The 101,340-nt window shown below is 39.9% G+C and overlaps 1 protein-coding gene across 3 annotated transcripts; it reads right to left on the reverse strand.

The window, feature by feature from the left end:
* Positions 1-8,692: 8,692 nt before the first annotated feature.
* Positions 8,693-91,337, reverse strand: TPCN2 (two pore segment channel 2). 3 transcript variants are annotated; one of them, XM_070761631.1, is made up of 26 exons: positions 91,097-91,337; positions 84,687-84,748; positions 82,158-82,234; positions 81,600-81,777; positions 79,422-79,538; positions 76,361-76,467; positions 74,456-74,528; positions 72,023-72,122; positions 70,405-70,470; positions 67,758-67,822; positions 65,248-65,345; positions 64,719-64,800; positions 64,520-64,606; positions 63,050-63,169; positions 61,152-61,211; positions 60,934-61,062; positions 59,655-59,704; positions 58,090-58,189; positions 57,899-57,970; positions 43,726-43,799; positions 40,380-40,455; positions 37,929-38,011; positions 35,916-35,997; positions 35,223-35,308; positions 33,967-34,053; positions 8,693-8,703 (listed from the first exon to the last, which is right to left on the reverse strand). In XM_070761631.1, the coding sequence occupies exons 1-25, from the start codon at positions 91,257-91,259 to the stop codon at positions 33,975-33,977; spliced, it is 2,286 nt and encodes a 761-aa protein (XP_070617732.1). In that variant the 5' UTR covers positions 91,260-91,337; the 3' UTR covers positions 8,693-8,703; positions 33,967-33,974. The 3 variants fall into 3 exon arrangements, with proteins under 3 accessions (XP_070617732.1, XP_070617725.1, XP_070617739.1); XM_070761624.1 differs by lacking the exon at positions 8,693-8,703 and having other exon boundaries at positions 32,242-34,053; XM_070761638.1 differs by lacking the exons at positions 8,693-8,703; positions 82,158-82,234 and having other exon boundaries at positions 32,242-34,053; positions 91,097-91,106.
* Between the last annotated feature and the right edge of the window lie 10,003 nt (positions 91,338-101,340).

Here is a 101,340-nt window from a genome sequence, read left to right on the forward strand (position 1 = left end):
GGCATTTGCCTGATGTCATTAATGCCCAGCAAGAAGACTACCATAATTTTATTTATTTATCATTTCAATTTAAATAGCTTTGGCCTTCCTTAGAAAAAGTGCTGTTCCAGATGTTTGCCATTATGTATATGTGTCTTTCCACAGAAGACAGTACTCTTATGCCTAAGTATATTCACCCATGTTGTATGGCAGTAGAATTATTATTAACCTTCTAATATTCTCTACTACCCCCTATTAGTGGCAGCATTATTATGATTATAATTACTGTGTTGTTTTACATGTACACTGAGAACTTCTGCACAAATTTCTTGTGTGTTTAATCACACTTGGTCAAATAAAACTTTCTCTTCTCTTCTCTTCTCTTCTCTTCTCTCCTCTCCTCCCCTCTCTTCTCCTCCATTTCATTCCATTTTATTGTACTCTAGATGTGGTGGTGCAGTGGTTAGAATGCAGTATTGCAGGCGAACTCTGCCAACTGCCAGCCGTTCAAACTTCACTCAGCTCAAGGTTGACTCATCCTTCCATCCTTCCAAGGTTGGTAAAATGAGAAGCCAGTTTTTGGGGAGTAGTATAGACTATAGCCAACTCTGTAAATAGCTAGAGACGACTGTAAAACACTGTGAAGCAGTATATAAGTCTATTGCCATTCTGTACTATTCTGTAGTATTATTTCAATGGTGCCTTTTTTGAACTAGGTGAAGTCCCTTTTGTTTTTGCCAACTTTATAAATTTAAGCATTAAATTAAATTAATTTTCTTTCTATCAAGTGGTATTAAATGATGTTTACGTACTTCCTGTTATTTGGTAAGAGAGCACATATTTTCAAAATTGCTTTTATATTTTGTGAATGTCAGTTGCCTTAGGGATAGAAAGTTTTAAATAAATACCAGTATTACTCAAACAACTAATGTGATTTCTGCAAAGTGAAATGTGAAGCAATCTCAATCTGGGTTGTCAAATATAGTAGGTGGTATTGGAGCATTTCTTTGAGAAGTTCTGAAACTTCTTGGGTGTTCTATGATGACAACTTTATGGCTCTATTTCTGAACTCTCCTTTTTATACTTCTTTTCTTTTCTCTTCTTCCGACCCAGAGCCAGTTTCAACCCGATGCTGGAGGGCAACTGAACAGCTCTGTCAAGTACTTCTCTTGAGCCTCCTAGATATTTTCCATCTTGGAAGGTACCATTAAGAATGCCTAATGACCTCTTCTGCAACTCTAGATTATCATACTGTCCTTAGGGTGATAGGAGATACTATTCCATTGCCAGTAATTAAAATAGAAATCATCTGCTAATCCACTTTACTTTATATAAGCAATAGAGCAAAAACCTGTCTTTTGAATTAGGTTACAACAGGGGTAAAATTCAATTTTTCCCCTACCAGTTTGGTAGGCACGGCAGGGGAAGGACGCTGCAAAATCTCCATTCCCAATAGCATTAGGAACAGCATTTAGACTTATATACCACTTCACAGTGCTTTATAGCCCTCTCTAAGCAGTTTACCAAGAGTAAGCATATTGCCCCCAACAATCTGGGTTCTCATTTTACCGACCTTGGAAGGATGGAAGGTTCGGTCTGCCAAACTGCTAGCAGCCAGTGATTAGCAAAAATAGCTTGCAGTACTACACTCTAACCACTGCGCCACCGAGGCTCCAATTCCCTCCAGGGGAAAGATATTGCGAAATCTCCATTCCTTTTCCATGCTGGGGCCAGCCAGAGGTGGTATTTGCCAGTTCTCCAAACTACTCAAAATTTCCACTACCAGTTCTCCAAAACCTGACAGAAACTGCTGAATTGCATCACTTGTTGGCAACTTTTTGATGATGCAGAATCTTGTTTGTATATTTGATAGACAGGCAGGCACTAAAGTCTATAAAATGAAGTAGATGTGGTCACATCCTATACCGAATGGAATCAATATTAGAGATAATCAATAATTAAGGGGTATATTAACTTTTTCCTCTAAGGATCAAAGCAGCTTGGACTAGATTTGTTTTGCTTTGTTCAGGTTGATTATGTCCGAAATTAGATTATTAGATTATTATTGTATGAAAATGTTGTCCTGTTAGTTAAAAGATAAATGGCGGAATTGTTATGCATTTATTATATCAGATCATTTTATAAATATACTTTATACCGCCCAAAGATGGTCAAATTACCTCAGAGTAGTTCTGGTTTCAATGTTGGATTTTAGCCATACAAAAATAAAGGACTCATTTATGTTTTCATGGTAAAAAGGAATGAGGGAGCGAGCGAGCGAGCGAGGAAGGAAGATAGGAAGGAAGGAAGGAAGGAAGGAAGGAAGGAAGGAAGGAAGGAAGGAAGGAAGGAAGATCTGCTGGCACCAGACTTGCCCTCCAATGGATCCTGGTTAAAGGGTTTAAAGTGGACTCATTCCAATTACAGGGCCTTGAAAGAATCTGGAAGGAAGGAAGGAAGGAAGGAAGGAAGGAAGGAAGGAAGGAAGGAAGGAAGGAAGGAAGGAAGGAAGGAAGGAAGGAAGGAAAGTTAAATAAATCACATAATGTGTAAATATGCCATAGGAGAACTAAGGCACCTGAGCAGTAACTGCAGTAGGATGTCACCCAGTAGAATGCACAGTCATTGCAAATCCACTTCAAATGCCAAATTGCAAAATGCCTAACTCGGCATTTTAATTCTCCATGTAAATCATCATCTTGCTTGAGGAGACACATTAAGGCAGCACGTTTGTTTTTCCATTCCTGCTAGCGCATAAAAGCAACTCTGCCAGGCAGCAATCACATGGCTTTGAGGTGCTAAGCTGGCAGAGATGTTCACCTGGTATTTGGCATCTTACCCTCTTGGCAAGCAGCTCAGCTGTTGTGCTGACAGCTTGTGGTTCTGTCATGCAGTCAGACTCCTGATAAACTATCAGATGCCATGTCCTCGGGACATAATTTTCACTCCAATCTTTTTCAAGGGCCAAGCACTGTAAGAACAAGTTCCCCACCACACAGATACACGCAAACAAGGCACGTGGTTCATTTCTTAACATTTCATTCATTAGACGATAGTTCTGAAGACCAAACTCCATGCTCCACCCATTTTAAAGATGCCAACCATCATGACACTCAACCACAAATTCAGCTGATTCATTCTGATCTAGGGAAAATGCCAAGGATAGCAGTAAGCAAAAAGAGGCAACAGGTCTAGACGAACACATGCTGAGGTTCCTGGAGCACATCTCCAGCAATGCGAGGCCTCAAATCCAAGCCAGCATGTTACAGGAGGCAGTCAATCATGTATTTAACTTGCACCAACAGCTTTCTCCAATTCCAATGGTTTGGAGAAACTTCAGAGGCCAGAAATAATCTTTCAGGAAATTTTGGAAAGGGAAACAAAATCAAGGGGTTGTTTTTTTTCACTAAAAGAGAATCTACAGGTATTCCCTTGAGAAATGATTTGTTGTTGTTCAGTTGCTTAGTCATGTCCGACTCTTTGCAGACCCATGGACCATAGCATACCAGACTCCTTCACTGTCTCCTGAGTTTTGCTCACATTCACATTCATTGGATCAATGACGTTAACCATCTGCTCCTCTACCATCCCTTCTCCCTTTGCCTTCAATCTTTCCCAACATAAGAGACACGTGTTATAAAGTATAAAGCGAGGGTTTAAAACTCGCATTGTCATATCTGTGTCAAGTGACATAGCAGGAGAGGAGAAGAGGGGGGAGGGGAGGGAAAGGAAAGGAAAGGCTCAAGTAGGAGTCCCAGACAATCATTATCTCACAATCCTTTCTATATATGGTTTTATTGTATTGAAAATAAAATGTGTGTAACATTAGTACTGGTTAATTGATTCGCCATTTTATTCCCAATGCATTATATTTAACAATTTTATTCCCTCTTTATTCATAGCTTCTGTTTTCAAATATTTATGAGGTAATCTGGAAAAGGAAATAGATATAATTTTAATTTATAGCTAGTTGTCATTGAGATATTTGTGATCTATTTGGCAGTCAATTTGAGCCACATCAGAATTTTGATCCTTTAGTACAATGAAGTGGTATCATTGATATCATGAGCTTTCCAGCATTTTAGTACTACTAACTTATGAAGTCATTTAAGGTAAAACTTTAAATCTGTTAGTTTCAAACATCTAAGGGGTAAATAATTTGAAGTTCATAACAGATCCATTCCTTTGTCCACTCAAGGAGATGTTTTAAGAATGATTTGGATTGATCAAAACTAATTCAAATTTCAACATATTGTCCTATGTGTGTGTTAGTTGGAAGATACCAACTGAGGAAGGCACAGCTAAAATAACGTAGGGGCCAGAACCAGGTGAGAAGACAAAGGAAATTTTAGGAAAAAATCAGAAAGAAGGAATGTGGAGTATAAAGTCAACCTTTATACTGATTATATTTGCAGATTCTCATTCCAAAAAGCCTTGGGTTTTAATCAACATTTTACATTAGACTTTATTCACTTCACTTTAGACTGATTGGTTTATGAATCCTATAATATGGACTCACAAGAGATTTTAAAAATTGTTACAAATGCACTGATAAGCAATATGCCTTCCTATTGTTTGCCAACTCAACATTAAAAGAGAAAACAGGTTGCTAAAAGTACCCTTTTTGGAATATTTGATTTTTCATCATATCAATAATGGACCATTGACTAAATCTCACAGAGCAGAAGCCTAGTAGTCTGTTCAAAACTATTTTTTTTCCTGTTTGCTTCTAACACAAAAGTGTTTCCAATCTGTGACCTATTCACAAATTTCAGGAAATGCTTTGTGCAATGGAAACATACGTCATCAGTCTTAATGAAAAAATGATTAACCAGACTATTCTCAGTCCGGTAGCAGCATTTGTATTACTCATATATGAAAAAAAAAACCTGATAGCTTTGCCTCAAATAGGGAATAGTCAAAACGGGAAGAGAATGAGGACAATCACTCTGTTTGCTGCCAAATCCTGAGCTCCTGCAGGTTGATCTAACTCTTCTGCAAACATAAACATGAACATAACAACCCATGTTGCCACTACTCCACCACATACAGAGGCATCAACTAACTGATGTTCAAGTCAACTAATTCTTATGGTATTAAAATTCATCCCATGAATATATGAAGGGACAAGGGGGAGCATGTGTCGTCTCATAGATCTGGCATCTCTGCATTTGGCTGCCACCATGTGAAGAACAGCCAACATAACACAGGTGAACATGCATCAGATCCCTTCACATTGCTGCATATACAAGCCCGGGTGGCGCAGTGGTTAGAATGCAGTACTGCAGGCTACTTCTGCTGATTACTGGCTGCCTGCAATTTGGCAATTGAAATCTCACCAAGCTCAAGGTTGACTTCCATCCTTCCAAAGACGGTAAAAATGAGGACCCAAATTGTTGGTAGCAATATGCTGACTCTGTAAACCACTTAGAGAGGGCTGTAAAGCACTGTAAAGTAGTATAGAAGTATTGCTATAACTGTTGGGTTGCCCTATAAAATACGTTGTGTCAGGTTCAGATGAGAATATTGAGATCTAGGTGTGATAAATTGGTATTAGTACTTTGTGTCCTTTTAAAGCTAATAAATTGATTGGTAGGTCTGAATTAACCAGAATGCTGCTTTTGCTTCTCTAAATATTTTTCTCACACAACATTTTATTATTTTATTATTATTATTTATTAGATTTGTATGCCGCCCCTCTCCATAGACTAGGGGCGGCTCACAACAAATTTGTACATTTGCTTGTTTATATAAGCTTTGTGACCATTAAAAGTTATGACCAACCCAAAGAAGGAGACTTACCACCTGTTTCCAATGTTCTGATGGTCATGCCTTCTCACTGACCACTTGACCAAAATCCAGGCACTCTGCAACATGGCTGCATCAGAGGTGGGTTCCTCCCAGTTTGGCCAGGTTTGTCTGAACCAGTAACAAACCTCTGGTGACATCACAATGATGTCATGGAACCGGTTCGGTTGGTGCCAGTCTTTGGACACTGCCATCTTTTTAAAAAAATGATTTAAAAAAAATAAATATTTTTTCTGGGTTTTTTTCCTTCTGTACATCCACAGAAGCCACATTTGTCTGTTTGTTTATTAGATTTCTATGCTGCTCTTTTTGTCAGATTCAGGGCGGATCACATCAAGGGAAAAAATGCAACATTTAGAAATCTAAAAGTAAAAACATCCTAAAATTCACTGGACATGCATTGACATCTTGTTTTGGGCCTTTTTAGGGGGAGGGGGGTGTTAAATTTATTTGTTTGTTTGTTTGTTTGTTTATATGTGGGTCACTCCAAAAGGACTCTGAGCGACTAACAATCGGAATAAATACAACAATAAAAACAGTTAAAATCTAATAATAAAAATCAATGGTAACAATAATATAAAAAACATACATACTTACAATCAGCCTAATTTCAGGCCTGCCGGGAAAGCAAGGTCTTAACGGCTTTCCGGAAGACTGGTAGGATGGAGATAATGTGGATCTCTGGAGGCAGTTGTTTCCAAAAGGTGGGAGCCACCACAGAGAAGGCTCTTCCCAGAGGTCCCATCAGTCGACATTTTTCGGCACTGTGCATGCATGTGGGCACAAAGCACAGACACGCCCACTAGGCACAGCCGCACAAGACAGGAGAAAGTAAACCAGCAGCAAGGTAAGTTAGAACCCACCCCTGGGCTACATGTATGGCCATTTGCAGCATCCCATGGTCCACATGTTATGACAATTTTGCTGAAAACCAACACTTTCAATTTTCAGCAATACCACACCCTTAACAAACCATTCGTTCACTTAATAACCATGGCATTTGCTTAATGATTGCAGATTCACTTTACAACCATGGAGATCTGCTTAATGACACCGCTAAAAGGGTCATAAAATTGGCTCAATCATGTGACCCACTCAATTTACAAACATTATAACAATAGCATTTAGACTTATATACTGCTTTACAGTGCTTTTACAGCTCTTTCTAAGCGGTTTACAGAGAGTAAACATATTGCCCCCAACAATCTGGGTCCTCACATTACTGACCTTGGAAGGATGGAAAGTTGAGTCAACCTTGAGCTGGTGGTGAGATTTGATCTGCAAAACTGCTGGCAGTCGATGATCAGCAGAAGTAGCTTGCAGTACGTCACTGTAACCATTGCACCACCAAGGCTCTATGGTGTAGGGCAGGGTCTGGGGACAGGATCCAGCCTGTGCTTAGATCTGGCCCATAGGGCCACCATGGAAACAGTGAAGGACCTGCCCGAATTGCCTCTGCCAGAGAAAACGGAGCTTGGAAGGGCTGCATGTTTGTTTGTTGGTTGGTTGGTTTGTTGGTTTGTTTGTGTGTGTGTGTGTGTGTATTTATTTATTTATTTATTTATTTATTTATTATTCATTATTTAAATGACCATACATGTAGCCCAGGGGTGGATTCTAACTTACCTTGCTGCTGGTTTACTTCCTCCTATTTATTTATTTATTTGTTTGTTTGTTTGTTTGTTTGTTTGTTTGTTTAGTCCAATACACAATAATATACAATGAAGCTTATAGAGATATAGTAGAGAAGATATAGGAGAGACTATAGGACAGGGGATGGAAGGCACTCTAGTGCGCTTATTTATGCCCCTTACTGACCTCTTAGGAATCTGGAGAGGTCAACTGTGGATAGTCTAAGGGTAAAGTGATGGGGGTTAGGGGATGACACTACAGAGTCTGGTAATGAGTTCCACGCTTCAACAACACGATTACTAAAGTTGTATTTTTTACAGTCAAGTTTGGAGCGGTTAATATTAAGCTTGAATCTGTTGTGTGCTCTTGTGTTGTTGTGGTTGAAGCTGAAGTAGTCTTTGATAGGCAGGACATTGCAGGATATGATCTTATGGGCAATACTTAGATCATGTTTAAGGCGTCGCAGTTCTAATCTTTCAAGACCCAGGATTGTAAGTCTAGTTTCGTAGGGAATTCTGTTTCGGGTAGAGGAGTGAAGGGCTCCTCCGGTGAAGTATCTTTGGACATTTTCTAGGGTGTTAATGTCAGAAATGTGGTATGGTTTCTAAACAGATGAGCTGTATTCCGAGCTCAGTTTTCACTTCCATAGGGCTGCAGGAGGCCGTTGCAGCCAAAAACAGAGCTTGAGAGCCCATTTTTGCTGGCCATGTACTCAGGCCCCCACAGGCACCCCTGACACAAGTGACGTTGAGTTTGCTGCACATACCCTACCCCCCCAACACACACACACACAGCCCCCCAAGGTCAAACACAACTTTGATGCGGCCCTCAATGAAATCAAGTTTGACATCCCTGATCTAGTCATTAAGTTACCAGGCTAGAAAGCGGGAAACCATGAGTTCTAATTTTCCTTAGCCATGAAATCCATCTGGGCGACCCTGGTCACTTTCTCTCAATTTAACTCACCTTGCAGAGTTGTTGTTATGGGGAAAATAGGAAGAGGTATAGGATAAATTCATTGCCTTGAAATGTTTATAAAAAATAATGAAGTTGAGAGATAAATAAAATAATAAATAAATAACTATGACTGTCATGGACAGGTTCCATTATAATTGTGTTTTGAGAACAGCTTGTATATACACTGCTCAAAAAAATAAAAGGAACACTCAAAGAACACAGCCTAGATCTGAATGAATGAAATATTCTCATTGAATACTTTGTTCTATACAAAGTTGAATGTGCTGACAACAAAATGAAATTGATTGTCAATCAGTGTTGCTTCCGAAATGGACAGTTTGATTTCATAGAAGTTTGATTTACTTGAAGTTATATTGTGTTGTTTAAATGTTCTCTTTATTTTATTGAGAAGTATATATATGCATACAAGCATACAACTTAAGAGTCTGAAAAAACTCCACAGGATTCCGGGTGACTTTTAACTTTAAAAGCAAGAATAATAAAATAATAAAAACAGATTGTGTTATTGAATTATACACTAAGGCATTTGCTAGTTTAAAATCTATGTAATTATGTAAAAATAGGAATAGGAATATTCTTTATTGGGCAAGTGTGGTTGGACACACAAGGAATTTATAAAATTAATCTTAATTTTTAAGAACATAAGAAGAGTCATGCTGATTCAGGCCAAAGCCCATGGAGTCCAGCATTCTGTGTCACACAGTGGCCCACCAATTGTACATGGGGATTTTTGATTAAATAGTTGATTGATTGATTGATTGATTGATTGATTGATTGATTGATTATGTGCAGATTGTCTCATAATGATCTGTAATCTACTTTTCCCAAGGGAAACCTCTCCCATTCTATACAGGTATGCCTTGACTTACAGCAGTTCACTTAGTGACTATCCAAACTCACAACAGCACTGAAAAAAGAGGCATGACTATTTTTTATACATATGACTATTGCAACATCTCCATGGTCACGTGATTTACATTCGGATGCTTGACAATTGACCCCGAGTCTTTGGAGAGGGGCGGCATATAAATATAACAAATTATTATTAATTTATTATTGTGGTTGCAGTGTCATCTTTTATTACCTTGTGGCAAGCAAAATCAATAGGGAAGCCAGATTCCCTTAATAATCGTGTTCCTAATTTAACAACTTTAGTGATTTGCTTAACAAATGTGGCAAGAAAAATGGGACAAAACTCACTTAACAAATTTCTCAATTTAAATTTTGGGCTCAATTGTTGTTGTAAGCTGAGGACAACCTGTACTTCAAGGCACATTCTAGACAATGCTTGCATCTAGAGGCGGAGAAGCACATGTTCCTAGACATTTTGTCCACGGGCAGATTTCAGCTCTTTCTCTTCTTAATACCCTAAGGGAAAAATATGGAAGACACAGTGGTAAAATATGGGAGGATTACATGGGCTTATAACGCTTCCACACACATGCACAACAATATGGACATGCACAACTTAAAGAGGATTGAATGAAAAAGCATGTTAATTCTAGTTGAAAACCTTGGTGATTGCATTCACAAAGTGGGAACTCAGCCAGAAAACTGACTTTATCTATTGGGTATTGAGGTTCCATCTGAAGTTGATGTTGGCTTAGTGACAAACATGGCTTACATCCCTTGGCCATGTCCTTACCACCTGCCTTGACAAGTGCAGAAAAAATGGTTGTATCAAAATCTTGACAGTTCCAATCCAGGCTTAAACAATAGTTGGAGTTCTTTTCTCCATAAGCACATTGTTCTTATTTACATCTGTGTTTCCTGTGGAGAATGCTTTATGGAAAGTGGAAGATTTCCAATTAATTGGAGGTCCACGCTACACGTTCTTCTATGTGTATACAGTAATAGATTTGGTGATATATATATATCCCATGTTTGTGTTTTTTCTCTTTAAAAAGATAACATGTGCTCTCTCAAAATATGTTGGGCAAGGACGATTTTGGCACTAAGATCTGGGCAACAAGTAAAATTAGAGAGAGCGCGCCAGGAACATGCCTTCAAGTGCCTCAGATGCTTCAATCAAATCAATCCTGATTATAATCTATGATGGTAAGTTGGCAGCTGGGTAATGGAAAATTTCCAAACATTACCTTAAAGCTGCAGAAATAAAGAGGGTATGTGTGAATGTGATATTTGGCAAGGAAAGGCACATTGTTTCAGCGCTGTGGGGAAAAATGCTTAATGTGCAAACATTTCCTTAAAATAAGATTATAATGAAATATTAGAGGCAATGTTATTAAAGTTAATCAACTTTGTTGACTAGATGAAAAAAATATGTCATTCTAAACCTATGTCCTGTCCTCAGTCTGCAGAATAGATCCGGTGTTCTCTACCATCCTGTTTTACCTGAATGCTACACAAGAGATTTTAACGATAGAATGAGCTATTGTGTGCCATGAATCTTGAAATTCAAGTGTGCTCCTGTATCATCTGAGGTTTCCCAATGATTTAAGAAGTGATTAAGTTGACTGTGAAAAGCTCTAGTTTGTTATCTACTTTAACTGGAGAGATTACAATGAACTGTATCAAAAATGATGTGATCTTAGTTCCTTCCTATGGAGTCATGTCCATGAATACATATCTATTTGCTCTTAGGAAAGCCTTAGAACTTATTTGTTTTATTTCCTAGATGTAGCTCCCAGTTCTTTTTCAGGCATTTAGGGTGGTAAACATGGCACTTCATCCTTCATGTTTTGCCCACAAGAAGCCAGTGAGGAGGGTTGGGCTGAGGGGGATAATGCTAACTTAAAATCATTCCTTATGCTTCCATGGCTGAAGGGAACTTAAACCAAAACCATTAGTAATAGCCACACAGGGGTGGGCTACTGCCCAGATGGGTGGGGGGAACGCTGTGAGGTAGCGAAAATGGAGCTCCCCCTCCCCTCAGAGCACACAATTTGCACTAAAAAACATTGAAAGAAAATGCAGGGCGTCCTGCATAAGCCATGCCCACAGGGTGGTTTTAAAAATTTTGGTAGCCCTTCACTGCAACCACACCTCATGCATAGCATTTTGAAATGTTTGAAGGACTCCATTCTGTTTCATAAAATAATCCTATAAAAAGTTACTATTACTAATGAAGAGACTTAAAAGTGGAGAGAGATTGCCTCATCAAAAGCAGAATTAAAATCTGAACCAGAGATTTTTTTTAAAAAAATTGTATTTTAAGTTCTTGAACCACTACTGTCATTTCTTCACATTCCATGATGCCTTCAATCTATAGTCCATCAAATATCACCTGTACATTTAATTATTATATTTTCAGTTGTTATTACATTTGTGGAGAGAAGAAATCAACTAAAAAGATCCAGTGGACCAGGAAATAGTCTGAGAAGATGCCATTTATTAATGAGTCTAGCTTTTTTTTTTTTAAAGCAATGAATATAATTTTATGCCTTTTTATGCATGGAAGAATGTTGCTCTCACACGCCGCCTGGCTGTCTCTGACTTCTCATGAAACCGCATCAATCAAAGAACAGCTTAGAAAGGAGAATGTTCACAGATGAAGCTGTGGAAATTTCCATGAGCTTCCCATTGCCAAAGCCCAAACCAATGACACTTGGTGCCAAAGTGTAACATCCAATCTTCTTTTTTCATTTCTCTAAGAAAAGCAGGTAAACTACTTTTGCTTTAACATTTGAGTTTTTCAGTTGGGTTTGAGGAGGGAACACTAGGTCAATTGACAGCCAATATATGGGGGGGATAATCAATCTTCAGTTGTTTCTGGCATTTTCTTGATACTTATTTGAACTACCATTTCAGGAATAAGTACAAACTTGTTCTGATGGTGGCTTAAACAAATTCAGAAATGGAATCATACTCTCAGAATCTACCTTATCTAAACTGCTCCGTGCCTAATCTTGTACTTCTTCATTTATCAACTTCTCAGACAGAGTTTGTCTGCCTTTTGACTTTAAAAGGGATGCCTAAAACTCATACGCATAATATAATAACTAGAAATACCCAGTTGAAAACATAGAGATCTGTTTTCTTAGCCCTTCTAGCTCAAAATGGAGGTGGAAGAATGGAAAAGCTTTGAGGGCTCAACATATGCTAGACCACAAAGCCCAGCAATCCTAGATAGCATAGCCAGTTGTGAAAAATGCTGGTAGTTGCAATTCAGCAACACCAGGAGGATGTAAGTTTGGGAACTGCAAAAGTCTGGACCACTTAATGGGAGCACAGAGAGGCTTTGGTGATATTTCACCAATCAGAATGGTTATCTGAACTTTTCAGCCCTAAAGATTTCTCATTCCTCACAACAATACAGAGGGGTTTGTAATATGGTAAATGATTTAGCTTTACTAGATAAATGGTCAAAGCAATGGAAACTGCAGTTTAATGTTTCCAAATGTAAAATAATGCACTTGGGGAAAAGGAATCCTCAATCTGAGTATTGCATTGGCAGTTCTGTGTTAGCAAAAACTTCAGAAGAGAAGGATTTAGGGGTAGTGATTTCTGACAGTCTCAAAATGGGTGAGCAGTGTGGTCGGGCAGTAGGAAAAGCAAGTAGGATGCTTGGCTGCATAGCTAGAGGTATAACAAGCAGGAAGAGGGAAATTGTGATCCCCTTATATAGAGCGCTGGTGAGACCACATTTGGAATACTGTGTTCAGTTCTGGAGACCTCACCTACAAAAAGATATTGACAAAATTGAACGGGTCCAAAGACGGACTACAAGAATGGTGGAAGGTCTTAAGCATAAAACGTATCAGGAAAGACTTAATGAACTCAATCTGTATAGTCTGGAGGACAGAAGGAAAAGGGGGGACATGATCGAAACATTTAAATATGTTAAAGGGTTAAATAAGGTTCAGGGGGGAAGTGTTTTTAATAGGAAAGTGAACACAAGAACAAGGGGACACAATCTGAAGTTAGTTGGGGGAAAGATCAAAAGCAACGTGAGGAAATATTATTTCACTGAAAGAGTAGTAGATCCTTGGAACAAACTTCCAGCAGACGTGGTTGGTAAATCCACAGTAACTGAATTTAAACATGCCTGGGATAAACATATATCCATCCTAAGATAAAATACAGGAAATAGTATAAGGGCAGACTAGATGGACCATGAGGTCTTTTTCTGCCGTCAGTCTTCTATGTTTCTATACTGAGGCAGTAGCTCACAGGAATTTAAGTCGGGACTTTCCAGCCATTAACTGATCTAGGTCTTATTTTCCTGTTACAAGGAACCATCCTATTGTTAAGCCTTGTCTTATATTACAGGCCGTCCCAGAATTGGGACCTAAATTTTGGTTGCTAAATGATATTGTGATTAAGAGTCACCACATAACTGGGCCCGATTTTATGACTGTTTTACATAGCCATTAAACAAATTACTTGGTCATTATGTGAATCCAGCTTGTCCCACTGACTTTACTTCTCAGAAGCTGGCTGAGAATGTTGCAAATCATGATCATGTAATGACAAGACGCAACCTTTCTAAATGCAAGCCACTGCCAAGCATCCAGACTGCAATCATATAACTAGAGGTGTGGTTTGGTATTCATAATTTCAAGAATGGAATGTAAGTCCTTTTTTCTGAGGCTGTTGTATCTTCAAATTATTATTACATCTTTATAAAAATAATAGGGGTGGGCTAAACTACTTTAATTAATTAAACAAACAATTGTACATTGAAGTCTACCTGCACCTATCTTTTGAAATCACTGACCAGCTGCAAAAACTTAAAGTTCATTAGGTGGCACCAACAGATTCAAGTTTTATTTATTTCCTTGCTGCCATCTAGTGGGTAGCAATAGCAATAGCACTTAAACTTATATGCCTAGTCATAATGCTTTACAGCTGGGGTGAAATGCTACCAGTTTGGCCTAGTTGGAGTGTACCAGAAGCCGGGATTGCCGGTGGTTTGGAGAACAGGTAGCGGTGGCAGCGCAAGACCCCGCCCACCCACCTGGACATTGTCATTTTCTTGTTTTTAACTCTCTGTGCATGCACAAAGCCGCATGTACATACAGAGAGGGTGAAAAAGTGTGTGTGGCGGTGTCACACGCATTTCCGAATCGGTAGGGAAGGTAAGTAGATTTCACCATTGTTTATAACCCTCTCTAAGTAGTTTACATAGTCAGCATATTTTCCCCAACACTCTGGGTTCTCATTTTACCAAACCTCAGAAGGATAGAAGGCTGAGTCAACCTTGAGCCAGTCAGGATCAAACTGCTGGCACTCGGCAGAGTTAGCCTGCAAATATGCATTCTAACACTGCATCATCATGGCTCAAATTCATAGCCTTACCTATGAACCTGATGGTAAAGTATTCTAATGATAACTAAGTTAATTAAAGTGAGCAAAAAAATAACTTTCTTCTTTTGATTCCAGTCATTTTGGTTGCTTTAAATATTGCCCACTGGTAGACATCCTATCTTTAAGTAGCTAAGTATCAAAAGAGCTACTGATGTTAGGGAATAATAATAATAATAATAATAATAATAATACAAATAATACGAATAATAGTAATAATAATTTATTAGATTTGTATGCCGTCCCTCTTTGAAGACTCATTATAATTTTGGATAATTTATATCACATAAGAATGCTCTTACTTAAAAGTGACCAGATGCAGGAGATGGGAAGAAGATGGCAGCTTTCCACTTGAAGGCTTAGGGTGGTTGAAAGACTCAAATTGTTATTTAATAGAGGCTCTTTATGGCCACGTTTGACACCTACTGGTTCAGGATTCCTCCCATTTGGAATGTACGTCAGAGTTTTCGGCCAGCTTACAAACTTGGAAGTAACTTCGGATCTGCCATCTCCAGCTTGTTGATTGACAGGCCCAAGAAGTCTCCACGTGGAGTCTAGGTGGTAAGTATCAAATGCTTTGCTGCCATCCAATGACTTTTGTTGGTATTGTATTTTCCAAAACTATCCTCCTCACTTCTGCCACTGCTCGGGTCAACATCTCTGCAATTTAATTAAAAGAGTGCACTCACAGCTGGAGGCCCTTTGCATACCTGGCAAGGGACTTGAGCTTCAGCCTCATCTCACCTGTATGCAAATACTCTTTTCTTTTCATCAGCCTGCCAAGAGAAGCAGAGCTTTATCTGAATTCCAAAGTCACAAAAACAGCATTGTACTCTGGCAGTTAATTTTTACCGGTTTACAATGTACTTGCTTTGCAAAGAAGATAATGCCAGCTAACCACAGCAGACCTTCTGAACACAGCTGTTGTTATGCTTTATAGTGGATGAAAGCATTGATTTCTCTACCACCACCACTTCTGCAGATTGTGTCTCAGCCAGATAGAAATAGTCCCTCCTTGCTTTTCATTTGAAAAAAAGGTCGTGTTTCTTCACAAAGACTGACCTGTTCGGGATTCTCCTGGCTTTGTCTCAGCAAAATTGGCAACGGTTCTATACAGAAGTAACGAGTGACATCTTGTAGACGGAAATGACAATAGGCCATGCCAAGGACAAGTGACAACGGTGAATAATGCCAGTTATAAACTTTACAAATCTAACTATTAAGTAGATGAAATGTTAATTCTGGACTTGGAACGCCCAGCTTTTTAAATCTTTGGGAGTGCAAGTAACCAGAACTTGAAGATGGGATGTTCTGAGAATCAGTTAAGAGGAGAACTTGTATTTTAATCAAGGTTCCTCCATGTGAAGAGGAAGGACTAATGTCTCACCCCTTCCTGCCTCATTCCAGTTTCCTGATGGAAATCATGATTTAATTTGCCCTAAGCTCTGTGCCTATTTCTTATAAAACAAAATTTATAAATTTCTTTATAAAACAAATTATATTCAAATCTGGAAAATGAAATTGATATTGATGGTACTTGTTCAGTTACAAGTATCTATAGGTACGTGTGCATATTTTCACAATTTAAATAAACTGAAAGTGCATTTGCTAAAACAAATGCATAATTTTCAGATTTTAGGATGAAGGAAATAAAACACCTCTCATCTGTAAACTAATTTGCTATTGTTTAAATAAAATACCCTTCTACAAATTTTCCAGCTGTTTTTCTTTCCAATTCCTTATAATGTTAGCCCCTTTAACAGTTTGCATAATTATTATATTAGTCCATTAATCCATTTAAATCATATTGGAGGAGCTGAAGGGTTTTTTCAGTTATAATGTTGTATATTGTAGAATTTTCTTGGAAATGAAGAGGATATTAAATCATGAAAAGTAGAAATTTTATAATTAAATAATGGGAAAATAATAACTGCAGATTGTGTAAAAGAAAACAGCATTCAGTTTAGTTGGCACATTTCCCATAGTACTGTCTATATATCTGATTACCCAAACAACTGACAGACCAATTTGCCTTCAAAAATACAACCAGCATGGATGCCATCTAGTGACTATAAAAATGTGAATTAAAACTGAGAAAGTTTCTTGGCTACAGATGTGTCAGATATATACTTGACTATCCCTGGGCAGATTATTTATTTTACCTCCAGATTGGTTTAACATTACATTTCAGCGTGTTTTCTTCCTATTCAGTCAGTACTGCGAAAAGGATTTGATGCAAAGAAATGTATGAATTACCCATATACACGTGGCAGCAAGACAGCAAGCCAATTATATAAATTAAAGCAAAGTCTCTCTGTGTTCTTTCTGATCTGTAGCCTAAGGGCAGAAATACTTGTGTTGCAAGGGTGGTTGTGTTTTTGTGTTTCTTTAATTTTGCTGCACGGAAGCACTGCAATTAAATTTTGATTTGCACAGCACTTTTAAAGTATTTACATGGAATAGTAATTAGGGATCTGACTATGCCAACAATGTACTGGAATAGCAAAGATCCTGGCCAAGTATAGGAACTACTTGTTTCATACCATCATAAAACACTGTCCAAACTGTGTGACCTCTTTATGGTGGTGACACATTTGGAATATAGGAAGGTAGAACTCGCACCTGTTGTATCATATGTTTGATGATAACTGGCTTGAACTGGTGACTGTAAGGAAATGTATGGCGTTCTTTCTATTATGTGGACTTATACAATCTTCTTGATAGCTATATTTACACAGCGATGTTGTGGCACCCTTTCAAAATAGAGGAAACAATAATAATACTGTGCGGCAAAGTACAAAGCTTGCAGAGAATGGAAGCCCTGCTTTCCAGAAGTCGAAACCAGTAAAGCCTTGGGGATATAAAATACAGGAGTGTAAAGTCCTTCACTGGCCATGAAGTACCTGATAAAACACCTCACAAAGGTGGAGATTACAAGATGAAGGTTTGAGCAAGGGCATCCTTGGTTCACATGAGGTGAATCACAAGGGCCTGGATTAAACCACACTCTCTCCACTTCGGCCTGTCACCTTAGCTGTCTTCCTCAGTCAGCAAATAAAGTAATGAAACAGAATGGCGAGTACATATTAACCCACAACCCTTGGGTCCCCTGTCTTTTTGGACTGATCTGGAAGTTTTCATGAAAATCTATAACTGCATTCAACCATAGTTATAGTACTTTAAGTCAACAAAAAGAAAATAGATGCAGTATAATCAGAACATTCTCTTTTTAGCTTTATACAAGTAAAGTATATGAGTATACAGTAGTACCTCTGCCTAAGAACGTCTCTACTTAAGAATTTTTCTAGTTAAGAACCGGGTGTCCAAGATATTTTTGCCTCTTCTTAAGAACCATTTTCTACTTAAGAACCCGAGCCTGGAATAATTTCCCAGGAAATTTGAGAGTAGCATGAAGGCCCGGCCAGTTTCCTGCCATTCCCCCTGGGTTTATCTCTCTGGCGCAGTGTATGGGAGGCAGCCTCACACCAGATGTATGGGAGGCGCGTGCTCCTCCTTGCCGCCTCAGAGTCCCTCTTTTTTATTTTTAAGCCTTAAAGTTTTGGATTGTTTGGATTCCCCTCACCTCACCTTCTTCCTTCGGCAGCGACTGTCTCCCTCTTCTTCTTCTTCTTCCTCCTCCTCCCACCCAAATTCCAAGCTTTTATTTCTTTCCTAATGGGTTTGCATGCATTTGCTTTTAAATTGTTTCCTATGGGAAAAAATTGCTTCTACTTACAAACTTACAACTTTGCTATTTAACAAATTATGTTTTTAAGTAGAGGTAGCACTGTACAAGTAAAGTATACGAGACCTCGGAGAGGGACAGCATAGAAATCAAATAAATAAATAAATAAATACATACATACATACATACATACATACATACATACATACATACATACATACATACATACATACTCCATAATCCAGGGGTGAAATTCAAACGTTTTCCCTACCAGTTCTGTGAGTGTAGCTTGGTAGGCATGGCAGGGAAAGGATACTGCAAAATCTCCATTCCCACCCCACTCTGGGGCCAACCAGAGGTGGTATTTGCCGGCTCTCTGAACTACTCAAAGTTTCCATTATCAGTTCTCCAGAACCTGCTGAATTTCATCCCTGCCATAATCCATTTAATTATTAATGAAGAATAACTCATACTAGTTATTATTATTAAATATTCTTTAAAATCATTATTAAAATATTAATGAGGAATAATAATATTAATGAGAATAATAATGACATTTCCAGGACTAGAATTACCTGGTTTCAGGTATCCTTGTCCTGTAATTGTGTGGTCTCCCAAACTGAAGGCACTTGACTTTGTTTGGAAAGAAGCTACATAATATAATCAAGGGTGGGTTCCTCCTAGTTCAGACTGGTTCACCTCAGTATAAGGTGATTAGACGTCCCGCTTTTGAGCAATTTGTCCCGTGTCTTGTGTCATTTAAAAAAAAAATTTAAAACTTTTGATTTTTTTAAAAACGGGACGCCTGGTCACCTTACCTCAGTAGAGGGTTCCTACTGGCACAGTAAAGGATACCTCACAGGTAGTAAATGTTGACCTGCACATGCAGCGTCGTTTCTTGCATAGGCACATACTCGTCTTGTGAGGGGACACGCACGCATGTGAGATTTTGGTGATTGTTTTGCTTCCACGTGTATGCAGAATCAAAAAACTGCTGAAATCTCTCTCGCACGCGCATCTCCTCACAAGAATTTGCTTCCTGTGCGTGCACAGAAGCAAAAACTCGCTGGGACGCGTGAGGAGAGGCATGAGGAGATGAGAGAGATTTAAGCATTTTCAATTGTTTTTTTGCTTCTGCACATGCGTGGAAGCAAAAAAAATCGCTGAAATCTCGCACTTCCCCTTGCGAGAGTTTGCTTCATGCGCATGCGCATAAGTATTGAAATGCGGGGGGAAGGAAAGAAGGAATGAGGGAGGGGAAGGGAAGGGAGGGAGGGGAAGGAAGGGAAGGAGGAGGAAGGGAGGGGAGAAAATGGAAGGAAAGGAATGGGAAAAGGAAAGAAGAAGGAAAGGGGTAGGGGAAGGAGAGGGACTACAGCTACAGCTCTGGAACTATGGGACTAACTTTCCCACCAACTTCAGCAATCCACCATCAGTCTGCCCGCCTTCATTTTCCTTCACTCAGACTGATCAAGCTACTTGAGAGAAGGAACACAAAAGAGGTTTCCACCCGCAGGCCTCCCAGAAGCAGACAGGCCTGAAAGGCAGCTGAGCTTGTGTCCCCAACCCCACCCCAGATGCCTGCGGGATTTAAAATTATGAATTTGGTGGTCCCTGTGGTCCAAAAGGTTGGAAACCCCTGGTCTATCACACTCTTGGGCAGAGTGTGTGAGCCATTTCCTCCTTTCGGTGGTCCATGAAAGTACATCTATAGTGGGTAGATAATTATCTTTTTAAAAGTGAAAGCAAAGCAATAAAGGTTCAACTTCATCCAGATACAGTGCAGTATAACTAAATCTAGTGCCATCTAGCGACCAAGTAAGGTGCTCTATTGCCTTTAGCTGATAGTCTATTTTAAAATATTTGGAAACTTTCCATTTGAATCATAAACAATAAAAAATATACCCCCCAAAAGACAAGATGTTTTCTTTTGCCCTTACTGTGATTAGAACCATATAGTGTACAGCAAAACTTCTCAAAATATGGTACAAATATGTCCCTTGTTGTATTTCAAACAATTAATTTTTTTAATCATCATTTGGAGCTTTATTTTTCTTTTCACCCCCAAAAATAAACAGTCAATACACTGTACAGTGATAGCTCTACTTATGAACTTAATTCGTTCCGTGACCAGGTTCTTAAGTAGAAAAGTTTGTAAAAGAAGCAATTTTTCCCATAGGAATCAATGTAAAAGCAAATAATCCATGCAGTTGGAGAAACCATAGAGGGTGGAGGCCCTGTTTCCTCCCAGGAGATTCCCAGAAAGGCCCCATGAAGGCTTCTCCATGCCTTTTGCAGTTACAGTTTTGGAAGCTTGGGTTTGTAAGTGAAAAATGGTTCTTGAGAAGAAGCAAAAAAATCTTGAACACTTGTTCTTATCTAGAAAAGTTCGTAAGTAGAGGCGTTCTTAGGTAGAGGTACCAGTGTACTCTCAAGCTATAGGTAGTCCTTGACTTACTATCATAATTGAGCCCAAGATTTCTGTTATTCAATGTGACAGTTGCGAAGTGAGTTTTGATCCATTGTACAACCTTCCTCATCACAATTGTTAGGTGAATAACTGCAGTTGATAAGTTAGTAACCTGGTTGTTTAGTGAATCTGGCTTCCCCGTTGACTTTGCTTGTCAGAAGGTCGCAAAAAGTGATTGCATGACCTTGGGACACAGTAATGGTCATAAATATGAACCAGTTGTCAAGCATCTAAGTTTTGAGCATATGATCATGGGAATGCTTCCAAAGTCATAACCAAGGAAAAGAAGGAAAAGACACTTTTCTCAGTGCCCTGGTAACTTTGAAGGTCATTAAATGAACTCTTGTAAGTCAAGGACTATCTGTACTTGGAAATAAGAGTGTTAAAAGTCTCCCTCTCCTAAAATGTGGTGCTTCTGTTTTGTTCAAGTGCGGATTGCCATTGCCTACTTATCTTTCATTTATTTTTCCCCTCCTCCCAATTCCCCTTCCATTGAAGTCTGCTAAGAATTTCTCTCACAAAACAGAGCTTTGGTCCTTGTTGATCTGAAAGAGAAATTTAAGAACACCTCTTTGCTAAAGTTTAGAACTAAGACGCCTTAAACAAGATCTAAGTATTGCCCACAAGATCATATGCTGCAACGTCCTGCCTGTCGACGACTACTTCAGCTTCAACCATAACAACACAAGAGCACACAACAGATTTAAACTTAATATTAATCGCTCCAAACTTGACTGTAAAAAATATGACTTCAGTAATCGAGTTGTCGAAGCGTGGAACTCATTACCGGATTCCATAGTGTCATCCCCAAACCCCAAACACTTTCCAGATTCCTAAGAGGTCAGTAAGGGGCAAGTTCAAGTGCACTAGAGTGCCTTCCGTCCCCTGTCCTATTGCTCTCCTATATCTCCTATACCTTTCCTCTATTCCTATATCTCTTCTATTCTTTCATTGTTATGTTCTATTACTATATCTTCTTTTCTATTATTTCTTAGATATATTTTACTATGAGTATCTCCTCTATAACCTTCATCATGTATTTTACTATGTGTATATAGATATATACCCACTAAATCCCTCATTGTGTATTGGACAAAATAAATAAATAATAAATAAATAAATAAATTCTGTGAGTTTCAACACTAAAACACTTTTTTGTCTGAAATTAAGTCTCACTCCATTCTCAAAATATGAGATAAAACAACCCTATAATCTCACCACACATGGACATCTTCTGATGGAACATAGAGTTCAAACCATTTAAAACTTAAAAATACCATGTGAGAATTATCTGTATGCCAGCTGCATGGAAATATACAAAGAAGATAATAGGTAGAAAGAATTGGGTACATTACTCCTGGACATTGGATATTTTATTATCATCATCATTTCTTTTATTCATTAAACATGAAAGTCAGTCAACTGAACATTTTTTAAAAGTGTCACAAATATCACTGACTGGTGCTAATGGTTAATACAGGTTGCTGCCAGCGTTCTAAGTATCAATCAAGTATCTTCTTAAAATATACAATGTTCCGAGTAACTCATTTTTTTGCGATTCTGCTGGTGTTATTGCAGGAAGCTGCAATTTCTTGATGTGTTTTGTGAAATTCTTGGACATGGTATCAAGTGCCCCGATGACAATGGGTATCACTGTTACATGTTTCATCCATAACTGCATAGTTTCAATGGGCAGGTCGCCAATATTTCATATTTTTTTCCGGTTCTTTTTCTTCAACTGTGGCATCTCCTGGTACAGCAATATCAATAAATTGTACTTTTCAGCCCCCGACAACTGTAGCATCAGGCTTGTTGTGTTCCAAATGATTATCTTTCTGTATTCAAAAGTCCCACAAGATATTCACCATCTGATTTTCAGTAACTTTTTCCACTTTTTCTATGTGTTTTTGGATACAGGTATTTTATGTTGTTGTTCTTGTTGTTGTTTGTTTGTTTTTGTTTTTGTTGTTGTTATTTATTATTATTATATTTTATTTTTGTTTTTTATTTTATTATTATTATTTAATATTACTGATATTTTCAAATATACTTTCATAGCTTAAATTTTACTTTAAACGTAATCTCAAATACTCAAGAAGTTGGATAGATAGCAACCTATGCTTTACTTTCTCTGAATTAGGACCTGTGTAGATTATACACTTTATACACTCAGCAATAAGAACTAAGAATTGAAATCCTGAAATTGTTAAAATTTGCTATGGGGTGAGTTTGAAAAAATATTCATACTTTTTTTATAAGGGTCATTAATTATTTGTTCTGTCCTTGACGAATCAAAATATAGGTGTATCCCATTCAAACTGTAGCTTTACTGTTGAAGATACAGTGCCTGTTTTCCACGAATTGTGAATTCTTGTTTGAATTCAAGAAAAGTACATATAAAAGGAATGGATCAAGGCACTCCTGTAAACAAAACACTTTTTTGAGAACTATCTATGACTTTATTGAAGAAGAATAAATCTCAAGGATTAGGGTAATATTTTGGTTACATTTTAAAATATTCATTCATCCATCCATCTATCCATCCATTCATTCATTGAACTTATATGCCGCCCTTCTCCGAAGACTCAGGGCGGCTCACAACATATAGTCATTCAAATGTTCAAAGCCAACATTTGGTCTTCTTGGACGCCTTTTGGGTATCCCCAAGTGTCATTGCTCTTGGCTGAGTGAAATATATATTTACTACACAATTTCGACAATCTTTATGAATAAAAGAAAATAAAGTTTTCATAAAACCTATTTTCACGTGAAACTATGAAGGAGACTTCCCTCCAATCTCATATCCTTCTGGCAAATGAAGTAGAATTCCAACTTCTAACCTCCTTGGCTTTTCACATTTGCACATGCCCAGGAAACATCTCTGTCAAAGCGAAGCAGTGAGCAAACTGAAGGAGCTTGGATTGGTTGCATTGAGAAGGAGCACCTCGTTTTTCAAGATATGCGAACACCCCTTCATGGAAAGTCCTCAGAATTCAAAATGTGTCTCCTATTAGGCCATGAATGAGGTTATCGTCTGTGTTGGCCAACAGGTGTTGCTGCTGCCTCCATACATTGGGAGTTCTGAGTTAGCCACCCCCCATTAGGGTAGGAGGGTCGGTTGCCCACACCTCAAGGAAACAAAGCAGGTGCTTTCCTTGCCCATCCAGCCAGGGGGCTGGTTAAATTACATTTGGAAAGAATAGCCTTGCTTCTTTCATGAAATTCAATTACAGAGAAAGAGAGGTGGCACCTTTTGTGATGTGATGGGACAATCTGCGCTTCTTGTGGCCCCCTTCTGCTGGCTACTTTGATCTGAGTGCTATTGTCTGGCTTTAACACCTTCACCTTTAATTCCAAACAGAGGAGGCCTATCCAGCAGTTTTTCTATAGCAAGAATTGTTCAAGTCTTCTTAATAGGAACCCTCAATTATCCAGGAAGCTAGAAACTAAATACACATAGTTTTGGTGAAATATAAGATTATTCTCACCAGTATTAAAACAAGTAGGAGAGGCCACATTAAAGACTCGGGTTTTACTTTCTAAGACTATTGCTAAATAAAAAGCACATTGGCAACAGCTCAGCAGCACATTAGGCTTGGAACCAGTTCAACCCAAAATGCAGAATGGAGATGTAACTGAGTAAAATAATACAGGTCAGACAGGCTCTTCAGCTCACCTTAATAAGATCATTATTGTAAAGCGCTATCGCCATATTGACATGACCCAGGCCTGTGGCAGTTCAACACTATAGTATTGCAGATTTCCATCACAAACCTTGGTGGAACAAAACCACACTCCTTAGCCAGGGAGAACTGAAACCTAAGCTGGCAGAATCCAATCCTGCACAATAATTCTCACGTACATTTTAGGATCAGAACAGTATGGATTAGGACGACAGCTTTCCAACTGACCAATAAAAAAATTTCGCCCCTGCTCAACAAAATGCATCTCTCACTTGGAAAGTCAGACCGTTTAGTCTCCTCTCCTAAATAGCTTTACCACTCTTTCCCTTTTTTCAGATGAGTAGATTACAATAATTATTCATCAGGTGCAAAGATATGATTTTAGGCTTCTTGCATTGGCTTTTTAAAATTAATTAATCTTGGATTTATAATCTGGTCTTTCTTTCAGGAATTCAATGTGGTATCTAAATTATGTGTGTTACCCAGGTCACACTAAGTCAGTTTGCAATTACCCAGATTTATGCAATACATAATTTGTAAGCCACGATCTAGATCAGATGTCTTCAAACTTGGCAACTTTAAGACTTATGGACTTCAACTCCCAGAATTCTCCAGTCAGCTATGTGGGCTGGAGAATTCTGGGATTTGAAGTCTACAAGTCTTAAAGTTGCCAGGTTTGGGGACCTCTGATCTAAATGCCAGTGGCTGGATTTATATTTAATTGAAAACCAGAAACAAACAAACCACTTTATACCTCAACATAAACCCAACTGGAACATTCTTTTCACCATTTTTTCCTTCAATAACTCTGCAAATAGTTGGGCTGAGATACAGTACCTCCTGGCATAAAGCCCCTTATTAAGCTTCCATGGCTAAAATGTGTTTGTGTTTGGTCTCTGGAGTCTTTTAAATTTGAACTCATAAACCCTGTAACACAAGAACGGTTTCTAAAGATTGGGATATTATCCCACTGACAATAACCCAAGCAACACTATCGTGTCCATGTTCTGGCAAATATTAGCTGCACTTCCTGGAGTTCTTGGTTTACAAGATTGACTATCAATGATGAAATGCAGCTTACGGCAAATTATCTGTGGTCTGCTTTGTACTTAGTTTGGGTATAATAAAAGCAGATTATTGAGCCAACAATCTAAAGCACAAACCAATCTACTTTGGAGATCGGACTAGTTGTCTGATGTAAAGCTCTTCTTCCTTTGCAACTTTAGATAGTAGCCACCTAGATTTTTATGAGACCCATCCAATACACCCCTGCTCTGTTATTACCGGGGTGGGGGTGGGGGGTGCAGATTAATGCACCTGCTTATATATGTACATATTGTGGCTCATTGTGCAGTCAGATCAGTACATTTAAAATGGTGTGTGTGTGTTACTTTTCACTTGTCCTTGACTGGATTGGCAACAGCCTCTGAAGATTATCTATTAAAAGCAGAAAGAGGCAATGAATGGTTCCCCAGACACCTCAGCTAGACTGTGGGGTCCATCATTTGTCACCACTCTCAGAAAGGAAGCTATAACTCAAAAACAGAATTGGACATCTTTGGAAGAAGTTTTATGGCTAAAATATGTTCCCAAAATATATTTTCAATATAGTGATCCCTCGAGTTTCGCGATCTCAATCTTCGCGAAACGCTATATCGCGATTTTTAAAAAAATATAAATTAAAAAAAAAACCACTTCCGCGTTTGGCTTCGGGAGTCAGCTGGGAAGCGGCGCGGCTGTTTTAAAAGGTCGCAGCTGGCCTGGAGGGCTTCCCAGCACCCCCCGAACCCCCAACCCGGGTTCAGGGGGGTGCTGGGAAGCCCCCCAGGCCGGCTGCGACCTTTTAAAACAGCCGCGCCGCTTCCCAGCTGAGTCCTGAAGCCAAACGCCAAAGGCGAACTTCCGCGTTTGGCTTCAGGAGTCAGCTGGGAAGCGGCGCGGCTGTTTTAAAAGGTCGCAGCCGGCCTGGGGGGCTTCCCAGCACCCCCCCGAACCCCCAACCTGGGTCTTCCCGGCCGCCCACGCAAAGGGGAAACCCCGGCTCCTCGCTGATGCCCGCCGCTCGCCCGCCCGCCAGCAAGAGGGGGAAGACCCAGGGAAGGTTCCTTCGGCCGCCCAGCAGCTGATCTGCTCGGTAGCGCAGCAGCAGCGAGGAGCCGAATCGGGGTTTCCCCTTTGCGTGGGCGGCGGGGAACGCAAACTCCACCATCTACGCATGCGTGGCCATAGAAAAAAAGGGCACGCATGCGCAGATGGTGTTTTTACTTCCGCAACCCTACATCGCGAAAAATCGATTATCGCGAGGGGTCTTGGAACAGAACCCTCGCGATAATAGAGGGATCACTGTACTGGATTAGAGGCATCATAGATATGGTTGATCTGAAGATTTTAACTATGTGGCCTCTGTTTTCCATGTCATTGTTAGATAGGATGCTTTCTCTCCTCTCCCTCCCCCCCCCCCCCCATTTCTTTAAATAATTACTGTACTGCTTGTTTCAAACATTCAAATTGTTTCAGCTGCCTCATGTCCTGAATAGCAAGAGAGAGCATGGTATAAAATGGAAAGTGCCTGACATTTTTTTCTCAAGATGAAAACCTTATCTTCAGCCACTTTTTACATTCAGCATCAAAATGAATCTGCCATATAGATCTGACATCAACAGCCAAGAGCAGCAACATTTTCCCATCTTCCATTTTTGTATATAAAAGACACAGAAACTTCCATGATGCCGCTATCACTGCAAAATGCAGGTAGAAGAATGCTGTATTCCTGATATAAAATATGACTCAAAAATGGTTGGGCCTAAAAGTATATTCAGAAGGTGCCCTTCTTATTTTCATGTAAACTCCCTTGGTAAGGTTGCACAGCTTATAGTCAGGTGAGGATTGCCTGTATTTAGAAAATTCAGTTAAATGCAGACAAAATGCGTGCAAGAAAATATACCCAAAGACAAAATGTGCAAATTAAGAAACAGCCCCAAATAATACTCTATACAAGTTTCTCAGAGGCATCAAACCTCAGTCATGGCAGGCTTCAGTGGAGTAATCATACATTTCTTTTTAAGACAATGATCGTAATGATCTCTGCTCAACCAAACCAACTGGATTGTTGTAAATCTAAAAATGGGGGGGGGAGGTATTATTTCCCTAATAATTGCAGAATGACAGAAAAACTATTTCTATCTGTTGTGGTTGTCTCTGGCCCAGCTCCTGCCCCAAGGAATGTGGAGGTGGATGCATGGGAAACATCAATATGTCATAGGCCTGTTTTATTGCCGACAGAGTCAGGTAGTGCAGTTTCTTCGGACGAAGAAGAAGGTGGGGGTGACTTGGAAGAGGGGGGCTTGGCACACAGGCCAGGAAGCCAATCTCCATTATCTTCGGTCGATTCGGATGAGGAAGTGTTAGACCCACGCATGCACAGAATTATGCATAGAAGAGACCAATTGAAGAAATATTACAGGAGATAAGAGAGGCCACCTGTGTTTGGGTGGGGCTCCAGTAATTAGAGCTGCTGATATAAATAGCAGTGTGCTGGCTTGGCTGTTGTGGAAGATTATCTGATTGTTGTTTCTTCAGGACCGTGACTTGCTGTTTCCAGACTTTGTTGATTTTTCACGACTTTGAAACCAAAGCAGAGCAAAGTGTGGGGGTCTCACTTCGTGGAAGAAGGAGGGCTGTGACGTTCCTTCACAGCTGCTAGCTAAGTACTTAAGGACTGACTAAGGGGATTGTACAGACTACCAGAGTGTTTTGGGACGAGTGCTGTTTGCAATACAAAAAGGGTGCTTTGTTTCTTTTGAATTTTTGTGATAAAGAACATTGTTTTTGAACTTTCAAGTGTGTGTGTGTCTGAAATTTGTACCCTTGAATTTTCGGGAGAGTCATACCATAGAGCCCGGCAGAACACTATCAAGTGTGTGTGTATGACAACTCAGCTTATGTGAAGCAACAACTCAGGCAACATGGGGGCAATACCTCTACTGTATTGTACCATGTAGTAGATGATTTTTCATTAAAAACTAAGATATAGAAACTGCAATATCTGTCTGATGCCACTGATATTATGATGTTGTTATCAATCGGATTTACATCTTGGCAGTTTTACTCTAAACCAGGGATGTCCAACTGTTCAACTTTAGTACTTATGGACTTTAACTCCCAGAATTCCTCAGCCGGCCATACTGGCTGAAGAATTCTGGGAGTAGAAGTCCACAAATCTTAAAGTTGCCAACATTGGATTCCCCTGCTTGAAATCTGAGAGCCAACAGCAAAAGGGCAATCATTACCATAAAACATGAAGAAAGCCAAACCACTTGAGATTTGGGGTTTCAGATTTAATGCTAGTAAAAACCCAAAATGATTTATAAAACGCCAACTGTTTCAAAAATATTTTAATTACATATACTAACATCTGTGCTCTTAAAAAAGGACTCACATAGATACATTTTACAATTTCCCTTTTTTTCAAGGTAATACATAAAACTTCATAATATGCAAACAACTTTAGTGGTTTCTTTGTATGTTCTCAGAGCATAAGAAATTCAAAATTATATTGCACTGGTAAACCTGTAGCACTGAATGGCCCAAATTGCACCACTGGAAGAAAAACATTGCATGATGAATGTTTGGAAGTTATACCTGCTATCCTGAGTACAGAAAAATACTCACTTTTCTAAAGCTTAAAATTAATGAAATGTTCCATAAAGAATCATGTAATAGGTGTTACTGATGCCCAAAATATAAATCAAACCAAAACAAGCCAGGGATAGGGAACTGTCCTGACACATAGCCAATAGTTAAAGATGCTACCATCAACATCATCTGGAGTACCAATAGGTCCTCCTCCTTGAAGTAAGCTATGGTGGGCTTAAAAGAATGTCAAAGTTTCTGTAGATATAAATATATAGTTAGTATATATTAGTAGCATAAAATAGATTTAATATTTCAGAGAAATGCTACAGCCTAGTTGCTCTTCCTTAACTTTCTTTGTGTAAAAGAATTTTTAAGGAAGGGTATTATTCAAAATTCAGTCAATCCATAACATAGTAAAGCAAGGATTTTCTTTTGAAAATAGGAGCTCTGTCATCAAAGAAAATATATCCCAAGGAATGCACATCAGAAATGCAGATCTTAGCAAATGAAATAGCTATTGATCAATAATAACTGTTAATGTAATGCTTTTATTTTTATAGTGCATAAATATTTTTCTAGATGGTCACTCCAAGATGCAAAGGTGGTATACTAATCTTTTAGCTTCCATATTTTGTGTGACATGGAACACATTGTCTTTCTACTTTAATATTTACTTATCTTAGTATAAATTAATTCTTAATTAAGGCAAGTAGGGAATAACTAAATCTTTTTTTTTTAAAGTGTCTAGCAATAGCTGCTACATTTGTTCTCTATTCAGCATTTCTCAAAAGAAACAAAATCCATCTGGATACATTGGCACATTCTCTGCAAATCCAAAATGACCTTTGCATTTTAAAGGACTAAATTACTTAGAAGGGGGGGGGGATTAGCAATAAATATAACTATCTCTTAACTATCCCCTCCTCTTTTATTTAGTTCAAAAATACAAAACTAATCTGTTTATATGACATAATAAACTAAAAACTAGCAATCACATTATAGCCTAGTAGGGATATAAAAAATTTGCAAAATACAGTGGTACCTCAAGATACGAACCCCTCGTCTTACGAACAACTCGTGATACGAACCCGGGGTTCAGAAAAATGTTGCCTCTTCTTACGAACTTTTTTCGAGTTACGAACCGGCATTCGGAGACAGCTGGGAAGCCGCGCGGCTGTTTTAAAAGGTGACAGCTGGGCGGCGGGGTTTCCCAGCAGCCTCCCAAACGCCGGTTCGTAACTCGAAAAAAGTTCGTAAGAAGAGACAAAATTTTTCTGAACCCCGGGTTCGGTTCGGGAGGTTGCTGGGAAGCCCCCCAGCCCGGCTGTGACCTTTTAAAACAGCCGTGCGGCTTCCCAGCTCTCTCCGAACGCCGAACGCAGAAGTTCGGCTTTGGCGTTCGGCTTCAGGAGACAGCTGGGAAGCCGCGCGGCTGTTTTAAAAGGTCACAGCCACGCTGGGGGGCTTCCCACCACCACCCCGAACCCCGATCCCGGAGGTTCGGCAAAGGTTCGGGGTTCGGGGGGGTGCTGGGAAGCCCCCCAGCGCGGCTGTGACCTTTTAAAACAGCCGCGCGGCTTCCCAGCTGTCTCCCGAAGCCGAACACCAAAGCTGAACTTCCGCGTTCGGCGTTTGGAGACAGCTGGGAAGCCGCGCGGCTGTTTTAAAAGGTCACAGCTGCGCTGGGGGGCTTCCCAGCACCCCCCCCAACCCCTAACCCGGAAGTTCGGCAAAAGTTCGGGGTTCGGGGGGCTTCCCAGCAGCCCCCCGAACCCCGAACTTTTGCCGAACAGTTCCCGTATCTTGGGAAGCCCCCCAGCGCGGCTGTGACCTTTTAAAACAGCCGCGCGGCTTCCCAGCTGTCTCCCAAAGCCGAACGTCAAAGCCAAACTTCTGTGTTCGGCGTTTGGAGACAGCTGGGAAGCCGCGCGGCTGTTTTAAAAGGTCACAGCCGCGCTGGGGGGCTTCCCAGCACCCCCCCAACCCCGAACCCGGAAGTTCGGCAAAAGTTCAGGGTTCGGGGGGGTGCTGGGAAGCCCCCCAGCGCGGCTATGACCTTTTAAAACAGCCGCGCGGCTTCCCAGCCATCTCCCGAAGCCAAACGCCAAACCCAAACTTCCGCGTTTGGCATTTGGAGGCTGCTGGAAAGCCACGCGGCTGTTTTAAAAGGTGACAGCCGGGCTGGGGGGCTTTCCAGCAGCCTCCAAACGCCAAACACGGAAGTTTGGGTTTGGCGTTTGGCTTCGGGAGACGGCTGGGAAGCCGTGCGGTCGTTTTAAAAGGTCACAGCCGGGCTGGGGGGGTTGCTGGGAAGCCCCCCAGCCCGGCTGGGAAGCCGCGCGGCTGTTTTAAAAGGTCACAGCCGGGCGGCAGAGGTTTTTTTGCGGGGGTTTTTTGGTTGCACAGATTAATTGACTTTACATTGTTTCCTATGGGAAACAATGTTTCGTCTTACGAACCTTTCGTGTTACGAACCTCCCCCTGGAACCAATTAGGTTCGTATCCTGAGGTTCCACTGTATAACATTCAGCACTTTCCCAGAACGGCTTTGTGATACTCAGCATACAACAGGACAGGATCGTGTTTGAAACACCACAAACTGATTCCAGTTCAGAGAATTACCTTTTGGGAAATCACTGGCACATCCCTAAATCATCATGGTCCAGAAAAGAAATATTCAATTTCTAGAAGACTAAGAGTTTTGCCTTAGATTAGAGTATGCCACAGATTTCATTTTGAACTATTTCAACCATAAAACTTCACAAATGTCCCCGTAATGAGCAGTCAAAAAACTGTTTTGAGACTTCTGGAAACTGTGCTGTTTTGAGATCAACATTTCTTGGAATGTACAAAACCAGTGATTTTGAACTCTCTGAGAGTTCATGCCAACAACATCTCACTGCAAAATCTCTTGCACAATTTTAAAGCAAACTGTTATGTGAACTAGCCTACCCAATGAATGGCTCAGTTGGTTTTGTGGATGCAGAAAATTGGGTTAAGTAAAATATGGCCTTTATATATGTCTGTGTTTTCAACCTCGCCAACTTTAAGATGTGTGAACTTCAGCTATCAGAATTACTCAGGCATTTCCATGTATCTTAAAGTTGCTGAGGTTGAGAAACAATATATGTATTATATGAATAGAACTACATTGCCTAAGGAAGATAATTAATATTTCAATACATTTTAATTGACCAAATATTATGAGATGACCGTAGTTACAGTATTTAATAAAATTCTTCAGTGTCCCTTTCAGCACTGATGAAAAAAATCCAGAAGTTAGACAGAAAGTCTAGAAATAGAATAACTCTATTTAGCATCCCTGAATGAACGAAATAATTTAATAACAGAATGGAAGCTCTATAATTCACTGAATTGGGTCACTAGATGGAGCACCTTCTCAGATCAAAGACAGAGGAATCTCATGGAGTCACACAGATTGAAGTTTAAATAACGCCTGATGGAATCATAAGATAGCCAATACAAATATATTTGCTAATAATAAGATTAAAAGGGCTAAGGAGCTTAATTTCTAAAATTTTGTTTTTACTGACAGGAAATAATGTTGCGTTTTTATTAGGTGCCCAAATTTTATGGCCAATGGGTGCATTGTGAAAAATGTCTGTGTGTCAGAGGTATTCAGGCAAAATGGGTTGTGGAGTACTGTAATCACAAAACATTTGCCACAATACACATGGACAGTTACAAAACTTGCCTAAGAACCCGAGTATGAGATATAGACCTAGTCTCTGCAATAAAGAGAAAGGCAATTATTTCAACTCTTTTCTTCTCCAGTACTTATTTCACCAATGACACACAGATCAGGCTTCACCAAAAAAATGAAAATAAGGCAAAGTTGAGCCTCAAACAAGAAATAGGGCTAGTAGCCCATTCTCTTCCCACAATGACCTTAGTCTAGATCAGGGATCTCCAACCGTGGCAACTTTAAGACTTGTAAATTTCAACTCCCAGAATTCCTCAGCTAGCAGGCTGGGGAATTCTGGGAGTTGAAGTCCAAAATTCTTAAATTTGTTACGGTTGAAGACCCCTAGTGCCTCAAAATTACAAGGGCTGATCCTGATAAGGAAGGGGGTTAGAGGGGCAGGGAGACAAAACATTAAGCACCTTAATGCCATGAATTCAAGTGCCCAAAGGCTGCTAGGTAGATCATTAATGTAAAGGTACAGTCAACCAAGGACTGAAGTGATATTCACCTGAAGCTGGTAGGTAGATTTGGACAAATATTAAAACTGGAATCCTATTGTTCTTCTTTGTAAAATAGCTTGCTGCATTGGAACACATAAGATAACAACTTTTCATATGGATCCCTAACTTTAGGTTTCAAACTTTTATCCTGTATTTGAAACGTTTATAGACATTTACTAAAACAATTTTACAAATAATAAGGCACTGCCCTGGTGTATCACACAACAAATACTAATAAAAAATAGTTATAAAAAAGGAAGTTTGCCTCTGAAGGTGATTTGCATTTTGTACTGTCTGTAGCATTGGCAGCAGACCTGCCCAACATCTTTCACAACATTCACTATAAAGTGCAGTATCACTGATCCATTTTCCTTTCTTAAAAGCATTGAAGTACTCTATAATTCTCTATTCCATAAATCAATTTAAAACAAAATCAAACCATTAAAATCTAAAAAAATATGTTTAAAGTGAACCCAGGTAACCTTTTAAAGACTGTCTATTGTAGGCAACGTTCAAAAATAAGATCGAGATTCTTGCACTCTTTCTAGAAAGAAATAAGAATTATCTTCTCTTTAGCTCTAAAACCTGCATGCAGGCACGATGAGGCTAGATGGCTGCTTCCAGCTAGAGGTCATCTATATAGATGCATGTGAGGATGCTGATGAAGTCTCGCAATCAGTTCTTCCTCCGTTGGTTCTTCTAAAACGTCCCTGCAAGAACAAGCCAGAATCACTAAAAAATAGCAGCCAGTATCTTAGTGCAGTCATTGTACATATTTTTACACACCAGAAGTAACTTCCCTAGACATTTCAAAATTAAAAGCCTCTGTAGTCCATCATTTATTACTCAGTTTTCAATAGATAACTTCATATGCAAAGTTATATTTGTGCTTTATTTTAAAATAGATTCTCTAGCAACTTGGGTGGAAGCAGGAAGAGGGAGATTGTGATCCCCTTATATAGAGCGCTGGTGAGACCACATTTGGAATACTGTGTTCAGTTCTGGAGACCACACCTACAAAAAGATATTGACAAAATTGAACGGGTCCAAAGACGGGCTACAAGAATGGTGGAAGGTCTTCAGCATAAAACGTATCAGGAGAGACTTAATGAACTCAATCTGTATAGTCTGGAGGACAGAAGTAAAAGGGGGGACATGATCGAAACATTTAAATATGTCAAAGGGTTAAAATAAGGTTCAGGAGGGAAGTATTTTTAATAGGAAAGTGAACACAAGAACAAGGGGGCACAATCTGAGGTTAGTTGGGGGAAAGATCAGAAGCAACATGAGAAAATATTATTTTACTGAAATAGTAGTAGATGCTTGGAACAAACTTCCAGCAGACGTGGTTGGTAAATCCACAGTAACTGAATTTAAACATGCCTGGAATAAACATCTATCCATCCTAAGATAAAATACAGGAATTAGTATAAGGGCAGACTAGATGGACCATAAGGTCTTTTCCTGCCGTCAGTCTTCTATGTTTCTATGTATTGTATATAGGTAGTACAAGCATCGATTAACTTAACAACTGTGGTGAGAAAGGTCATAAAATGGGGCAAAATGCACTTAACAGATGTCTCACTTAGCAACAGAAATGTTGGGCTCAATTGTGGGCGTAAGTCAAGGACTATCTCTAATCAGACAAGAAATATAGGGCAACATGCTCTAAATTCTGGCATTCTCTATATAGAGTCCCTACTGATTAAACTGGAGTGTTTAAAAAAAAACCAACTGCTAATGCATATTGGTTCCACTCTAGTATTCAGTAAGTTTCTTTTCTTAATTTCTATGTTATCAGCCGTCCCAAGTCCACGGAGAGGGGCGGCATACAAGTCCAATTAACAAATAATAAATAAATAAATTTCTGGGCTTGTACCTGAAGAGGAGTTCCACTGTCATTTGATATTCAACCTCTGAGAGAGATGGCCTATGGCAACGACGATCCCATTTATGAATAAAATTCTGCAATTGAAGAAGAGGAAACCAACACCATTTTATAAGAGAGAAGCCTCTTATTCAATTCATTTACAATTATTATTTTTTTAACTCATGGCACGCAGCCAATTCATGTGACTAGCATATAATCAGAGATGGCTATTTTTGGAAGTCACAGCAATAAAATTATAACTGCGTTGAAATTTGGGGTTTGAAAGAGAGAAGATTCCATTCTGTAAGATTTCTATGGACGGCGCATTACCTTTCTTTATTAACGATTCAAAGAAAACACCTGACAAATCAAATTGAAGTTGCCCAGCATAAGGTCCTCAAGATAAGTGTCAGCAATCGTAATATGTAAGACTTCTGAGACAGAATATTAAAGTTGTTTGTGTTTGTGTGTGAGGGGCTTCCAAGGAAAGTCATGGACTTTCAACTCCAGTAACCCAATCTTAAAATTATTTTTCCAGACAACTTAGTACGGTATATGCTGTCCATCCTACTGTGACATCAGGAGATTTGCCAGTCCAAGTGAAACCACCCATGAATGCAATTTGCTACTCCAAGTGAAACCACCCGTAAATGGTCATGTGTTTTTCAGGCCTATCGCTTTGGATGACCAGTCAAGCTTTACCTCTAAAAGCAAGGCTATAAAAAGATTGACCCAGATGACAGAAGACGTCAGCCACCAGGTGACAAAGTACAATTTTGACCAGCTGTAAAAGAAAAATAAAAAAGAAAGAAAGAGGATCAAATCAAGTCATGCCTATTATTACAATTCCAATCTTAGAATTCCATGCACGGTGTGAACTGTAGCACACTACACATTTCCTGTCTGGTATTCCTTCCAATTCCTTTTACAAGTTACAAGATTGCACATCCTTCTGTTCTCATAGATGAATTATTCTTGCCATTTAATCTTTCCTTTAGCATTTTTTTCCTGGCTCCAGAATTGTCTCGATAGTTTTTCTTTTTTGCCGTAGATCAGTGATGGCGAACCTTTTTTCCCTCAGGTGCCGAAAGAGCGTACATGCGTGCTATCACACATGTTTGGGTGCCTACACCCATAATTCAATGCCTAGGGAGGGCAAAAACAGCTTCCCCCACCCCCGGAGGCCCTCTGGAGGCCGGAAACAGCTTGTTTCCCAACTTCTGGTGGTCCCTGTAGGCTCGTGTTTCACCCTCCCCACGCTCCGAAGGCTTCCCTGGAGCCAGGAGAGGGTAAAAAAACCCTTCCCCTCCTCCTGGAAGCCAAAAACGCCCTCCCAGAGCCTCTGTGAGGGCCAAAAATCAGCTGGCTGGCACACACATGCACTTTGGAGCTGAGCTAGGCAACGGCTTGTGTGCCAGCAGATATGCCATAGTTTGCCATCACTGCCCTAGATACGCCCCCAGGACACAATCTAAAGCCACTCTACTACTCATCCCAAAATGCTTTTTCCAAAAACCAATTGGACTTCCTTGGGTTTTTCTCTTTCCTTGCAAAACATTTCACTTCTCTGAAGAAAAACTGAAGAAGTTTCTTGGATGAAAAGCAAACTGCTTTCAAAAGAAAAAACCATGAAAAGTCCAATTGCCTTTTAGAAAAAAAGCACTTTTGGAACAATAATGATCTGGGTGATTGAGAATCTCCATACTCTATTGCCTGTATGTTCTAATCTAATTAAAACCATTATCATTTTTTAGATTTTTCATTTTATGTACCGCAACTCACATTTTTTTAAAAAAATTATCTATATCCCTCTTGCTATACTAGTTTATTATTGCTTATTGATGGCTTATCCTGGCAGTGCTCCAGAACAGGCAACCAATGTGTTCCCACTCTATTTTTCACTTAGTCTGAGAGCATAAAAGTAGTAGAAGAGAATATTTATAGCTCAGTCTTCATCTTTGGGATCCCTGGCACTTTCTGAGCTTGGTTGTGATTTTTTTAACAAACATTTCACTACCCAACTATGTAACATCATCATTATTATGAGGGAATGGAGTTTGCCAACTATCAAGGACCATACATGGTAAAACTAACTACAATGATGAGTCTGCCATGTACAGTGTTCCCTCGATTTTCGCGGGGGATGCGTTCTGAGACTGCCCGCGAAAGTCGAATTTCCGCAAAGTAGAGATGCGGAAGTAAATACACTATTTTTGGCTATGAACAGTATCACAAGCCATCCCTTAACACTTTAAACCCCTAAACTGCAATTTCGCATTCCCTTAGCAACCATTTAGATTATTACTCACCATGTTTATTTATTAAAGTTTATTAAAAAAAATATTTATTAAAGGCGGACTAAAGTTTGGCGATGACGGATGACGTCATCGGGGGGGGGGAAACCGTGGTATAGGGGGAAAAACAGCAAAGTATTTTTAATTAATATTTTTGAAAAACCGTGGTATAGCCGTTTCGCGAAGTTCGAACCCGCGAAAATCGAGGGACCACTGTATTAGGCATTCTGGTTTTGCTGCTTCTGCATAGACCAAGGAAGCAACAAAACAGAGTATATGGTGCAAGATAAAGTGCAGGTGTTTATTTTATTTTTTAAACTTGAGACAATCTAATAACCTAATAACCTTGGAGAAGTTCATGTCTGGATTAGGTTACCAAATGCATTGCAAAAAGCATTTTGCTTTTAAGTTCATTACTCACGGAGATGTGTATCTGGAATAAGCCTCCAAGAAAATTTGCCAGTTGTTCACAACCATTACGTCCCACAAAGTAACTAGTGCTGCCTATATTAGAGATAAGAAAAGTAGTTGTAATGCACATTTTGATTATGACAATTTCAGAATACATAAGAGAACATTTGAAGCTACCAAGCCAACAAACTAGTAAAGAATACAAGATTAGATTAGATTAGATTAGATTAGAGTAGAGTAGAATAGAGTAGATGTAGGGTAGGGTAGGGTAGAGTAGATGTAGGGTAGAGTAGAGTAGATGTAGGGTAGGGTAGGGTAGAGTAGATGTAGGGTAGGGTAGGGTAGAGTATAGTAGATGTAGGGTAGGGTAGAGTAGATGTAGGGTAGGGTAGGGTAGGGTAGGGTTGGGTAGAGTAGAGTAGATGTAGGGTAGGGTACAGTAGGGTAGAGTAGAGTAGATGTAGGGTAGGGTAGGGTAGAGTAGAGTAGAGTAGATGTAGGGTAGGATAGGGTAGGGTAGAGTAGGGTAGAGTAGAGTCAAATATGATTGAACACACAAGGAATTTATCTTCAGTGCATAAGCTTTCATTGTACATAAAAGCTATAAAATAAATCATGATCGTAGGCATCATAAAATACATTCATCATAAATCATAAGATACAACAGTGATAGAATCAACATAAATCATACTAGGAAACTAAATAAAACAATATCAACATAGAATCAACATAAATCATACTAGGAAACTAAATAAAACAATATTAAAAAAGCTCTCTTCTGCTATAGCTGAACCTCTACGCATTATCTTTCAAAAATCCTTCAGGACCAGCCCACTCCCCAAACTATGGTCAAAAGCAGTAGTCATTCCCATATTCAAAAAAGGAGAGCCTTCTCTCGTTGACAACTACAGACCAATATTACTATGCTGCGTCTCATGTAAAATCATGGAATCAATTAAAAATCAATTTATCGCCCTTTACTTAGAGTCTAATAACCTACTCTCTAACAACAATTTGGATTCAGAAAGAAATTATCCTGCAACCTACAACTACTTCACTGCAAAAACATATGGACTACCCAGCTAAATCAAGGAAAATCCATTGATGCAATTTATATTGACTTTTGCAAAGCCTTCAGCTCAGTGGTCAACGACAAACTACTCCTAAAACTCAAATCCTATGGCATCTCAGGATTCCTCCACAGCTGGATTACTGCATTCCTATCGAACAGGCAACAGGTTGTCAAAATTGGAAGCGCCATTTTCACCCCCATCCCTGTCAAAAATGGCGTCTCCCAGGGCAGCGTGCTAGGTCCTACTCTCTTCATTCTCTACATCAACGACCTCTGCGATCACATCACAAGCAACTGTATTCTTTTTGCCGATGATGTAAAACTTTTCAACACCATGGACAACACATCTACTCTCCCAAAAGACCTAGACTTTGTCTCATATTGGTCTAACACCTGGCAACTTCAAATATCAACCAGCAAATGCTATACCCTCCACATCAGCAAAAAGAACCCAAGTCTCATATATAAATTGAATAAACAAAATCTCACAGCCAACCCCCACTCAGTAAAAGACCTTGGAATTCTAATATCAAATGACCTAAGTGCCAAAGCCACTGCAACAATATTGCCAAAAAGGCTTCTAGAGTTGTTAACCTGATCCTAAGCAGCTTCTGCTCCGGCAATCTCACACTACTCACCGGAGCCTACAAAACGTTTGCCAGACCCATCCTTGAATACAGCTCATCTGTCTGGAATCCATACCGCATCACGGATATCAACACCCTCGAAAATGTCCAAAGATACTTCACCAGAAGAGCCCTTCACTCCTCCACTCGAAACAGAATACCCTATGAAAATAGACTAACAATACTGGGTCTAGAAAGCTTAGAACTACGACGCCAAAAACATGATCTAAGTATTGCCCACAAGATCATACGCTGCAACGACCTGCCTGTCAATGGCTACTTCAGCTTCAACCGCAACAACACAAGAGCACGCAACAGATTCAAACTTAATGTTAACCGCTCCAAACTTGACTGTAAAAAATATGACTTTAACAATCGAGTTGTCGAAGCGTGGAACTCATTACCCGACTCAGTAGTGTCAACCCCTAACCCCCAATATTTTTCCTTTATATCCATGATTGACCTCTTCAAGTTCCTAAGAGGTCAGTAAGGGGCGTACATTTATCTCATATATCTTTCCTTCCTTTCATATATTTTCTCCTCTATTTTTATATCTTTTCTTCTATCCTTTTCTTTATGTATATTACTACATGTCTATTTTCTTCAATATGTTATGTGTATTGAACAAACAAACAAACAAATAAATAAATAAATAAACAAATAAATAAAAAATTGTAAAGATACAAGCAACACGTTATAGTCATAAGTAGAAAGGGAGATACTAATTGAAGTAGTTAATTAATGCACATTGAGCAATACTCACAGCAAAATCATCAAAGTTGTTTGGCCAATACTCCAGTTGTTCAAAAGTACCACACTTGAAAGTTGTATTTGAAAAGCTATAATGGAATGATAAACAACTATAAGTTATTTCATCACCATATGCAATGTGGCACTGCAGAGAACAAATGTTAAATTAAGCTGATTCTTTTACCACAAGTATACATTTATTTTTTTAAATGAAAATTAAGTCTGGATATTTTAAATCTATTAAAAATATAGACAGGATAAAAAAAAGAATAAGGTGCTTCGGAGTTAAAAGAATATAGTGAGAAAGATAAACAGTTAGCCAGATGCTGCAGCAGAAGCATTAACTTTAAATTCAAGAAATATAGGTGTTCCTCAACATACTGGGATTGGAATTTCTGTTATAAGTCATTGCAGTTGTAAGTTGAGTCGGCCCGATTTTTATGACAGTTGTTCATGGAGTTGTTAAGTAGACGCAGCTTCTGCCATGAACATTTTTTTACCGAAAATTGGCAGAAAAATATTGCAAGTCACGTGATTGCAAGACGCTGCAACTGGCCGTAAATGCAAGCCAGTTGTTAAATGTCTGAACTGCGATCACAGGACTGTGACAGTAGTGTGAGGACTGCAAATGCAAATACAGATCGTAATTCATTTTTTCCCTGGCCATCTAAACCATCGTTTAAGGAACAGTCGTAAGTTGAAGACAACCTCTAGTATTAGTGGGGACGTAAACTAGAAATCATTCAGTCCAGAATCCTTTCCTCTGCAAGGACTCCTCTAAAAACACTATCTTAAAAGAAGAAGAAGAAAAATATACCGTATTTTTCAGAATTTAAGATGCACCTTTTTCCCCCTAGAAGAGGTTGAAAATTTGGGCACGTCTTATACACCGAATGTAGTTTTTTCAAAGCTTTTTTTCCCCAGCTCTAATGAGGTGCTAACAAGCTTCCTGGCTTGCAGGCTCGTTTTTATTGCTACTCTCTCCAAAAAAGATTGTTTTGAGCCCTAATTATGAGCTAACAATGATTTGGTTTGGTTTGGTTTGGTTTGGTTTGGTTTGGTTTGGTTTGGTTTGGTTTGGTTTGGTTTGAATTGATTTGATTTGATTGCCGCCTCTCTCCTAAGACTCAGAGCGGCTCACAACAGGAACACAAAATACAAATCCAATGATGAAAAAGCAGAACAGTTAAAAAAGCCCTTGATTAAAAACATTCATGCAACCCAAACACACCATACATTAAAAACATCTTCCTGGCTTGCAGGACCTTTTTCATTGCTACTCCCTCCAAAGAAGTCACTGCAGGCTTGTTTTCATTGCTATTCCCTCAGAAGAAGGGGTTTTTTTCAGTCCTAACCAGGGGATAAAATAATGTGCTGAAGCTGACCAGAGTAAGGACACTAGCCAGACGAATACCTGGTAGGTGGATTTTTCTCCCCCAAAACTAAGGTGCATCTTATACTCCAAAAAATGTGGTATATCTCTACTCAAATTCAATTATTTTTCTTTATTGTGATGAAATTATAACCGGGTTTTACAAAGCTTGCCTTTCAAGCACAGTTCAAATCTTAGAAACACTATTGCTAAAGATTCTTCCACAAGAGAGCAAATTGGCCCACCATAGCAATAAATTCCTATTTGCATTCTTTCAAAGAATGAGTGCATGGACTGAAAAATCCACATATTTGGAGTAATATAACCAGCTGGCCAGAGATATATATGTTAATAATGTAGACCCCATGCTGAAGTTTTGAAGTACGCCCAGTGCAAAAGTGGGAATTATTCTTGCTGGTTCAAATGGGAGAAAAATGAAGTGTCTATGCTATGCAACACTTCCAAAATACTTTCCAAAGATCAGTGCTATAGAGAAATTCAGCTTCTTACCCTCTGAAATATTTCTAAGTTTGGTATCAAGAAGGAGCTTTTTGCCAATGTTTGTTCCTCCTGCCCATCACTAGTGCTAGCAATGGCTCAACAAAGAAAAAACCTCTGCCTCTGCCCTGCTATCCTGAATAAAAGGCAGCTAATGTGCCACCGCTCTTGTTCTTGTAAGTTTGAACAGCCACTAAACGAACTGTTATATTTCGAGGGCTATCTGTATTATAGAGATTTGAGAGTTTCAAAGTTTAATCAATGCTTTACAATTATTATTCCTAGAAACACTGTTCCTAGGAATAGAGATATCTAATATGGTTTTAATTTTCTCTCTGTGTGTAGCCTTATATAAGTAATTCTCAGTGTGTAACCATTTGTTAACAGGCATTCAAAGTTACAATACTGAAAAAATTATTTACAACCAGTCCTCATACTTATAACCATTGCAGCATCTATATGGTCACATGACCAACATCTAGGTCAGTGCGGAAATCCTAAAAGTACGCCCCGGTTCGGGTGTACTGGTAACAGCGGCTGCCATCAGTGGCAACGTGAGGCTCTGCCCATCTGGCCAGACATCGCCATTTTCTTACTTTTAACCCTCTGTGCATGCGCAAAGCCCTCTGAACATGTGCAGAGGGTGAAAAAGCATACACGATTGGTGCTCATGCACAATGCGCACACCTCCGAACCGGTAGGGAAGGTAAGTAGATTTCACCACTGATGTAGGCGCCCTGGCAACTGGCAAATATATGCAGTAAGCCGCCTCAAGTCCTCGGAGAGGGGTGGCATATAAATGAATAATAATAATAATTTATTAGATTTGTATGCCGCCCCTCTCCATAGACTCGTAATAATAGTATAGTCCATAGACTATTATTATTATTGTTTATTATTATACACTTATTTTTGTTGTTGTTGTTGTTAATTAATTTATGATAGTTGCTGTGCTCCAAGGTCATGTGATCTCCATTTGCAATTTATTTATTATTTATTAATTAGATTTGTATGCCGCCCCTCTCCGCAAACTCGGGGCGGCTAACAGCAGTAAAAAAGACCAATATAACAAGTCTAATATAAAAAGTAATTTTAAAAACCCCAATTTAAGAGACCAATCATACAAACAGACATACCATGCATAAATTTTATAAGCTGGTTTCAGCTGCTGGTTTCAACAAATGAAATTAAGGGGGAAAGCTAGATTTATTTCATGAATATGTTTTACTCAACAACCCAGGTAGGAACTGTGACAAAAATGTGGTAAAATGGCGTGAGACTCACTGAACAACCACTTTGCTTACAAATGGAAGATTCAGACCCAATTGTGGTCATTAAAGTTGAGAATTATCTTATAAATTAGCCTAATTTGCACACGAAACATCACAATTGGGTTATTATTAACATGTAGCAATTTTACAGATCTATTTCCATGCTGTACTTCTAGCCCTCTTGCAAGCAGGAAGGACATGCTGATTTCCCATCTTACCTGACATTGCCCATGGGAGTAATGGCGCCTCCAAACAGCTCCATGCCGATTATTGCAAATGCATAGAAAGCCACCTGTGAAATAAAAGTTGATGTGATACTGAAGCCAAACTGAGAACGTTGCAACGACATGGTGTAAGCTTCATTTAGTTGACCTAATAAATCAGAAGTGTGGATTATTGTTCAACTCTGACTTCTTCTTCCCGTTGCTTAAGCTTACACTACTGTCTGCATTATACTTCCAGAAGAGTGGTCCCATGATTTGATGTTCACTCATTTATGTCAGAGGTCTTCAAACTTGGCCACTTTCAGACACTTGTGGACTTCAACTCCCAGAATTCTCCGGCCAGCATCACTGGCTGGAGAATTCTGGAAGTTGAAGTCCACAAGTCTGAAAGTGGCCAAGTTTGGGGACTCCTGATTTGAATGAATATGGTTGCATTATTTTTTTTGTTCAGAGCTATCAGCAGACTGCACAAGAAGTTTGCTGTAAATCACTGCATTGCTCCAGAGAAACAGCAACTGGTAGATCCAAGGATATGCTTTAATTTCTCGCTTGCCATGTTACCTGGACTTATGCATGGTCAAGCTTGTATTTTCCAGGAACAAAAAGAGGATTTTTAACTTTGAATTAAAAAATAAAGCGGGAATGAAGACAGCAAATAAACAAAAGATTCTTGTTTGGCAATCCTAAAAGTAGATACCTTCAAGAAAATTTAAGGTACAGTGTTCCCTCGCTTTTCGTGGGGGGATGCGTTCCGAGACCGCCCGCGAAAGTCGAATTTCCGCAAAGTAGAGATGTGGAAGAAAATACACTGTTTTTGCCTATGAACAGTATCACAAGCCTTCCCTTAACACTTTAAACCCCTAAATTGTAATTTTCCATTCCCTTAGCAACCATTCAGATTATTACTCACCATGTTTATTTATTAAAGTTTATTAAAAAAAATATTTATTAAAGGCAGACGAAAGTTTGACATATGACGTCATCGGGTGGGAAAAACCGTGGTATAGGGAAAAAACCCGGAAAGTATTTTTAATTAATATTTTTGAAAAACCGTGGTATAGACTTTTCGCGAAGTTCGAACCTGCAAAAATCGAGGAAACACTGTATTCGTCTTCCTAGTCATATGCTTTCTAACTCTGTAATGTTCTTACTGATGTAATAGTATCTTTTCCACTCACATTATTTGTGAGGGAAACGTAGCCAAACTTTATCTACTGCTATCCCTATAAATACAGCATATACACTGAGGTAGGCTGTAGTATTTCTGCACATAATAGATGTTCCTTCAAACTAATTAATCAAATTAATTACTTCATTGTGATTCTAATTACTCTGATTTTCAGATGGGAACTAAGTACATTCTGGCAGAAAAGCATCATAACATATATATGCGGTTTTTTAAAATGTCAACTTCCTTTTATAAAAATGATCACATAAATGCTTTCAAATGTTATCTATGGGGTCAGTTTTTTAAAGGAACAAACATTGTATCACAGCAAATCTAACAGTCACTTAGAATAGTATCAATACGCTGCGTACACAAATTCTATGTGTATGCCTCCTTTTCTCATACACACATGTTATTTCTGGCCTTGCTTTAAGGAAGATAAACATTTTAGTGAGCCTGGGAAAATTGTTAGTATTTATGTCTCTGTTATGGAAAAATCCCATGAAGTATCTGCCAAACTATTTAAAAGATTTTAATTGCACTGGATTATTTTCAACCTGCAAGGCATAAACCTGCCAATAGGTGGAGCTGTCCACCTATTGTGATAATCATAAAGTCAAATTAATTATTAAGATTTAAGACCCATTCTAAATCTGAATGACAATTAGTTCTACTCTGGAATCTCTTTCTAAAGCAGGAATAGCATGCAAAACCTAACCATGGCTACCCTATTAGAAAAGGATAACAGCATTATATATCTAAAACTCATGAAGTAATACACTCTGGATTACTGCAAAAGAAACCAAATATTCTAGCAAGAAATTTTCCCCTCTTCCATAGTACAGTGGTACCTCATGATACGAACCCCTCGTGATACGAACTTTTCGAGATACGAACCCAGGGTTCAGAAATTTTTGCCTCTTCTTACGAACTTTTTTCGCCTTACGAACCTGCCCCCATCGCAAAAAAGGCGCTCCGCTGGGCTGCAGCGCCACCTGGCTGTAACCTTCTGAAACGGCAGCGTTTTAGGCCGGTCTGGAGGCTCAGAGAGGGGAATCCCAATAGGGAATTCCATGGGCGGAGCTTTGACGTCATGAAGACGTCCTTCCTGGAGGCCAAAGCCTCAAAGCTCCAGGAACGTCAAAGCGTCAAAGCTCCGGGCACATTTGAATAAGGGTGGCTGAAAGAATAAAAGGCAGGGGATCCTGGAACGTTTTGAATAAGGGGTGGCTGAAAGAATAAAAGGCAGGGGATCCTGGAACGTTTTGAATAAGGGGTGGCTGAAAGAATAAAAGGCAGGGGATCCTGGAACGTTTTGAATAAGGGGTGGCTGAAAGAATAAAAGGCAGGGGATCCTGGAACGTTTTGAATAAGGGGTGGCTGAAAGAATAAGAGGCAAGGGATCCTGGAACGTTTTGAATAAGGGGTGGCTGAAAGAATAAGAGGCAAGGGATCCTGGAACATTTTGAATAAGGGGTGGCTGAAAGAATAAAAGGCAAGGGATCCTGGAACGTTTTGAATAAGGGGTGGCTGAAAGAATAAGAGGCAAGGGATCCTGGAACGTTTTGAATAAGGGGTGGCTGAAAGAATAAAAGTCAGGGGATCCTGGAACGTTTTGAATAAGGGGTGGCTGAAAGAATAAAAGGCAGGGGATCCTGGAACGTTTTGAATAAGGGGTGGCTGAAAGAATAAGAGGCAAGGGATCCTGGAACGTTTTGAATAAGGGGTGGCTGAAAGAATAAAAGGCAAGGGATCCAGGAACGTTTTGAATAAGGGGTGGCTGAAAGAATAAGAGGCAAGGGATCCTGGAACGTTTTGAATAAGGGGTGGCTGAAAGAATAAAAGGCAGGGGATCCTGGAACGTTTTGAATAAGGGGTGGCTGAAAGAATAAGAGGCAAGGGATCCTGGAACGTTTTGAATAAGGGGTGGCTGAAAGAATAAAAGGCAGGGGATCCTGGAACGTTTTGAATAAGGGGTGGCTGAAAGAATAAAAGGCAGGGGATCCTGGAACGTTTTGAATAAGGGGTGGCTGAAAGAATAAGAGGCAAGGGATCCTGGAACGTTTTGAATAAGGGGTGGCTGAAAGAATAAAAGGCAGGGGATCCTGGAACGTTTTGAATAAGGGGTGGCTGAAAGAATAAAAGGCAAGGGATCCTGGAACGTTTTGAATAAGGGGTGGCTGAAAGAATAAAAGGCAGGGGATCCTGGAACGTTTTGAATAAGGGGTGGCTGAAAGAATAAAAGGCAAGGGATCCTGGAACGTTTTGAATAAGGGGTGGCTGAAAGAATAAAAGGCAGGGGATCCAGGAACGTTTTGAATAAGGGGTGGCTGAAAGAATAAAAGGCAAGGGATCCTGGAACGTTTTGAATAAGGGGTGGCTGAAAGAATAAAAGGCAAGGGATCCTGGAACGTTTTGAATAAGGGGTGGCTGAAAGAATAAGAGGCAAGGGATCCTGGAACGTTTTGAATAAGGGGTGGCTGAAAGAATAAAAGGCAAGGGATCCTGGAACGTTTTGAATAAGGGGTGGCTGAAAGAATAAAAGGCAGGGGATCCTGGAACGTTTTGAATAAGGGGTGGCTGAAAGAATAAAAGGCAGGGGATCCTGGAACGTTTTGAATAAGGGGTGGCTGAAAGAATAAGAGGCAAGGGATCCTGGAACGTTTTGAATAAGGGGTGGCTGAAAGAATAAAAGGCAGGGGATCCAGGAACGTTTTGAATAAGGGGTGGCTGAAAGAATAAAAGGCAGGGGATCCTGGAACGTTTTGAATAAGGGGTGGCTGAAAGAATAAAAGGCAAGGGATCCTGGAACGTTTTGAATAAGGGGTGGCTGAAAGAATAAAAGGCAAGGGATCCTGGAACGTTTTGAATAAGGGGTAGCTGAAAGAATAAAAGGCAAGGGATCCAGGAACGTTTTGAATAAGGGGTGGCTGAAAGAATAAAAGGCAAGGGATCCAGGAACGTTTTGAATAAGGGGTGGCTGAAAGAATAAAAGGCAAGGGATCCTGGAACGTTTTGAATAAGGGGTGGCTGAAAGAATAAAAGGCAGGGGATCCTGGAACGTTTTGAATAAGGGGTGGCTGAAAGAATAAGAGGCAAGGGATCCTGGAACGTTTTGAATAAGGGGTGGCTGAAAGAATAAAAGGCAAGGGATCCTGGAACGTTTTGAATAAGGGGTGGCTGAAAGAATAAAAGGCAGGGGATCCTGGAACGTTTTGAATAAGGGGTGGCTGAAAGAATAAAAGGCAGGGGATCCTGGAACGTTTTGAATAAGGGGTGGCTGAAAGAATAAAAGGCAGGGGATCCTGGAACGTTTTGAATAAGGGGTGGCTGAAAGAATAAAAGGCAAGGGATCCAGGAACGTTTTGAATAAGGGGTGGCTGAAAGAATAAAAGGCAGGGGATCCAGGAACGTTTTGAATAAGGGGTGGCTGAAAGAATAAAAGGCAAGGGATCCTGGAACGTTTTGAATAAGGGGTGGCTGAAAGAATAAAAGGCAGGGGATCCTGGAACGTTTTGAATAAGGGGTGGCTGAAAGAATAAAAGGCAGGGGATCCTGGAACGTTTTGAATAAGGGGTGGCTGAAAGAATAAAAGGCAGGGGATCCAGGAACGTTTTGAATAAGGGGTGGCTGAAAGAATAAAAGGCAGGGGATCCTGGAACGTTTTGAATAAGGGGTGGCTGAAAGAATAAAAGGCAAGGGATCCTGGAACGTTTTGAATAAGGGGTGGCTGAAAGAATAAAAGGCAGGGGATCCTGGAACGTTTTGAATAAGGGGTGGCTGAAAGAATAAAAGGCAGGGGATCCTGGAACGTTTTGAATAAGGGGTGGCTGAAAGAATAAAAGGCAGGGGATCCTGGAACGTTTTGAATAAGGGGTGGCTGAAAGAATAAAAGGCAAGGGATCCAGGAACGTTTTGAATAAGGGGTGGCTGAAAGAATAAAAGGCAGGGGATCCAGGAACGTTTTGAATAAGGGGTGGCTGAAAGAATAAAAGGCAGGGGATCCTGGAACGTTTTGAATAAGGGGTGGCTGAAAGAATAAAAGGCAGGGGATCCTGGAACGTTTTGAATAAGGGGTGGCTGAAAGAATAAAAGGCAGGGGATCCTGGAACGTTTTGAATAAGGGGTGGCTGAAAGAATAAAAGGCAGGGGCTCCTGGAACGTTTTGAATAAGGGGTGGCTGAAAGAATAAAAGGCAGGGGATCCTGGAACGTTTTGAGTAAGGGGTGGCTGAAAGAATAAAAGGCAGGGGATCCTGGAACGTTTTGAATAAGGGGTGGCTGCCTTTTATTCTTTCAGGGTGTTTGGGGTGTCCTGATACCCCCCACCCCACCGCTTCGCCTCCCATCAGGCAAAAGCGCTCAGGAGGCCACGGGTGAGGGGCGGGGAGGATCGGGAGGCTAAATCTCCTGCAGCTGCTGCTGCAGTGGGGACCTTTGGGTTTTTGGCTGGGGGGGGAAGGTGAAGCGCTGGGGTGAGGTGGCCGGATGTCTTGCCTCCCCCCCCCAGCCAAAACCCCAAATGTCTTCGCCGCAGCAGCTACTGCTCGGGAGGCAGTTTTGCCGGATATGGGCGATGGGTGGGACAGAGAGGCGGGGTTAAGCCTCCTTCGGCGGCGGGGAGCTGCCCGGCTTTGCCTTTTTGACTGGGAGGGGAGGTAAAGCGCTGGGGGGGATATCAGGACACCCCCCACCCCAGCTCTTCACCTCCCAGCCGGCTGCTGTGGAGGTGAGGGGGGCGCGGCATCAGGAGCTTCTCCCCGAGCTTTTCCCCACCGATCGGGAGAGCAAGGACACCGTGGGGAGAAACTCCTGACACCCCCCTCGCCACCACAGCAGCTTCTGCTGGCTGGGAAGCTTGGCTTTGTACGAAGCTTGGTGGGGCATCCGGACCTGGAGAATTGACACCTCCCCCAGCGCTTCATCACAGAAAACTTCCAAGGAGGGTGGGAGCGCCGCCGGTTGACAAGCCTCACCTGTCAATGCACCCACGAGGCTCCCTCCAGGCAGCCTCTGCTGTCTCCCCCCTCCACCCCCCCCCCCAACAAGGATCTGAATGCCGGCAACAATGAGGCAAAAGGGGTGAATTTTGGGCTTGCACACATTAATCGCTTTTCCATTGATTCCTATGGGAAACATTGTTTCGTCTTACGAACTTTTCACCTTACGAACCTCCTCCTTGCACCAATTAAGTTCGTATCATGAGGTATTACTGTATAACAATTGTTGAGGGACTTATGGTTTCTTGAGGCCTAATCTTTCATCAATCTAGCAGTAGAATGAATGCAACTATTTTTGTGAGATGAGATATATATTTGATGAATACATAAATAACCAAAAGGCTCTTTTTTGCCCAAGTCACAGAGACCAACAATTAAATGTTCAGCTCATTGAGTCCTTCATAAAGTTTAAGATTGTCCAAACATTTGTATTATATGGTAATAATTTAATAAGTACCACTTTAGCAAATAACACAAGTAAGATTAACAGCAATAATAATAATTGTTCTCCTCCCAGTAAGATTAGCTAAAATGAACCAAAATATATCAGGAATGTGTTGGAAATGCCAAAAAACTATTGCAACATACTATCATATGCTGTGGGAATGTGATAAATCAAGGGAATATGGGGAGAAAATAAGACAATGGCTAGAGGAGGTTTTAGACATGAAACTTAATATGAAATCTGAATTATTTCTATTGGGAATAACCATCGACAAATATGAGGGGGGGGGAGAGAATAGAATAGGATAGGATAGGAGAGGAGAGGAGAGGAGAGAAGAGAAGAGAAGAGAATTTTATTGGCCAAGTGTGATTGAACACACAAGGAATTTGTCTTGGTGCATATGCCCTCAGCGTACATAAAAGAAAAAGATACATTTGTCAAGAATCATGTGGTACAACACCTAATGATTGTTATAGGGGTCAAATAAGCGATGAAGAAACAATCAATATTAAAAAAAATCTTAGGATACAAGCAACAAGTTATAGTTACATATCTGATGTTCCATATTATAACTCAGACGAAAATAGCCTATCCCCAGAAATGGAAAAACAAAGATGTTCCTACAGAGAACGAAAGAAACACTGTTCAAAATTTTAACATGCGCTGAAATGGACAGAATTCTAAATTCCCAGAATTCTTTATTTATTGGCCAAGTGTGATTAGACACACAAGGAATTTGTCTTTGGTTCCTATGCTCTCAGTGTCCATAAAAGAATTGACGTTAGAATTAAAGGATAAATTGGGCACAGGTTACTTTGAAACCTGGAATAAATTACAGTGAACCCTCGAGTTTCGCGTCCTCAAGGATCGCGAAAGGGCTATTTCGCGAGTTTTCAACCCGGAAGTAAACTCCACCATCTACGCATGCGTGCCCTTCCACGCATGCGTAGATGGTGGAGTTTCCCCGCCGGGCAGAGGCTTCCCTGGGTCTTCCCCCTCTTGCCCCCGTAAGACCCCAGCGGCGGCGCGAGCAACGGCGTGGGCGGGCGGGCGGCACGCGCGGGGACACCCCAGCTCGGCTCCCCAGCTGGGAAGCGGCCCCAGCAACAGCGTGGGCGGGCGGGCGGTGCCCGCGCGCTTGGGGACATCGCAGCTCGCTCCCCAGCTGGGGAGCCGAGCTAGGGAGTCCGGACCGCGCGCGCGTTGCTGGGGAAAGCGCGCGCGCTTGGGGAATCCCTAGCTCCGCTTCCCAGCTGGGGAGCGGAGCTAGGGATTCTCCAAGCGCGCGCGCTTTCCCCAGCAACGCGCGCGCGGTCCGGACTCCCTAGCTCGGCTCCCCAGCTGGGAAGCGGCCCCAGCAACAGCGTGGGCGGGCGGGCGGTGCCTGCGCGCTTGGGGACATCGCAGCTCGCTCCCCAGCTGGGGAGCCGAGCTAGGGAGTCCCGACCGCGCGCGCGTTGCTGGGGAAAGCGCGCGCGCTTGGGGAATCCCTAGCTCCGCTTCCCAGCTGGGGAGCGGAGCTAGGGATTCCCCAAGCGCGCGCGCTTTCCCCAGCAACGCGCGCGCGGTCCGGACTCCCTAGCTCGGCTCCCCAGCTGGGAAGCGGCCCCAGCAACAGCGTGGGCGGGCGGGCGGTGCCCGCGCGCTTGGGGACATCGCAGCTCGCTCCCCAGCTGGGGAGCCGAGCTAGGGAGTCCGGACCGCGCGCGCGTTGCTGGGGAAAGCGCGCGCGCTTGGGGAATCCCTAGCTCGGCTCCCCAGCTGGGGAGCGGAGCTAGGGATTCCCCAAGCGCGCGCGCTTTCCCCAGCAACGCGCGCGCGGTCCGGACTCCCTAGCTCGGCTCCCCAGCTGGGAAGCGGCCCCAGCAACAGCGTGGGCGGGCGGGCGGTGCCTGCGCGCTTGGGGACATCGCAGCTCGCTCCCCAGCTGGGGAGCCGAGCTAGGGAGTCCCGACCGCGCGCGCGCGTTGCTGGGGAAAGCGCGCGCGCTTGGGGAATCCCTAGCTCCGCTTCCCAGCTGGGGAGCGGAGCTAGGGATTCCCCAAGCGCGCGCGCTTTCCCCAGCAACGCGCGCGCGGTCCGGACTCCCTAGCTCGGCTCCCCAGCTGGGAAGCGGCCCCAGCAACAGCGTGGGCGGGCGGGCGGTGCCCGCGCGCTTGGGGACATCGCAGCTCGCTCCCCAGCTGGGGAGCCGAGCTAGGGAGTCCGGACCGCGCGCGCGTTGCTGGGGAAAGCGCGCGCGCTTGGGGAATCCCTAGCTCGGCTCCCCAGCTGGGGAGCGGAGCTAGGGATTCCCCAAGCGCGCGCGCTTTCCCCAGCAACGCGCGCGCGGTCCGGACTCCCTAGCTCGGCTCCCCAGCTGGGAAGCGGCCCCAGCAACAGCGTGGGCGGGCGGGCGGTGCCCGCGCGCTTGGGGACATCGCAGCTCGCTCCCCAGCTGGGGAGCCGAGCTAGGGAGTCCCGACCGCGCGCGCGCGTTGCTGGGGAAAGCGCGCGCGCTTGGGGAATCCCTAGCTCGGCTCCCCAGCTGGGGAGCGGAGCTAGGGATTCCCCAAGCGCGCGCGCTTTCCCCAGCAACGCGCGCGCGGTCCGGACTCCCTAGCTCGGCTCCCCAGCTGGGGAGCGGAGCTAGGGATTCCCCAAGCGCGCGCGCTTTCCCCAGCAACGCGCGGGGCGGTCGGGACTCCCTAGCTCGGCTCCCCAGCTGGGAAGCGGCCCCAGCAACAGCGTGAGCAATGGGGTGGGCGGGGCGCGAGCAACGGGGTGGGCGGGCGAAGGGCGGGCGGCAGTGGAAGCAAAAACACCATCTGCGCAAGCGCAGATGGTGTTTTTACTTCCGCACCGCTACTTCGCTAAAAATCGATCATCGCGTGGGGTCCTGGAACGGAACCCTCGCGATGATCGAGGGTTCACTGTATATAATTGAATAGAGAGGAGAACCAAGATTAAAGGATAGAAAGTAAGAAGGATTTTTTTTTAAACAAATTGAAATTTAAACAGATATTGGAAAGTTATAGAGAGGGGGGAAACCAATGTGAAATACTGAATAGACCGTTTTGTACCTTTTCTCTGGGTTTTTTGGTTACTCGTCTGTTTTGTGTTACATTGTGATGTAAATGTTATGTTTTTTAAATGTTTTGTAAATTAAAAACTTTTTAATAAAAATATTAATAATTATTATTATTGAAAGTAACTGATTGGGAGTCAATACTGATCGCTTTGAAATATAACTGATCCTGATTATAATTCAAAGGATCCATTAATAATGCAAGTATCATCAGAGATAAGGAGATGAAGAAGAAGGAGAAACAAATTCAGGTATTAATATTTAAAGATATGCTTCTCAGAAAGGCCACAAGTGAACAGAAAAAGTAAAGGACAGGCGCTATTAAACTGAAACCATAACTGCTGATAGAATTGGAATGATTCTCTTTCTCCCTCTATTGCAATGTGATGGAATTGTCCAATAATAATTGTTCACCACATTTACTAACATCCAATAAAAAACTCTGTGTCACTCCAAGGCAAGAGATATTTTATTGACAGTATCTAACTGGTCTTTGCTAATCCCAGAATATTAAAAGTAGTTGGAATAAGAGACTACAGAAAATCCCACAGGCATACACATGACTAAGTAAAAGAAAACATTCTGGTAAACTACTACTACTACAAGTTCCCAAACAAATCACATGGACCTGTCCATGTAGTCATCAAGAAATGAGCATCTCTGCAGGGAATCCGTGGCTTATGACTGTTTAACGGCAGTTCAAAGTTACAGTGACCTTGGGAAATGTAACTTGCAACCTGTCCATGTAGAAATGGATAGACTGACATTGAAAAGTAAACAGAAAGAGGATATAGAATATTATCAAACGTGGAATTTATTTCACCAACGGTTGGAAAAAAACGATTAAAGATGTAATTTGTATTGTTAAGCAAACTGAATATCAAGACATGATGTTAATTAAGCACTAAGAAATTTATTTAATAGGAAAATCAATAAAATAAAATTTTAATTGTAAAAAAACTAACACATCTTGGAACCTTCACCAATTATTATTAATAATAATAATAATAATAATAATAATAATAATAATAATAATAATAATAATAATAATAATAATAATAACTGGATGGGTGGGCATTGGATTTGGTATTGTGTACTGTACTGTTTTTTTATTATTGTTGTGAGCCGCCCCGAGTTTGCGGAGAGGGGCGGCATATAAATCCAATAAACCTAAACCTAATAATAATAGTATGCCGCCCTTCTCCGAAGACTTGGGAGATCTATTGCAACATTCCTGCAATCATGTGATCGTAATTCGGGCCTTGGACACTGGCTCTCATTTACGTGAGTCGCAGCATCTTGCTGTCACGATTGTGACTTGCAACCTTCCCAGCAAGCTTCTGACAAACAAACTCATTTGCGGGAGCTGGATTCATTTATGATGGATCGTTTAAATGATGGATCGCTTAACAACCACCACAGTGATTCACTTAACAACTGTGATAGAAAATGGCTGGAAAACTAGGTCCTATCACACTTTATAACTAGTGTTGGGCGAACCCAACGAAGTTCGGGTTCGGCGAACTCACCCGAACTTTGCCGTGAAGTTCGGGTGAGTTCGCCGAACCCGAACTTTTGCTTGCAGCAAGCCCCTGCGGAGTCCTTTTCTGTAAAAATAAACAAGGAGGTGGGAAATTTCCCACCTCCTTTTGCTTCCTTTTATTTTTACAAAAAAGGATGCCGCAGCGGTGCTGCAAGTAAAAGGAGGTGGGAAATCCCACGAAGGGATTCCGGGGGCGGGGCTTTGACGTCACAGAGACTCCTTCCTCCCCGTTTCGGCCGGCCAGAAAATAGTCTCCGTGACATCAAAGCCCCGCCCCCCTGGAATCCCACAATGGGATTCCCCACTCGCCTCCCGAGCGGTGGCATTTCGCGGTGTTCGGCCAAACCCGAACCCAAACACAGCATGCCGAACACTGCAAAGTTCGGTTCGCCCAACAGTATTTATGACTCTTCTGACCTATGATGGAAATTCTGATCCCAACTGTCATCTTAAGTTGGCTGCTTATACCTTACTGGTAATTTTTTTTTCTTTTGAGAAAGAGAGCTAAAAACAGAATGTCAATCTATCTGTTGGTAAAGTGATTAAAGACACCAAGCTGGAAATCAAGAGACTGTGGTTTATAGTTCTGCTTTAGTCACAAAGCCAGATGGGTGATTTTGGATCAGTCACACTCTCCTCAACAATAGAAGGCAATGACAAACCACTTCCAAAAATGTTGCGAACTACAGACCTCTCCAGTACAGTAGTTGCTAGGATCTAAGACTGTTCCAAAGGTGTTCATGCAAACACACACACATACACAAATACCATATGCTGTATTAATAATTTGGTACATGGAGAATGTCAACAACATAGCATACACTTAAATTCTCACATGGCTCCTACCTTTTTCATAGCTGAGTGTTTTGGGGAAAGAAAATAAATAAAACTGGGGGGGGGGGAATTCCCTATTCCCCACAATTTTCCATTCAAAATAATTTTAAAAAAACCTTTAAAAGCAAACGGTACCCTAGAACTGGATATTTTGAGATGTTCATAAGCTATGAGGATCTCAGTTGCCTTTAATTTTTTCTGATTCCCAAACATTGTCTAAATATCAAGAAGCATTTTCCTTCTTATATTTCTTTTTTTTAAAAATCACAAAATATTTTTCTCCATTCCTGAAATGTGTTAGAGGCTTGCAAGTGTAGCTTTTCTTCCCCCCTGAAACCAAGTCTGCCTTTAGTCTATATTAACTCTGCTTTATCCTCACTGTGCAAAACACCGTTCCTTAAAAACAACATCATTAAAGACCCCAACCAGCATGAAATGAACAAAATGTTAAAAAGCTATGATATTTATAGAATATCTTTACAATTCACAACTTTTTGTGAAGGCATTCACAACTTTTGAGCACCCCTAAGGTTTGGAAACTGAATATTGAAAAGTTTGACATGCCCTAAACAGGCCTGGGTATTTCTGTCTCTCTCCAGGTATAATATCTTCCTACAAAGCAATTTACATTTAGAGTTCATTGCCTGAATACTTTAACAGGAATACAAGAGAGAAAGAAAATATGGAAAATATGAAATGCATCATTTAACTGTGAAAATATCCCTGCATCTCTGGGAAGTATTTTTTAAGCTTGAAGTATGCCTTTCATTCACTTACCCCCCAAGAATAGGTATACAGTGATCCCCCGGTTATTGCGTCCCCGACCATTGCGAACAGGCTAATTTGCGATTTTTCAACCCGGAAGTCAAAACACCATCTGCGCATGCGTGCCCTTTTTTCTATGGGCACGCATGCGTAGATGGCGCCGGGCAGATCAGCTGCTGGGCGGCTTCCCTAGGTCTTCCCCCTCTTGGCGGGCATCAGCGAGGAGTTTCCCCACCGCCCATGCAAACTCCTCGCTGCTACCGCTTCGCTCGGGCCGCTTCCCAGCTGAGTACTCAGCTGGGAAGCGGCCCGAGCGGCTTGTCCGCAGCCTGCCTGCCCGCGCGCCCACGGCGCGCCCGCCCTTCTCCCGCCCACGCCGTTCTCTCGGGCCGCTTCCCAGCTGAGTACTCAGCTGGGAAGCGGCCCGAGCAAACGACTTGTCCGCAGCCTGCCCACGCCGTTCGCTCCCCCTCTTGCTGACGGGAGGGCGAGAAGCCCTCCCCAGCACCCGCTCGCCCGCCCTTCGCCGCTCGACCGCCCTTCGCCCGGCCACCCGAGTTCGGGGGGGGGTGCTGGCAAGCCGCCCATGCCGCCGGCGACGTTTTAAAACAGCCGCGCGGCTTTCCAATGAGTCCCGAAGACAAACGCGGAAGTTTGGCGTTTGTCTTCGGGACTCATTGGAAAGCCGCGCGGCTGTTTTAAAACGTCGCCGCCGGCATGGGCGCCTTCCTAGCAGCCCCCCAAACCCGGGTTGGGGGTCCGGGGGGGTGCTGGCAAGCCGCCCATGCCGGCGGCGACGTTTTAAAACAATCTTCGGCTCCTCGCTAGCGCTGCGGGAGTAAAAACACCATCTGCGCATGCGCAGATGGTGTTTTTACTTCCGCAGCGCTGCGGGAGTAAAAACCCGATCATTGCTAGGGGTCCTGGAACGGAACCCTCGCAATGATCGGGGGATCACTGTATACTGGTACAGATTACACTCGTTTTATCTGACAAATTAATTTTCCATGAATCAGCTGCTCTTAGTATTACATAGATCCTGGAAGCTCACAGCTGATTCTTAGTCCATGTCTTTTTTTAATTTTATTTTTTTACAATAGATCTTTTCCTATAAACCTAGGAAGGTCCCAATCATATAAAGCTATTGTTATCTTTGTACTATGTGCTTCAGAAAGTTTAGTATTAGATAGAAACAAAACACCATTTTATTTATTTATTGAAACAACAGGGCTACCCACATTCCTTTTTCACAAATTGCCAATATTTCTTGACAAAAATTATTTCACAGACGACGAAATAAACAAAGATATACAAATCAATGTTCTTCTTGTTGTATTTTTACTTACCACCAAAATTCCTGCAAAGGTTCTTAGGTTTTTCACTAGATCCAGAAGTGTACTGGCAACTAAAGACATGAACTTTTTTTGGGGGGGGGGAGATAAAAGAATAATTAGCGTGCTTATTTATTTATTTTTTGCATTCTTTCATCTTAAGAAAAAAAGTCAAAATTAAAATTTACACTAAAAAATGAAATTACTGTAATGTTTGGGATGATCCGTAAAAATCTGAACACAATCAGCATATTTGCAAGACGAACCATGTCCCATAGAGACAGCAAGCCCAACATTTCAGGTCTCCTAGAAAAACAGAAAAAGAGATTTGATTTGGGAGAAAACAAGGTGAGCAACCAGCAACATTAAAAATAGTTGCTCTTTCAACCAACCAAAGCATAATTTTAGCAATACCAGATGTTGAAAAAAAAAGAGATAAAAACCAAGACCATACATACTTAGGACCAGACAACCTAAGGGACCATCTTCTGCCTCATGCACCCCAGTGGCTGGTTAGGTCCCACAGAGTTGGCCTTCTCCAGGTCCTGTTGGCCAGACAATATCATCTGGCAGGGCCTAGGGGAAGAGCCTTCTCTGTGGCAGCCCCCTCACTATGGAATGAACTCCCTCCGGAGATATGCACTGCCCCTTCACTCCTGGTCTTTTGTAAAGCTCTGAAGACCTAACTCTGCCGGCGGGCATGGAGACCGTGAGCCACAAGATTGTCCCCGGCCAATATGAATTTATTTATTTTATTTATTTATTTATTTATTGGATTTGTATGCCTCCCCTCTCCGTGGACTCGGGGCGGCTAACAACAGTGATAAAAACAGAATGTGAAAATCCAATACTAAAACAGCTAAAAACCCTTGTTATAAAAGCAATCATACATACAAACATACCATGCATAAATTGTAGAAGCCTAGGGGGAAAGAATATCTTAGTTCCCCCATGCCTGACGGCAGAGGTGGGTTTTGAGGAGCTTACGAAAGGCAAGGAGGGTGGGGGCTATTTTAATCTCTGGGAGGAGTTGGTTCCAGAGGGCTGGGGCTGCCACAGAGAAGGCTCTTCCCCTGGGCCCCGCCAAACGACATTGTTTAGTTGACGGGACCCGGAGAAGGCCCACTCTGTGGGACCTAATGGATGGATGGATGGATGGATGGATGGATGGATGGATGGATGGATGGATGGATGGATGGATGGATGGATAGATAGATAGATAGATAGATAGATAGATAGATAGATAGATAGATAGATAGATAAAGATACATACATACATACATACATACATACATACATACATACATACATACATACATACATACATTCATACATACATACATGCAGTAATAGCCTGAATCTTAACCATTAGTCTTCATTCTTGAATGATTTTGTTGTCATTATTTCAAGATTAAATATAATAGGATGGAGTTTACACATCTTGTAACAGTTTTAAAAGTGTTGTGATCTGATATACAGCTTTTTATCTTTTTACTCCTTTTTATAAGGCTTCCCTACTGAGACATAAAATATAATTGCTATGTGGCAAAATCCCAATATTGTAATCTTTTCTCTGTGGAAACATACATCTTACATTCGCACCCTTTTTAAAAAGTATCTTGATGACTGAATCAGTCAGAAAAAAATCATTATGCACATTATAGCTTCTGCTTTTGAGTTTTTCCACTCCAATATTCCAACAGAACATAATCAGCTGTTACTAGAAACACTGTTGGAAAGACCAATTCCAACGTAACCAAAAATTGCTTACCAGCCTGGATGAGGAAACCCATATACAGCAAATGTAGACACTTCCAAAACCTTTGAGAACAGAAAAAGTAAGGAGTAAAAATTATAACCAAATGGGGTATAATATGTCGATCTGTCAGCAAAAATAGGCAAAGCAAGCAAAATGATTTCCTATTTCAGCAGCATCTATAATGACCCCCAATGTTGTTGAAGAACTGAGAACAGATGAGGGAGGAAGCAAAGGGATGTGAGGAAGAAGAGATTAACAAGTCCATTTGTTCATCTCTGGGTCAGATCATAGAAACATAGAAACATAGTAGATTGACTGCAGAAAAAGACCTTATGTCCATCTAGTCTGCCCTTATACTATTTTCTGTATTTTATCTTAGGATGGATATATGTTTATCCCAGGCATGTTTAAATTCAGTTACTGTGGATTTATCAACCACGTCTGCTGGAAGTTTGTTCCAAGGATCTACTACTCTTTCAGTAAAATAATATTTTCTCATGTTGCTTTTGATCTTTCCCCCAACTAACTTCAGATTGTGTCCCGTTGTTCTTGTGTTCACTTTCCTATTAAAACACTTCCCTCCTGGACCTTATTTAACCCTTTGACATATTTAAATGGATATTAGACATTAATATTATTCAAGTATAACATGGGGAAAGGAAGTGAACACAATTCTGAATTTAAAATGAGCACCGCCACCCCTTCCATAGGATTAGACAGAGTTTTAAAAGGTATTAATGAGTACTAAATCGATGATTACTAAATACAGTTAATTTCCTATCAAGAATCTCATTTGAATAATGTCAAATTTTGAGGAGTGAGTTGATTCACATCTACCTATCTCCACAAAGATATATGTCATAAAATACATGCACATATACCTAGACACCCACCACAGTCTCTTATTTAAGAGCCGTGGTGACGCAGTGGTTAGAATACAGTACTGTAGGCTACTATTACTGACTGCTGACTGCCAGCAGTTCGATTCTCATTGGCTCAAGATTGATTCAGTCTTCCATTCTTCTGAGGTCAGCAAAATGAGGAACCATAAAGCACTGTGAAGCTTTAAATAAGCCTAAGTGCTATTACTATTTGCACACATATGAAGAACAATAGACTCACCTATTTAGGAAAAAAGGAAACCATGGCCTCAGAAGCGATAAACGGGTTTTCATAAAGCTCAAATGAATATCTTTATGAGCCTTCTTCAAAAAAAGAGGGCACTTTTTGAAAACTCTTCTGGAAGAACTATTAGGTAAAAGCAGAATGGAAATAATTCTATGACACTTACCATCAGAACCAAAGTCAGAAGTCCATCAAATATGTTGCTTGGATAGGATAAATATCTTTTTAATCCCAAGGCCACCAATTTCAGCAATATCTCCAGAAGATAGTACAAAATAAAGAAACAGTTTGTAACCTTGAAAAAAAGAGTGTTAAAAGTACAATTAAAATCAGAGCTTTTAGAGAATAACAGGAACAGGGTCTCATGGGAACAGATGGTCTTACCCCTAAAAAAAAGTCATCTCGCAGAGCGGGTGGCTTATCGGCATCGATTACCATGACTCCCTGGGAAGGAAAATGGCCACAGGTTATCAGAGACAAAACAATTGTACATCATAAGTAGTGAATCTATTTACTGATTGCTTATTGTACCCTATGACTATCATCAGGTGTTGTACCTTATGATTCTTGATGTGTATCTTGTCTTTTTATGTATTCTTGAGAGCATATGCACCAAAGACAAATTCCTTGTGCGTCCAATCACTCCTGGCCAATAAAGAATTCTATTCTATTCTATTCTGTTCTGTTCTGTTCTATAAAGGAGTGTCAAACTCACATCGTCACATCATCATCACATCATGTAATGTATCATCACTTTTTTTCCCCTTTCACTAAAACCAGGGTGGCTGTGGCCAGCACATGACACATCCAGCCCGCAGGCCATGAGTTTGATATCCCTGATCTAGGACATATAAAAGTAATCATGAACAATTACAGTCTATGAAAAATTTTAGTCCACCCACTGGACTGCTATTTGTTAGATACAAAGTTATCACATCTGCATGCCAATCAACTCTCCAGACGGTTTTCTGAGCTAATCTCACCAGTTGTACATGAAATAATCACCGACCGACCTTTTATTTGACTCCTCACAAAATCTAAAGATACAATGGCTTATAGAAAAATATCATCCGGGCCTATAGAATTATGGAACACAGTGCTAGGCTACTTCCAAAATGTCCTGTTTATATACAATTGCAAATAGGAATATCAGCAAAGCCATTGGATAAAATATCTGACCATGGACTAGGGAAATATAGGTTCAAATCCTGATTTATCATGAAGCATCTTAAAGATACAGCAGGGCAGTTGAATAGGCTCACTCTAATCTACTTTATACAGTTTGGGAAACATAAAAGACAGGTCCAGCCATCAGCGTTTTGCAAGCAAAGAGAACAGATAAGCATTGCATTAATTATAATTCTTTTTTAAGCTTCAGATCATTCTTTAAATTTATTTATTTATTTATTCGGTTTTTATGCCGCCCTTCTCCTTAGACTCAGGGCAGCTTACAACATGTTAGCAATAGCACTTTTTAACAAAGCCAGCATATTGCCCCCATAATCCGGATCCTTGTTTTACCCACCTTGGAAGGATGGAAGGCTGAGTCAACATTGAGCGGGTGATGAGATTTGAACTGCTGACCTACAGATCTACAGTCAGCTTCAGCAGCCTGCACTACAGCACTCTACCTGCTGCGCCACCCCGGCTCATAGCTTCTGCTTGTGGTGTAAACCATAGCAGGGTGCTGGAACATTAATCTAAAACTCCTGTATTCTTCAGTGGACAGATGAAGCTAACTTACCGTATTTTTTGAAGTATAAGATGTACCCTCCCCCCCCCCCCCAAAAAAAAGCTGAAAATTTGTCTTATAGTCAGAATGCAGCTTTTTCAAAGCTCTTTTTTTTCCCAGCCCTAACAAGGCACTAGCAAGCTTCTTGGTTCTTACCAGCTTGCAGGCATTTTCATTGCTAATCGCTCCAAGTACAGTAATGTTTTTTTCCAGCCCTAAATCTTTGCATGCTTTTTTCATTGCTACTGGCTCTGGATAAAGTTTTTTTAAGCCCTAACCAGGGGATAAAATAATGTGCTGAAACTGACCAGACTAAGGGTGCTAGCCAGATAAATATCTGGTAAGCAGATTCTTTTCCCTATTTTCCTCCCCAAAAACTAAGGTGTTTCTTATACTCTGGTGCGTCTTATACTCGAAAAATACGATACATAAAATGATGAGATTTCTTAATACTTTAAATATTTTTCTGAAGTATTTTTCTTACATACAATACAAAGAGAATTTTCCTCACAAAGAGAAGATGCCACTTTGAATGACACCATATACTTACGCATACACAGGAAATATTTGCTAGTGCTATGACGTTTCCTAAGTACCCAAAATAGTGATGGCCAAAGATAAACTGCACTTGTTGTAAGAATGGTGACTGATAATCGGGCTTGGGAGGACGCTGAAAAGAAAGCAGAATGAGAAAGTCTATCAGGAACCATTTTCACAGGATGCCTTTGTGTGTATGTTTGGTTTTTTAAATTAGGGTTTTTAAAATTATTTTAAATATTAGATTTGTTACAGTATATGTTGTTTCACTATTGTTAGCTGCCCCAAGTCTACAGAGAGGGGCGGCATACAAATCTAATAACTAACTAACTAACTAACTAACTAACTAACTAACTAACTAACTAACTAAATAAATAAATAAATAAATAAATAAATAAATAAATAAATAAATAAATAAATAAATAAATAAATAAATAAATAAATAAATAAATAAATAAATAAAATTTTATCAGCTCAATGCACATGCTGAGCAATGTCTGCTATTGAAAGCACTACAGGAAGTCCTCAACGTACAGCCATAAGAGACAGCCAAAATTTATGTTGCTAAGTGACACATTTGTTAACTGAGTTTTACCCATTCTATCACCTTTCTTGTCACAGTGGTTATATGAATCACTGTAGTTGTTAAGTTAGTAATACAGTTGTTAAGTGAATCTGCTTTCCCCATTGATTTTCCTTGTCAGACGATCACAAAAGTATGAGTCAGAGAAAGCCGGCTGTACTAACAGGATACATAACGTCTAACTCTAGAATGCTTCTAAAAGTTACTACTCAAATATAATATTTAATTTACAAAAGGGGAAACATTCATTCATCTTAATCATGTCTATTTCTCTTGATTCATAGCCAGCTTACTTTTAGAACCGCAGACTATTGAAGCCAAGAGTGACTTTTGGCCTGCATTTCCCTATTCTGATGTTATGTTCATCCATCTATCCTTGGCTTTTTAATTTTTTTAGTCTGTTTAAACATATTACAGTAATTGGATTCTAGATGTGTTGCTATGTTCTTTTGATATGTTGTGAGCCGCACCGAGTCCTCGGAGAGGGATGGCATGCAAGTCCAATTAATAAATAATAAATAACTAAATAGCATATACAGGCCTCACCAATTCCTGAAAACAATATTTCAGAAACATGTAATTGTTTCTTTACTACTTTACACTGTACAGAATTTCAAACTCTTTTTATAACAGTGCAGGAAAAGAGAAACAGTAGGAAAAAGAAGCAGCTAGGAAAAGCCAATAGAAAAATGTGAGTCTTCGAGGCATATTTAAAAACAAGCATCTTTTAAGCATACTTAAAATCATGGCAGCTACAGGACAGGTACCACTGTAAAATCTGTCCAGTTTCATGATATTGCCAGTAATTGTTTTTCCATTTCATTACATAATCTAACCAGATTCAAGTATTTATAGATCACAGGTTTACATAAACCACATCAACAATAGCTAGTCTCATACCTCTTTAACTTTATGCTTGTCAAGTTCATCAAAAAGTGTCTGAAACTGAGTAGCCGACAGCTCTCCCGGAGGACAAGATTTAAGCTTCTGCACATGGGACAGAAACAGGTATGTATCACGCAGATTTCATGGGTCAGTATAAACAGTATCTTTAAAACAAACTAAAGTAATACACACTTAACTAAAAATGGTGTCCTACCATAATGATTGCTTCTTTGCAATAGGAATCCATTTTTACTTTCTGGAGGACTTGAAGAATAGCTTCAGATTGGACACTCAAGCTAGGAAAACAAAAACAGAATATACGGGAAAGTGGACACTCAGGCTAAGAAAACAAAAGCCACATAAACCTTCTACTGTTCAGCCTTCACACAAACACACCTTTGTGCACAATTACTAATTACTAATTAAAATTTAACAGAGCAAAATGGTTCGGTTGAGATCAGCATATATTGGATTGATTGGAGTAGACTGTAGGGGTGACACGGAAATATTTTATCATATTTTATTTATCCAGATATTAAATTATTGTATTTTATTCCAATTTCATTTTAAGCTGTATTTTATTCCAATTTCATTTAAAATTGTATTTTATTCCAATTTAATTTAAAATTATATTCTATCCAATTCCATTTTAAATTATTTTAATTAGATTTTAGTAATAATTTGCGTCTGGAACTCTACACTTTCCCACTCTGCCCAAGTTCTTTAAGATGTCGTTCACTTACATATTTTTATTGATTGCAGTCTCTTTCAAAGAACAAAGAACTTCAAAGGCAGCCCGGATTCCCAAGCGCCTGCGGAAAAGCGATGACTGAACCGATTTCTAAAAAAATGTATGAAAGCAAAGCCCATCCAAATTAACAGCAGAAAAATACAGACAACTAGTCCAGTAAACATTTATATAGGCATTACTGTGAAAGATAAAGTTACAGATTTTACTTTAAAGGAGCAATTACTGAAACTCAAAGATATGACTCTTGGTTTTGCCAGAAGTACAAAATCAGGATGGCCAGAAAGAAAATTAACATTACACAACTACAGTAATACCTCGTCTTACAAACCTAATTAGTTCCCGGGGGAGGCTCGTAAGGCGAAAAGTTCGTAAGGCAAAACATTGTTTCCTATGGGAAAAATGAATTAATGCGTGCAACGAAAAAAAAAACGCAAAAAACCGCCGCCGCCCGGCTGTTTCAATTGTTCTCCCAATGCCGAACCAGGAAGTTCAGCAAAAGTTCAGGTTCGGGAGGCCGCTGAGAAGCCCCGCCGCCCAGCTTTCACCTTTTGAAACAGCCGGGGGGCTTCTCAGCGGCCTCCCAAATGCCGAGCCCGGAAGTTCGGGTTTGGCGTTCGGGTTCGGGAGGCCGCCAAGAAGCCCCCCGGCTGTTTCAAAAAGCGACAGCCGGGCGGCGGGGGCGGGTTCGTAAGACGGAAAACGTTCGTAAGAAGAGGCAAAAAATATCCGAACCCCAGGTTCGTATCTCGGGTTGTTCGTATGGCGAGGGGTTCATATCATGAGGTACCACTGTATATATTTCTCAAATTTATCAGTATCAATTCAAAGGAATTATGAATACGAATCTCAGAAAAAAGAAGCCACTTTCTGACATAGTGAGGAGCCAAAGGTAGATACCACGGTGGCTACCCCTTTTTGTAGCCCCCAAAGACCAACACTCAACAACTAATAGAAGGTAACAAAAAGCAAAGGAAGGACATATAAGCCATGTGGCAGATTAAAACATGGTAAAATGTTTAACATTGCATATTAAAGGGGGGAAAATCAGTTCATATACTGAAAATGTCATCAGTATAGCACTGGCCCAGTGATTAATGAGAGATTAACTTGTTTCCATTAACCAAAGTTTATCCAAGATTTTTTTAAAAAAACAACTTGAAGTTGAAAACATTTTATCGCATACAAACAGGAAACCTATCAGGCTTATTTCACATAATGAGGAAATATTTTTGATAATAGTAATACAAAGGGACAATATGCATGACATAGTTAAGACAAACCTTGTAGAGGAAACTCTTTTTGTGTGTATTTATATAGGTTTTCATTGAAGTAATTCTGTTAGAATACACGATAAAATGTATTTTGTATTGCAACAATTACAGAATTATTCAGCCAGTAGATGGCAGTCTTTGGTTTACATCTATGCTCCTTTTGTTCTGAAGAGAGTTTTCTGTGACAGCTGAAACTGTTAAATTGCCCATGATGACTGTACACTGTACACTTTATTTGATCTGTAGCGCTATTAACCATCCTCTGCCACCATTTCTATATAATAAAACATAATTTCTAACTAATTCCTATGTTCAGTTGAAATGTTGCCAGCTAACAAAATATCAGTATTATGTCAACGTCTATATAAGCTCAGATAGTATACTTTTTGTTAATTTTGGATGTTGATTAGATTTTGCTTATATAATAGATATTATATTAATTCTTGTTCTATAATCTGAGAAGACTAGACACAGAAGCTGTCCAGAAATCAAATGGGAGAAACTTCACTGTACTGGAGAAATCATGTCATATGAAAAGAACACTGGAAAAAGACATATGTTGGATATCTGAAAAAGCTCATCTAATCTATATCCTTTCAGGACTGCAATTAAAATATCAGAATTATGGAATGAGCAAAAATTTTGTTAAAAATTGCTCATTCACCATTTTCGTTTTCCAAACTGTGAAGGGTAATGATTCTTTTCACACAAATGGTAGGTCACAATCATCACAATGGGATAACCACTAGTTTGTGGCAGACAGTCAAGTTCATAAATTATGACAACGATGTTGACATTTTCCTTCATAGCAGAAGTGTACGTTCAAGAATACGATGTTTGTAAGGTCTTGATTGTATCTGTACCATTTTGTGGTGAGATATGTGATGACGCAGTGGTTAGAATGCAGTACTACAGGCTAATTCTGATGACTGCCGACTGCCTGCAATTTGGTAGTTCCAATCAGTTCCAATTACCAGGCTCAAGGTTGACTCAGCCTTCCATCCTTCTGAGGTCGGTAAAATGAGGATCCAGATTGTTAAGGGACAATATGTTGACTCAGTAAACCACTTACAGAGGGCTGTAAAGCATTGTGAAGTAATATATGTCTAAGTGCTATTGCTGGTCCAGTGGTCATGACATCAAACACTACAACTTCCTGTTCAGGAGCCTGAGCTCTGATTTAGGATTTTTAAATTATGATAAATGGTAATATTTGTTAAACATCACTTACCAAAAGATATCCCCGAAACTGATTGTATATTATTGCTGTCAACAAGTTCATCAAAAATAAGTTTCCTGTAACAATATGAAATTGTTTTATTTTTTTTAGGCAAAAGTAGAGTTTTGTTTATTTCTTCCTGAAAACTAAAAAAAAGAACTAACTCAATCTTTACATTCCACCCAATCTGAACACACAATACAATACAACAAATGCAATGACAGAAAATTGCCTGTGGAAGAGCAAATGAAGCCCTCATAAAAGATCAGGAGAACCACGCAATACCAGGAAGCATGAATCACCAACTAAATTCAAAAGAAACAAACTAGATAAATCTCACAGGATTGCGTTATACAGGCACATGATAGCTTTCTGTATATAGATAGCTGTTCAGTGATCCCTCGAGTATCGCGAGGGTTACGTTCCAAGACCCCTCGCGATACTCGATTTTTCGCGATATAGTGGTGCGGAAGTAAAAACACCATCTGCGCATGCGCGCCTTTTTTCCATGGCTGCACATGCGCAGATGGTGGAGTTTGCGTGGGCGGCGGGGAAGATCCAGGGAAGGTTTCTTCGGCCGCCCAGCAGCTGATCTGCTCGGCAGCGCCGCAGCAGCGAGGAGCCGAAGATCGGGGTTTCCCCGCCGCCCACGCAAAGGGGAAACCCCGATCTTCGGCTCCTCGCTGCTGCGGTGCTGCCGAGCAGATCAGCTGCTGGGCGGCCGAAGAAACCTTCCCTGGGTCTTCCCCGCCGCCCACGCAAAGGGGAAACCCCGATCTTCGGCTCCTCGCTGCTGCCCGCCCGCCTCTCGCCCGCCCGCCCGCCCGCCGCCCGAGAGCAAGAGGGGGAGAGATAGAGAAAGAGAGAGAAGGAAAGAAAGAGATGAAAAAGGGAGGAAGAGAGTGTGAGAGAGGAAGAAGCAAGATAGAGAAAGAGAGAGAGAAAGAAAGATGAGAAAGGAAGAGAGTGACGTCATCGTGTGGGAAAAATCGCGATATAGCGTTTCGCGAAGATCGAGATCGCGAAGATCGAGGGATCACTGTATATGAAAACTTTCTCACAAAACCTTGCCAATTAATATTTGTTTGCTTCTCTACAGCCTCTTCTCTGGAAATCCATCCTGGGCAAGATGGAATCCCTACTTTTCTGCAAACATTCTGAACATCTCTCAACAGACCCTGGAAGTGCCACAGAAATGTATACTGTGAATTTCCTTAGTCCAAAATCAACTGCTTACAGCTTCCTTACAGAAGCTCAGGATTAGTTATACAGTGATCCCTCGTTTTTCGCTGGGGATGCATTCCAAGACTACCCGTGAAAAATGAATTTCCGTGAAGTAGAGGAAAGATATTTTTTATGTATTTAATGAGTATTTGGACTTTTAAAACCCACCCTTTGCATTAAACAGACATTCTATAATGTTTCTCAGCTGGAACTACATGTGATATCCTACCAGTTTCTTTAATAGAGTACAGTAGTACTGTAGAAGAATTTTATGAATTTTTAATGGATTTAAAATTTTTAATGGATTTAAAGCCCTACATGGCATTGGACCAGATTACCTCCGGAACCGCCTGCTACCGCACAAATCCCAGCGACCGATAAGGTCCCCCAGAGTTGGCCTTGTCCAGGTCCCATCGACTAAACAATGCTGTTTAGCGGGCCCCAGGGGAAGAGCCTTCTCTGTGGCAGCCCCGGCCCTCTGGAACCAACTCCCCCCGGAGATTAGAATTGCCCCCACCCTCTCTATCCTTCGTAAACTACTCAAGACTCATTTATACCGCCAGGCATGGGGGAGTTGAGATATTCCTTCCTCCTAGGCCATTACAAGTTATGCATGGTATGTTTGTGTGTATGTTTGGTTTTTATAAATAAGGGTTTTTAGCTGTTTTATTATTGGATTGTCACATGCTGTTTTTATCATTGTTGTTAACCGCCCCGAGTCTACGGAGAGGAGCGGCATACAAATCCAATAAATTATTATTATTATTATTATTATTATTATTATTATTATTATTATTATTATTATTAAGCCCCCTTTAAAAACCCGTGAAATAGCGAATCCACGAAAGATGAACCATGAAGTAGCAAGGGATTACTGTACTCCACATTTCTTTTCCATGGCTTCCTATCCTGATTACAACCTGCTAGGACACAAGTTTTCCTCTGATGAATTTCCTAGGGAAGTTTATAAAAGCTGCATTTAGGAGCCGTGGTGGTGCAGCTGTTGGAATGCAGTACTTTGGGCTAGGCTAAGCCTTCCATCGTTCCAAGGTGGTTAAAATGAGGACTCAGATTGTTAGGGTCAATATGATGACTCTGTAAGCTGCATAGGGAGGGCTGTAAAGCACTGTGTAACAGTATATAAGTCTAAGTGCTATTGCTATTTACAAGTTCCCAATAAAACTAGTGAAGGCTTCCTTCTCTACTTAAGATGACACATAGACTTTAGCCCTCAGAGCTTAAAAGCAGAATTCACTAGCAACCAGAAAGGTAGTCCATTGGTTGCCCGTATAGTCTTATCCTTATATCTTCAGTCACATCTGTATTTAGTCACTCACTTTTTATGCACAGCCTGCAATCACCATGACATGAAAAATAATGAGTTTACACTTGATGGCTTCTGTAGGTCTTTTATTCGAAGAAGCAATCAACTTACCTATTACAGTGAAGAGTATAAAGAAGATGCAATATGCTCGATTCTTAGAATACGCAGGAATCATCACTGTCCAAAAGTTAAAAAAACAATAAATCAGGTTTAAGAAACGTCGCGTTTAAGGTAGTAATGTGCACCAATCTTTAAACAGAGACCTATGTAGCTTTTAACAGTGAAAGAGGATTTATTTTATCAGTTATCCAGGAATTTATCAATATTTGACACAAATTACGGTCTGCAATTCCAGGTCTGGTTTAGAAGCTACGCAATAGATTACAAAGGCTTATTTGAGCATGCTAAATAAGCATCATTTCATCACTTGATCATTTGAACACCAAGACAACTAGACACAAGAACAGTTTTTTCTCGAACACCATCACTCTGCTAAACAAACAATTCCCACAACACTGTCAACTTTTTACTAAGTCTACACTTCTATTTCTACTAGTTTTTTCTCATTATTCCTATCACCCATTTCCTCCCACTTAGGACTGTATGACTGTAACTTGTTGCTTGTATCCTAAGATTTTTATTAATATTGATTGTTTCTTCATCACTTATTTGGCCCCTATGACAATCATTAAGTGTTGTACCACATGATTCTTGACAAATGTATCTTTTTCTTTTATGTACACTGACAGCATATGCACCAAGACAAATTCCTTGTGTGCCCAATCACACTTCGCCAATAAAGAATTCTATTATATTATATTCTATTATATTCTAAGCCTTACCTTAATCTAGCATTTTTTTCCTCTCAGCCAAACAATATCTCAGAAATACCAAAAAGAACTGTTTAAAAGGGAACAGGCCATTTTTCCTCTTGCCTTCTCCCACAACTAATATATGGAGTGCTCCTTGGGAATGAGATATTCTTTAAATTTACATAAAATTTAGAATATAAATTCTACCCCAAACCAGAAGTAAGACAGCAGCTCTTGGTAGACCTATTCACAGTGAAGGTATCCACTCTCATTTGAACACCCTCAAACTTAGTTACTATCACTAGTTCTTGTGATAATGAATTTCACACATTAATTATTCAACATTTTTATGGAAACTGGATCAGCATATAATATGAGAGAAAGCAAAGTTATTTATACAGTGGTACCTCTACCTACAAACGCCTCTACTTACAAACTTTTCTAGATAAGAACCAGGTGTAAAAGATTTTTTGGCCTCTTCTCAAAAAAACATTTTCCACTTATAAACCCAAGCCTCCAAAACTGTAACCAGAAACGGCAGGGAGAAGCCTCCGTGGGGCCTCTCTAGGAATCTCCTGTGAGGAAATAGGGCTGGAAAAGGCAGGGAGAAACCTCCGTGGGGCCTCTCTAGGAATCTCCTGGGAGAAAACAGGGCCTCCACTCTCCCTGTGGTTTCCCCAATCACATGCATTATTTGCTTTACATTGATTCCTATGGGAAAAATTGTTTCTTGTTACAAACTTTTCTACTTAAGAACCTGGTCACAGAACAAATTAAGTTCGTAAGTAGAGGTACCGCTGTATACACTTTTCCAGAAAGGGGGAAAGGATAAAATGCCCCTAAAGAGTGAAAAATCTCTGAGGTTATCCATAGATTAACAAGGAAGAGGAAAATATTTTTAGAAAAAGGATCCTTACCATCTGGATTGTTTGCAGTTGTTAACAGCACCAGCAATGAAGTTAATGTATCTGTCAAATTATGAAAATATCCTTGCCATTCTTTATCCTGCTGGACATCCTAATCATAGAGATCCAAATTGTTAGCAAACAGATGGACCAATTAAAGGCATATAAGAGCTATGCACTGTCGCCTTTCAATCATCCATTCAACTCAATCAAGCACCAAATACATTTTGTTAAAGGGGTGAAAGGAATCTATACAACCCAAGGCGATTAAGCCAATTATTTCTCTTGCAGTTGCTTTGGGCAGACAAGTATTTTAATATCCAAATATAAAAGACATTATTTAAACTGGAGAAAAAAGAACTGTAGGACATGACACATCTGGTCTCAGACAGTATTTTGTTTTAGTAACTTGTTTTCCGGTCAAAATAAGCTATTTCTATATAAGGCACTGTATGTTGACATTATGTTGAACTATTTAACAATCTGGAGCCTGTTCCTTCTGTTAATATTGGAAATTCAATCATATAAAATGAAAACATTGCAAATTGCAATTCCAAATAATCCAACAAATGTTATTTTTTTCTTCATGAGATTAAGTGGAATGTGAATGCCAAAGAGAGGATTGATTGGAAATACAAGAAAGGCATGTAAGTAAAAAATTATGCACTATTCTGGCCCATCCAGCTGATTCAAAATTCTCTCTTCTATAGCAAAAAAGCCTATTTTTATCCAGGTTTGTTGCTGATGCATAGTCCGCTCTGAGTATGCTTGATGAGATCCGTGATAGTTTTCAAGTGGGACATCACTAGCCTTTCAAAGGTTTTCATAACTACAGATATTAGAACAACTGGCCTGTAGTCATTCGGTTCCTTGATGAAGGGCTTCTTCGGCACTGGGATGATAGTGGAGCATTTGAAGCAAGAAGGAAAATGGTATATCTCTAGTGATTTGTTGAAGATTTGGGTGAAGATGGGGATCAATTGGTCAGCACAGACTTTTAAGCAAGAAGGAATTATCTTGTCTGGGCTTGCTGCTTTTCCAGGCTTCTGTCTGTGAAATAGATCTTGCACTTCATTTTCTGTGATCACCAGGGGTTGTGAAACAATGGGATGGGTCAATTGTATGTGGTTTGGCTGTTATTGGTCTGTCTGGGATGCAGGTTAAGGAGATAGATGGCTGTAGTTTCCTTTCAAACCTACAGTAGCACACATTCAAGTCATCTCAGGGACCGCCTTCTGCTGCACGAATCCCAGCGACCAGTTAAGTCCCACAGTGTGAGTCTTCTCCGGGTCCTGTCAACTAAACAATGTCGCTTGGCAGGACCCAGGGGAAGAGCCTTCTCTGTGGCGGCCCCGGCCCTCTGGAATGAACTCCCCCCAGAGATTAGAATTGCCCCCACCCTCCTTGCCTTTCGTAAGCTTCTTAAAACCCACCTCTGCCACCAGGCATGGGGGAATTGAGATACTCTTTCCCCCTAGGCCTTTACAATTTTATGCCTGGTATGTCTGTCTGTCTGTATGTTTGGTTTTATAATAAGGGTTTTTAACTGTTTTAATATTGGATTGTTTATATGCTGTTTTTATTACTGTTGTTAGCCGCCCCGAGTCTATGGAGAGGGGCGGCATACAAATCCAATAAATAAATAAATAAATAAATCTGCCAGTTGCCATACCAGTGATGTTTTTAACTGTTTTTCACATGTTTGTTGGTTCATTTGTTGAAAACTGATTCTGTAGCTTTTCAGAGAAGCTTCTTTTTGCTGCTCTGATCTCTACCTTGTTAATGTTTGTGGCCGGATTGTACAGCATTTTATCTTCACTTTATTCAGGAACTCTTTGAACATAATACTATTAGGCAGCAAGACTGAAACGTATCGTTTTTCTCGCACAATTCCCTGGTAGTTTTTCAATAAGCAGGATTTTCAAAAATGGCTCCCTATGACCATGGAGGAATCTTGACATGCAATCTTAACAAATGCAAAAAATAAGAAGAAAACAGCCGCAAAAACAGAGACAAGAGGTGAAAAATTACAGAAGGGGATTAATATCTTATCCACAACTTTCCAGAATGAATTCAAAAAATGTTCAGAATGACAAGGAAAAGCTGGCAGATCTCAGCTATGAATTATCCTTCACAGAAAATGCAGAAGTTATTCAGTTCTGCTCTACCAGGAAATGTAAGGTGCAGGAAAAAACCATGTCTTGCAATTTTACTGACAATGTGACACTGGTATGAATAATTATCAAGTAAAATGATGAGCAAGGGGAAAAGTTGGCCAGATTTATCATAATGTTATGCCTAAAACATGACATGGGAGAATTTACATTTTAGGGTGGGGAAGTTTATTTTTTAACAATTATACATCTTTTTATATGTATATTTTTATATATAAGCAATTGTTTTGTCCTAGACAAAGAATCAAGATTCATTACATGTGTTACTTACTTTTGTCCGAGCAAACAGCAGCATGCCAAACATGGTAAAGAGAAACAGGTGAACAGCTAAGAGCAGCATAACACTATTAGGGAAAAAATATAATGCCAACATTATTCCTCCATCACAACACAGGACATATGCAGGGAAAGAGATGCCATAGACAACTGTCAAAAGTGAACCAAATATATGTGTGTGTATATATGTGTTTGTGTGTGTATGTTTTCGTAGATTTTCACGGGTATATGTATGTAGATTGTTCTGAGTTCGGGTTTTGCCCCGTGTAATATTTTGAGTGTCTATGCGACGTTTCGGTGAAATCACATTCACCATCATCAGGCTGAAGTTGTAAGCTTCGTGCTGCTGTAAATATAGTTTATATTGACAACTATATTTACAGCAGCACGAAGCTAACAACTTCAGCCTGATGATGGTGAAAGTGGTTTCGGAGTATAAAACATACCTTTATATCCCCCAAAAGAGGATGTAAACTTGGGTGCGTCTTATATACCAAATGTAGCCCCTCCCAGCCACTCACATCCTTTGGCCTCTGTCTCCCAGCAATTTATCTCCTTGCAGCAAACAGCACAGAGCCTGATTATCAGCTTCCCAACCTACAACTGATCCAGCACAGGCAGGCCATGTGCTAGAACCAAAAGTAAAACTAGCTGCAAGGAGTCAAATTGCTGAGAGGTGGACTGCTGGCAATGTTGGACTGCTGAAACTGCAAGGAAGTAAGTCAATAACAATATAAATGTCCATAGAATGTTCAAATTATTAGACTTATGTTTTTAAGACTGCTTTATTATTGTTTTAGACAACCTAACAAAATGAAGAAGCTTTTTAAAACAAATGCTTGATCTGAAGAGGCCCAGTACTATTGTATCTTCTTCTAAATAGCTGAGAATAATTTATACTTCCAGAAAGCCACATCAAATTTAAAGATCTGTAAAATGTAAGTGTCTTATTTAGTATTAAGATAAGGCAGCTGAGTTAAACCCTGACTTAATCCTGTTTGGAGTAGATCTATTTAAATAATTGGGAGGAGTTAGTGTGACTACTTTTAAGAAAACTTTCTGGCATTAATATACTGCCATAATGTACATTTCTCCAATTCTTTACTATTTCTATGGATCAGACACACATGCACAGAAATACACAACAAACACTGTTTGCTGTTTGGCAAATTGTTTTCCTCTCCCAAAACTAAGGTGCGTCTTATACTCTGGTGCATCTTATAATTCAAAAAATATAGTGTGTGTGTGTATAGGTAGGTAGGTAGGTAGGTAGGTAGGTAGGTAGATAGAGATAGATAGATAGATAGATAGATAGATAGATAGATAGATAGATAGATAGATAGATAGATAGATAGATAGATAGAGATCCTACAGAGGAAAATGTGTCAAATGAGGAAAATAAGTCAAACGCATCTAAAACTAAGAAGGAGGTGATGCTACTTTAGTGGGCACCTTCAAATGGCAATGAAGAATTTTTCACTTATGAAAACGGAGTTCCTCCTGTGTCACCAAAGTCTCAGTTGTAGAAATCTTACTGCTAGCTGCACAGGGGAATGTCATCACTGCTGTTCTTTGGAAAATCTTCATTCTTCCAAGCACTGGTTTCAAACCCAAACCTATTCAGTTTTCCATTGTGAAAGAATATATTTATTACAGACTGGCAAATACTAGGGATGTGCTTTTTGAAGATGCAATATTTGGAATACCAATACATCATTTGACTTTTCCTCAAAGTACCCAAATTCATCAGCTTTTGGAATCTTCCAGAATAATAAGCATTTGTGATGTCTTACTTGTGGAAAACCGCTCAGTTATTGCCAGGATAAATGCTGTCCAAATATTCTAATACCAAAATGTAAATTTGGCTTATCTCTAGCAGGCACTACGCATTGTTACATACCTTGTAATTTCTGGCAATGTCCTCTTGATGCTTTTTAGTGTTTTTTTCATCATTGAAGAATTCTGGAGAAGGAAAAAAGGTCGAAGGATACGTCTTATCCTCAGGTTCTAAAAAAAGAAAACATTTAGTAATTACCACAAAAGCAGAACAATACCCTTAAATTAATTCCATCATTAATTCAATAATCATTTTGTATGACTGCAATAAGCACAAAGTCAAATAAAACTCACAATCCCTCAAACAATGTAATCCTCTGACTAACAAATGGACAAAGGCAAAGCATCAAACTCCATTAATCAAGTGGCAAAGCCTCCCCCAGATCTCCCTATTGCACAGTAAGAATTGGGAAAAAGCCCTTTGCAGAATTAATTTTCACTTGTGACCTCCTAAGTCAAAATTAGGACTTAGGAGGGTCAAACTCCTAAAAAATATTGCAAAATAAATTTATCTTAAAAAGCAGATTAACAAATCAATCGAAAAGAAAATCTGCTTTCCGCTCTGTACATAGTTATTCACTGTGGCTAACTGCCCCACGAATCCCAGCGACCGGTTAGGTCCCACAGAGTTGGCCTTCTCCGGGTCCCGTCGACTAAACAATGCCGTGTGGCGGGACCCAGGGGAAGAGCCTTCTCTGTGGCGGCCCCAGCCCTCTGGAACCAGCTCCCCCCGGAGATTAGAACTGCCCCCACCCTCCTTGCCTTTTGTAAACTTCTTAAAACCCACCTCTGCCGTCAGGCATGGGAGAATTGAAACATCTCCCCCAGGCCTATACAGTTTATGCATGGTACATTTGTGTGTATGTTAATAATGGGGTTTTTAGTGTTTTATCTTAAATTATTAGATTTGTTGTACATTGTTTTATTATTGCTGTGAGCCGCCCCGAGTCTACGGAGAGGGGCAGCAGACAAATCTAATAATAAATAAATAAATAAATAAATAAATAAATAAATAAATAAATAAATAAATAAATAAATTTAAAAAAATAAAAAAAATTAAAAAAATAACTGTCTTAACTAAGTTATTAGTGTATCTGTTACCAGATAATTTAAGGTTATTGAACTATCCTGCCAAATTTTCATAGGATATGCATCTTCTGTGGTCTTCCACATGCCATGCTAAGGCAGATGTAGGTCTTAAGCGTATAATATTGGTACAGCTTGGAAACTGTACTAGAATATGCTGGAAAAATTCAACTGCTATGAGGGTACAGTGTAAACAATGGAAGGAGAAAACAGAATGCCATAATCGCTGACAAGGAATATTTGACATTACAAAATTTTGTTAAGGTTCTACTTGCTTCTTCTCTAAATGAAGATAATTTACTGATTTATTAAAATCAGCACCTTTTCATCTACCCAAGGTAGATGAGAATTAGCACAAATTTGTTCATCCATTTTATCCTCATACCTCTATGAAAGAGGTTAAGCTCAGTCATCCATATGCTTTCAGTGTGGTTTAATAATTAAAACTTCAGCTTGGAAGATCAATGATGTACTTTATTGGGTGACCTTGGGTAGTCATCAGTAATGAATCTAAACTTAGCTTGCAGCAAGGAGGATAAAATAATTGTGGAAGGTACAATAACATATATCATTCTGAGCTTCTTCGGAAAAAGACAAAAATAAAAGGATTATGTTATTTATTGCTGCTGTTGCAATTATCATCATACATATTTATTTTATTACAGAATTCAGACTGAAGTTATGCTAGTTCTAAATTTCCCATATGTAAACTCACACTGAATAGAATATAAAAATGGACACAAAAAATGGAAACACCTTGAAAAATCATCAAAATATCTTTTAATATGGTGTTGGTCCACCTTTTGTGGCAAATGCAGCCCCAATTCTCTGAATTGTTTCCAAATAAATTTTAGCCCATTCTTCAGTTAAAGCATCCTCCAGTTCTTTTAGAGACGATAGTGGTGGAAATCGACTTCTTACTTGAATCTCTAAAATCGACCATAAATGCTCAATAATATCGAGGACTGGTGATTGTGGTGGCCAGATGAGATGCTGAACTTCATTAGAATGTTCCTGGTGCCATTCTTTAACAATTCTTGCTCTATGGATTGGTGCATTATCATCTTGAAAGATGGCATACCCCTCTGGAAACAGTTCTTGAACCATAGGATGAATTTGGTCGGCCAAAAGTCCTAAATAGTGATGGCTGTTAATTCTTCCATGAAGGGAAATCGTTGGCCTGGGGGATTTCCAAGAAATAGCACCCCAGATCATCACTGAACGCCCGCCATGTTTGACAGTTGGGAGAAGGCAGTCTGGATGAAATGATTCTTTTGGCTGTCTCCAAACGTAAATGTGGCTGGAGGTCGGAAAAATGGCAAACTATGATTCGTCAGAGAAAATCACATTTTGCCACTGCTCGAGGGACCATTTCTGGTGGTTTCTACACCACTCTAAACGCTTTGAAACATTTGTCTTTGAGAGCAGAGGTTTTATAATTGCAGCTCTTCCATGGAATCCAGATTTGTGAAGCTTCCTTCGAGCAGTTTTTGTAGAAACTGGGTTCTAACAATTCGCTTTAGAGTCCGACAGTCTCTCTCAGACAACTTCAACTTTCGACCAGACCTGTGCTTGGCTGAGGACACTTTCCCTTCTCTTTCAAAAGCAGACATTATTTTTGAGACATTACCTTTGGAAACACCAAACATTCAGGCACTTTCTGTTACACTAGCGCCTGCCATTCGAGCACCAACAATTTGGCCTCTTTGAAAGTCTAACAGGTCTGCCATTTCTAGAAGGTTATAACCAATTTCCTTAAATTTCTGTTTAAAAAACATACCAAATAACAGATTTTTTTTTAAAAAAATAAAATATGTCAAGTTTTCATTGATTTGAACATGTTCAAACATTATGATGCCAAAAAGTCAAGTGTTTCCATGTTTTTGTCCACCCCCTGTACACAGACAGTAGCAGGTGTACAACCAAGCAGCATTAGTGTTTTATTTGCCCCAATCCCATATCAAAATGATCATGGGTCATCTCTGAATCCATAGATTCCCTGCCTCCCTGACATTCATCCAAGCATCCACGTGCCTTACTTCATGACAGGAATAACTCAGCGAAACGCTCCAGTCTATAAGGGAGGTGAGCAGGACCAGGATGTAGGCCATTAACCACTTGGTTTTCCGAAATTCTTCCCATCCAATTAAGTAGCTCTAGTGAATCAACATATTTGAATATCAGTTAGGTTACTGTTCATAAGCAAAAGGTTCCAAATAATTTTCTTATAATATTTTGGTAAACAGACAAGCTAGCTATTAAGAAAATGCAAAATCTGATCATCTGGTAGCTTTGGAGACTATGTTCCCAATCCCAGTCCCTAAAGACAAAATATTTCGATCTATTTGGTATACATTTATGAAACAAAGTATGGCATCCATATTCTCACCAAGCATTATACTTGCCTTCTGACAGCTGCAAACAGGCACAGAGAATTAGTGTAACATTTTCCAAATTTGGGCTTCTTTTAAAATTCCAATTCTCAATCAACACATCTTATGGACTGCTGATTTGCATTTTAAAACAAAAAATCCATCACATCTGGAATAATTAATTTGCAATGATTAAAATAATCCTTTTGAAATCACACTATGGGACCCTAATAAATTGCATATAACAAAGGGGATAGCTGCATCATAATCATTCTTATAGCTACCATGACACCCCAGAGACAGTAAAAGGAACAAATCTATGCTGCTATACTATTTTTTTGTTTGTTTCAGAAGAAAGGTAATTATGAGTGAGTGGGGTGTTTCTGGATACATTGTTTATTCAGCTGTAACATCCCACAGAGGTACCAAGGGGACACTGTGATGCATAATGCAATTACAGTAAAGACATATGATATATTTAGCTTTTCTAAATATCATTCTGCGCTTCTTCAGGAAAAGACAAAATTAAAAGGATCGTGTTATTTATTGCTGCTGTTACAATTATCATCATACATATTTAAAATTTAAAATTAAATTTTTAAATTTTTAAATTAAGGCATTTAAAATGCTTTAAAAAGTAAAACAAAATGGCCACACCATCACATAACTTCCCCCACCAAGCCACATCCCCAGAACTGGTAGAGAAAAATATTGAATTTCACCACTGCCCCAAACCCATTCTATCCTGCCAGTGATGAGTCACAGACTTCCCCATCCATACTCTCACAGTTCCCAGAAACTGAGGAAGCACATTGAAAGCATTGTTTGTCCAGCCAGAGGCTGGCATTTATAACTACATTTTATGCATAATTATAAATAATCCTCATATGTTACCTAGTAGTTAGAAACATAGAAACATAGAAGACTGACGGCAGAAAAAGACCTTATGGTCCATCTAGTCTGCCCTTATATTATTTCCTGTATTTTATCTTACAATGGATATATGTTTATCCCAGGCATGTTTAAATTCAGTTACTGTGGATTTACCAACCACGTCTGCTGGAAGTTTGTTCCAAGGATCTACTACTCTTTCAGTGAAATAATATTTTCTCACATTGCTTTTGATCTTTCCCCCAACTAACTTCAGATTGTGTTCCCTTGTTCTTGTGTTCACTTTCCTATTAAAAACACTTCCCTCCTGGACCTTATTTAACCCTTTAACATATTTAAATGTTTCGATCATGTCCCCCCTTTTCCTTCTGTCCTCCAGACTATACAGATTGAGTTCATTAAGTCTTTCCTGATACGTTTTATGCTTAAGACCTTCCACCATTCTTGTAGCCCGTCTTTGGACCCGTTCAATTTTGTCAATATCTTTTTGTAGGTGAGGTCTCCAGAACTGAACACAGTATTCCAAGTGTGGTCTCACCAGCGCTCGTAATGTTACAAAAACAAGATGTTCTAGTTCCTTCTAGAATGAGTGAGGAGAAAAATACTTCACAGAGAAGGGACGTCGGACTACATCTTTCTACTCCTTCGATAGTACCGAGTGGAACAAGTGTTGAAGGAAGAAGAACACTGCATAATGAAAAATATTTTTCCCCACTCCTTTCCTCCAAGCCTGGCTCAGAAGGACATTGAACTCTGCTGAGAGAACCCAGAAGGGCTCTCCAAAGGTTTTCTACAAGTTCAATCAATGCTGTTTGAGTAGCGTTCAAAGCCTTCTCCAGCAAGGTTTGAAACTGAAACATTTGCTATCTTTTCATCAAATTTCTCTTTAAAAGGTTGAAAATCAGGCAAAGTTATCCAAAACGTGATACGATATGTATCTCAGAGCTCACTAACCTTTACGGAGACGTCTACTATAAAGACAAGGAAGCAAAGCAGTTCTATGCTTTCAGTCAGGCCACAATGAGGCTTCCAAGCTTCTGAGCGATACCGAACATCTGATGTGACAGTAAGTGAAGAAGGTGTTTCAATGAAAGCAAGAGCCAGGATTAGTGTAATGGTGGCAATCAAAACCCTTAAAGGAAAGAAAATACACACGTGGCAATTAAAAAGGAAAAATAAGACCAAAAGTTCATTTTCCAAAATGTTTCATGTCATAAAGTGATAAAGGAATATGTGTTTTCTGAAACATTGTTTGATGGAGAAATATAATGCTGGCTGGGGAATACTGGGAGTTGAAGTCCAGATATCTCCAAGTTGCCAAGGTTGGGAAAAACTGATCTAGACCACTAAAAACCCTGCAGCTCAACTCTGCCCTCACAGAAACTGCTCATATTTTTTAGAAGTCCTTGAAAGAGAAGCAACTAGCAAAAAACTAAAATACTGAAAATACTAAGGATTTCTGGGATTAGAAAAAGCAGCTGATATACTCAAAGAAACAGAACAAGTTCTCACCATTGGCAAACTTCTGAATAATACCACCGATAAAGCCACAAGGAGTTAGAGTCCACACGATGATTTATAGAACGATACTAAAGAGGTGAAAGATAGAGAGGTGATTGAAGCATCACTTTTAATTTGCTCTTCAAGTAGGGAAGCTAAAGTTTTATAGGTAAATAACAACACTATTGAGGAAACATCTATTAATGACTAGGCAAATTTGGGTCAAAGTAGACATTCTGTAAGCATGAAATATGCAGTTGTGTATTGGTTCTGTTTTAGTTCGTTTCAGATAGAGCTTACTTTTTTGCATGTTTACAGAATATTTATTGTAGTCCACAGTTTCTGTGAGATTTATTTATTTATTTATTTTATTTATTTATTAGATTTGTATGCTGCCCCTCTCCGAAGACTCGGGGTGGCTAACAACAATGAAAAAGACAATGTAAACAAATCTAATATTAAAAATAACCTAAAAAGCCCCAATTTAAAGAACCAATCATACATACAAGCATACCATGTATAAATTCTACAAACCTAGGGGGAAGGGAAAATTTCAATTCCCCCATGCCTGATGACAGAGGTGGGTTTTAAGGAGCTTGCGAAAGGCAAGGAGGGTGGGGGCAACTCTGATATCTGGGGGGAGCTGGTTCCAGAGGGTCGGGGCCGCCCCAGAGAAGGCTGTTCTCCTGGGTCCCGCCAAACGACATTGTTTAGTCGACAGGACCCGGAGAAGGCCAACTCTGTGGGACCTAATCGGTCACTGGGATTCGTGCGGCAGAAGGCGGTCCCGGAGATATTCTGGTCCGATGCCATGAAGGGCTTTATAGGTCACAACCAACACTTTGAATTGTGACCAGAAATTGATCGGCAACCATGAGTGTTGGTGTAAGATTTATTTATTAAATTTGTAACCCATCTCATAACAAAACAGGGTGCTTCTGCCAGCCGAATCTCTGCCACAATTTTCTCACACCATTTTTTCAAAAGCTCCAGAAGGCAGAGAAAGCCCTACTTACTGATTGGAAGCCCGTTCAATAAGAGACTCACTGCTACTAGCAATGTCATGACAACTGCCATGCCATGAAGCAACAGCAATAGCTTTTAGATATATATACCACTTCATAGTACTTTTACAGCCCTCTTTAAGCAGTTTACAGAATCAGTATATTGCCCCCAACAATCTGGGTCCTCGTTTTACCCACCTCAGAAGGATGGAAGGATGGAGTCAACCTTGAGCCGGTGGTGAGATCTTAACCACTGACTTACAGCTAGCAGTTAGCTGAAGTAGCCTGGAGTGCTGCATTCTAACCACTGCGCCACCCTGGCTCTATGTGATAAACTTATGCCATCACTACACTCAATTTAAAATCATTCCTTTTATAACTGTTCTAAATTACAGCTCTGAAAAAAATGACTTAGTATTGGTCCATACATTTATGGGAGTTGCAGCATCAAGTCACATGATCAAAATTTGGGTACTTATCAACCAGCATGTGTTTACAATATTTACAGCATCCTGAGGTCACGTGACTCCCAGTCAGCTCCAAAAACCAAAGTCAGTGGGAGAAGCCAGATTCACTTGATGATCACGTGATTCACATAATTGGGCGGCATAGAAGTCAAATTAGATAGATAGATAGATAGATAGATAGATAGATAGATAGATAGATAGATAGATAGATAGATAGATAGATAGATTAGACAGACAGACAGACAGACAGACAGACAGACAGACAGACAGACAGACAGACTAGATAGATAGATAGATAGATAGATAGATAGATAGATAGATAGATAGATAGATAGATAGATAGATAGATAGATAGTCGCCTTGAAACGAGATAGATGGGGAATAAATCTAAGATAGATAGATAGATAGATAGATAGATAGATAGATAGATAGATAGATAGATAGATAGATTAGACAGACAGAGATAGATAGTTAGATAGGTAGGTAGGTAGGTAGGTAGATAGAGAGAGAGAGAGAGAGAGAGAGAGAGAGAGAGAGAGATAGATAGATAGATAGATAGATAGATAGATAGAAATAATAAAACAATTGCAGCAATTCGCTTAATAACCCTGATAAACTTGAAAAATCAGGTGTGACTCATTTAACAACTGTCTTGTTTAGCAACATAAATTCTGTTCCCAACTGTGGTCATAAATTGAGGAGCACCCATATTGTTCAAAGATGTAATAACACGACATGCACATAATATTTTTTACAAACATTCCAAATTATCTAATGTTATAGATCAGGGGTATCAAACTCGTGACAACATGTCGTCATGTGACATATCACAACTTTTTTCATCTTCGTTAAACCCGGAGTGGGCATGGCCAGCGCATGACACATCCAGCCTGCAGGCTGCAAGTTTGACAACCTGTTATAGACAATAAATCATAAACTTTGCAGTATAAATCAACATTTCCAGAGGAAAGAAGATTACTGGAGCTTTACTAACAGTCCTTTACTTAAAAAGTACACTAGGACCAGAGTGTATATATATAGCAATTATATATAGTATATATAACTTTTACCTGAATTGCATCTTCGATGAATACTACAGCTTGGTTGAAATAGAGGTCAGGGTCATTGATGACTGCAAGATTCAAAAACACAATGGTTATAAAATGGTTATAGAACAGCATTCTTTTGCTTATTTGGGAGTGTTCAAACATATTAGCTAACATATCTTAATGATTCAAAGCTATTTCAAGGAACAATTTAAAAAAGGAGGAAGAGAAACTCCACACCTTTCTGTTGACTGACATCAAGAAAAAGACAAAGGAATTGGTTGTCATTTAAGTTACCTTAACAAATTAGCCTTTTAGTACATCTATCAACAATATTTTGAAAAGTAGCTTATAAGTAAAACCTCTTCTTTCCAGTATACTGTACTTCTAAAGCTGTGGCGAGAGGAGGGGCAATACAAGGCATAAGTCACATTATCTTTTTTCAGTTTTAAGTGCTACCCTCTGTGAACTTAATCAAAGTTAATTTCTCTTTCATGCACACACAGGTGTACTGCATTTCTCTCTCTCTTGAAGCCAGCTCCCAATTCTAATACATATTACATCCACATTAAAGTCACACAAGGAGCTTGTTAACATATCAGGCAGCAGACTTATATGTCTTCCCAACCAACCCATTACACAAGAGCAGAGCAAAAATCTAATTATTTATCAGAATGCCAGGCTAGCAACAGACATCGACAGACATATAGACATAAGCAATATCTATGTACAGTACTATGCAAAAGAGACAATCCACAAGCCAAAAAGGAAAAGACCTCCCCACCAGCAAGCAACACCCAGATGAGCAAAGATTAATTCCAAGATTAACATCGGACCAACAATCAAATAAATAATATCCTTATTAAGGAATTGCCAAACAAGCCCAGTAAAAAACTCAACCAAAGAACATCTAGAGCAGAGAAACAAGAAAATTTGGGGGGTCCAAAGAAAAATTATTTGCATTTTTTATATTGCACTAAATACTATTTATCTTTTTTTAAAAAAAAATCATATTAGTAGTCCACAGGATTTAAAATTATGAATTTAGTGGTCCCTGAGGTCCGAAAGGTTGGTGACTCCTATTTAAACCATCCCCAACAACTCTAACAGGGCAAGCAACTATGGGGCTACCTTTGAAAAGTGTTCGGAAACTATAAGATCGTGCATAATGCGGCCGCGAGAGCAATCATGGCTTTCCCAGATATGCCCATGTCTTGTTAACACTCTGCGGCTTGCACTGGCTGCCGATCAGTTTACAGTCTCAATTCAAAGTGTTGGTTATGACCTATAAAGCCCAGAACACCTCCGGGACCACCTTCTGCCGCACGAATCCCAGCAACACATTAGGTCTCACAGAATGGGCCTTTTCCGGGTCCCGTCGACTAAACAATGCCGTCTGGCGGGACCCAGGGGCGGCCCCAGCCCTCTGGAACTAACTCCCCCCCCAGAGATTAGAACTACCCCCACCCTCCTTGCCTTTCGAAAACTTTTGAAAATTCATCTATGTCGCCAGACATGGGGAAATTAATGTGCCCTCAGCTATGATAATTTATGTATGGTTTGTTTAAGTTGCATGACTACTTTTGTAGGGTTTTTTAAATTGTTTTTTAACTATTGGATTTGTATATTGTGTATTGTCCTGTTGTGAGCCACTCCGAGTCCTTGGAGAAGGGCGGCATACAAATATTATTATTATTATTATTATTATTATTATTATTATTATTATTATTATTATAAACTGAGAGTAAACCCTACTCCCTACTAACACTGTCAATGTTATCTAGTTTGGGTAATGAAATGTCTGCAACGAAACAACCAAGCAGAGGACCAAGCACCCCTTAAAATCTTTAATTTAAAAAAAATCAAAACAAAAGAAATTTCCCACGAAAAGGGGAAATGTTATGTCAAATGGATTCTTAGTCTTTTTAGTAGCTTTTTAAAACTTTTTAAAGGTAAACAAAGGACAGGAAAGAAATGGTGAACTGAAGGTGGCTCTGCTAAGAGGAGCCGATAATCACAGAGGAATGAAGAGCTAATACAGTGAGTAGACTGGCTCTTTCATAATTTCTGTCCAGAGAAGGAGAGGTCTTGAGATCATCCACAAGAGCCCCAACAGCTGTTCCTCCCAGGGAGACTGCAAAACAACAGTTTCTGGCAGTTAAAAAGTCAAGGTGAAGAAAGAGTAGCCATGATGTTCAAACAGCAGTAGCATCTTTGATTTGTTATGCACACAAGTCCTAAACTAATTGAAGCAAGCCAAGTTTTCTTTAGTTAAGGAAAGCCAAGTTTTAAACTGTATTTTTATAATTGTATTTTATTCTTGTGTCATTTTATTCTTGTAAGCCGCCCTGAGTCTACTTGGAGAAGGGTGGCCTATAAATTTAATTAAATAAATAAATTTAATTAAATAAATAAATAAATTTAATTAAATAAATAAATAAATTTAATTAAATAAATAAATACATTTAATTAAATAAATAAATAAATTTAATTAAATAAATAAATAAATTTAATTAAATAAACAAATAAATTTAACTACTGAGTCAAAAATGTATTTGTTCATTTATTTACTGGAGGAAATGATCCAAAGCTGTAGATTTGCAAATAGAAAAAGTATGTGAAAATTAAGTTTCATGGTGCTTCCCCACCTTCGGGACCAATAACCTCAATTAAACGTGTCCTATAACTGCTGGTTAGTCTTTCACATCAGCTTGGAAGAATTTTAATTCAGTTCTTCTTACAGAACAGCTTCAAAACAGGGATGCTGGAGCTTTTTCTGAAGCACTGCACACTAAGTAATCTTCTTCAGCAGACTTAGCACCAACCACAAAATTCAACATTTAGATGTTCCCAAGAAGCTCGTGTTATTACGCAACTGATGTATTGTGTTTGAGTAATCTTGTAAGAATTTTGCTTTGTAAATTACCTGGATGTTTGGGAAATCTTGTATTTCAAAGAAACAATTGGAGCAGTAAAAGAATTAACAGTTAAGTAATATCTTGAGAGCAAACTTTGCCCAGCCCAAAAAGAGGGGTGGGGGGAGGAAAGAGCAGGCCTGATTTAGCAAAAACAGAAATGCTTAATGACTGAAAAATATCAGAGAATATAACAATACAATTTTTCTAATTAGAATAACTAAACTGTAACAAATCTAATGATCACTAGATGGAAACAAAGAATGAAGAGTTCAATACAATTCCTTTGCTGCCAACTAGAGCAGGGGGTCACCAACCTTTCAGACCTCAGGGACCACTAAATTCATAATTTTAAATCCTGCAGACTACTAATATGATCTGCCTAATGACCGTCTAGGTGGATGGCTCAGTCATGTGACTGGTTAGGCGTGGCCAACTCTATGTCACTCATGTCAAAGAGCACTTCACCAGCTTCTTGACCCTCCCCTCGCAGCCACTCCTCGCCTCCCTGTCCGGGCTCCTTAGGGCCCCAACAGTAAGCAATTGTTGGAGCTAAGCAACTATTATGACTAAGAGTTGGCAAAACAGCTCAATTCAAATTGGATCTGACCAAGAAGGAGGCTGAAATGGTTAGCCAATTCCAGGCCATGGTGCAATCCCCTTGGAACAAGGTGCTCTGGCTCTTTGCCACCAACGTCACTTCCTTCCAGCGTTCACCCAAAGCCCACACAGGAGCCCAAAGCAGAGCTTGTTGAATTTCTATCTCCCTCCGGTCCACAAAAAAAAATCCCAATGGAGGAGACACTCTGTAGCAACACAAATTTTCATTGCACTATCTGTTCTAGGGGGCAATTAGTTTGAGAACCCCTGATTTAGTGCAATATAAAAAAGCAAGTAATTTTTCCGCGGACTACCAAAATGTTCTTGCAGACCACCTTTTAGTGACTGTTGATCTAGAAATCAATTGTTTTTCCCCCTGTTAAATATAGTAGTCTTGCAATTATTAAGAACAGAACATTCCATACAAATTGGTCCTTAAGTGTATTTGAGAATTAGGGGGCAAAGCATTGTTGCTGAAACACATTGTTACTTTATAAAAAATATAAAAAGATGCTGAGATGTATACTAAAGAACTTCAACTAGCTGTCATGAAAGACACTAGTCCTTGCTAAGCTGGCTATCCCTAATTGAATAATTCCATTGAGAAGCCAACATCTTTTTCCATACAGTAACTGCTTCCAGCTATCAAAATGTTCTGTTAGGAAAAGTTTTTGAATGTTCAGTTGGAATTTGCTTTCCTGTAACATAAATCCCTAAATTTGTATTCTGTCTTTGATTACCTACTTCGATGCTGAAAGAGTGTAATTGTATGCCATTCAAGTCTTCTCTTGTCAAAACTAAATAGTTCTCGACTTAAACCCGCAATTGAACCCAAAATTTCTGTTGCCTAAGGGACAGTTGTTAAGTGCGTTTTGCCCCAACACTGTCAAACTACTATTTCTACTAGTTTTTTCTCATCATTCCTATCAATGATTTCTCTCACTTATGACTGTAACTTGTTGCTTGTATTCATAAGATTTTTATTAATATTGTTTCCTCATTGCTTATTTTCATGTCCTCTCGTTTATGTTTTGATATAAATGATGAAAAGTGGACTGTGCCTTTATCAGTCTATCAGTCATCCTTAAGAAGGAGATTTAGCCAGCAGTAATTTTTGATTTGCTGGGGTCTCAAAGATACGGAATTTAAAAGACTCTTCCAAGAGGCTGACTTTCAATTATCCTTTATGGTCTCTAAAACTGAGTGAGGAAAGGAGTGAAAGGCTCAGACAGGAATCTTAGATTATTTTTCTCTCACTGTTCTTTCTCTTATGAACTCTGGATTGAAACCTAAGCATGTATTCAAGGAAGAAATGTGCAACTAGGAGATTATTTTAATTGTATTTGGAATTCTGGGTGAGACTGTTGCCTTCCTTTATTTTCACAGGTCTGAGCAGACTGGAGATCTTTGTAGGAAGAACCAATAACTAGACAGACGAGAATATGTCAAGAGGATTCAGCCTAATCTTACTGTACAGCCTCTCTTATATAATTTTTCTGAAGTTTTACTGCCTCCAACCAACAAATCAGTCCTATGAGACCACTAAGCATTTTCAGTGTTGAGTTCTACTTCTGGAGACACCCCCCCCCCCAATTCCTACAAACAGAAATATTATTTTGTAGTACTAAACATTTTGAGGACCCCTGCCTTTCACCACCAAAATAGTTTTTCATTGATGCCTCCCTCTTCTGACTGAAGAACGATGTTCTGTTCACAAAAGCAACTCAATCAGAGAGAAATAAAAGCAGCGGTCACCAATGATGGTCCGTGGATCACTGGTGGACTGTAAGAAAATGTTGGTGGTCCACAGAAAAATTATTTGCTTTTATATTACATTAAATACTATTTATCTTTTTTTTTATTCTTATTAACAGTATGTGGTATTTAAAATTATGAATTTAGTGGTCCCTGAGGTCCGAAAGGCTGGCAACCCCTGATATAGAGGATATTTATTTATTTTGTCAAGTCCGTATTGGTAGTGTACAAAGATATAACAAGGTTTATATACATGATGTAAATAATAGAGAAATATTAGGACAGGAAGGCAGGCTGGTGCACGTATTCACCAGCATAAGTCATACAATATCATAATATGATATTTTTATACACATTATAATATTATGCATAATATCATCATAATATGGTTGAAGGAACCAGATTTTAATCTCATGTCACAGCAGGTCCAAAATATGAAGGGCAGTGTTTCCCAACCTTGGCATCTTTAAGATATGTGAATTCTCAAAATTCCCAACACGTGATGTACCGCATAACACCAGCAGCCCACATCGGCTGTTTCACTGCATCTTGCAAAAGCACCCTGTTCCCTGGCTCCAACTTTACAACTAACTTGCTCCAAAGCGGTTGCAGCACCCACACAAATGCCCAACAGCTGGGTTCATCCAGAGGCTAAATAAACTCATAAGGGATCACCTCGGGCATTAGGGCGAACCTGGGACTGTTCCCTACTGTTCTAACTGTTCCACTGCAACGCTAAACTGGATCTTTGGGATCCACTCCAGGACCAACCATGAAACGAAGGCTCTCAGCACTCCTAATCGTACACCTGGCAGACAGATCCAAACTTACTTTGGGGCTGCAAAGCCAAGCCCATTTTTCACCCCAAGGGCCAACAATAATCCCTGTCTCCCTATTTGACCTGGAACCTGGCACCCGATATTTATTAATTAATTGGATTTATATGCCGCCCTTCTCCGAGGATTCCGAGGACTATCCCACCTAAGATTTTAAGAATCGCTTCCTAAACTCAATAGAAAATCTCCGCGAGCTCTCATTCTGATCAAGCCCCGACTTGGGAGAGAAGCGGCGGGGTCTGAGGTTTCTCATCGCCAGCCTTCCTCGGCCCGCAGCGCCCAGTTCCTCCCAGTAGCGAGAGGCACTCCCAATTGTCCCGGGTCTCACCAGGCCCGCCAGAACGAGGCGAGGAGGCCGCGGACACGCAGCGGTGTCCATCCTCCTGCAGGTCTCCGCCGTCCCTGCCCGAGTAGAGCCGGTGACGCTTGGCAGCCCCGGGCAGCGGAGGCGGCAGCAAAGGCTCTTTTTCCAGGCTTCTTCCCGGCTCCATGAATCCCGGCGTACTAGGCAGGAACGGAGCCCGCAGCCGCTCATCCAAGAGAAGCTGTCCGGCCGCTGAGCTTCCGCTTGTGGTAATAGTGAAGGCACAGCTCCGCCCGCTACACGTGATCGGGGGAGGGGGGGTTGTAGTAAGCGGCGCTTCTTCTTGTGCTAATTCAAGTTGTGGGATGAGGTTGGTGATCAAGATATCCGGATACTATCCTGATGAGGAACGTTTGCCTTATCAATCAATCAATCAATAGAGCTGAAAGGGACCTTTGAGATCTTCTAGTCCGTCCCCTTGCTCAAGAAGGAGATCCTATGCCATTTCTGTGACTGTTGTAGCCTCTTCTTCAAAAATATCCAGTGATGAAGCGGCCACAATTTCTGAAGGCAGGCTGTCCCACTAGTTAATTGTCCTCCCTATTAGGAAGTTTCTTATTAGTCTTCAACCGCAACAATACACGAGCACCTAATAGATTCAAACTGAATGTAAAATTCGACTGCAGGAAATACGACTTTAGCAATAGAGTGACCAATGTGTGGAATGCACTACCTGATTCTGTGGTTTGTTCCCCCAACCCCCAAAGTTTTACCCTTAGATTGTCTATTTATTTATTTATTTAGTTAGTTAGTTAGTTAGTTAGTTAGTTATTATTTATTTATTTATTTATTTATTTATTTATTTATTTATTTATTTATTTATTTATTTATTTATTTATTTATTTATTTGTCAAACAAGTACAGTGGTACCTCGAGATACGAGTTTAATTCGTTCCGGACCTGGGCTCTTAAGTCGAGCAGCTCTTATCTCGAACGACTTTTCCCCATAGGAATTAATGTAAATAATTTTAATTGGTTCCAGCCCTCAAAAAACTCACAAAGTTAGTCTAAATTATGCAGAAAGACATGTTTTTAATGAAGAAATGTACATGTACATATAAATGAATAATGAAGTTTCTTTCACTTAACTTGTAAACTTTCTTAAACTTTTAAATTTACATATGTTCAACTTCTCTGCCACCCAATCCTGTAGGACAGAGGTCCCCAACCCTTTTTGCACCAGGGACCGGCTTTAAGCGATCAAGAGAGGAATGGGTGAATGAATGGACGGAGGGTGGGAAGGAAGGAAGGAAAGAGGGAAGGGACAGGAACAGAGGAAGGAAGCAAGGAAACTTATGAAAGGGGAGAGTAAGAGAGGAATGAGTGAAGGGAGGGAGGGAAGAAGGCGGGAAGGAGAAAGAAAAGAAGAAATAGAGGAAGGGAAGGTAAAAGAAAGAAAGAAAAAGAGCAAGAAAGAAAGAAAGAAAGAAAGAAAGAAAGAAAGAAAGAAAGAAAGGGGGAAGGGACAGGAACAGAGGAAGGAAGCAAGGAAACTTATGAAAGGGGAGAGTAAGAGAGGAATGAGTGAAGGGAGGGAGGGAAGAAGGTGGGAAGGAGAAAGAAAAGAAGAAATAGAGGAAGGGAAGGTAAAAGAGAGAAAGAAAAAGAGCAAGAAAGAAAGCTGCAAGCACCCCCCCGAGCCCCCCAGGCCGGCTGCAACCTTTTAAAACACGCGCGCCGCTTCGCAGCTGTCTCCTGAAGCCGAACGCGGAAGTTAGCGTTTGGCTTCAGGAGACAGCTCCTTGGTGCTTGTATCTCGAATTTGGGCTTGTAAGTAGAACAAAAATATCTCTCCCCTCCCAGCTCTTATCTCGAGTTGCTCTTAAGTAGAGCAGCTCTTATGTCGGGGTTCCACTGTATAGAGTTATAGTTTGTATTAACATAACAAAGTATAAAGAAGTGATAAAAAGGATAATAGGACAGAAGGACAGGGACGGTAGGCACAATAGTGTGCTTATGCACACCCCTTACCTCTTAGAAAAGGGGAGAGGTCAACAGTAGATAATCTAAGGTTGAAGATTTTGGGGTTAGGGGAAGAAACAACAGAGTCAGGTAGTGAGTTCCAGGCACTGATCACTTTATTGCTGAAGTCATATTTTCTGAAGTCAAGTTTGGAGCAATTTACATTTAGTTTGTATCTATTACGTGCTCTTGTGTTGTTGTTGTTGTTGTTGAAGGTGAAGTCACTAACAGGAAAGACATTATGGTGTATGATCTTATGAACAACAGTTAAATCAGTACAGAGTCTACAGTCGACCTCTCCCCATTTCTAAGAGGTCTGTAAGGGACATGCATAAGTGCACCACTATGTTTACCATCCCTGTTCTACTGTCCTATTGTCCTCTTTTATTGTTATTTTTTTTACTTACGTTTATACAAACTACTACTATCCTATTAATCAGTGGTGGCGAACCTATGGCACGGGTGCCACAGGTGGCACGCTGAGCCATATCTGCTGGCACATGAGCCATTGCCTTATGTCAGCTCCAACGTGCATGTGCGTGCCAGCCAGCTTATTTTTGGCTCACACAGAGGCTCTGGGAAGGCGTTTTTGGCTTCCAGAGAGGCTCCCGGGAGATGGAGCTTTTACCCTCCCCCTGGCTCCAGGTAAGCCTTTGGAGCCTGGGGAGGGCAAAACACAAGCCTACTGGGCCTATCAGAAGTTGGGAAACAGGCTGTTTCCAGCCTCTGGGGGGCTGGGGGGTGATGTTTTCACCCTCCCCAGGGTGAATTATGTGAATTACACTCTTTTGGCACCCGAGGGAAAAAAAGGTTTTCCATCACTGCTATACATATTTGACAAATAAATAAACAAATAAACAATTCCATGTTGCTTCTTTCATTCATTAGATTCCAACCATTGTTTCTTGTCCTGCCCTCTGATGCTTTGGAGAATTAGTTGACTCCCTCTTCTTTGTGACAGCCCCTCAAATATTGGAATACTGCTATCATGTCACCCCTAATTCCTTTCTCTAGTCTAGTCCAATGTTTTCCAACCTTTGTTTCATGCATTAACAACTTGGTTGCTGTAGTCATATTTTCTATAGTCCAGTTTGTATCTGTTTTATCTGTTATGTAGTTATGTATATGAGTTTGTATCTGTTATGTGCTCTTATATTGTTATGGTTGAAGCTGAAGTAGTCACTTCAGGTTGACACCCCACCTTCTTTGTGGCAGCCCCTCAGATATTGAAGCACTGCTATCGTGTCTCCTCTAATCCTTCTTTTCATTAGACTAAACATATCCAATTCCTGCAATCATTCTTTGTATGTTTTAGTCTACAATTCCCTAATCATCTTTGTTGCCCTTCTCTGCACTCTTTCCAGAATCTCAACCAGAGGTGGTATTCAGCAAGTTCTGACCCGTTCTGGAAAACCGATAATGAAAATTTTGAGGAGTTTGGAGAACTGGTAAATACTTCCTCTGATTAGTCCCGCCCCCATCTATTCCCTGCCTACCGAGTCCCAGTTCATTGAAGAAACTACAGAATCAGGTAGTGCACTTCATGCATTGATCACTCTGTTGCTGAAGTCGTATTTTCTGCAGTCGAGTTTCAAGTGGTTTACATTGAGTTTGAATCTATTCTGTGCACATGTGTTGTTGTAGTTGAAGAAGTATTCATTGTGGTAGATGAACTACATTTAGATCAAATCAAAGGCTAGCGCTAGGTTTTCTAAGCCCAAAATTTCAAGTTTGGTGGAATAAGGTACAGTATTCTGTTGCGAGCAGAGGAGTGGAGGACTCTTCTTGTGAAATATTTCTCGACTCTCTCAATTGTATTAATAAGAACAACAACAACAACAATAATAATAATAATAATTTATTAGATTTGTATGCCATCCCTCTCCGAAGATTAGTGTCCGATATGCAGTGCGGGTTCCAGACGGGTGAGCTGTATTCAAGGATTGGTCTGGCAAATGTTTTGTATGCTCTGGTTAGCAATTTAATATTGCCAGAGAAGAAGCGACATAAGACTGGCTTAACAATTCTTAATGACTTTTTGGTAATGTTGTTACAATGGGCTCTGGCACTTAGATCATTAGATATGAGTACTTCAAGATCCTTAATAGAGTGAGAGTCATCTACAAGGTTGTGACCTCCAAATTTGTATTTGTGTTCTGATTCTTTTTGCCAATGTGTAAGACAGAGTATTTATTGATTAAGACCATTGTGATACACTATATGAAGTAGTGTTTGCTTTCGTCCATTCTAAATCTACTTTTAGTTGCTTTTATTGACCACTTGTTCTTATTTTGTGAGAAGGACAAGAATGTCTCTCTATTGACTTTAATCCACACTATGCATCACTTTATAGAACCTGATCACTTCTTCCTTACTTTTCTTTTTCCTTTTTTTTCAAATTTAGCAGGTCCCAAGCATTTTGGTCTTCAAGAGTGGTTTATGCTTCTTTTCTTGCAAACATTTCATTACCCAAACTAGGTGCACTATCAGTGCTAGTATTTCCTCTATTCTATTGGCTTGTCCTGTCCATTCAGGTCTTTGCTTAGAAAGAGATTTGTGCCCTCTGAAAAATGTGGTTGCCCAACCTTTGCAAAATGTTGGCTCTCTAGTAAGGTCACCCAAAGACATTCAAATTGTTATCATTCTCAAACAATTATGCCACAATTAATGAACTTTATGTTTAGAAATTTGAATCTTGAGGTTTTTCTTCAAACTTTCTTATTTTCCTAAGCTAAACTCATTTTTTATAATACATAATTACTGAGCATTTTCTCAAAGGTCATCTGTGTACTGCTTTAAAATGTTAAATTGTAAATGATTCCTTAATATTAAATTAACAAGACATGATGTTATCAATGCAGTAAAGGGATTAATTAATTACGCTAATAGTGATAATATGTGATGATTCTTTAAATGTTTAATAATTGAAGCTGATAGCGAGGTAATCCATTTGACAAATAGAAATTATGTGATGATTCTTTAAATATGTTTAATAATTGAAGCTGATAGCGAGGTAATCCATTTGACAAATAGAAATTGTTATCTAGCTTTTGCAATGTAATTTGATATTTTATGAGGTGAAAAATGGTCCGAAACAGTTTAAAATTTAGAATATATTGCCACTAATTTTAATAAATAGTTAAAAAATAAAAAGATGGAATAAAATAATATTAATAAATATAAAGAACTAAAGACTCAATACTATTTATTTATTTAACAAATTTATACAGAGTTGCTCACACAGTTACTCCAGGCAGAGTACAAATTTTAAAGCTACAATTAAAAATTCACAATTAACATCTATCTATCCACCCCACCCCACTTTATGGATTTTGTTTGGCTGAAAATGAATAAAAGTGAACTGGTGATTTGTTAACAAGAGCTGAATATGGGTAGAAGAGAAGGGAGGAAATGACATTAAGTATATTTATAACTGCTGCAAAGATTGGAAATTGCTTCTCTAAGTATTTTGTGTCTGTCTTGCTTTTTTTCTTTCTCACTTTGTATTGTTTTCAACATTTTTTTCTTTGCATTTCTTATGTCTATCTTTAAACTTTGTAAAAATGCATTTTAATAAGAATTGTGTTTTTTTTAAAAGTAGTTTAAAAAGAGTTGAAGTTGGAAGGTCAAGAATACCTTTTAGAATTCTCCATATGTGCTCTGCTTGTAAGTTGTAAATTAAGAATCATTATCAAATATAATATATAATATAATGTGATAAATACTAAATATAAACCCCTGGATTTAGCATTGCATGGAAAACACATTTAATATTTAATAGATACAATACCAGAATATTTAATATTTTGAGGAAGCATTTATTTATAATGAAAACCATGTTTTCGGCACTTTCGGGTGAAACTTTTTGGAAATTGACCTGCCACATCTCCCGAATTTTAATCTGTGAGACAAAGGTTGTTGCCTTCCACTTGTAACCTTTCACTTTTTTTCTTCTTTTTCTTTTAGCAAAGAATCTGCTAAGGAAAAAAAAATAGCTGCATGTGTGTTTTTTAATCAGTAGCACTTGGAGCTCTCTATTTGGAAGTGCAACCTTTGCAATCAGCTGGAACTTCCAGAACACATTTAGAATTGGTACCAAAAAGTGGTACATAAACCCCCATTTAAATCTCATTACCATTAAAGACCAGGATTTTTTTTATTAGATCACCATACCAGTAATTAGCCAGTTTTTCTATTGTACAAGGAACAAGGATTCTAAGTCAATCTAGTGAGCACAGTTTATTCAGCCATCTCTCCCCACAGTGCAATCAAGAAAACAAATGATTGTTATTGGAATTCAGATATCATCCCTTACCATGGGGTACAGGCAGGAACTTGAAGATGTGTCCTATGAGGACAGGTTGAAGGAATTTGGACTGTTCAGTCTGAATAAAACTTTGAGAAGATATGATCAGGCACATAAAACATTTAGAAACATTTTCATGAACTGCTTCCTATGGCCACAAAACTAGTACAAGAAATGAATAGAATAGAATAAAATAGAATGGAATGGAATGGAATAGAATATATCATTAAAACATTTCCAATATGTAACTCTGTTGCACAGTGAGTTATAGGTACAGATTGGAAAAAAATGATATTTTTGACTTGGTACAATTCTGGTTATTTCTTAGTCACTCAGGGTAATTTTCAGTGTTTCTCTTTTAAATCTGGTTTGCACAGTGAATTATATTCCAGATGCACAGGATTGCATAGATTAAATGGTTCATTTTGCCCCCCTAGCATTCATTGTCACAGCATGGATAAATGTGAATAAACACATTTGAATAAACACAATGTGAATAAACACATCAGATTTGGATTAAGGAAGATAATATGTGATTGCTTTTGTAGCAGACGTGCTCATTATGTTTAAATCCTTCTTTAGCTTTTACTCTCCAGATATTTTAGATTGTAACTGCCAAAATTTCCAAGCAATCCCATCACATCAAAATGAAGAAGTGAGACCAAGGTTATCAAAATAAGGGGCATACGTAAGTGCACCTTTGTGCCTACCGTTCCTGTCCTAATGTCTTTTTATCTTTTCTATCTCTACTTTATACTTATATTATGTTAAACATACTACAATACAATACTATATTTGTATGACAAATAAATAAAATAAATAAAATAAATAAAATAAATACGTTTTAACTGTTTGAGTATGAGTCCATCACTATTCAGCAAGAAAAGTTGGATTTCTACTTCTCCTAAGGCAGTTTATAATAGCAAGTGTTGTAAGGGTTGTAAAAGATCAGTACATGATAGTAGAGATTATGTGAATCTTTCAGAGAGGTCTGCTAGATTAGTCTTTCACAGCAAATCCAGCAAAGAATGTTAAAGGCCAAGACATTTATGTGTGTCTTGGTTTGGTCATCTTTATACATTGGTTAGCTTAAGAAAAATCCTTTGGTAAACAGTTGTGTGCTGCTTTATCCATGAGAGGCTAGTAGCTATCATCTTGACAGATAAGAAGGATAAAGAGTTCTCTAGTACAAAGTAATAGCAAGCAACAAATCTTAACATGCAGAAATCAATGTTCTCTATTTCTCTTGAAGTCACAAAGTGAAGGGACAACCATGTCTGTATTAAAGAGAATAATTGTGCAAGTACACACAAACATAGGCATAGGCTGTAACCATATAGCACCTTAAACTACAAACGAACTATATTTATTTACCATATTTAATTTGACTTCTATGCCACCCACTCCCGAAGGACATTTAGTCCTGTATTATGTATTCATCCAATGAGATCAGTTTATGATTTGACCTATTATACAAAACCAGAAAACTGAGTTGAATAAACCATGATTCACCATGACGAATCATATTATGCAAACATTACAGATTGAGACTAGTTCCCCCTGGAAGATTCTTAAGAACTGCCAGCCAAAAACAAATGTGCAGCTCTTCTATTTTTTATTCCTTAACATAAGAAAAACTATGGAAAATCCAAAATGGGGATATCATCTTGCGTTCTGTCATGGATAGATGAGACCAAATTATTGTATAATACAAGACTAAATCCGGAAGCATGAAGTGTCTCCGATCCATTTAGGAACCCCTCTGTCATGAGAAGCAAAATGATCTTTGTTACTTGTCTTTTCCCCCCCAAAATGTTCTTAATATGCAGAAGTGTGCTGTTAAACCCTCTTCTTTTAAAATAATTAGAATCAAGGTAAGAGGGGAATATGATTATTTATTTATTCATTCATTCATTCATTCATTCATTTATTGGATTTGTATGCCGCCCCTCTCCGCAGACTTGGGGCAGCTAACAGCAATAATAAGACAGCGTATAACAATAATCCAATACTAACAAAAATTTAAAACCCATTATAATAAAAAACCAAACATACATACAGACATGCCATGCTGCACAATTGTAAAGGCCTAGGGGGAAAGGGTATCTCAATTCCCCCATGCCTGGCGGCAGAGGTGGGTTTTAAGTAGCTTACGAAAGGCAAGGAGGGTGGGAGCAATTCTAATCTCTGGGGGGAGTTGGTTCCAGAGGGTCGGGGCCGCCACAGAGAAGGCTCTTCCCCTGGGTCCCGCCAAGCGGCATTGTTTAGTTGACGGGACCCGGAGAAGACCCACTCTGTGGGACCTAACTGGTCGCTGGGATTCGTGCAGCAGAAGGCGGTCCCTGAGATAATCTGTTCGTCCATCGTGTTTGAAGAGGACCTTGACATCTAATGGGTTGTGGGCTGTATGCTATGTGTCCGCAGGTGGCTGGTAAGACCTATACCGGCACAAAATGTTCTGCCACATGTTGGGTAGACATGTGTGGGCATCATTGTCAAAGCATTTGCAGCTCTGGCTTGCAGAGTGCTCACCTCTCTTCTGCTATGAATGTCCTTCTGCCCTCAGATGTCTGGCAGCCTTGGTGAATCAGCATGCGCCATGTTGGTTGATCTTGTGCCAGGGTTTCTCAGGAGGTGGTGTCAATTTCGAGGGGCTTGAAGGAGGCTTTCAACATGTCTTTGTATCACTTCCTGTGTCACCCCATGCAATTGCTTTCCCTTAGTCAGCTTACCATAGAGGAGCTGCTTAGGGATGCAATGTTCTGGCATCCTAGCAACATAGCCTGCCCATGGTGTCTGGGCTTTCGTCAGCAGGGTGGGAATTGATGGCAGGCCTGCTCTGGAGGGGACCTCAGTGTCAGGCACCTTATTCTGCCACCGGATCCTCAGGATTCTATGGAGGCAGGTCATGTGGAAGTGGTTCAATTATTTATTTATTTATTTATTTGTTTGTTTGTTTATTTATTTATTTATTTATTCATTCGATTTTTATGCCGCCCTTCTCCTTAGACTCAGGTCAGCTTACAACATGTTAGCAATAGCACTTTTTAACAGAGCCAGCCTATTGCCCCCATAATCCGGGTCCTCATTTTATCCACCTCGGAAGGATGGAAGGCTGAGTCAACCTTGAGCCGGTGATGAGATTTGAACCGCTGACCTTCACATCTACAGTCAGCTTCAGTGGCCTGCAGTACAGCACTCTAACTGCTGCGCCACCCCGGCTCTAGCATGTCTCCTGTATACAAGTCCAAATCTCACTGGCATACAACAGGGTAGTTAGCACTACTGCTCGGTAGACTTTGAGCTTTGTAGCAAGGCTTATTACACGTTGGTTCCTCACATTGATTGATAATCTGTCAAATGCAGAGCTTGCCTTGGCGATTCTGCAATTGACCTCAATGTCAATTGTGACTGTACAGGAGAAGGTGTTGCCAAGGTCTGTAAATTGGTCCATTGCTTGTAGTTTTTGTCCCTTTTACTGTGATGGTGGTCTCTTGGCATTTGGCTTTCGGAGCTGAATTAGAATCAAGGTAAGAAGGGAATATACTTATGTCTATCCACATAATTATTGATTGGATTTACCCAATTGATTTAGGTAAACTTCACGTTTTATGATTTACAGTGGTCCCTCGATTTTCGCGGGTTCGAACTTCGCGAAACGGCTATACCACGGTTTTTCAAAAATATTAATTTAAAAAGTTTTTTCCCCTATACCACGGTTTTTCCCGCCCGATGACGTCATACGTCATTGCCAAACTTTCGTCCGCCTTTAATAAATATTTTTTTAATAAACTTTAATAAATAAACATGGTGAGTAATAATCTAAATGGTTGCTAAGGGAATGAGAAATTGCAGTTTAGGGGTTTAATGTGTTAAGGGAAGGCTTGTGATACTGTTCATAGCCAAAAATAGTGTATTTACTTCCGCACCTCTACTTCGC

This window comes from Erythrolamprus reginae, chromosome 1, assembly GCF_031021105.1.
Source record: "Erythrolamprus reginae isolate rEryReg1 chromosome 1, rEryReg1.hap1, whole genome shotgun sequence".
In the NCBI taxonomy this organism is placed as follows: domain Eukaryota; kingdom Metazoa; phylum Chordata; class Lepidosauria; order Squamata; family Dipsadidae; genus Erythrolamprus; species Erythrolamprus reginae.

What these genes read in the sequence shown, in the direction of transcription:
- TPCN2 (XM_070761631.1), bottom strand. Translation starts at nt 91,259, where the DNA reads ATGGAGCCGGGAAGAAGCCTGGAAAAAGAGCCTTTGCTGCCGCCTCCG. An exon ending in ACTGCAATCAATAAAAATAT is followed by an intron (nt 64,801 to 65,247) that starts GTAAGTGAACGA and finishes TTGTTTTCCTAG; the next exon opens with CTTGAGTGTCCAATCTGAAG. An exon ending in TTCTGACTTTGGTTCTGATG is followed by an intron (nt 59,705 to 60,933) that starts GTAAGTGTCATA and finishes CTGTTCTCAAAG; the next exon opens with GTTTTGGAAGTGTCTACATT.